Source organism: Gymnogyps californianus, chromosome 1 (genome assembly GCF_018139145.2).
Source record: "Gymnogyps californianus isolate 813 chromosome 1, ASM1813914v2, whole genome shotgun sequence".
NCBI lineage: Eukaryota > Metazoa > Chordata > Aves > Accipitriformes > Cathartidae > Gymnogyps > Gymnogyps californianus.
Window position 1 is genome coordinate 133616032 of NC_059471.1, and position 107842 is coordinate 133723873.

General features: G+C 39.6%; 2 protein-coding genes across 2 annotated transcripts; both read right to left on the reverse strand.

Moving 5' to 3' along the window:
* Positions 1–13730: 13730 nt before the first annotated feature.
* CRACR2A (calcium release activated channel regulator 2A) lies at positions 13731–66433 on the reverse strand. The gene is made up of 17 exons (XM_050910563.1): positions 66226–66433; positions 61227–61338; positions 55836–56004; positions 53368–53514; positions 46699–46789; positions 43767–43862; positions 38438–38625; positions 36364–36435; positions 34030–34075; positions 33115–33206; positions 31387–31714; positions 26165–26378; positions 23639–23720; positions 21875–21989; positions 20105–20206; positions 15006–15082; positions 13731–14114 (listed from the first exon to the last, which is right to left on the reverse strand). The coding sequence occupies exons 1-17, from the start codon at positions 66391–66393 to the stop codon at positions 14024–14026; spliced, it is 2190 nt and encodes a 729-aa protein (XP_050766520.1). The 5' UTR covers positions 66394–66433; the 3' UTR covers positions 13731–14023.
* Positions 66434–94308: 27875 nt separating this feature from the next.
* Positions 94309–106737, reverse strand: PARP11 (poly(ADP-ribose) polymerase family member 11). The gene is made up of 8 exons (XM_050909805.1): positions 106689–106737; positions 102848–102976; positions 102629–102749; positions 101293–101368; positions 99647–99719; positions 99429–99559; positions 95451–95602; positions 94309–95020 (listed from the first exon to the last, which is right to left on the reverse strand). Exons 1-8 carry the CDS (start codon positions 106722–106724, stop codon positions 94707–94709), a joined length of 1032 nt encoding a protein of 343 aa, XP_050765762.1. The 5' UTR covers positions 106725–106737; the 3' UTR covers positions 94309–94706.
* Between the last annotated feature and the right edge of the window lie 1105 nt (positions 106738–107842).

Sequence of the window (107842 nt, forward strand, 5' to 3'; positions counted from 1 at the left end):
CTTGGACCAGAAAAACCTCTAGAAGTCCCTTTCTACTAAGACTTCTGTGATTCTAGGACTTTAAGGTAAGGAATTCTACCAGATTTTTTTTCTCAGCCCCCTCCATTTATGTAAAGATACTCAAACAATGTTTTCATCTTCTCCTTTGCCAGTAATCACTGAGCTGACTATAAGTGAAAGAGGAAAACTCTTGCTTTGTTTGTCTAACTTACACTTTGACAGCACTTCAAACCATCACTTCTCTTGCCCACTGCATGAATCTTTAATATCTTTAATATTAAAAGAATAATAAAGAAGGAAAAAAAAAATCTTGTTTAAAAAAAGAAAAGACAAATCACCAAAAAAAAAAAAAAAGAGAATTCACAAGGGTCTGCCAGCCTTTACTGAGAATGTGTCATTTTTGACACATTCTGACAGAAAGCATTGGACAAGAAGCAGCAAAGAAAACTTGATCAGAACAGCTCATTAACCAGTTTGAGAGGTATTTTCAGCACTGCTGTGTACTGCCCTTTCTGTGTCATCTTTCACCTAATGACGGTGAAATGTAGGTCTCTCTTCAACAGTGGCCACCTTGCCTTCTTACTACAAGTGCCCATTCACTTCAGTGTTGCAAGATTAAGTCCTTGCTGATATTGTTAATGGCACAGTTCTGGGGTGATGACCGGACTTCAGTCACATTGAGCCCTGGGAAACTGGCCTGTGCTTTTCTTCACATCAAAAGCATACCACATATTTCTCCATCACATAAAGAACTGAGAGTGCCTACTGCAGTGCCGAGTATCTTCAAATCACAGTGATCAAAAAGAAAATTTAGGCTTCCAAGGCCATTATAGGTGTTACCCACCACTAAGGTTTTGAAAGCATCAATGAGTTCAGCATACATAGGATCTGTTAGGTCAGCATTAGTGAAACAGATATGCAAAGAGCTTGCAGGCCAGGTGCAATCAGCTGATAGGCCTTCCTCAGTAATCCAACAAATCTGGGTAACTACCACAGAGTCTGAGCCTAATCTTCTCAAGGCTTGAATAAGAAGGTCTATCATGGACTCCAGGGTTGAACCCAAGCCACTGATCTTCAAAGCTTTGCATTAAAATACTAAAGACGAAATGACCATTGACGTCTGAAACAGACACGTGTTTAAAGATTTTCTTTTCCTTCCCACTGACACGTAATGGCTTTAAACTGAAAGAGGGTAGACTTAGATCAGATGTAAGGATGAAGTTCTTTACTGTGAGGGTGGTGAGGTACTGGAACAGGTTGCCCAGAGAGGCTGTGGATGCCCTATCCCTGGAAGTGTTCAAGGCCAGGTTGGATGGGACTTCGAACAACCTGGTCTAGTGGAAGGTGTCCCTGGCCATGGCAGGGGGGTTGAAACTAGATGATCTTTAATGTCCCTTCCAACCCAAACCATTCTATGATTCTATGATCATGAGCTGAGGACAGAGCATGAGAAAGAAACTGAAATACAGTATTTACACAAAAGACTGTCCCTGATGAGTAACAAATACAGCACTGGAGAAAAGAGAAAGCAGGTCGCTTCTGCCTTGACTCTAATCTTAAGGCAAAAGTATTAAAACTCTTCTCAGGGATTGTCCTGTGACTTGAAACACAAAGGAGCATCCAAAAAAGCTAGATACTGAGCATGCCTCTAAAAGGCATATTGTGCAATTCACACTTGCCGTGCTTGTAGGATTAGGGAGGTAGTCCCTAATGTTGAGGGCCACTCTGTGTTCCCAAGGTTCTCTACAGAACAGTATAGTATGACTATTCTCACATGTATTTCTTATTCCCAGCACCAACTAGCCTTTGCCAGATGTTATTAAAGTTTCACAGTTTTGGTTTGGTTTGGTTTGGTTTGGTTTGGTTGGTTTGGTTTTTGCAGGGCTTGTTCTGGGGACCTTCCTATGTGCAGAATTAGGAGTTTTAGAGCCTTTTTACACTGTCTTAGACTTTTAATCAGGGTTGAAATGGTCCAGAATATAGACAAGAATATTACCCAAGACAGCATGTTTTTACTACAGAGTTAGTTTGAAGAACCTTCTCAGAGATAATTTCTTACAGGATTTGTCTTAAATTTAATATTAATTCATAAATTAATTTACCATATACAGATTTGATTGTAAATAATCAAGAGAAAGTTCCTTCACTTAGAAGGCAATTTTATAAAGGATACATGGTATTCTATGTATATAATGAAGAATAAATACCCACTTTAAGAAGATAATCTAACAGTCACTCTCTTTTACCTGTAAAATACATCCCACACATACTACTTACATAAAAAATACATATATATCCTATCATTTCAACATCTTGTCAATAGCATTGTAAGTGGCCCAATTCATATGGATTGAATTCAGTGTAATAGAGGACAATCTGTGTTGTATAATCAGTAAATTCAAGTACTGTGCATACTGGTAGATGTAACGTTCTCTGTGATCAGAATACACTGCAAGCCAATTTTTTTTTTTAAAGTGTAAATAACACTTAAAAAAGAAAGATTTACATAATAAAAGCATGTCCCGGTGTCACTGGTGTAATAGACAAAACAACACAGTATTATAATTACTTTCAAATTACAAAGCCCCGTGAGTGTTATAGAAATGGGAAATTAGCTTTTAGAAGGTCACTTTCATTGGTGAGCATGCTTTTCTTTTTGTCGTGGTTTAACCCCAGCCGGCAACCAACCACCACACAGCCGCTTGCTCACTCCCCCAGTGGGATGGGGGAGAGAATCGGAAAAAAAAAACCTCGCGGGTTGAGATAAAGACATTAAACATAGGACAGAAAGGAAGGAAAAATAATGATAATTATAACGATAATGATAATAATATGACAATAATAATACTAAAAGAATTAGACTATACAAAACAAGTGATGCACAATGCAATTGCTCACCACTGGCCGACCGATGCCCAGTTAGTTCCCGAGCAACAATCCGCTCCTCCCAGCCAACTCCCCCCACTTTATATACTGGGCATGACATCATATGGTATGGAATATCCCTGTGGCCAGTTTGGGTCAGCTGTCCTGGCTGTGTCCCCTCCCAACTTCTTGTGCCCCTCCCAACTTCTTGCTGGCTGGGCATGAGAAGCTGAAAAGTCCTTGACTTAGTATAAACACTACTTAGTAACAACTAAAAGCATCAGTGTTATCAACATAATTTTCCTACTAAATCCAAAACACTGCACTATACCAGCTACTAGGAAGAAAATTAACTCTGTCCTAGCCATAACCAGGACAGTATCCACCCCTTATTCTATACCATCTACATCATGTCCAGGTCCCACACTTTCCAATGCATTTTCAATTAATCGCCACTTTTCCTGTCTTTTGATACATATACACACAGATATCATTGCCTTAATCTATAGGCCTTTAAAATGTCCATTTAAATGTCCCTTTAAAATGTTCATTGAGTTCATTCAGTCCATGACTTTGGGCTCCATCTGTCATAACAGTCTGTCTGGGCAGGAGGGATGGTGCAAAGTCCGTTCAGTCAGCAGAGCAGGATCAGGCTTTGGTGCGGTGCAGTGGGCAGGTGACATCGGGCGCAGCAGGAGGATGGTGTGCAGTGTTGGATTGTTGCATGCTGAAGTCAGTTCTGGTTCCATCACTACTGCGGTTCACTCAGTTTTATCAAAGTTCATTCTTCATTAATTTGGGTGATTCTTACTGTAATACCGTTGATATAGCATATAACAACTATAGTAGTGATGACATACAGTGGCAGGGTTATATAGCAATTAACATCATACAATTTAATTCATTGCCTATTCTCACCTAAAATCAAATCCCCTTGAGGCACACATCGTGTGTCCCGTTGTCTGATTCAGTTCTTTCTGGGGTACCATGTCGCCATAAGACTTGCTTCTCAAGGCCCAGGATAGTGTTCCGGGCGGTAGCATGGGGCAGGGGATATGTTTCCAGCCATCTGGTGGTTGCTTCCACCATTGTAAGCACATAGTACTTGCCTTGGCAGGTTTGTGGGACTGTGATAGAATCAATCTGAGATGGAGAAAGAGGTAGATCACTGCTCAAAGATGACTGCTAAAGCAGAGCACCTGTCCTTTAGACAAAAAATTATTCCAGGGTCCAGATACTGCTGAAGGGAAAGGAAAAGGTTTTTTATGATCTCAAAATTGTTACAATATCTCTGCTGTTCTCTTTACCTGTCTTTCCAGTCTCTGCAGGTAATGATACAATTTCCCTGACTTCCTTCCCTTTCTCTTTTCTCAGTATGTTTGATATTTTTCTCATTTTTCAGTGGAAACAAACATTGGAGATAAGCGATGATGCAAACAACATGCAGACGGCATTTTTTGCGAAAGCTTGGAAAGAACTACAGTGTGATTGTGAAACAGAAAGAAACTGTGTTAGCTTTGAGATGACAACTACAACCAAAAATCAGTCTTACTTCCCCAGAGAACATACAGGTTTGGGCTACAATCCAAGCCATTCCTCTGAATCATCAAACATGGTCTTTTAGAAGCACAGCAGTCAGCAAAATCAAGCCTGAGCTGACGCTTGAATCCTCATGTGGAAAACAGAACATCCTCTTTTGCAGTTCAGTTCTGTGCTTTCATGTCTAGCCATTTCCATTTACTCAAATGAACCATCAGCATTTCCAGTACAACACAGCCCTAGAACCAGAAATGGACCCCTGTGTTAAGGTCACAACAGAATTTAATCACAAATGCCCTACCATTTTGATGCAGAAATATGAAATGGCAGTCCAAAAAGGCATACATATATTAACAGTAATTTGTAATGCTTATCAGTTAGCAGAAGTACTTTATCATCATAGTGGCATATTTTTCACATTTATTAGCATGACAAATCAATGCCATTAGCTAATGAGACCCGATTAAAGCAAAAACTATTTAATTCCATAATTGTCTGATTATTGTATAATTGCTATTATCACCACTGACAGAGCATCTCAGAAAAAATAGCTATTTTGCTTGCTTTCCTATGAGATAAGCATAGGCAGGCAAGCAATGTAAGTGTTGTGTGAAGCTGAAACAGCAGCATGTGATGGATAGCATTTGTATAGACAACAACAAAACACATGATGGCAATAAATTTTGAGCTATGAATTGAGGATATGGAAGCGACAGAATTCAAAAACTGAAGGTATCCTTTACCAGTAAAGTTGTGGAGATAACTGAGAAAAGAACTTCTGAAAATATTCAGAAAATATTCAGAAGAACAGGTAAATTGGTCTGACACCTCCCACTAACAAATGTAGCAGAGACATTAAAGCATAACATTTTCCGGGAGAACTTTCCATTTGAGTTCTATTGCTACATACCATTAAGTAGGAGTTCTGTTAAGCAGAGGGACATCTGGTCTCAATCTGGGCAAGTGCCTAGACCCTTCCAACATAACGTTCATGGGTCCAAATGCAAAATTCACTTCTGCTTGCCAGAACATTGACACTGTGTTATGTTCTTCCCATCCTTGTTCTTTCAACAGTACTGACACAATATGCTGCTTCTTTTTCTTCATCTTGAGGTGTTTCTAGCTTGTACTTCAGTGATATACAGAAAAGGGGAATCTGCTTATAAATCAAAACCAAACCTAAATCAAACTTTTCTTCTAAGCTGTCGTCATCTCTTATTTGCCTGTGCGTCGTGTTCTTTTTATTATGGTCCGCACTCACGTAATTGCCTGTGGTAGTGAGGATAAATCTAGTCAGCCTGGAGATCCTGCTAGTCCTGTGGGGCTTTGAGCATTATATAGAGTCAGAATTTCAGGAGCTAGAAAGTACCACTCTGATCTACCGATCTCTTGAGAACATCTTGTCCAACCTCACTGCTGAAGCAGGACAAGCTGGAGCAGGTTGCCCAGGACCATTTACAGTTGGGTTTTTAATATCTCCAAGGATGGACACTCCACAACCTCTCTGGGAAAACTATTCCAGTGTTTGACCACTTCCATGGTAAAAAAAAAAAAAATTTCTTGTGTTCAGATGGAATTTCATGTGTTTCAATTTGTGCCAGTAGCCACTTGTCCTGTCACTGGGCACTCCTGAGAAGTCTGGCTCCCTCCTCTTCATTCCCCACCTCAATCAGGTATTTACATGCACTGATAAGATCCCTCTTGGGCTTTTTCTTCTTTAGGCCCTCTGGGCCCAGTCATTCAGCCAGTTTTCAAAGCACTTTCCTGTCCAATTATCTAACCTGTACTTCATCATCTTGTCAATGAGGATGTTATGGGAGACAGTGTCAAAAGCCTTACTAAAGTTGAGGTAAACAACATCAATGACTCTCCCCTCATCCACCAAGCTAGCCATCTCATTGTAGAAACTCTCAGGTTGGTTAAGCACAATTTCCCCTTTGTAATTCCATGCTGACTACTCCTGATCACCATTTTGTCCTTCATGTGTCTGGAAATGGCTTCCAGGATTAGTTGCTCCATCACTTTCCCAGGAATTGTGGCAAGGCTTACCACCCTGTAGTTGTCTAGACCCTCCTTCTTGCCATTCTGGAAGATAAGACTAACATTTGTTTTCTTGCGCATCTTTTGCACCATAGAGTGCTTTCATAGCACCCTTGGATGCTATGTTGCAGGTGTTGTAGTGGTCTTAGACTAACTGTTAGGCTTTAATGCTGGTATACGCAGACATGCAGAATGGTTTGCTTGACTAAAAGATTAACTGTTTTTTTCCATCTGTACCACAGAAATGTTGGTTGTAAGGAAACCTTGGAAGTTTCTAGTCCAACTTACTACTCCAAGCAGAACTTTCCCCAAAGCTATGTCAAATCACTGTGGCTTTGTGTAAAAATCTGTCCTGAAAACTTCCAAGGATGGAGAATTTATTAGCTATCAGCAGATCTGATAAAACACATTCCCCTTCATGACAGACCATGCCTTGCTTATTTAGCATTATATTTTCAGACCTGCCAGCAGATAATTTTTAATCATTTGATAGATGTCTGTAATGCTGATTTTGAATGACTCCACTTTCTTGACCAATGGCACCCTACAGAAGTCTAAGTATATAATGTTTGCACAGCTACGTCGTCTCCACAGCAACAACAAAAAGATAGTTTAGCTACTGTTCTACGCAACCCTAAGAATCATGTCAATGAGGAACAAATATTAAACAAAATTTCCACTCCTTAATCATCTGTGTATATGTTCTCCATTTGCCTTGATGTGAGTAGCACTCGACTTCCGTACAGCATACCCTACACAGGGCATGGACATGACAAAAGCAAGAGCTTCAGATATCCTGAGTTTAGTAATTCCTTGCACAACCTCCCCTGGGGCTTTTAATGACACCAGTGCATTTCAATGTAGAAGGTGACTTTACAGTGTGGTTACAAATAAAAATGTCTATAGCATACATGCAGGAAGTTTCACTCATCATTCATTTGTCTTTCTCTGCTGACAGACATGACATTTAATGCAAATCAGTTTCTCTGTTAGAATAATACTTAAAGAAGTCCTGTCACTGAGAAGCTGCATTAGTGATTTATGCCTTATTTCAAAGGGATGACCAACCGCTTTATTACAGCTTCATAATATAAATCCACACAATACAGGGTTGCTACAACAATTGATGAGCCTTAATAATCTAGATTCAAAGGACCTTGATCAAAACTGTCTGGTAGTGCAGTACAATGTAGTTCAGTCATATTAGTTGAGAGCCACATAATATTCTATTTGAATGTCTCAGTTCCACTGGCTTCCCTAACTCCCTTCCTGTTCAGCCTATGAAAATCAGTCATTGCCAGTGAGAAAGCCCCTCTGAATCTGGGTTCTTCTGGGAATGGGAAAAGACTTGCAAGGATTGTTGTGCTCATGAGGAGCATGTTGCAGAAAAGGCACTGGAAGGAGACTGATGACTGCAGAAGCTAAACACAGTTTTCCAGTACAGCTGAACTTGTTTGAAACACTTTCCTCTTCAGTGTTTGAAAGGAAAGAAGCAATGCTTATCTGACTAATCAGATGACATTTAACTTCTGGTACATTTGGAAGGAATCAGTGTCACTAGATACAATATTTCAGGTTAGTTGATATGTACTTCCCCATATTAACTCAGTATTAAAGTAATAGGAATGAACTTTTATTCCTGCCCTGTAAACTTAACCTACAGATTTTTTTTTCCTTGAGATGTCTATTTTCATCATACAAAAATCAGATGTCTTTTACCAGTTTCATATTTAAAGAAGTTTAGTTGTTTGAGGTGTAAACAGGTCAAAGTACCCATCTTTCTGTTTTTTTCAGGAGTCTATGTTGAGTGCGGTTGCAATTCCTGTCATTTCAATAATCAAAAAGACCCATTATTTCAACAGCTGTGGAGGAATTCAGGAAGTTGCTACTGATGAGCTTTATGGGCATGTTTCTGCTTTCTAAAACAAGCCTCCACTTGTGCAGATGATGAAGTGGATTTATTTAATAATGATCTCACATGGTAGAAAATTCTGCCAATATACAGATGTTGCAAACAAAAACAGTCTGAAGTTGGGGAATTTTACCTGAGTTAATTTACTACCAACCAACATAAATCTTTTATTGCTGATTAGGTACAGGGGAAAGAAAAAGAATGCAAACAATTAGACAAACATATCAATGTACTTTTTTTCTCTCCTCTGCCCCTGAGTCTCAGCTTTATTTTTACTGTGAGGTACACTCTGTCTGTCAGAATTCATCCAGTCAGCCAACAGGCAGCACAGGAGGTTGAGGCAGTGTGCATAATGCTTTCTGCCATCCCAAGTATTATGGTTTCTGCCACTCGGTGCCCAATGCTTCCAGTTGTCCTGGGCATAGGGATTTCAGTTGTCCTGTTCCTTAGTTGTCCCTGCTCCAGCATGGGGAATGACCACTGGCTGCAGTTCTTTCAGGAGCAAACTTTCCTCAACGTGGGCTGTTCCTCACACATTCCTTGTGTGTGGAGTGTCCCCACCTTAACAGCTGCAGATTACTCCTTAAATACGTTATGTGGGGAGGTGCTGTACACTTCTCTGAGTAAGGTTATAGTGTGCAATGTTTTTTTTCTACTGTTGCTTGGCTTGCATCTGGGCAGGCTGGAACCAGTTTTGACTGGCACACCGTAGTTCACAATCTCCCCCATGCAGCCCACTGCTACTTACAGTCTATAACATGCTCATTCCAAAGGGCTAGGAGCACTGTGTTATATCCATGCAAATGGGCTTTGTAGTGTGTGTGATACCCCAAGATCTGTCAGTATTGGGTACCTGACCAGGCTGAGAAGATTAACTTCTCCCACTTTGTCCTACCAACTGATCATCCTCTCAAAGAGTTTACATGGGTGAGTACTGCTTGTGAGTTGATTTACTGTATACAGGGTGGCATCAGAAGAAACATTACTGAGTCAAGGAGTTAGATCAGTGAACTTGAGAGAAGGACGAAGCCTGCTGAGTGTAAGTAGTAATTTTTCAGCAGAATTTCTCATTCGCTATTGTTGGTACTTTTCATTCTAGTAAGGGAAATTTTCAAGAGTAATATACATCCCTAAAAGAAGATACTACAGTCACCAAACTTACACCAGCTATGAATTTTGTCCAAAGACTATTAGGAAGAGTCTGACAGAAGAAACAAAACAACATTCTGTAGCTAAAAGGTTCTGTAGCATTGCACATACTTGTAGTCAAAGATTTCTGTATCAGCATTTTAGTCACTTTGAAATGAAGATGTTTTTGTGCTTGCAGAGTATAATAGGAATAGGTGAAATACACTTCTGTTCAGTATTCCCCTGCCTACTACCTTTTGATTAATTTCTTTCAGTACAAAGACATCATCTATATCTCCAAAAATCTCTACATAACCCACCAGAGAACACTTCATGACCCAGAGTCCTGTCTCATGAGGCACAGCTGCATCATGATCTTGGTTTATCTTTACCAAAAAGCTTGGGGGGGGGGGGGGGGGCGGGGCCAGAGCTGTGAGCAAGCTAAAGCCAATTCAAAACTGGGGCGGGGGGGGGAACAACAACTTCATTGCTGTTAAGCCAGTATTAGCTTTCTGATGGATCTGAGAAAAATACTGACAGGAGGTATAAAACCCTGATGGAGAGTCAGAAGACAGCAACCCAGCAACACAAAGGATCAGTTAGCATCAAGGAATACTGGAAGCTGACAATTCCCACACCAGTTTGAAGATCACCCGGCCAGCAGAATCTGTCCAGAAGTAGAGCCTTGTAGCATGTTAGTCATACCTATCTTCTGTGAGCATTAATCAACAAATAATTCCTGTTTATTAAGGTGTGCAGACAGATGACTAGGACCTGCCCTGAGGTTTAGCTAACCAAACAGACCACGAAAAACCCTGGACATGACAGGAGAAACTCTGAACATAACAAATAACAGACTGAGAAGCTGATAATAGGTACAGATAGCACTGTGAGTAATGGCTGGTCTTCACAGGTGGTTAAGGGGGAGTTATACGACAACTTCATGACTAACTTCACAGATAATTGGAAGGGAATAGTAGGGACTTTTTTGGGAGTGGAAACTTGCAAGGCCAGCAGTGCCTAAGTAACTATATCAATAATACCATGTAAAGCCAAGGTGACCTAGGTAATGGTAGAAGAAATACAAAATGTGTGTGGGTACAGATGTAGCAAAACTGGGACTAATGTGGAAAAAGCAACTAGGGGCAAGTTGTTTCTTTGGGATATGAAGGGCAGAGAAAGAGAGGGGTCAAGGTGGATGCAGGAAGAACAAGCATGGGAAAAAATCAAGAGAAGGTAGAATAAAAGGGGCCAGTTGTATGCAAGCAAGCTGCTGGTCAGAGTTTATCTGACTGAGCCTTGCACCCCATAACTGCAGGCTATCCAGTCTTTTTATTAAATCTTATTTCTACCAAATTTCTGCATGATCCTGGGGAGAGAGGGAGGGCAGAGGGGGAGAGAGAGCACTGCAAGTCATAGGAGTTGTGTACGTGTATGTTTTCATCAGGAAACTTCAATCTTGATCAGTTGTAAAAGAAGAGGAGGATTGGGCTATGTTCATATTTATGGGAATGCTGTTTGTATGTATGTGGGTGACAAGCAGTGAAGACACTGCTCTCTGTGTTGTGTGCTGACAACTTTAGTGTTGTGTATCTGCATCTTTGCAATATGTACTCAACTTGGGTTTTGGCTGGACTTACAAAAACGAACAGCAGCAGCCACAGTTATCAGTCTCAGATGGGAGACACCTCCTGGGCCATAGACCACACCAGATTTGGCTCTAGTAGATGAAGAAAAAGAAATCCCCTTTGTCCCAGGATTCAGCTGCTCCTTAGCATTGTCTACCCTCAAGTTGTGTATATCCTGCCAGCAGAGTCTCAGTGCACACTAAAAGATGTCCAAATAAAAATAAACCTGTAGAAGTCACATAAAAAAGATCCACCTCGTGTCACTTTCCTCCAAAATCAAGATGAACTTCAGGCAACGAAAAATTAAGGATCAGAATTTGGAGTTTTGTGGGGCTAGAGTCAGTGGTAGTAAAGCTGAAATTAAGCCTTCAAACTGTCTTCCTGAGGCTGACAGAGGTTGGAAGAAATATTGCCAGTTCTGTTATTGATGGGGTAGGAAACTACTGCAGGGGAACAGATCATTCAAAGTCAATTAGCAAAGCCAATATTTAAACTGATGACACTTCTTCCCTAATTGAAATTGGGATAAACAGTTGTTTTTGTTGAGGTTTAAATTAGAGGTTTGCATTAGTCCAACTCCAGCCAGGACTGAACACAAGTGACTCAATTCTGAGAAGACTTCCATGATGGATAACATGTAACAGTCGATAAGGTGACTCATCCCTTCACAACCAGCAATGGACTTCAAGAAGCAACCCTGAGAACTGAACAGAAAGCCTACTGATTTTCATTAATGGATGCTCATTTTGCTCCTTTTGGGTTTTAGGGGTTCTTAAGCACCTCACTGGAAGCAAGGAGAGTTTTTTTCCATTTGGATGAGCAGATTCTCGGGAATCAACAAGGGAAAAACCGCTAAGCATCAGCTCATCCTGGGCTACTTGGTTAGTTTAGGAAAATCTTGGTTATTCTACTTGATACGGAAAGGGGTCATGCTTGGATCCCAACTCACAGGAAAGGGTATTTGAGTGTTGGTATGGATATAGGAATTGCTGTAGGGGCAAGTTTGCAAATCACTATTGTATAGTTCTTGGCACTAGATAAATACCTTTGATCAGACCGAAATCCCAAGAGCACAATTAATTACTGATGAAGTTTTATCCCAAAATAGAAATACTTATTGAGCTACTGCTTAACTTTCATCTTTAGTTTCAAATTGATTCATCATTCAAATGAAAAATAACTTTTTTGAAACATTGAGAAAATGGATTGAAAACATAATGTCTGTAACAGTCTCATACAATAAAATCTACAGTTTTGCTTGGTATTTTAATGAAATAAATTATTCCATGGGTTCCACTTTCCCAACAAGCCACCATCATGAATAATCATTCTTGAATGCTTACCACAATAGCTGGATGCAGTGAAGACAAATACCAACAAGAATAATTGTTGATCATGTGCTGGCTAGGTGACCCACTCTCAGGTTTCTTATTTTCATTTATATTCTACAAAAGCTTCCAAAAGTAATTTTGACATTTGGGTTTCTTATGAACCAAGGTGGGCCATGATTTTCTAAAACATGTCCCTGTGGGTTTGATTTCTCAAACACTTCATCTCAGTGCTATCAGGCCCTGGTTAAACCAAAGGAAAATGCTGTGTGGCAGATGCTTTTGAAAAATCAGTCACATATTTAGGTACATGAGGAGCAATTTTTTCTTAACATTGCTAAAGAGAGCAATATCTCACTGGATTTTGGTGAGATTTTTCACTCCTTAAATGCTGGAAAGTTTCTCAAAATCTTCCTTAAAAGAAGATCTACTATTTCTGAAAATACTGCCTCCAACATCTGGCATGAAATCTTCTGTGACAGACTTTTGGAGACAAAGAGCTATTCAGTCGGCCGTAATATGCTTTGTACCACAACCAACTACACCAGTGAAATGAGCTTCCTATGTAGGTATGTGTTTTCGACCAGCACTAATGACAGTGAACTGATTTGAATGTTCAAGCTGGCCACAGATTGCTTTGGGACTTCCATAGGACACCATAGCCAAGCAGAGGTTCAGAGCAAGTTCTGCAACACAAAGCAATACAGCCACATCAAATATGGTGAAGAGCGTAGGCTCATTTGCTCTGTGAATGAATGAAGAGTGCAATGCTAACTAGCCTGAGTAAAGCACTGCACTACCATGACTTTACTGTTTCTGGAAACTAAGCTAGATATTTGCATAGCACCACCTCACCATGGAAACATGCCAGCTTATTTGGCAACAGCTGAGGCAAGACTGTATGGTATCTCAGTGACCTGTCTAAACATACCTAATTCATCATATCTACGTGGGAGGAAGGGTTTCTTACCAAGGACCTATATGCAACAAAGTGTAGTATAAATGAGTTAATGCTACTTATGAAAATCTTCATAGTTCTTCAATCCTTTGCTCATGTATATTTCACGCTAAAATTTAAAATATCACTTTATACTTTGCAATTGCTGGTGTGTTGCTTTTAAACAACCAACCAGCTACCTATTTCAATTTTTAAAACACTGTAACAAAGGTCAGCGCAAAATCAAGGATAAAAGAGCACTAAAGAGCACTGAAATAAACAGAAGTATTCAGAGATAGGTCATCCATACCAGTAAGAATTTACTTCACATTCCAAGTAGTTTTTTTCCTATAAAATTATTTCTTATTACTAATAATGTGGCAGCTTCTACAAGCCTGATCACAAAGCATGATTCCGTGGCATTAGGCATCAAACAGAATAAAAGACTGTTATTGCCCCAAATACATTGTCAATTAACTAAAGACAATATTTGTAAAAGTGAAGATCAGAGCATACAAAGATTTTAAGTTTCACTTACACCTACACTTAGAACACAGCAGAAGAAATATTTGGAAGATAAAGCAAATCTGATGGTGCCATGTAGTGTCGTATAAATGTATGACTTGTCTAAACATGCCCCAGCATTTTATGGCTTGATACAGCAAGACTTTTTATTCATATCAGATTGAAGTTCAATGGTTTTCTCTTTCACTTTATCTTCATGTTCCTTTAAAATCCTGGGGGAAAGAAACAATACTTTTGAGAAAAAAGTCAATAATACCCATAAGAGATCAAAACAAAAAACATTAAATTGTCCAGAGATTAACAGAAAATGACAGAATTTGTGAACTAACAAACAAACAAAAAAGTACAATTATGGTGGCTCCATCACAAAACCATCTTTGTTCATTTAATTAGAAAAATGTAGTTGGTGCTGATTGTTAGCATTTATTGTCTATTACAGAGACTCAAAACAGTGACTTTCATTTGTTATTTTTGAGGCTGGAGCAAAAAAAACCCACATCTAGCTACCTAGACATTTATCAATTACCTGACACATTCACAAAATTTCACTGACTTCAGCAACAATATTAAAGATCTGCCAATTCATTACCAGTGTTTTCACCTCTGTAAGTAGTTCAGAGGGGACAGATTTACCTGTATTTTTACCCCTAGCCTTTATATAACTTCAAAAAGCCACCTGTCCCTCTCCCCCAGCCCCCAGGCAGACAGAAGAATTTGAGCTGTAATGAGCAGAGGGAAGAAAGAAGCACACCCAGTGTTCTGCTGCAAGGACTCAGCAGCATCCATTTCCAAGCATATTTCTCCAAACCTCCAAGAACTTCCTGCAAGAACTATCATAACATCCCAGGCCCTCAGCTTTCCTAGCAACAATTCAGGCATTTCTGGGTCTATACAGAGCTTCACTAGCTTACACAGGACTCTTGTGAACCTGAGCAACTGCTTAGTCGGAGCCACAGGGTCAGGCTACAGACCAGTTTAAAAGGAACAAATATTTCATCACAGTAAGTTCCTATCAAATTAATTTAACAAACAGAATTCACTCTGTCATCAGTGACAGGGAAGTCAGGCACATGTAGAACTCATAGACCGTGTTTTCTTCTTACCTAGCTAAGTGAAGCACAGACTTTTTGGTATTGTACCCAGAATATGCACTGCATTCATAGAAAATCAAATTGTAATCCTAGAATCAAACAGAAAGACCATTTCAATTCATTTTGCACAATATCTCACTCCAGCTTTAAAAAAGCAACACAGATGTACTGAAATATGCAAATAAAGAAACAGAAATAGATCATCTTAGGAAAAATTAGGATTTAATTCCAGAGCTAACAGTAAAGAGTAACAAAAGAAAAGAAGTCCAGGTGTGCCTCCCAAACAACAACTGTATGCATTTCTTTGCAAATATTTGTTCTATACAGTGGCTCTTGCTGTAAGAGTTTGATCTCTCAAAGGCTCAAACGCAAACATGCCTTGTAAGGTACTGAAGTCTTGTGAACTTTCCTTGTGATGATGAGACAATTAGTACATCACTGAGTACTTGACAAAGCAGGTGAAAATAATTCCAGTGACTTTTTTTTTTTTAATCTTGGAAAGCTTTAGAAGCAGTGTTTCTGTATTCAACAGTTTGAGACCAATGTTTTCCAGCAAATGACCAGTTAAAGACCTCAGCAAAAATAACAACAAATTTTTCTGCACCTTCTTTTGCAGTCAGCCTGCACCTTTGGTTTTGTAGCCCCTGGGAGCTTTGCAATTAAGAACAATGGATAAATGATCAAGCCCTGGAGACATTCTCAGCACTTCAGCTGAAGGCTTATCACAATAAATGCAAATGCAAGAGATCATCTGCACAAAAGCCTGACCTGGCAGCTGTGATGGCAAGAGAAGTTTGAGAGGGAATGACAGATTATCCTCTGCAAAATACACTTCTGTCTACTTTCACAAGATATTACATTGAAGCTCACCTACATTGCCTCTATGGTATTACTACCTGCCCTTCTACCCATCCAGATTTCAACTTTCTATTCACTTTCCACTTTTCTATGTGTCTTATTGCTATTTATGACAGTAGGTTAAAATTCAAATAAATAAGTCAGTAGCTTAGGAAATGACAATCACATGTCTGCATATTTTCATTTGTTTGCTATTAACTGTGGTTACTGCATTTGTACTTATTTAACCACCCTTCATAAGACACTTACAATTCAGTTTTCAAAAGTTCCCATTAAAATAACCAAGTACTTCAGTTTTGTTTGTTTGGTTTTTTTTTAAATATACCATGCTTCCAAAATTGCACAGCTTTTTGAAATTTTTATCATCTTCATAAAATTTCAAAGACAAAAAGTGGGGAAGTTTCATAACTATGGTAGTTTATTGCAGCAGGTCTAAAAAATGCTTCAATGTTATCAAATGTCAGTTTTGAATATGTTGTCAATGGTTATATGTTCATCCTAATGAACATCAGGATTGAACCACTTGTAGTAATTTCTGGGTGGCCAGATAAGCACAGTAGAGCAGAGAAGGGAAGAAATCAGGCAATGTTAGTGTTCGATGGATATTTTATTGATTTTTTTTTTTTAAAACAGTATTCTGTATAATATTTACTATGACGTAACCCTATGACTCTCTTCCTTTCCTTAGAAAAGTTCTAAGTAAGTAAAATTTGACTGGCTCAAATCTCTTGCTAGCTGCACAAACAGAAGTTTGAAATAAAATTTACACTCCTTTTTTTCTGCTCAGCTGATCAGAACTCTAATAGAAAACCTACTGTGGTCAGTATCTAGCTACTTTATGTTAGTCAAGCAGAGAGTGATACTACTCCTACATCTTCCCCACATACAACAGAATTTCACTAGAGGAGAACTCTCAGTGATGACATCATTTATGCTGGCACAAATCTGAATGGATTTTTCAACAAATTCCATAGGTAGGGCAAATTTTTATTGGTGAAAGATAACAATTTAAACTCAATTTATATTAATTGCTTATTTCTGTCAGTCTGACAAACAGGTCCTTCTCTGGAGGGGGAGTCAGCCTGGAAATGCGAAGTGTCATTGAATCATGAATCATCAGGGAGGAAACTTTGATAGCATACACAATGAAAACAAAGTAGCAGAAGGCAGAACACATATAATTAATAAGCCAGGAAATGCCATCCATCTCCATCCAGGAATTAGCTATTGAACCTGGGAGACGACTGGCAACTACTTCATTTTAAAAACTTACTTACATACAAATCAGCAGACATCTAAAGAACAGGGAGGAAAAGGAATGATTACCAGAAGGAGCTCGGCAATTTCTGTCCTGTAAAGTAGTATCACTCAGAAGAATAGCTCCCTCATTAGCAGTATTTGTATAACAATGGCACTGACAGGTTGATAAAGGAGACACTGTATGAACACACAACAGTCCTCATCCCATGAAGCATATGTAGTCTGCAAAGTCAAGGCAGACAAAGGTATTATTATTTTATAGTTGAGGAACAGAAATAGAGAAGGATTTATTGACCCATTTAAGATCATTCAGGAAGTCTGTGCAGGGCCAAAATAAAATCATGCTGCCTGAATGCCTGAGCAGCACCTATATCATAAGCCATTTTATTTAAATAATTGGCAGTGGTTACACTAATCCACTCAAATAGAACATTGGCTGTTCCTGGATGCTCACAATATGATCTGAATACTCTCTGTATTGTTGTTGTGCTCATATGAACTCTTGATCAGTGGATCACGGTAAGCTAAACAGAAATTTGTTAAACGGAGTTTTCCTTCTGTATCCTCTACTAAAAAAGTCAAACGGACTTGCCTTTTTTTTTTTTTCTTTTCTGTTTTCTTTCTCTCTCTTTTTCTTTATACTCCCAGTAGCTCTATCAAGAGAGTTTTAGATGTTTTCCATCAGGTCATTCTTGTACTGCATGTGAACATTTTGGTTTGTGTCTGCTGTTTCTCCCTGCAAAGTCAATACTGCAAAATTCTCCTTACCATCATGATGTTCACTCTTTAATTCATCCAACTACAGATCCGCTTCATCACAGCCTTACTGTTCCCTATGATGCCTTCCAGAATCCCTGTCCTTATTCTGTTCCTCCTTTCCCAGGGTATCACACACACACGGTAACTACCAGTCTTCTCAAATGACAAGGAATTGAAAGGACTCCAGGCTGCCATTCTTCCTTTTAATAATGAATTGTGCTGCCTGCCTTGCAAAGAAGTTATGTGACACGCGCATTATAATGGGGGCCCTTGGGTTTCTAAATGAATTTGTAGTACACTGACTTGTAAGATGTGGGACTGAAGCAAAGCAAGAGTTAATACAGCTGGGCTGGAATGCCCTCTGAAAGTACACATTCCTCTCTGACTGTAGAAAAAACTAGGTAAAAATGATCCCATCCTGTGAGACCTTGAAACAGTCCATAAAAGCTGTTGGACTTCAGGGTCAATAGGCTAATCTGGTTCTTTCTCTGCATGAGAACAGGTTCAGGGTTGTTTTCTCCAAATACGGCTATACATATTTGTATCAGCTCAGCATCTAGTCCCATGTATTTTGGATCATTTGTGAGTAATTCATAGGATTATTCACAAAATATGTAACTCAATTGCATTCACTAATAGAGACAGTGGTATGTGGATGTGGTTTCATAGGAATTACATGGCTATTTAGCAAGAATTAATATTTCATTAAAATTCATGGTTATTATTAGCTCAGCAAGCAAATTGTTATAATTTAATTATATCTATGCTGCTTTTCAACTAATCCATTGTCATTAATCATTCCTCCTCTTAGCTACCTCAGGCAGCACATTCAAACATTCAAATGAGTCATTCAGATCCATTGATTTGATTATAACCATCTTTAATTTGACAACTTACTTTGTTTTACTTATGCAAAACATTTTATTTTCTTGCATGACATGTTAGAATTAGTGGCCTCGTGGGCTGTGAGTTCTATATATTAGAATGATTCATCTTTGTTTTACTAGTACAGTTTTTTTAAGAGAGCTAAATGACATGTAAGACCCCTACTCTGTCCATTTAGCATTTATGTGTCATTTGTTTTTTCACAGAAGTATTCAGTGTTACACCCTGGAGTCCCTCCTAGCCTCCAGGGTCTCAAAACTATCTGCATTTCCATGCATATAAGAAAATAAAGCAGATTTCCTAAAGGGAAAACCTTTGAGGGATGAAGTTCAAGGCTGATATTGCTTCCCTATAAAAACAAAATAATGCACACAAACTTGAATATGGAGGTATGCTTGTAAATGGCTGTATGAATAATCAAAATAAGATAAAAAGAGATCTGGCCCTAATTCTTTCAGTTATAGAGAGGTGCCTAGCAGCAATCTTTCCTATAAACCAAGAACAATTCAGCTGCATTTCAAATTTTGAAAACATCATTTTTGGTTACCAGCAAGCAGAGCTGTAAATCTATTTTCAAAGGAGAAACAAGTACGTACATGAAATCCAGCACATCGTTTAACTTAAGTAAATTCCTACCAACTCAGTTAATTTCTCAGGAATATTGGGATGACTTATTTCTAAATAAATGAATATTCTGGAGGCATTGGTGTTCAAACTATATGCACTGTATAGAGAGATTCAAAAGAAAAATTGGCAAGCGTGGTACACAGGAATATAAACAAGTATCTGCTATTTGCAGTCCCTTAATGCTTAAATTATGGCCCATGGATCACCAGCGCTCTGGTAGATGCAGACTGTTAACTCTACTTATTTTATCTCCTTGATGGAAAGTTACTAAAAGTAAACATGTTTTCTCCTCCTACCACAGGAGTAACAGATGGGTCTTCTGTGGTTTTACAGGAGGTAGGAGGGAGAAAAGGTCCCCAAATTCTCTCTCTCTTAAGAATTCATCCACAGATAAAAGAGAAAAAGGGGGCAGGGGGAGAGAGAAAGAGAGAACCAAAAAGGGGGGGGGGGGGGGGGGGAGAGTCAATGAGAGTGAATTCTTAAATATTTTTTGCACCACTCACTTTTTGGTTTTTTTCACCTAGACAGTTTTATAACTACTATAATTATCAGCACTTATATCACTGAGAGCTGAATTGATGAGTGTGATCTGGTTCCTAATCCTTAAAAATACTTGTCTGATTAAAATTAATCTGTGTTTCTATGAATTTAGACACATTCAGACTCCATTTTAAAAGCTTCACCTTCAAGTTTTGTAAGGGGTTCCCCTCTAAGTATAGTACCTTAGCAAGATGCTCTCCCATTCCCATAGGGACCTCACGTTCCTTTTCGTTATCAGTTTTATTACCCAACAAGAGCACAGGTACATTCTCCCCAGTTGTCTCCTGCAGAACAAAGAGTAAGTATCAACTAAGGCATTGTATTTAAAAAATCACAGATCAAGAGGATAAAAACTATCAAATGTCACACTGCAACAACACATTTAAGACATCACATATGAGCCAGGTATGTGCTGCTTTACTTACAAAGATGTCAGGAATTGAAGTTGGACAAAAGGCATGAAAAAGACACAATGCTAGAGACTGCACTAACTTGGCATTTTTTAATAACAGCACAGAAGCTCATCAGATTCTGTATTAAAATGGGAGAGAGAAAACTACCACGCTACACAAGCTCTGACATTGCGTGTTTATAGCCACTACTCTTCTAATTATATGGACAGGAAAATAATGACAACATCTGGGTACAATTATGCCAAATAAATTACACAAAGAATAGGCCCCAAAGAATAAATAGAATAGGTATGAATCAAAATTCATTCTGAAAATGGTTAGAATTATCGCAATGAGTACTTTCATAAAGTGGGCTGAATGCTGCAGCAGTAAATGGATTTGGCCGTATGTCTTCAACTTAGCAATAGTTCATAGCAATCAAAAGTAGTCAGTAAAGATGAGCGAACTATTACAGCTTGGAAAAAGATTTTGACGACAATATTCAATTTTTCTGGATCAAAAGCTGGAATTCTCCTGTAGCTTTTACCATACTGAATTATAACAATCACTGATTTGTTAAGATCATATTTAATAAGGGCCTGTTCTTACAAAATGCATGCTACTATTACTTCAGTAGAGCTACTCAGATGAGGAATAACTATGCCTGTTTGGAAACATTTCAATGAATGAGTCCTAATTTCAACTCGCAAAGCCACCTATTGGCCATTACAGAAAACTGTATTACACTAGAACACATGCCCAACAAAATCAGACTAAATGATCTCCACATACCAATTTGTCCCCTACTTTTTCAGCAGCAATACTCTGCAACAGTGACCAAATAGGAAGTCACACTTTGTTCTCTATAGCAACTCAGCCTCTTATGGCAGCAGCCTCAGTTTTATTTTCTCTTTTGGCCACAAGAAAATTCAGCTGCTTGCGCTCTCAGTATGTCATCTATGGGCTACAGAGATATACCAAGAGAAAAAAAGAGAATTTTTAATTAACTGAAGCCACTCAGTGGCATGGGCTATGATTTTGTTTTCATGTGGTTGAAAGGATGATCTCCAGGAAACTGAACTGTCTAGCACAAGACAGTTTTATAGCACTAATGTAGATACTATAGCTTTAAGTTTATGGCTTATGTTCACAACACAGTCAATTTCCTGTGAGCTACGTACTTGGTTGTCAAACTGCTAGTGATAATCAGCGATCATCAGACCATCATCACTGATCCAAAGCACCTCCTAGTGCTAGTTGTGATCCAATGGGAGTCCTCAGCTAGATAACCTTTATGAGAAATCAGAGGACTCCATATTGGGCTTTCCCCACCGCTCATTTTAAGTCCTTAAAACCCTGGAACTGTGATTATTTTCTTAGACACAGAGATTCTAAAAACAGCTGTACTGGTAACTGTGCAGACCAAAATCACTAACAAAAATGTAATTGTGACAATACAAGAAATATGCTGCTCTCTGTGCTTCGCTCTAACACTCCCTGTCCAGAAGAAGGTAGAGAATAATGACACCAGAGTTTACATTTAAAGTTATGTCATGTTACCTCGATGCTTATCAGCCACTGCTTGACAGCTGTGAATGTGTCTTTTGCTGTTATATCATACATCACAATGACACCATCAGCTTTTCTGAAAAACTGCTTGGTAATACTTCGGTACCTACAAGTAAGAACCTGTTTATAGCTCTCTTCAACAGAAGTAGCAATCTGACAATATAAGTAAAATTTTATAGTAATCCCCCCTCAAAGGAAGATGTTGCCATACAGTTTCTTCTAATCATCTAGTCTTAGTAAGGGTTAAACCCCTGTTAATTTGGTTTACATATGTATTCTAAAATTCCATAAACTAGAAAAGGGAGAAGCTTGAATACCGATCTTCACTGCAGATGCTGTTTGAAAGGTGAAGCTTATTATAAATTGTAGTAAGCAATCCCATTCTTCCTGAATCATCAGACCCCTTTTCACATTCAGCAGAAGATTCACAGAGGACACTACTACCACAAATTACTGCAACAGCAAATAAATTCTTTGCAAAAAAATGTTTTTTGAAAGAAAGTGTTTGGATAAGTTCCCTCTGCCTTCTTTAATTGATTCTGGGTTAGTCTGGATAATCAGCTGCATATCTCACCTTCTCCCATCCTCTTTCATTTTAAGCTTGGCGCAGAAATTTCCCCCTCACAAAGTGCTCTGCCTAAAGTTAGCTAGATTTCTGTTTGGGGCTTTTTTCCCAAGCTACCTGTAGAAAACGTAGATCATTATTATCATCCTTGCTTTTACTAACAGAAAACTAAACAGTAGGTGAGGAGATGGGAAAGGAAATTACCACTGAAAACTTACAAAAACTTGGAGTATTTCAACTTCAATGGGATTGTTTTGGTGAAAAAAACCCTCTTTTTTTTAACTATTAGGGCATTTTCTGCTACAGAAATAATTCTAGGTACATATTAAAATCAGCCTTCCTCCTAAAGAAATTGTGTGGTAGTAAACTTTTAAGAGCTTTAATAAGAATCTCTTTTACAGATTGGCAGTTTTTCAATGGACACTTAGCACCAAATCAGCACGTTATTGCTGCTAGGGAAGGATCTAAACTGTGAATTAACTGGCTTTATTAGGAATACTCCTATATTTGTTCCTCTCCTGAGAAGCAGGATTAGGTCCATGCTTACTAATCTTCAAACTGATGATTCAAGGAAGCAAAACCTTAGAATGTGTATTGGTTTTGCCTGGGATAGAGTTAAATTTCATCATACTAGCTTGTACAGGGCTATGTTTTGGATTTGTGATGAAAATAGTGTTGGTAACACACTATTTTAGTTACTGTTCAATGGTGTTTACACAGTGTCAAGGCCTTTTCTGCTTCTCAGGTTGCCCTGCCAGCAAGGAGGCTGGGGGTGCACAAGAAGCTGGGAGGGGAACACACCTGGGACAGCTGACCCCAGCTGACCAAATGGATATTCCATACCATGTGACGTTGTGCTCAGCAATAAGACTGCAGGATGGAGAGAGGCTGGCTGAGGCTAGAGTTGCTCAGGGACTCAGGGCATTGATCAGTTGGTGGTGAGCAACTAGGGTTTTTTTCATTACTTGTTTTTCTTCGTTCTGTTTCTTTTCCTTTTTATTGTTTTTTTGGTGGTGGTAGGTTTGTTTGGTTTTTTTAAAATTATTAAACTGTCTTTATTTCAACCAATGAGTTTTCTCACTTTCACCCTTCTGATTCTCTCCCCCATCTCACTGGATGGGGGTGTGAGCGAGCAGCTGTGTGGTGCTTAGCTAACTACCAGGGTTAAACCACAACAGAAAGTTTCTCACCGTTCCTGGCCAGCAGTGTCCCAGAGTTGCAGGGCTACCTGGGTATTATCTACCGTGATGGTTTTCACATTGTAATCCACACCTATAACAGAAATACAAGGTAGGTTGTCTCTTTATATGCTCAGTTTGATCTTTGCAAACCTGATCCAGCAAATAGCAACAATTCCAGAAAGGTAACAAGATAGATACTACATTAAAAATTACGTCCATAGTCTCTATCAGAGAACAAGAGCTTTTACTTGCCAGAAGTTCTTCAGTAATAAAATACTGAATGTTAACAGGGTAGTTGAATTTTGTAAAAGCTGTAAGATAAGTAACTTTCCAAATCAGGGTACATGAGTCAAGGGTCCATTTGACAGTCCACAGCAGTCTAAGCCATTTAGCCTGGAATTCATGCTGTATACCTTCAGTTCTCTGAAATGTCAGCGTTTAGTCTGAGCTAGCCACATAGACACCTTCGACAGTTAGTGGAAAAACACAAGGCACCACACTAAGGGGACAGTGGAACCTAAGATAAATGCTGAAGATAGATGGACCTCCTCCCCTCTTCAGAATATAAAAGACAAGCTGACTACAGTTAGGTTGGTTCCCTATTTTTTATGTGGCTACATGGAAGTGAGACAAAAATTAATTTATCTAAACTTTCAAATTAATTCTCTCCCAATTCCCCTAACCTGTGATGATATAAGTATCTTCTGGATATTTATAACAATAGAGTCTTAAATATTAATCAGTCACTGCCTCCTCATAATGACAACCTGCATTTTCTTGTATCACACTGTACTGTATCATAGAATCACAGAATTATAGAATAATTCAGGTTGGAAGGGATCTCAGTAGGTCATCAACAATTTCTTTGGGGCCGTTTTCCACATCAATGGGATTCTTACCACTGGCATTAATGAAGAAGCATCCAAGCCCATGTTCCTTCAATGGGCAATTAAGAAATCTGGATAGAGGATATATCCATTGCTTACATCTCAAGGGAAGAAATTTGAGCTGTTCTGTAGAAATCCAATTAGAACACTCCTCTCCAGGTTGTCCACTTGACTTTTCAACTGTCTGTATCTTGCCAGCCATAGTCCACAACTGTGAAACTCATTGATGTGAAGACTAAATCAAAGCTATGACAAATACTTTCTTGCCATTGCATTTGCAAGAACACTGGGTGACCAGCCAAAAGATGAAAAGGTCAGATGCATTCCTGTGCTTTTCCTCTGGAAGCTCCAGGTAATTGCACACACTGTGTAAGACCTCAGAGTCTAGAGAAGTGTATCAGCCGTTTACAAGAAACGTGGATAGGACATAGCACCAGACTCTTAAATGTAGACAATTGCATATAGGTGTCTAAGCTCCCATTATAGTTAATGAAGATCTAGTCAATGAAGAACTAGGAGTCTAGGAAATGACTAAGCTCACCCTGAAGTAGGCATCAAGGGTCAGATTAATTGGTCCCTAGGCTCCTCTGACTGGATTGATTTGGAGAGGATGGCGGGGTAGAATTCAGCTGTTTGCTCACAGGCACCTAGTGCCATCTGAGATGCCATTTGGTATTCAAAATGTCTATTTCAATCTGGCAGGACACCCAGGAGACCTGTTCTCTTCCAAAACAGCAGCTGAAGACCAGGTGAAATACCTTATAGTGCCAAAATTAATTTAAATCCCTATGCTAAGACCTTAGATCTTCCCTGACTCTAATGTGAACTTAAGACACTCAATATACCAGTAGAAATTTAAACTCAGGTATCTTTAGCTACCTGGTAAGTCAAGGGAGCTACAGCAACTGCTCAATCGAATGTTCTTAGATTGTCACAAATGCAAGACAAATCCATTAATTTAAATACCTTTTATTGTGAACAAGTTTTATTTCATATATGCTGCAGAATAAGTAAGGCCTAAACACAGACTAAATGAATCTGGTCATTTACAGTAACTCAGCTATATTGCAATAACCTATACTTAAGTTTTTGTACCTTGATTATGTGTCTGACTTTTGAAAGCTTGGCTTACAACTTCAGGCAATGTAAGTACAATGTAGGCTTTGAAATGTTTGGCTTTGAAAACACTGGTCCAACATATTTCTTTGGTGCTTAGTATAATGCTAAATCTTCAAACATAATTCAGATATTCTACTTTCTCTTTAAAACAAAATCAGATTACTTAGAGGGATAGGGATGGGGTATGGAGGTGGGATGGTTAGTACAGTGCAGTCCAGAGGACAGGGTATCAGTTTCAGAACAGTGAGATCTACAAGGAAATTCTAGCTTCACTGAAATCAACAGGATTTTTCTGATTTATTTCAGTGCTGCCAGGATTTCAGTATGGAATCTACTCTGAAACCTCTCCATCAATTACCTGCTTCCCAGTTTAGGAGAACTCACTTTGCATGTCCTACTCTCCTTTCGGATAATAGCTTTTACAACATCTGTATGTTTCTGTTTTATAACACAGGGCCTGATCTCAGTAGAAGCTGCTAAGTACTGTTGGAACAAAAATAATAATACTAATAATGTTTCTTAAACTTACCTACAGTAGCAGCTGTGCCTGGGAAAAAACGATCTTCACAAAATCGCCTTAAGAATGAAGTCTTTCCAACACTCGAATTGCCCACAAAAATAATCTTGAATAAGCGGTCTGGGACAGAGTTTATTCTCTCCTCCTTCAAGTACGAGCAAACATTAGTCTCCAACTGTTCTATAAATCCTGTTGCCTCTCCAATTTGCCTTGTCTTGAAGGCTAACTGAGATGGGAAAAAGAAGAGATTTTATCCTATCATGTTCTCCATTACTCATAAAGCAGTATTCTGTTTCTTAAAATAACTCAGCATTTCAGATGTTTGCCATGCATCATTCCAGATCATTTGAAGTGCAGTGATTTGGACTGAGCTCTGGAAGTATACTGAGTATGAACCTTGACATGAGACTGCATTGAAAAATGCATGAAATTGCTAAAAGAAAATGGTTTATGTTCATCCCTGCAAATCAAAACTCACAAAGCTTCACATAGCTCTGCTCAGTAGTTTAATCGTATACCAATGACACAGAGGAAACAGCACATCTTCACCTAGATAAAAGAAGCAAAGTCATAATTTTTTGGCTTATGCCATCTATCACCAGATTCTTCTCTCTGCTACTACTGTGGAGCCAAGAGCTTCCATGGAATTACTGCACTTCTACATCTGTTTAACATTACACGCAGAAGCATGGGGGAAAGAGACAGACAGAGAGAATTAGACCCAGTTAATCAGGCTGTAAACATTGAGCTATGTTTCTGTCATTTAGGTTTTTTAAGCAGAAGGAAGAACAATTTGTTCTGCCTATCCACATCCTGCTTACTGCAGGCTAAGCTAATGCTGGAGCTCCAATAGCTAGTAGCTAATAGCTCCAATATTTATATCCTCTGTTAAGTAGGTCATTATTCCCAAGACCTTTGTATGTAGATCAGGAGTTGCGTAAGGAAGAACACTGTAGCACCAGCTGGTTTGCAGGGGGTGCCCTAGCTGGCCTCTTCTCCTATTTTGTGCAAAGGTGGAGGAGGAAGAGGGAGATAGCAAGTTTGTTCTTAATGCTGCAGAAGGGGAGCAAGATCATGGATGCTCCTGGCATTAGTTTGTTGGGGCGGGGGTTGTGAGGAGGGACAAAAGAGGAGGGAAGGGGAGGGAGGGAAAGGCCCTCTGCCAGGCATCTGAGGTACAGAATCTCTGAGACTGCTGACTTCAAGACGACATCAGAACTGAATTCACTGCCCGACAGTCCTTTGAATGAGACATTGATGTCTGGCCTTGCAAATGTTTTCTACAAATATACTGAAGCCTTACAGAAAGAAGCAGAAACAATACAGAGCTGCACTTGATGGGGAAAAAAATAAACTCGAGCTGCTGTCTTCCTTAGTATGAAAAAATATCATTCACTGCTGTAAATTTTGGGGACAAAAATACATGTCTCTCATGAGCTAGGCTAATAGCCCATTACAACTATACAGAGATTTCTTATCTCATTGTTCACTTCTCCTTTTCTATTAAAATCCCAAACTCCACTGCAACTATAGGCTGCTAGTAATACACATACATCTATATAAAGCACATTTTCAGTTCTGCTGAAAAACATTCCCAACCTATTAGTCTGCGTGCTCTGTGAAATAAAACAAGTTAACATACAATCATCAGCTTGGCACCATTTTCACAGTGCTTCTGAGAACAATAACTAAACATATAGACTACATGACCTGAAATACCTTGTCCCTGGTGGTCATACACACCTCAGTAGCACTAAGGCTCAAAGACACCAGAGGCCTTCAGCTCATCTCCCAACATAACAGGCAGTCATTTTTCATTGAGATGTATCAAGTCCACTCATGAAAATAACCTTAATAATCAAACTTGATTCTAAAACTGCACCTGAACACTATACTAAGGGATGAGCTACTTCATAGTCTGCTTCAACAAAGTGCTGATGGGAAAATGGAATAGCAGTGGGATGTAAATTTACTTTAGTTTACAACGCAGTCTGAAAAAGTCTTCCCTAGATGTGTCTTTTGAGTGGCCTTCATATAAACAGTAGCCAGGTCAAGTAACATACCTAGTTTTTTTGCCATTTAACACAAATGTGGAAGATAGCAGGTATAAACATAGTGGTTCATATTCCATATTGAAAGAACAGAGGGGAGAGGAAGTGCATCTCAGGCGCAGGTTTTGGACAGAAAATCTTGCTCTAATTTCCATTATGGTTCCTTCAGGTGTTTTCCCAATCACATTTCTGCTTATGCTAACTGCAGCTTCGTCTTCAGAGCCACTCAGAAGAATGTTCTACCTGACTGTTAACTCCCAGATAAAAGAGCAGTTTCTGGCCTCATGCTGCAAATTCTTAGACACTTTCAGTAGTCACATTCCATAGGATGGAAATGGACCTGTTCATTTCTAAAAGGAGAAAAAATTTACATTGGTTCTGCATCACCTATAAGATGCAGTAGGTCATAAAGGATTAGCAGCTAAATGACTGTGAATGTATGGTGAATAAGAAGGCTTAATGCCAGCAGCTAGGAGCCTGAGTTCAGTACAGTAAGCAATGAGATCATGGAATGCAGTAATACAAAGCCATGTAGACTACAGGAACAAAAACGGTGATGAACTGAAAAATACAGATTGTCTCAGATCCTTCATCTTCCTAGTGCAAAACAGAGAATGACAAGACTTTGTATCTGAGTGAGCTACATATGTAACAACTGCATGGAATCATTCTGCCTCCTTTGCACAAGTATTTCTAGAGCCTACACTCCTTTATACTGCAGATCCTTTGAGCAGCAAAACATGAGAGGAGAGAAGGACTGGCTGCAGAAGACAGTCTAGTTGACATATGGCCCTGAGACTCACACCTCATAACTCATGATGCAGCAAGCAGGAGTTATCTTTTTCTGAAGTTTTCTTCAGCTCCAGTTGAGAATTATATGCAGAGCTGCCCTGAAAACACTTACTAATTGAATACCACTCCTCCTAGCCCAGGCATGCTGTCAGGAGAGGGAATCAGTGTGCGAGCACTGTATGGAAGAAGATCACTTCTGATGTCTAAATCTCATGGTCAAAAAGTGGTGATCCCAAGAGCATCATTTAGGAAACGCAAAGTTGTATGAGAAATTCATCAGACTACAGCTGGTGTACAGAAGGAGACAAAGCACTACTCACACAAAATGGCAGTGGTCAGACACACAGCCTAGAGACTGCCCCAAGCAATGGAATGCCATCAAATTGAGTAGTCGTTGGCAGGCCTAGTCAGCAGGCCAAGAGGACCATGCAGGTATTTCAGTGCCACATGGACAGAGAGTTTATCAGAAAGGAGTATTCTGCTGTGTTTTTTTTAAACTAAATTTAAAAAAACAAGCAAAAACCCAACCCAACCTAAGGGCTGGGCTAAGACACTGACATTTCATAGGAAAAAAAAAAAAATGGAATTCCCAGTTCTAAGTGACTTTTGGAAATGAACTTTTTGTTTACCCTCACAATGTTTCTTTAGAAACTGAAACAAAATGTTTTCAACAACCAGGCAGGAGACATTTTAGGATTTCTTCTCTCCCCTCCCTGCTTGCTCTCAACTGTTTTTTGGGGGAAAAAAAATTGTAAAAAAACAGATCTGAGGGAATGCCCAGTTCCTACCCGGCTGAGAGGATGTGCTTTCAAGGGGCATGACTGCCGAAACAGAGCGGGCAGGACAGGTTTGCCCTAGCTGGACCTGATGACCTACCTGGCTTTTGCTGTTCTAAAGTCCAAAGATACCATACTTCGAAAATGTGATCCAAAATAAGTCAAATAGCAAGCAAAAAGTATGCATTGTATTAAATAATTTCAAAGGATGAAGCTCTGTTCTGTGCCCTAGACTTTTTATTAAAATGTACCACTTTTAGAAGTTATTATGTAACCATGGCATAATTCTATCACAATTTTTAAGATATGCTTGCTTCTTCTAAAAGAACTATATAATTATGACCAAGGATACCTATTTTTCCTATATTTTACTCTTTTTAATATGTGCTCCAAGAATCTAAAAATGAGTAATACTTAACAATGACACTAAAATTAGAAAACAAGCACAGCTAGCTCTGAAGCAACAGCAGTGTAAGAAGGACTTTAGACTCCAAAGAGATGTACCTTCCAGCATATTGTTTTAAGGATTATTACTGCATGGTGAATTCATTGTTAACATGCACATACAAGCTAGAGCTGAAAAAAAAAATCTGGATTTCAATTTGTTAATTAAAAGTCTTCTCAAAAAATAATTAAAAAGTAAAGTTATTTGCTCGTATTATTTCTCAGATAGTATAACAGCTACCAAAGCCGATTCAAAAGTATCAGAATATGAGAAATGTCACTTTTTGGCAACCCCCCACCCCAACTTTTCAAAAAAAGAGTTGCTTCTTTTTTTAGACAATTGCTACTTTCAGTGGATCTTCTTGTGTCATCTATTACAAGGCTTAACTTCACTTCTCCTAAACAGTCCTTCAGATATAACTCTATGCACACATTGTCTGCAGTTACCACTCCTTTAGGTTCAGTTTCCCTTCTTTGCACCTTCAACATTTATCTGCAGTGTATTTCCATCTCCCTCTTCATGCAATGGCTTAATTTGTCATGCTTTAACTTAAAAACAGAAAACCAAATAATTTTAGATTCTAAGAATAACGCATTACCCTTCAACACCATTTCATGTTTTCCAAGGTCAAATAGAATAGAATAGTTCCAGTTGGAAGGGTCCTACAATGATCATCTAGTCCAGCTGCCTGACCACTTCAGGGCTGACCAAAAGTTAAAGCATGTTATTAAGGGCATTGTCCAAACGCCTCTTAAACACTGACAGGCATGGGGCATCGACCACCTCTCTAGGAAGCCCATTCCAGTGTTTGAACACCCTCTCAGTAAAGAAACATTTCCTAACGTCAAGTCTGAACCTCCCCTGATGCAGCTTTGAACCATTCCCATGTGTCCTCTCACTGGATCCCAGGGAGAAGAGATCAGCACCTCCCTTTCCACTTCCCCTCCTCAGGAAGCTGTAGAGAGCAATGAGGTCGCCCCTCAGCTTCCTTTTCTCCAAACTAGACAAACCCAGAGTCCTTGGCTGCTCCTCATAGGACATGCCTTCCAGCCCCTTCCCCAGCTTTGTTGCCCTCCTCTGGATGCATTCAAGGATCTTCACATCCTCCTTAAATTGTGGGGCCCAGAACTGCACACAATACTCAAGGTGAGGTCCCCTTTATGCCCTTACATTTGACAGTGTTTCCTTCCCTACAGGCTGTTCTCTAGAAGATGATGGTGAGTGTTCCATTGATTGTTCTGTGGTTTTCTTATCCAGTTCCATCTCAGAAGAAGTATTCTCATCTTCTCCAGTCCATCTGTTCAACTGCTTATCAACCAGCCTGTCAAGAAGCTGGGGTAGGTGATCTTCCTCAATTGATATTATTCTTTGGAGATGCGATGCTTTAGACATTCCTCCAGTGGCTCCAGCATCAGGCTCTACAGAGAGAATTCCATTCAGTCCAGCAGAATTCCTTCTCTTTGAGTTACTGAAAACATCATCTTCTTCAAATGAATGGCTAGACAGAGAAAAAAGTAAGTACATCACAAAAATATATTGGACCTGGATTCCTATTGTTTTATTCTAGTGTAACTGAATTTAATTTCCCATGTTTTTTACTACTCACAGCAGGCATAGTAGATTCAGTCCAACGTCTACTGAAAAGTCAGCTCATCATATAATGTGTACATATATATAGCATGCTTGATAATTATAAGCATCATGGGGAAAGCTAATAACTTACAGGGAAAACCTGAACCAGAATATAAAACATAAGATTAGCCTCATTTCTAACCTCATGGAATAGCTAAAGTAAATTTCTCTACTGTGATTTCCTCCTCCCCTCCCCCCGCTATTCTGGAAGAATAAAACAACCTCCCAACCCAGACCCTTTCTATGTGTAATCTAATTCTCTCTTTAGCAGATAGGAGGGAGATGGGTTTGTTTAATATGGATGAAAAAAAACCTAAGTGGGGATTCAACAGAAGGGGGAGCGTAGATAAAATAGATCCAGAGTCTTCTCAGATGTGTGCATTGACCACAGATGTAAGTTGCAATAAGAGAAATGCTGACTTGATACAGGAAAAAAATTTCTTCATGAAACTGGTGCAGCAAGGGAACAGGTGCCCAAAGAGGCTGTGGGACCTCCATCCAGATGTTCAAAAACTCAACTGAACAAGGCCTTGAGCAACCTTATCTAGTTTTGGAGTTTGAGCAGGAGATTGGACTAGAGACATCAGAGGTCCTTCCCACCTAAATTTTTCCTATGACTTTTGTGCCATAATTGCTTTTGCCAATTACGCTCCACTTCTCAGTACTGAACTTACTAAACTCTGTCTCTGAAAGCTTTCCCTCCTTACACTTCATGACTCTGTGCCTGCAGGGACATTGCTTTAGCTGCTATTTCAAAGTGAAATACTAGTCTTCTTTCCAGCTCCTCTTGTCTCAAAGGAAACATGCTAGAGTTTCACTGAGATCACCATCTTGTTCCTGTTGATTTCAAGTTTACAACCACACAGTTGAGAATTAAATTCTCCATGTTTTACTAGTTCCACATCCCATACTTTACAATAGGACTGCTGTCCTCTACAATGAGAGGGGAGGAGGTATGCTCTTTCAGGGACTTACCAAGGACGTTGTACCGTATCAGCATAGGGTAATGGGCAAGCTTTTGTGCCTCCCAGCATATACGCATCCCCAATGGGGAAGTCTCTTGCCTTTACAGACAGCACACTTGTTTTATGTGAAAATTTGTCTCTTTATTTCCAAATTTCTTAAAGAGCACAGTAATATAGTGACAGACACTTTAGAAATACATGCTTTGAAAAGTCCAAAGGTATCAGAAAGAAAACATTCCACATTTCTTTCTATAAGCCTCATGGTACTCAAACAGGGAACACATGAAAAAAACATTCTTACCTGTTAGGCAGCATCTTGCCCTCTATGTATTTCCCAATGACAGACCCTGATCTTTGCTTCCAGCTGGCTTTTGGAACACTTGTTTTGCATTTCTGCAGAAATACAGAATACTTCTTACTAATTTACTCCTGTTATTCATTATGGTTAATTGCCTTCATTCCTAAAGGTTAAATAATGCAATGAATATGAAAGAAAAAATTGTAGAAAAAATCCTAGAGGTATAAATGCTTCAAAATCCTGATTGATAAACAATCAGAACATGGAAACTCCATATCCTGCAAGAATTCATCTGCTTTGTAAGCTAAATGGACCACAATAAAACAGCATAATGTCATGAAAAGAAGTCAACAGATATATTTTTTACACTAGCAGCTTCTTGTACGACTAAGAACACAAACAAGTGTAAACTAAGTGGCCTTAGTCTCCTTAAGCCAGGGTACTTCTGGAAGTTCTTAGGGGCCCATTCTCTGCTCCTGGATAAAAAGTTAATGTGATCTACTCTTACCCAGTACCGATAGGTATTCAGGTACTGATTCGGGTACTCACATACTGTACTGTTGTATAAACGTTTCAGGGTATTAGCTACTCTTGACTGAATAGATTAACAAAATTTAATTGTTCAATTTTTAGGTTATTTCATACTCTCATGATTGCATCCTTAGCTTCTTATAAAATACATTCATCTCCCTCAAGATAGCGCCAACTTTATAATTCTAAAACTGTAGCTCTTAAAATTGTTCAGCAAATTTAAAAATCTTATTCTCAAATGAGAAAAAAGACAATATAAATTAAGAATGGGGCAAGATTTAAGTAGCACAAGAGTCTGTCTCCTGCACAGCCTTCTGATCCCCTTCTTTTCAGGCTGTTCTGATACATGTTTGCTCAACACTGGGTTTGAAAATAATAGTTGTTTACCTGTAAAAATATGTCACATTCATCTTTGAGATGTTTGTTCCTCTCCCTGCAGGGAGAACACAAATAAAAGAAACACTGAGGCCAAGTATTTAGAACTGCTGACTTTTCTACTCAACACTAACAGACCGACTGGACAGTTGGCAGTGTAAAAGGCAGGACAAATGCACTTTAATTTGGCATATCTCCACCCTTCATCATGCTTTATTTATATTCTCACCACAGCCAGTTCCCTGTCTGGGCCACTGAATCTCCAGTAGGGCTATGCTGATCAAAGCCAGCTGGCATCTGGCCCTCATTCTGTAGTTTATCAAAACAAATGCCTTAACACATAGAAATCAGTTCTAGTCAATATGCCTTCACTTACTCTAAATTAGAATGTTTAAAGCTTTTCACAGTAAAGATGGCTTCTTACTGTGGAGAGGGTGTAACGAACACCATCTCTATTCATATGGTGACAGCTGTGAAGGCCAGTTATGTCCCTCTGAGGGCTACAGTTGTGGCTGCCATGGAAAAGTCTCCCTAGGAAAACATCCATCTTCCATTCATTATGCAGAACAGATGAAAATGTCAAGAAATTGAGACTCCAGGCAATCACCCAGCTCTCATCAGATCTGACAACACACCTGCTTGGTGTGTCATCGCCTGGCCACAAAAGAGACTGAGCAGCCATTACAGCCTTGGTGAACAGAAACAACCTCTGCTGTCAGATGTTTCTACCTATGGCCCCATTACCAGCAGCAGGCAAGATCGCACTATATGGAGTGGCCTATGGGAAACACACTGCAGAGTAAGAGCCTTTCCTCAAGTATGGGAACTTTTTAGGTAACTTTAAAATGAGACCTCCTGAAGGAAATGCAGTGAATGAAGGCCTACAGGCAAGTACAATCTATAGCCCATGCAAACTTACTAGTAAGCAAACAAAAACTAACATTGCTGCACATTAAAAAGAGGGTTACAATTGTCTGAACACAACTCCAAACTTTGAAGTCTATCAATACAGAAATGTTACAGAGAAAATTAGCTAACTATATTTTGATATAATTTTACTAATAAACATTTTGGGGAAAGAATCTTCATTTTGGATGTACTCCCATCACTTTAGAAACAACAGAGCCTTTTAGTAAGCTTCAAGTCTCCTGTGGCCAGGCTTCTACCACAGAACCAGCTTAGAACAGTTGCTTTGTTTTACATTTGACTTTTGGAACTGAGATTGTCCTACAATACTGAATTGCCAAAACGAAGCAAATCTTTCATGTGTACTGCCTTCTACTGTGTTGAAGAACAGGGCTTACAAAAGACATGCTGCCTTTTGTAACCATTTTTGCTATCTTTTGTGTCATTATCCTGTGGCAGGGTTGACCTTGACTGGCTGCCAGATGTGCATCCAGCCGCTCTCTCACTCCCCTTCCTCAACAGGACACGGGAAGAAAATAAGATGGAAAAGCTTGTGGGTCAAGATAAAGACAGGAAGATTGCTTAGCAACTACCATCACAGACAAAACAGACTCAACTGTAGGATGATGAGAAACAAAGACAAAACTAAAATCACCTTCTCCCCACCCCTCTTCTTCTCAGGCTCAACTTCACTCCTGAACTCTCAACTCTTCTACCTCCTTCCCAATCCCAAGTGGTGCAGGGGGATGGGGAATGGGGGGGTTGTGGTCAGTCCATCAGCTCCTCTTTGCTGCTCCTTCCCCCTCACACTTTTCCCTTGCTCCAGTGTGGGTTCCCTCCCACAGGTTACAGTCCTTCACAAACTGCTCCAGCGTGGATCCTTTCCATGGGGCACAGTCCTTCAGGAACAGACTGCTCCAGTGTGGGTCCCCCATGGGCCACAGCTCCTGCCAGAAAACCTGCTCCTGCATGGGCTCCTCTCCATGGGCCATAGCTCCGGCCAGGAGCCTGCTCCTGCATGGGCTCTGCACAGGCTGCAGGGGAATCTCTGCTCCAGTGCCTGGAGCACCTCCTCCCCCTCCTTCTTCACTGACCTTGGTGTCTGCAGGGCTGTTTCGCGCACATTTTTTTCTTACTTCTCTCTCAATTGCTGCGCAGTGTTTTCTACCCTTTCTTACACACACTTTCCCAGAGACACCACCATCTTGGCTGAGGGGCTCAGCTGTGCCCTGTGGTGGGTCCACTGGAGCTGGCTGGAACCGGCTGTGTCTGGCACAAGGCAGCCCCGGCCTCTCCTCTCTGGCACAGAGGCCACCCCTGCGGCGCCCTGCTGCCAACACCTGGACACCTACACCCACTACATATCCCAACATAATGTCATCCTTTAATGTACCTCTTTAGAATGATGCAAGAAGTTCTTGAATGTAAGGTCTGCATTACCTTAAAAAATCCAGCTGCTTCAGAAGTCCTGACTTCTCTCTCTGTAAAGTTTCTGTCACTCGGTACACCTCCCTGTAATAAAAAGAAATAAATAAAATTGTTCTAACTATGGTAACAACACTGCTAAAATGCTTCCCCCTAGGAGTATCCACATTTGAGACTTCCGCTTCTCCAAACCTGTAGACTTTATTCTGCATGAATGGTTACTAATTTTAAAAAAGCTTATTCAGTATAAGGCCCACAGTACGACAGCAGTTTGAGTTAGCAGAGGAAGGAGTAGAGGTTCTTTTTAAAAAAATTATAGCTTTGTAATTTCTTCATTCAGAGAGCTTAATATACACTGATACTGGTACTTGCATCATTCAGAGAAGACATATTGCTGAAATCCTTCTCACTCATGGCCACTAAAGACCATGTAACATTTTATCCAAAATTAAAGTTTATCTTGCTGCTGGAACCATATGTCAGGCTCACACACTACAATCCCTACAATTTCTTTTCAGTTCCTGACTTTAACAGTTATGCAGACTTAAACATTGGACACAGCGTCTCAGATTTTTACACTAGATTTACACCATTTACTTTGTCTTAATGCAACTCGGTGTCTGGCCTTAAATGTTTTTTGCCTTTCAGTGAAGCCTCAAGTTCTTCCTGTGCACAGGCTGAACATTACACCTGCTTCAACAGCTCAGGTCTTACCAGACTGATACAGATGTTTAAAGCAACACTGCAGGTGCAGTTGAGTAGAGCTGAGCTCTAATTCCATAAAACACTATTGAATCCAAAGTGTTTTGTAAATGCAGTAGTATTATTCAGCAGTCTGACCACTGGGCAGATTTCCTCTGTAGCTTTAAAACCAGATCATTCCACAGTCTTTGCTCTGGATCTGAAAAGAGAGGCCTCAAAGAGGAAACAAACCACCTTGAGGAGGAATATTTCTACTGTCTACTTCAAAACACACATCAAACATGCAAACCTAAAAATAGTGTTCTAAACGCAGTGGCTGTTCTTTAACAATCATTTATCAACAAAGTTCATTATTTATACCCTCAGAAAAATTAAATTAGTAATAACTAAGTAGAGTTTGGCACAAAGCTTAACAGAAAAAGAATATGACATTTGATCTAATATTCTGCTCTATCCTGAAATATGCCAAACAGCCACAGCTCTGAGTTACATAGTTCATTGCTGAAATGTATACAGTCTGGCAAGATATGCACCACAGTCTGGCATCCATGGGCTCTCCATTGGCAACAAGAGGGTTTTACAGATCCCTAAGCATTTTTTTAAAACTATCTTCCATTAAATGGACTTCAGTGAACATTTCTGCCAATTACAGCTTCAGGATAATGTAACTTTTGCTTTGTACAGAAGGCTGGAGCAAGACAGGTAGCTTGATCTGTCACTTAAAGGCCATTTCTATCCCTCAAAATATGAATTGTAAATATTTCTTCTCCAAAAAATATTTTAAAATTCAGAGTCAGAATCTGAAATCCAAAATATTTGAACTGGAAACCCCAAAATTATGGTTCTGGACCACCATAAGGCCTTGTGTGAGTTGTGATTTAGCTGTATAAGCTACGTTTTATCTTGCTGGTCATGCTCCTTGGTCAGAAATGATGTACTAGACTTGCTTTTGATGAAGAAAAGCAGCACATCCTAGCCGCCTCATAGCCAGAGTACATTTTGAGAAGCAAGTTTCAGACAGACTTAGCTTTGAGGATGGAGCATCATGTGCCACAACTGTAATTTCTGTAAGGAATCCCACTGGTATTTCAAAACTAAGACATACTTTTTAACCAATTAAACTGATTTTTAATTCCAAACACCCTCAACAAATGGGGGATGGGAGAACACGGACATTTTGAAGAAGTACCAAAAGATTGTGTAGAAGCCAGATATGCTACAGAAAACTTGCTGAATTACTTGGGGAAAAATGACTAGAACTGCACTTGGCTTTGCTGGTGGTTTCTGCTTATGACACAAATTTAAATCACAGCACTGAATACCCTGAGAAGGAGGCTCACTGACAGGCTAAGCAAATGCACTAGAACCATTGCAGCTGGAGACTTACATTTCCTTCTCCTCATGTAGTCTTGATGCCTCCTCCTGAAGCACCTGTAACTGTTGTTGAGCCAAGCTTAGTTCGTGAGATGTTCTCTCCAGGTCTCTCAGCAGCTCCTGGTTAGTCAGCTTCAGCTTGGTGTTCTCTACTTTGGTTTCTTCTTTGCCACTGAGAAGTTCTGTACATTGCTGCTCTAACTGGGATGCAAGAAAAGAGAACAGAAAGTATTATAACTAACTGAGGCATCTTGGTTTTGAGGCTTTCAATTCAGGTCTTAGAGGTTAGTTGAATAGGGAAGCTATTTCTACCAAAGCCAACATATGAATAAAACACATATGGTGCTCTTCCACTGCTCTGTGTACAGACATAGTTATGTTACATAAAAACAAAGCCATTCCACTCTATGATTGAATTTCATCCAGTTCAAAAATGCACCAGGACAAACCACAAAAAAGGTGTTTACAGAGCAGATTAGCAGTACTTAGTTGTTATTCACAACTGCTATTTTAGACAATTTCCAACAATGACATGGCCTACACAGAGGGATTCAGAGTTCTGCCTAAAAACTGTTACATTTAAATCTGGTAGCTGATAAACCTTCCTATCCCCAGTAATAGCAACAAGCAGTAACCTTTCTGCCACCTCAGCTAAATCTGCCAAGAAGTGTGAATTAGAGCTTTTTTATTCACTTTCATTTTCACTCTCCAGAGTATATATAAAGGAAAGATACAACCTCCCTGTGAAACAGATAACAGTGGTTTCTGGTATGTAAAGAAGTTCCACCTGCTTCTCCTTGGCTAACTGAGCAAATTAAGACGACAGAGCAAAAGTTAAAAGTAGACTAAAACTAGTCCACTTCATACTAGGGAAGGCACTGCTGACCTGACAATATATAAGCAACTTTTTTTTTCGGTATGCGTTTTAAGGGATGTGAAATGTACTAGGAGCATTACAATGATACCAATTCAATCTTCCAGATCTGAGGCACAAAGGAGGATTTTGTTAGAACTCTGATTTTGCACATCCCAACAAGCAGAGCTCACCCAAACCAAAATCTGTCCTTACCCAGCTCTGCCAGTCTGTTCACGCTCCACAACGTTGCTGTTCTTCTAGTCTTGGTTTTGAATGCAGCCTTAAGGCCCAGGTTCAAAACAAAAGCAGAAAATACTTTCTAGCTGGGATTGTGAAAGGTCAGGAACAAGAGTAGAGCGGGAGCACTTATAGCAGCAGCAGCACCAGCTTAACATATTTGCTGAACTGTAGCCTCAGCAGGCTCACAGTTCATATGGAACACTGACTAGCTGGGCATCAAATTACCACTGAGTAATGTTGGTTTACATTGACAGATCACTTCAGTTCCTGAGCATTGCTTCCATTCCTCGACAGAATGAAGTTATCTATTCTAAGCAAAAGCTTCAGGTACTAGAAGACAAGACTTTCTTATCCAGAAGAGTGGTTTTGGGAGAAGTAAAAAGTGCTCACACAAAGATGAACAAGAGCAACAAATTGCAGGCAGAAATCCCACTTACAGAATACTATGGCCATCTGAAAACTTACAGAGACTGGCCTGGAAATGTAACTGCAATGGTAGCCATCATCACCTCCCAGAATCATAGGTACTGATGTTAGAAATACTTGCTATAAACCCTGGTGCTTACTCTTGTGAGAAAAACAATTATGTTGAAACTATGCTCAATAGCAGATGCTCATAATATTTAAACCCCAGGACACAACAAGAGGAGAAAGGGTTATTTTACAGCAATACAGAGCTCCTTCCTTTCACTGTATTTATACAATCCTTTAAGTGATGCCAAACACTACTTCTAAAGCATTCATTTAAACAACTCCCAATACAGTGGAATAACTCATTAGGTGGATGCTCAGCTGGTATAGAATGGCATAGACCCTATAGGCTCTAGCTGCTTATTGGAGCTGCAAATTGGCTCCCATGGTCATCAAGTAGATGAAAATTGATTGGGAAAGACTCACGGCCCACAGTCATGTTTAAGAAAATCTAGGGAGCAGAGAGAATTAACCAACTACCACAGGTCAAGCAGAGACACAGTAGCCAATGGTGTATATTCTCTTTTTTTGACAAAAATGGGAGAAAAACTCACAAGTTTAAAATCGAGTAAAGAACTGGGATTGTCCAATACAAACAAACTGTTGCTGAGGACAGCTATTGCTGTCCCTCAAAGACACATACATTAAACACTCTCCATGCATTCCATTGTTCTTAGCTCAGCATCCTTTCTGTATTTTTTATCTTTTTTTTTTCCTATTTATTTCAGGTGTGTGTGAAAGATGAAACATTTATACAGTGTATAAGGCCAGGGATTATTTTGTTCTCTATGCCTTTCTTAACTTCTATCATTTGATTTGCATTTTTTGAGTGCTACTGATCCATGTTCTCATGGATCTCTCACTCCGAATCCCAAGATCATGCTCTTCAGTGTCTTTCATCAGCACAGCACCCACCGTTTTATGTGAGAAGCCCAGTAACTCTTCTGCATTTTACCTGGTCCACACCTACTTTCTTCCCCTAATACAAGATTCTCTACCCTAGACATTCTGTCCCCAGTGCCTCCTTCTGATACATGCCATCACACATCCCTTGAGGAACACTATTGAGAATACCTTGTGCTTTATCTAAGCCATGTAGAGCAAGCTGACAATTCAAGATCATGGTAGCCAGCAAAAAGGCCTAGCCAAAGGAATCTTGGCCTACAGAAGGCCAGTCAACATGGAGTCAGAGCAGTATTTCGGTCACACCAGGCAGAAGACCCCGAGAGCCCCTCTGGCTAAGTCAGCGGAAACAACACTGAACTTATCTTGTCTGTAAGTTCCCTTTCACATTTTTGATAATGATTTCCAACACAGGAATAATTACATTGTATTTAAAAAAAAAAAAAAAAGAAAGAAAGAAAAAAAGAAAGAAAAGACTTATTAATGAAGTTTGGAAAAAAGCATTTGTATTACTCCCAAGAGGTTCTCCCATATAATCAAGCATGGAAGTTACAATTAAACCAAGCTACCATTACCATCTGCAAGAATAGATTTAATTATCAAAGTATATTTCCACGCAAGAGGAGGAGGCAAAAGTGACAGAGCGCTCTGGATAAGGCAAACATTAGACAGGTGGAAGCTAACCTAGCACACATTGATATCTAGGTGAATGAAGAGTAATACCAGAAAATGAGTAGAGTTATAGTATTATAAAAACACATCTGAGGAAAGATGAGAGTCACTCTCAGAGATGATCATTAGGAATTAGAAAAATATATGTACAAAACACTGTCTCTAACTACACTGCGTTAAGCATTCAAATAAACAGGCTAGGCTGCTATACCAGGGGGAAAAAAAAAAATCAAATATTGCGTACAAGATTGACAATGGGTACCAATCAGCTGGCTGAATGACAAAAGTTTCAAATACCATCAATCATCTGAATAAAATTATCTCACTCATCACATCATTAGAAGCAGTGAATTCCATTTGTCCAACACAGCTTCCTTTCCATAAAAATAAAATGGGATAGTTTAATTTTTATGGAAGAACCTGTCCTTCAATAGCACCCTTGTTGAGACTCATGCAAATTCATAAGGGAGAGAGGAAATGATAAATAATAGAAATTACAAATAAAATAGAAACCACAGTAATACTATTAATAATAAACAACACAATGAATCAAAAAGGAAAAATAAAATTAGATAAAAAATACTACTAATAAAAATAACACAGACATTGTTTTATGTTCTCCAAGACAGGCAATAGTAGACAATAGGCAATGTAGACAATAATCATAAGATAAACCTTCTTGATACTGCTGCTTGTATTACTGGATTACACGAGGCTTAAAATTGAGTGTAAGCCTTTGAATAGCTTCTGTGGTTTTTATACCAAATTTAGAACACATATATTTTAGAGAACCTCAGGAAAAGGAAAAGGGTTTTACAGAACTACTGGTTGATAACTAACTTTTAAACATAGCTTTAAAGTAAAAAAAAAAAAAAACCTAACCAAAAAAGGAGAATATTAAATATAATCATTACAAAATTATGATAAATAATTTCTTGTATTTTTTGCAGTTATTTTCAGACTAAAAATGCCTGATTTGTGTGCCCCCACAGATATCTCTGAAGTATAGATTATTTCACTATAGTGCTGCAATGCGGTAAACAACCTGCATAAAACTACATCTATTCTGATTCACAGTGGTACTGAACAAAGGTAATTAACATCAGGCAGTTGATTTCAATTATGTAATGGCCTTTTAGTTCAGTCCCAGTCCTATATCCTCATCAGCTAAACTTGCATTATTATAGTAAGCTAGAGGTTTGCCTCCCGTCTTACTCAAGTACAATCCTACAATTTCCATCATCTTCAGCAGCACCTGGATTCATTCCTCAGAAGAGGATCTAAAAACTACACACAACTAGGAAACTGCCCTCAAACTTCTTTTTCCTCTTACTCCCTTCCCCTCTTACTTCTCTCCTACTTCCCAGGACTGGCACTCCCAAGCACTGCTGCCAGGAAAATAAATTTTACATGTATTTTATATTCCTGTTCTACACAAGGAGTTGGTTTCACAACATTCCATTTCAGCCCTTTAAATTCCAGTGCTACCCCCTTTCCCTATCGCTACTCTTTCACACACCAACCTTGGAGACACTTTACAGCAAGTTCACACATGCAGAAATACTCTGCTTCCCCAAGCAGGCCGTGCATTTTAAGAAGTAAAACACATCAGGCTTTAATATGGGAACTTGACAAGCTGTTACCATGCAAGAGAACCATGCAGTGCTATGAAATTGTTATCACAGACAGATGTATCAGGAGCAAGTTGTTCAGGAGGGAGCATTTCAAGTTCATAGTGCTGAATCATCTAAAACAAGTAAATGAGTAGTTGGTACAAGCTTTGAGCAAAGGTGTACGCTGTAAGACCCAAATCATTGTTCTCTGCTCTTGAGCTGTCTGGGTGTTAAGCCAGTCCCTAGCACACTGAAGGCAGTGCAATTCTGCTACATTTTCACAAAATTAACCTAGTACCTGCAGAGAATACCTTGAGCATTTTTTTTCATTTTATCATATAAAAGGAAAAATGCTTTAGAAATAGAAGGTAACATTCTTCCTAAGCACATGCGTAGAAGTCTAGCAGTCATAACTCCACTTTTAAATGCATTCAGGTATCTACACTCATGACACAAAAGCAACAGAGGGTCACAGTTTGGCAGTCACACCAACTTGCATTCTTGGGACCTAAAATAGTACCTAAAGAAAATCATATGGACAAATAAAAATTATCTATTTTTTAACTCTGAAGGATATCAGTTAATACCCTTTTCTGTTTTTGAACCAATTGTTCCAGTTCTTGTTCTTTTGACAGGAGCTTGCCCTCCAGCTCTTGACCGTAGGACTGAAATCTCTCTGTGTCCTGCAAAATTCAAAGAGGAGATGGATTAACAGAACAGCACAATTGCATCAGCAGGAGGAGACATAAGGAACCAGGCATGAAAATAACAGGCAAGCTTTTCACAGTGAACATAACAAGCTACTGATAGAACCCAATTTAGGCATAGTATCACTCATAAATCTAGACTCTGAGCTTCTGTAAACTGGTGTAGTCCAGCAACTTCAATGACTGCTGTTGCTACAGGATGTGCTGATTGCACGTGAGCAGGCATTAAGTCTACAAAGTGGAGGCAGAAGTCTTCTATCTGAGGCACGAGCCTTAGGAGCTTAGCCAACCTAAATCAATGAAGCTAGAATACATCCTCCCATTTCCAGCTACACATACCCTCATCCTCTTATACACTAGCATTCATGCTCATCGGTTGCAGCAGTGAGCTGTTTCAGAGAGCTAAGCAAGCAGAAAAAAAACAGGAAAAAAGTGAATAGCTTTCTGCACATTTGGTTTCCTGAAGCAGACAACTGCTGACACAGAGAAGGGATGAGAATACGCTGATGGAAACAACCTGGACAAATTTAAATTATTATGGAGTCATACTGTAATATACAAAATATCAGGATTGACATGGGAGATACAGGCTCCTGACATACAGCACAGCAACTCAGGCTGAAGTAAAAGAAACAATACCTGCTATCTTTAAAATCCATCACTAACAACAATTTGTCACAGATGTTCCACTGGTATAAGCAAGTGATCTGGGCTTCAGGCTCTGCCATTCACTTAGCAACTATATCAACCTGTCCGCTATCTAAGCGCCCTACAATCACTGGGAACTCCCAGTCCTATTTGGGATTACTCCTTCAGACACTCCTCAGCTGAGACAAATTGTCAGACCTCCCCTGAGTAAAATCGGGTTCCAGCAGTTCATATCAGCTGAGAACCTGTCCTATTCTTCCACAACAGGCTTCTACCCTCTAAGGTCCCCAGGAAAATGCCTCTAAGCAAAAATAAAAATTCCCTCAAGACAGCAGTGGTTCCTACATGTTTTTCCCCTTCAGTGATACACGTAATGGGGTAATCAAATGCACATTAACTGGCTTCTTATGTGGAAGACTATATATCCAAGTCACAAAGACAGACTCACTGCCCCTTTTGTACAACCTTCAGTCAGCAAAGTATCGCAAATAGCTACAATTTTACTTATTTGCATCTTACCAGTTTCTTTAAATGTATTCTTCAAGAGCTGCTCTTCATTCAAGCCATAATAATTCCCCTTTTATATGGCATCAATGCATCTCTCCAAGCTGTAAAGTCTTTGTAAGACTTTGCATTAGAGAAAGAATTTGACAGTCAGATCTCCCCAAATCCCAAATTAGTCATGCCAAGAAACAATACTTCTTGAGTGTCTGACAACTATTAGTGTGAATGCTGACTAAACTGTAAATAGCTTCAGTGGGAAGCTTTAATGAAAAAGCTTGAAAGAAATGGCTTTACCTCAAATATACAACTAATTAGGAGATCCAACAATCATTGCTAATGGAAAAGTCTTTGTTGTTTTAGGATTTTCAATAGAACTTCAGTTGTGCGCTATTAAGAGCATATAAACCATTTCTTCCACAACAACTGCTGTCAGGCAAAGTTGCAAGTACTTTTTATCCTTCAGCTGATATACAAACTTTATATAAAGGGTTCATCTCATCCACTACTAAAAACTGCTCTCAGCTTGGGATGGAAAAAACTTGAAATTTATGAGTCAGGTTCACTACCCTGTGAGGCAAGTGAAAAGACTGATTCCTTAGACAGCTGATTAAGGCCCTTCTTGCTCTAACACACTTTATGTCAAGAAACAAAAAATACTTTATATATTTGGATCACAAAAGGATTTTTTACATATCATATTTGATTGAGAATGGAGGCAATAATTGATGGATATCCACTAGTTTTGGCAACACTTTGTGTACCATGTGTTGTTTGAAACCATATATTTGTTTCATTTATATGACTGCTTTCAAGACAACAAAAAGGCATGAGCCAGTAGCTCATGATTGGTTGTCCCAGGCCACCCAGAGCAGCTGTGGAACCTCCATCATTTGTATACTCAAAACTCAATTGGACAAGTCCCTGAGCAACCTGATCTAGTTTGAAAGTTAGGAGCAGCATAGGTGGCTTCCCACCTAAATGATTCTAAGATGACTCTTTCCTGGAGCATACTGGAAGTTCTTGTTAGTTTCCTTGTTTTAGGATTAAAAACAGGACAGAAAAATCCAAGGAACACACTATGAAAGCAGTAAAGGAGATTTAATGGAGGCTTCGTAAGAAAAGGGAATTCATTGTCAGGTGTTCCGGAAGCACCATACCAGTGACAAAAGAATCTGACCTATGTTTATTTTGCAAATAGCTGTGGCGGTTTCAGAAATTACCATCACTTGATTTATCTCTTGTTGCTTTTCAGTGAGAACTTATCCCCTCGCCAAAAGCAGAGACTGCAGAATTCAACAGGATTAGTGCTGCTCTGAACAACCTTAAAGAGCATTTTTCCTAATTGTGACCAGAAGTTATACCTATAGCAACATCGATAATACAATGAGGCTATAGTTCAGTTGACTTTCAAAAGAATGCCAGCTGCTACTGTATGCCAACCACTGAGCACAGGACATTGATGATCTTCTCATCCAACAAGTCACTTAGTTTGACGCTGCAGAGCCTGGATCAGTACAAAAGTAGCAGTGAGGTAAATGATGTTTTTTCTTATTCTGTTGTGAAACACATTTTGTGGGCTTTCATTTCACACCCAGAATGAATATAAAACCACTGGAAGTGGGAGCAGAATCCATGCCCACAATAACAAAGAGACACTCACTTTCAAGAGAAACTGCTCTTTCTCCTTTTTGATTTGCTGTTCCATTTCCTCATAGAGATGCTGAATTTCTTCGTCATAAGCAGCAATCTTCCTAAGAAGAGATAAAAGCATACTGAGTGGGTCTTTGTAGCATTACTTCAAGTCATGGCTCACATTACGAGCTAAGCCCCACATTTCTGCCTTAACACAAGACTCCAGAGAATGTTCTTGGGTTAAGAAAATAGGAATTTTTGTGCAGGAAAGGTCACAGATTAATTTTTTTTTTTTTTTCCTCATGGAAGGAAAGCTTCAACAGCTCAAAGGCTAATAAAGCTACACATCTGATGTTTCCCTATAAAGCAGCTGTTCATTATGCAGTTTTAATGACTACTAAATCTTAGGTTTAAGGAACAGAGCTTCCTAGTGACAATACCAAGAATTCCAAACTAAGTTTGCCAGTTAAAAGTATTTTCACTGCAACTTCATTTTTTTACTCTGGAACTGCATTGTTCACCATTCAAGAGCATTGAATGAGATACTTCTATCATGTCTAAGATGTTTTAGCTAGAATGGACTTCTTGAAAGTCCTTCTTGAAAGCTGCCTTACTGCCTCTCTAACAGCTTTGCTGAAACAAATTTGGAAAGCCCAGCTGAGGAACAGAAATAAATATGCTGTGCACAAGTGTATCTGACTGTAGGAAAAAAGAAGGGCTTACAAAGCTCACTTTTTCCAATAGAATATGCAATTAATATCACTGCAGTTTGATACATGAAGGATTACATTGAGCAGATGCTTTAGTTCAGGCAGAAAGAATTTAACTGTTGAAAGGGAACAAGACAGCTGCTTTGTTCTGCTACTATTCTATTCTATTCCATTCCATTCTATTTTCATTAATCCAGAAACTGAAAAGCAAAAATCACTTTGCATCAAACTCAGGGGACATCCTAGAAAGATTTTTAATAGAGATTAATAGGGCCTTTATATGACACTACTGTATATTCCCCCACGTTCCTCTTGCTAGAGCTGTTCCTTGAGCGATCTGCAAAATGCATGTTACAAATAAAGTACATACTCTCCTAGGGCATTCACATCAGTAAAAGCAAGACAAGGAAAATACAGTAGAAAAAAAAGCCATTAATTTTGTAATCTGGGTATCTACTATTTTTTTTTGTACCTAATGCTCTACATATTCTATGTTTTCACTTATTAAAGGCCTGATCCTCTAAGAAATCTAAAACTAAGAAAATGCTTCATAAGAAATTAGTACTTGTCAATGGAATAAAATTACACAAATTCATAAAGAATTAACAATTATTTAGAAAGGTATGGCAGAAATACTAAGATCATATTTTAAAATACTGTATTCATGCAGTATAATGTCACTTTGATCAGGGCTAGACTGACTATGTACTTTGTACAAAGTTACAAACCCTGTAACTTTGCACAGGCAGAACATGTTGCACAGCAGCCAGTGTTTCCATAGGAATCATAAAGATTTTCTTTGCTTCTGTGTGAATAACTTTAGTCCCGTATTATTAAGCTGCTGATTTAGATACTTCTTTCCTCTTATGTGTTTGGAAGTAAAGGATATGGCAGCACCATCAAGACTACATCCAGGAGGTACCTCTAGATGTAGGAATCTTTTTAGTTGGTCTGGCACATAAGCACATGCCATTTCTGCAGGCTGAATGCTCCCCAAACTTTTCATTCATGGCTTACCATTCTTAACTCTGATCAAATTAAACAGAAAGATAAAATAATATCCTCTTATAATCAAAAGTGTAACACAATTATAAGTAACGTAACTAACAAGCAGCAGAAAAAATAATCCAATACATTAGCTGGCAAATATTCCCCACATGCAGTCAGGGGAAAATAATTAAAGCCATAAGGGCATATCATTGTTATGTGAAAAATGCAAAATGTTTTGATTAAAATCTCTATTCCCCGGGATCATACCATCCAGTTTCGCTCAATGCATAATTGTATAATTTCAGCAATATTTGATAACATCATCTTTCTCTTTCCAGCAATGCTGTGGAATAAACAGAGATGGAGACGAAAGGGAGACGGTGCTGTTGTTGAGCACATTAACCAAAATGGAATGTAACGTGAGTTCACTAAGTTCAAATGATGAGTTCAGGATCAACACACTCACAAGGGTTTAATTTCTGCCTGTTCATGTAGCTGCAATGTGAATTGCTTGGGTTTCACAATTGCTGTTCATGCAGTTTGTTGTAATGGTTCTTCTTTCCCCTTAAAAAAAAATACAGTGATTTGTGCACTTTGTGCACTAATCGTCTAGGATGCTGATTCTCCTCTTCTTCCACCAAAGGTGGGCTCTGACACTGCCCCATGCTAAGCCCTATGAGAAGTCAGTTCATCCTTCCCTTCCCGTTTACCCTTATATTTACCTCCTCTTTTTAGAACTCTGTTGTCTGAAACACAGTCGACCTTTTTACTAGGTTTGTCTTTCAAATGCAAAGCACAGCAGCAAACAGAGCTAATGGCAGTTGAAGATTTTATCTGCTATTAGAAGAAAAAGGTCTCTTTCTCATCTGTTTTAATCTTACTTCCTATTAGTCTTATTAAATGCCCCTTGGTTCTACTGCTAGGGAGTTGAAGAATAACAGTTCCTTATTCAACCTAGTCAGTGGTCTCATGGTTTTGTAAAGGTCTATCATATCCCACTCCAGCCTTCACCTCCTCACTCAAGAGATCCTGACTTTTAAAAATAGCTCTCAGAATAGCTGTTCCATTCCTTTAACCACTGAGTTGCCATTCTCTGTACCTTTCTTCATTCCACTACATTCTTCTTGTGTTGCAGAGACCAGAACTTCACTCAGTACTCAAGACGTGGATGCACCAAGATTCTATGTAGTGGCAAAAGCATGTTTTGTCATGTTCTCAGTACCCTTCCTGATCATGCATAGCATTTTACTGGGATTTTTGGCTGCCACTGCACCCAGAACTGATGATTTCAGGAAGCTCTCTGCAATGACACCAAGGGCTTTCTCCAGAGTTGTAACTATCCATTCCAAGCTCAGTATCACATAAGCATGACTTAAATTATTTTATCTTCCTTACATTTATCTACAATGAAGTTCATCTACTGCTTTTTCGCCCGCTCAATACATGACCCTATTATTTAAAAACACCACTGCTAAATTTAAGAAGCCATATAATTTTAAATTAGCACTTAAAATTAAATACAAATATCAGAAAATCAAGAACTAACTTACCCTGGCAAACAAAAATTGTAGCCACTGTGTAGATGCCAAAAGCAAAATGGATGAATGTATGGAGCTACTAGTCCACACTTTCGGTGCGCAGCTTAGCTATTGCTGATTCCAGCACCAGACCAGATATATGTACAGTATTTGTTTTGATACATTACTATAGCAAAAGTCTCTCACTTTTGTTTAAACGAAAAGAAATAAAGAAGCACATGAGTATTTTTTAAAGGAGAGGGTTTAAACCTCTTATTTTCATCTTGCCTTAAAATCTACAAATATAGGCAACAGCTCATCATCAATTCCTTTATGATGATAAACACCAGTGAGGAGAAGAATACCAGTTCTGAAATAAAAATGTGGCCGTTTGCTTTGTTTTCGTTAAAGTGTATTCAGTACTATGTGAAAACTCATCAGCAGTATTTTGGCCGTTGTTCTACTGAACCAGAATTATAGATCACCTAAAAGGAGAAACAAGCCCATGGTTATATTGGCACAGAATATGTCTGATGCACTGATAGACATCTTCTATGAGTGTATCAGGAATATATTTAATATCTTGTTAGGAATCTTTGTTGAAACTCTTTAACTAAGGGATCACAGTGGTAGGTTTTAAGTTTCTTCTCCAACAATTGTCTTTACTGCTTAAAATAAAATATAAAACTGAGATGAGGTTAATATCTGACAAAATCAGAGTGGGTCAGTTTACCTGAAATACTAAAGCAGACCTTTAATACTAGAAAAAATTATGGCCTGTTACTAAGTAATAAAAATAGTCACACACTAAGTGTGCACAGTGCCATAATTTACGTGTTCAGAGGACAAAAATACTAGTAAGAGGGTCAGCAGTAGACAGTACAATATGCAAATGTCTTCTTCAAGACTATTTAAAAGTTACCAACATTTTTTCCAAGGAAAAAAACCTTACTTAGCATATAGAAGGTTTCTTTAAATATATGCACTCATATACATATATAAACACACATATATTTAAATAAATATAAATAAAAATTCACAGGGAGATCAACCCTATGCCTTTGAGTAACACCCAAAGTACCACAAATTTTCTCTATGCAGGATCATGCTGCATATTATACATATGTATTATGAACTTATTTATAAGTTTACTGAGCTCTACGAAAACAGGTTTGTAAGAGACATGTTAACACTGGCATAGATTAAGTGTCCAAGTGTTGAGATGACTAGGCCTTAGCAGGGGGAGGGGGAGGGCTGCATGTGTGTATGTTTTCACTAACAAAATTCACTCCTGATAAACTGGATGGGAGAAACAGGATCAGGCTGTCATCCTTCATGTTTGTGTGAATGCTGCTTGTGTTTAGGTGGGTGCCAGTAGTATTATATATAATATAATATATTATAAATATACTAATACTAATCAGTATTAGTCTGCATAGTCCCCTGTGTGTGTCTATCGAAAATATACATTCAGCCTCACTACTGGCTGGACCTACAAATGGGAACAGCAGCAGCATACTATCTATTGAACCAGGACAGGAGGAAACCCCTGGGTCTCTTAGATCACAGGATTCAGGTTCATGAATGAAAATATGCCTGTGTGAAAGCTCCAGAAGAAAAGACAAAAAACAGGTATAGAAGAACGGCATGGGTTGACAGCATAGACTGGCAGGGCATAAAGACCCCAGCACATGCACATGAAGCTTCTCAGGGCATCCAGGTTAGAAAAAAAAAGGAACAACTTAAGACAAAAGCACAGCCTACATCCAGGAAAGGAGACAAAAGGCTGAGAGTAGACTGCATTATTGCCTAATGACTCACAGATGTGAGTCAGAAAGGAAAGATGAAAGATCACATTCATTCTCAACTTCCAAAGCGTACTATTGTCAACAATCAAGAAGAACCCAGGAGACATGATAAGACCTCAATAATCAGCATCCCTTATCTCCTGTGACCCCACAGTAAATCTTGGCCAGTCTATGCGGACACATGCATCTTAGTGCTAATAAGTACGTGGGTATAAAAAACCATAATTTTTCCCCTTCTATATGGTCTTATCTTGAGCTTTGCTGTTATTCGTACATAGTTTAAAATAAAAGAGGTTATTCATCCCCACTGTTACCAAAGACAATATTACTCCTCTGATAGTTCTGGCTCTTTCCAGCTATTGATTACAAACAAAACAACGATCTATGTGCTGAAATTAGAGGTGTTATCAGGAGCAACAGAAAGAAGAAATTAGCTAAAACCTATTTTTACTACAAAGGCATAAAAACCCAAGGCATTTTTAAGGTAGAGATTTCATGTCAGCCAGAAAAGTCAGGTAACGTTAATGTATTCTCTGTGCACCTCTGTGCTGATCACAGCTATTAAACAAATTTATTCATTCAGTTCCCAAAAACCACTGACAAGAGTCTGACAAAATAACCCCAAAACCACAAAACAAATCCCTCACCACACATGGTTGTTAATAATCTCTAGTCTAAAACAGACAGCACAACTATCTCTATGCTGTCTCCAACTGACTAGCTGTCTGAAGGCTAAAACAACACTTGTAGACTTAGATGAAAATGCTGCTATCAGTATAAAACAATTGTCTTCAATGACCATATGGTTTTAGGTTTTTTCTTTCTTCAGAAGCCTTGTCACATTCTCAGAATAGCCAGGAGAGTGCTGAACAAATGAAATAAATGTTCAACAATATATTTGCCTTTATTACTCAATCTGTAAGAATCTGAAATTCAGAAGTGACACTTTATAATAAAAATACAGGGGAACTTCAACTATAAGCATCATTTTGCATTCTATTTAGATTTAGCGTCACAATTTTTTCCCTCTAGATAGCTACGTATTAAAGGATGATCTATTAATTTGTAGTTCTTATATATTTGTTTTTATATATGCATTTTACATATTTGTTTATATATATACACATTATATACATTTTTATATATAAAACCTATATGTATTGTTTACTACGTTTCATATGTTTGTTTTATATATGTATTTGTTAACTTACATTTTCACTGGTATCAGTGCTTTGTGCTGCTTTAACATCTTAAACCTCTCATTTCTCTGGCCAGTTAATCCAGATTTACAGCTTTTCTGTACGCAATGTTTGTAAAGCACACAGACAGTTTACCAGATTTACTGATAAATCTGACTGTCCTCTGGAATCAAACTGATTAACTAGAAGTGAATTGCTTAATATTGTCTTAAAACTGCAATGCAATAATAGACATCTGCAAAAGAATTTCAGTCAACAAAATCTGTTAACTGGAAAAGCTAATTTCAGCTAGTTCTGCATTATAAATAATTTTACTGGTACTCTTCATGACTAATAAAATTTTACGTTATGGGAACTCTTGTGATTATAGTCCTCAGTTCTTCACTGAAATACCTTGTTTATTTCGAAGGTTCAAATAGTAGGTAAGATAGTTGTAAAACTACACAAACAGTCCAACAAAGAGAAGTACTAACTTTTTTAGAGCGCGTTCCAACTCGTTCTTTTCATTATCTGCTTCTTGGAGCTGGGAAAAAATTCTGACCAGGAACTCTTCAAAATTGGAAAGTAAATGTGGTTCGTCTTTTCTCAGCTGCAACCAAAGTTGCTTCACGTCACTCTCACTGAAAGAAGAGATCATAAAGGATTCATTAAGAGAGAACATTTCTCAGGCTGCAATAAATGTTCACAGCATCTGTGAGGGACTGGAAGAGTTAATGTCTGTCAATGTCTCAAACATTGTAGCAACCAAGGTGCGGTCTGCATAACAAAGAGGGCCATTAGCAAGAAGTTGGCTGGCATGGACACAGGGGGTGTGCCGGAGGATATGCAGTCCTGTGTTCTGGCAAAACCAGCCCGATAACCCACCACAGATGGCCAGAGGCCACACAAAGCTTATCTGAGGCGGCGGCTTGTAGCTCCTTAGCAAGTCCCTAAGACCACCACCCCGATAAATCGCACATACTCAGTAGATAAAGAACCCTCTGGAACACTACCATATCTGTTGAGAACTGTCTTCAAGAGGCGTGACTGTGGACAGAGATTTAGACTATAAAAGACACAACTGCAAAGAGCCACTGCGCGCGCCCATCACCCGAGGATTGCCACGCTCGTCGCCGACATCGCGGGATCCAAGGGTGGTGACTATCTCTTTTCTTTTCCCCTCTTTCTTTTTTTCCTTATTCCTCTCTTTTCTCTCTTCTTGTGAACGTTTTGCTGCAACCCACGCTGCCTACCGTTATGCCTTCCGCAGTTTGGATTGTTCGAATAAAGCGTTCAAAGTGATCGTTTGGTGTCGTTTCACCTTAATTTAGCCCGGGGGGATCCCAGAACCTCTACGGCCCTCTGGTCTGTCCGGTCCGGGTCGTAACAGCATCGTAGTGGATGAAGGCTTCAGGGCATCACCAGTCAGAACACAAAGCTTATTAAAAACAAGGGCTACTTAAGCAGTGCCAGATTTGAAAAGGATGAGGTGGGTGGGAAATGATGGAAATTCCAGTTATTCAAAAAAATGCATCATAAAATTTGGCAATGCATGACTGCAGAGAATCACAGAAACTGCTTGTTTAGTGGGTACCTTTCTAGACACTTCATCTAAACAGGAATGGATAAGAAAGGAGACAGATAAGATACACCGTACCATCCCATCACTTCTATTAGAAGTAAAGAAGTTCCCACAAATCTAGTGGGGAGGGGGCAGTGGGAAAGCTAATCAGAAACACTTCCTCATGAGAAATGAATGAGACTCGGTCTCCTGTTACTCAGACAAGTTAACAAATCGCGTTTGTACTGTCTTCCTTAATTTTCAACCCATTTTAATTCCATGGTGGGACTGCTACAAAAATCAGAACATGACATCTTGAAAATTTTGATTTAAAGATTTACCAAGAGAATGTTTTGTTTCCAAATCTGTTCAGCAGATACTGGGAAAAAGATGTTCTACTGTGAATGATAATGGTTTTTTTAATACTTTGCCAAAATTCTCCTGAACAACTTCTTTTGTTTGTTTCTTCCCGACTCATTCTCTTCCATGTGCATTGCAAGCCTGAACCTAGCCAGCAAAGAGTGCTATATTATATATAAGTGCTATATTATATATATAATATAAGTGCTTATATATTATATATAAGTGCTATATTATATATAAGGACAAAATGAGGATAAGGATAGAAAAAGTGGGTGATTAAAATTTCTTCATAATGAAAGCCTTTCAGGATGACTGACAATCAACTCTTTCTTGTAACAGGCAGTCAGGTGAAGAGAAGCACTGATGAGCACTTTTATTTCATGGTAAGGATCACTGATGCATTTCTTAAACATCCCTACTATCTGTCCAGATTCTCTCCCATTTTTGCCCCATGCTTTTTTTGATCTAGAACATTCATTGTGATTGACCAATGAATGTCAGGCCAACACACAAAAAGCTCTTAGAGCAATTTTTGCGTTCTGTGTTTCAGAGTGAGTCATCCTGGTCCTGGAAGAGGTAGTGTTATCAGAGCAATCACAACATGCATGGAGGGGAGAAAAAGCAGAAAAAGGGGAGAAAACATTCTTTCTTATGGTTAACTGGTGCACTTTAAACACAGCCCTTGCCAAAAAAAGCAGTCATCATGCATTGTTTGATTGAAAATCAGTGGCATCTGTGGATTACATGCTAGTAATTATCTATGTTCAAAACCCATGGTACATCAGTGGGTTAATGGTACAGCTTTCATATTGCACAACCACACGTTTCATATGCCTGGAGTACAATAGCTTTGCTCTCGGAAATTTTGGTTGAATGGCATTTTATCATCTCTGACAACCAAGAAAATTAATTTTTAAAGAATCGCTGTGTTACTGAGCAGCCTTGGTTCTCGTCATTCACCTTGGATTCCATTAAAATCAAACCCAGAGCTGAATCATAAAGATCATACAATCTATTACTATTGCTGTGAAGACTCACTCATCCAAAACCTTTTTAGCTCCAAGTCGATCCATCAGATTTGAGAACTGGAATTCTTCATCCTCATCATCACTCACAGTCTCTTTGCAGTTAAGTGGGCAGGCTGTTTCAACTTCTGATTGCTGCATCATCTCATTATTCAAAGCAATCTGCTCCAAAAGAAACTGGCCTAAGAATTAGAAATTACATGTTAGCATTTTCAGAACTTACTATAAGAAGCAATGTCATTGAAGAGCAACATACTAAAGATCAAATTTTACAGTAAATATAATTTGTGAGGGAAACATTTACATTTGTTTACAAGAAAAGGGAGTATAATGAAACAACAAAAGGATGAGGCATGGCAAGAGGATCCCTGAGTTCTATGCCTGACTTTGTCCCCAGTTTAACGTCTAACCTTCAGTAAATCACTCACCTCAAAATTCACAAACGTACTGAAAAAATTCAGACCTCCATAAACAAAAGACATAAATTGCAGCAACAAGCACTTTATAAATGTTGTGGCCTTATTTCTTGATATGCTTAAATAGAAGTTAGGAATCTAAAATAACCACAGCATTGGTACTGATAACATGTAGCTCCTATTTTAACATTCTTTTTAGTGCATGACCAAAGGCACACCTCAAATTCCTGTATAAACTGCATATAGAAAGCTACATTTTATTAACACTTATTTCACTTCATTTGGCTCACATGCATTTTAGTTCCTCTAAACTTGACCCCTACAGCAGTTTCTTCGATCTATTTGAGATATTTCTATTAATAACAGAAAGATTGGATCACAGAGACATGGTGGGATGGCTCCCATGACTGGAGTGTTGCAATGGAGGGATACAGGCTCTTTAGGAAGGACAGGAAGGGAAGACGAGGAGGGGGAATTGCCCTTTATGTGAGAAAGCAGCTGGAATGCATGGAGCTCCATGTGGGGATAGAAGAGGAGCTGATGGAGAGCTTACGGGTCAGGATTAAAGGGAGGACAGGCAAAGGCGACAGTATCGTGGGTGTCTCCTATAGGCCACCCGACCAAGAAGAACAAGTGGATGAGGCCTTCTACAGACAGATAGGAACAGCCTCACATAGTTTGCAGGCCCTGGTCCTCATGGGGGACTTCAACCACCCTGATATCTGTCGGAGGGACAATGCAGCAGGACATAAGCAAACCAGAAGGTTCCTGGAGTGCATTGATGACAACTTCCTCCTCCAAGTGATAGAGGAGCCAATGAGGAGAGGTGCTCTGCTGGACCTCTAACCCACCAACAAGGAGGGTCTCGCTGGGGATGTCAAAGTCAAAAGAAAACCTTGGCTGCAGTGACCATGATATGGTGGAGTTCAGGATCCGGAGGGCTGGAAGGAGGGTGAAAAGCAAGCTCATAACCCTGGACTTCAGGAGAGCAGACTTTCACCTCTTCAAATATCTGCTCAGCAGAATTCCTTGGGATAAGGCCCCAGAGGGAAGAGGGGCCCAAGAAAGCTAGTTAATATTCAAGGATCACCTCCTCCAAACTCAGGAGAGCTCCATCCCAATGAATAAGAAAGCCAGGCAAAAATGCCAGGAGGCCTGCATGGATGAACAAAGAGCACTTGGCCAAACTCAAACACAAAAAGAAAGCACACAGAGGGTGGAAGCAAGGATGGGTAACCTGGGAGGAATACAGAAACATTGTCTGGGCATGCAGGGATGAAGGTAGGAAAGCTAAAGACCAAATGGAATTGCATCTGGACAGGGATGTAAAAAAAAAAATAAAAAAAAAAAAAAAAAAAAAGGAAGGGCTTCTCTAAGTACATAGGAGACAAAAGGAAGACTAGGGAAAATGTGTCCCTCAACAAGATGAGGGACTTTGATACACAGGACGTGGAAAAGGCAGAAATTCTGAATGCCTTCTTTGCCTCAGTCTTTACGAGCAAGACAGATCTTCAGAAATCCCAAGTCCCAGAGATCAGAGAGAAAGGTTGGAGCAAGGAAGATGTACACTTGGTGGAAGAGGATCAATCAGGTCAGGGAATACTTAAGTAAATTGGGCATATACAAGTCTGTGGGCCCTGATGGGATGCACCCAGAAGGGCTGAGGGAGCTGGCAGATGTCACTGTGCGGCCACTCTTGATAATCTTAGATCGATCATGGTGACTGGGAGAAGTGCCAGAAGACTGGAAGAAAGCAAATGTCACTCCGATCTTCAAGAAGGGCAAGAAAGAGGACCCACGGAACCACAGGCTAGTCAGCCTAACCATGATCTCTGGGAAGGTGATGGAGCACCTAACACTGGAAACCATTTCTAGACACATTAAGGATGAGAAAATCATCAGGAGTAGTCAGCATTCCCTTCCCCAAGGGGACATTATGCTTGACCAACTTGATAGACTTCTATGATGAAGTGACTGGCCTGGTAGATGAGGGGAGAGCAGTGGATATTGTCTACCTGGACTTCAGTAAGGCCTCCAACAAGATCCTTATAGAGAAGCTATAAGCGGTATAAGAAGCTAGATACAGCTTTTCAGTGGTGCCAAGTGACAGGACAAGAGGCAATGGGCACAAACTGAAACATAGGAGGTTCCATCTGAATATCGGGAAACACTTTTCTACTGTGAAGGTAACCAAGCACTGGCACAGGTTGCGCCTGGAGGTTGTGGAATCTCCCTCCTTGGAGATATTCAAAAGCCATCTGGACATAGCCCTAGGCAACTGGCTTGAGGTGGCCCTGCTTGAGCAAGGGGGTTGGACCAGATGACCTCCAGAAGTCCCTTCCGACCTCCAGAAGTCCCTTCCAACCTCAACCATTCTGTGATTCTGTGATTCAGATACTCCTGGCTATTGACACCACATCACAGTCATGAGAGACTTTCATGAAAGTCATGAGACTTTCTCAACAATTTTTCACGTGCCAACAACACATGATGTTACCTTGTATTTGCTCTAATAAGTGTTGAGAACACTATAGAAGAATTGATTATAAGAAATAACCATAGATTGATAAATGAGTTGATTCAGTTTAAATTAAACATTAGGCTAAGCAAGAACAGATATTACTGAAGTCAAGTGGTCTGAAGGGTTCAAGTAAATTAACAAACAGGTGAAGCTTGAAACTATCTTGGAATCAAAAGTGCAAAACTATCTGAACTCTTATCTCAAAGTGGGAGGGTGTGGAGGGGACACGTATGTAGAAAAGATCTGACTGTATCTGATCTGGCTTCAGATCTGACTGTATCAATATTGACCTCAAAAAAGAGGTAAGCTGAGATTCTACAATGAATACAATGACCAAAAAAAGAAAGCTACAACTTGGAGATAAAAAGGGTATATATATAGACAAGAGAGCCAAAAATACTGAGACCTGCAAAGAATACTAAAACAAACAGCTACAGTCTTTTTAGCTACATCCGTAAAAAGAAAGGAAGAAAGAAGTACAGTAGTTGTACAGTGAGGATGCAGAAGTGAAATTGCCACATGAATTATCAGTGCACTTGTACTCAGTTGCGGAAGATGAGATACATTCCGTCAAATTCTAAATGTGCCAGCTATTTTACTTGAACATCTGCAAGTCAGAATTTTCAAGGAATCTAGGCAAAAGAGGTATTGTGATTTTCTGCAGAGGATCTTTGGTTATATTCTAAATTCTAGTACAGAAGTTACCATAGACCCAAGGAAACAGAAATGCTGGTGTGGTTTTATGGTTTTATCAACTCTATCTTGCATTTTTTCTCATAGCACCCAGCAGAGCATGTTGACAACAGAGACAACAGAATACATTGCAAAGAGATGTTACAGTAAATTTCAGGTTTGCCACCATTTAGAAATACGAACGGGATTCTCCCATGCTAATTGGTGCAGTACAAGTTTTATCCAGACACTACTATGCTTTCTCCATTCTCTAGTTTTCTAAAGCAGCCTTTACCTAGTACAGCTTCTGCTTCTACTAGGAACGCCAACATCATCACCTAGCCAAATGTATGACTACCTAGCCTGGATCCCTAGAAAATACCTGTCAATCCTGTGCAGCAGGTTAAAATGTAGCATGCTTTACACAGTCTATCCTTATGTTTTATGTGAGTCCTATACATAGGTGCTGTTGAAGGCAGTGCCTTGTCTGTGGCAGTCTGTGTAGCCTGCTGTGTCCACGTCCTTTGTGTGTCTGTGTGTGCACGTGTGGGTGTCTCTGGGATACACGTTTAACTTCACTACCAGTTGAACCTGCAAACAGGAAAGCAGCAGCCACATACATCTGGGTCTCTGGACTGGGCTCCAGCACCTGGGCAGGAGGAAGCCCCAGGCTCTGGAGCTGCTGGAGATGGCAGATACTTACAACCTCCCTTAACACAAAATTTTGGTTTTGCAGGGACTACTTATGAAAATAATCTTCATTTAACTAAGAAATATGTATAGTTTACTTATGAAAAGTAAAGCAGTAATACATTATTTCATTTTTAAATAATGGCAATTTGCAGATTAAAGCACACTCTTTATTATGATACTTGATCTAGCTCTAAAATGGGAGAGGTGGGACATGAGGGAATTAAAATTTCAAATGATTGATGATTTGCAAACAAAAATGAAGGTCCTATTTGCTGGGCCTATACATAGCATTTAAATGGAGATTTAAGGCTACAATTCACACATAGAAGAGATTCAGTTTTCTAGAGAAAATGCTTAAACCTGATGCTTATAGTCAGCAGAGCTAAAATTTAAGTACAAAATTGATTCTGCGTAAACAACCAAACACAGTCTCACTAACTAACATTGTCATCTTATCTGGAACCTCACAGCTGGGGAGAAAACCACCCTTTCACAAACACAGAGAAAATGACAGTAAGAGTGCTGTTACAAAGCAGGCAGTTACAAAGAACTTATCAGCTCCCATAATGGAATAATAATAATTGCCTCATCCTGTTGTGTTTTGAAATAAAGCAACATCACTTGAAGAATTAATTTGTTGTAGAAAGCATTCCCACAGCTGTAAGGACAGTGGTATTAACACATTTTCAACATTGTCTTACATTAATCTTAGAGATAATCTTAATTATCTCTCAGGTCTTATGACCTGATATGAAATAAAACACAAGATTTTTTTCCCCAAGGGAAGTTTTCCAAAATTTGTTCATAGATCTACTCCACGGCTTAAAACAAGTGTAATTCAGATGGTTACATCATATGTCTCATATTGCGCCATGGCTTGCCATCTTACACAGGAGAGAAAGACCCTGCAGCCCTTTGTCTATTTATAGACATAATTTGACCACTTCTTCATCTGCTACATATATCTGCTATATCTAGGGAATAGTCTGGCTCCCTGTGTGCATCGTTAAGTGTACTCTTAAGATAAAATGCTTCTTTATTGATGTGGAGAGTACAGAATATGAATGAAGCTCCACACAGGAGACATGCTTTCCAAACTCACTGAATCCTGTGGTGAACTCCTTTGGGGTAAGTGAGCCGTTGCCATCAGCATCCAATGTAACAAAAACTTTTTCAAGCTCTTCCAGGCTAAGAGGTAACTCAGGATGCAGTCTCTGGAATGACAAAACATGCAGCAACTTTACCCAGTACTACAGGATGAGAGGAAAACTAGATTCTACAGAACATCCATAATACAGAAGGAATAGGTCCTTTTGTTTCCCAGAGTGGAAATTCAAATACATCACAGAGTAAAGCATCAACTGAGGAAGATTTGCTTTTATGACTTCATTATTTGCCTTTATGAATCCTTTACGATGAAACAGTGAGAACAATATCATTGTGACACAGATTCCAATCACACAGGGAAGAGGTAGAACTTGAGGTGGAATCTCAGCATCCTGGTGAAACGGCTTGATTATCTTGATGAAATGCCTTGATTATCATGCAGCTGGACAAACTTGCCAGCAGAACTGTACGCCTAGTTCCTTCCACAGCATGAGGTCAAGCAAGAGACTCTCTAAACAAGAACATTATAGCGGGTATACTGTCCTAATTAAAGCTGCTTTAAAATGTGTAAATAAATAAATAAATAAAACAAAGCTAAGAAAGCTGCATGGTCCAAGGAGCAAAGTTGCTGCTCCTGTAACGAGTTAAATGTAGTTCATGACTGTCTACTTCTGAAATGCAGCATGCTTACACCAAAAAAGACAAAACTTCATGAAACCAGCTCCACGAAATCACTGATTTTTTCCTGAGAATCTAAAGACAGGCATAAAAGAAAAAAAAACATTTTATTTAAATCTGTCCCTAATGGTTTTACTGCAATTCTTTTAACAGTATAGACAGATTCCCAGAAACAGGAGGAAACTGGAGTGGTAAACAACTACAATAGCAAGGATTTCCACTGGGAGACAGCACTAGGAAGAGTAAAACCTTTCCTCAGCTTGGGAAGTAATATAAATATACACTGGTGAAGTCCTCTGCTTTATTAGTTAATATTTTAATCCCTTCCCTAAACTCCAATTGTATATTCAACATAATAAAATTGCAAGCTAATAGGTTGATGAAGTTCAACAGAACAAAAGTGCTAATCTGTTCCACTGTGGGGATTTAGGGCCAAAGAAAGTTTCTCCTGCGCTCCAAGAACAATAGAAACCGCTATTCAATATACCAAGCCATACAGCCAAGCTAAGAATTGGCTGAGTGCATTAACCAGGACTTCTCTGGCTGCAATGAAGGGTTTAGGGCATACATTATAAACCTGTATGAGTTGAACGGAAGAGCAGTAAAAGGGATTCCAAGGTGATCTTGAGAAGGGAAAGCAACAGAGCTTCTGAAGCCAAGAACTATCTGGAATAGTCCCGAAGGGATTTCTGAGCAGGATTAATTGTGCATTGCTGCCTGCTTCCAAAAAACGAAGAAAACTTGATGTATATTCAGTCTAAGTAAGTTACTTCATCAGCAATACACCTGACTTACTTATTATCACTTTCTCACTTAAACACACTCATCTTCCCAAAGCTTTAGATTTTAATCTCCTAGATCTAAGGGGAATCTTTTTAAAATTGGCTTCTCTTGTAAAATTCTTACAGCCTACATGGCACCGATGAGGGAGGAGGTGCTTCAGACAAATCACTCTTTTTACACTTAATAAAACAAACTGTACTCCTACTGCCAGTTCTTTGGGACCTGCTGAAGAAGTGCTTCTTGAGAGCTGGCTGTCCTCTTCTGACCATGTCATAAACACAGACCCACCTGCTATTCCAGTACAACTGCTTGTGGGTCTTGCTGCAAACCTGACTGACAAATATATGCTTCTCCAACTACAGTTGGAGTGCCCTATTGCAGGGTTCAAATTCTGAACTGAATTATACTAATTTTGCAGTAGAAAACACCACAATTAATTGCATTTTCTTGAAAAAAATATGAAAATAGGAGATTTTGAAGAATGTACCAACATTTTGCTCCACTAAATTCCTTGTAGATAATTTATGGACTTTGATGAGCTGGGGCCACACTTACCATTGTTACTACGATTAAGTCAATGTTTTCCCAACCTCTTGTTTTTATTCTTCAAAAAAAATTTTAAGGGTTTTTTTTTTTGATAGGAAAACAAAATGTTATTGTTGGTTTCATAGGTGTATTTTTGTTTATTTGCTCATTTTGGGCTTACTGTAAAAATACACAGAACCTTTCAATATGAGGCTCTTAAAAATTAAAATTAAAAAAAAAAAAGAAATAAAATATATCCCAAGATACCACTGGAGCTTAAAGAGAAATTCTCTGCATTGCCACCCAACATACTCTGTGCTTTCATGACATCTATGCTTACTTATCTGAAAATACCAAGCTTTTACTCTGCTAAATAAAAAGACAGAGGTCAAATAGCTAAGAGCAAGATCTGAACCCAATTCTGCTATATGCATTAAACCAAAACATTTTGCAACACTAATTCTCATTATTCATGATAACCTCAAGGCCCAAAGTGCAAAGCTGTGGTTTCAAGCCTCAGGTAGAATTTGCTTTCTTGCAACTTCAGAAAACCTCATTTGTTTGAAAGTTGAGCACATTTGGTATTTGGAAACAGAATGAAAAATTCCAGACAACCAATATTAACATAATCTCAAAATAAACAGCATGATATAATCAGGGAGGAGTAAATCTATAATTACTATACTATAGACACATCAGAAAACTTTGTTTGCAAGATCTGTTCCACTGAAGTTAATTGGATTTTAGATACTCAGCACTCTGTTCAAAATCATGCCTCAGATCACATAACTAAAGATTAAAAAGCTTAAAGTTAGCATCTTGTATTTGAAGCAATGCTTCATTAATGGTAAGAAGTACTGAACTAACAAACAGCAGGATGCAAAAGTGATCAACACTTGGTACCTTTTAAGGAAAACACTGATTTACTTTATTGATTTATGTCTTTGCTATAGGGAGTGAACATCACGAAAAGTGCAATCAAAATCAACTATACTGATTTCAAACTCACGTTTGCAATACAGGGATTCTAGTTAACTAGTCATTCTAATCAAGCATAATGAATAACTGTAAGAGTATATGTCTTATGTACAGTTGTTCAGTATATAACATCATTATTTTGTATATTAAAAAAATAATGGGTATCAAATCCATTAGAAAACATTGTAGATTACTGTCACTGGTGTCCAAATAAATCTTTATTAATCCACTACTCAATTACAAGGAAGATGGGACAATGAGAAAGCTATCACTGGCTTCAAAGAATCAGGGTTTCTGAATTGCTGCAATTAATGTAAAAGACCTTCGTTTATAATTTTTATTCACTGTCACTGAATTACTGTAAAGTCAAATGGAGGAGATGGGTCTCACCCCAGTTTTTTGTCAATCGAACTGCATTGATTTCAGCTGAATTAGTCTTGATTTACTAAAGTGTTGAGTGGAATAAAGATAATCCAGTATCTTCAAAAGGTCTGTATTTGTAATATAAAGAAACATCTTCTCAAGTGTTCCGAGCACCCTTATTTATGTATTTAAATGAACCAGACACTTACATATATACTGAAGTTGTCAAATATGGTAAACAAATACTCATGGTAAAATAGAAGAAATGTACTTTATCTGTTCTTTGCAACCCTTTGCAACCCTTTTCCTCCTGCATCTTTTGCAACATCTGTTTTAGAACCTGAAGTATAAATATATGAGCATTCTAAGCATAAAACCTAGAATCAAACAGAAACAAATATTTTTATGTTCCTTGCAAAACCAGATATTAAATCTTTTATATACACATACATACATATACATATACGGGTCTTCCACTAGGTGAAAATATATGCCATTCAGTTTTCGGAAAAACAATAAAATTATAATCCATGAAATTCAATATGGGTCTGGATTTACCAAAATTACCACTATTTGTTTGTTTGCATTCAGTTACTTCAATCAGATAATGTATATTGGTAAAGCCTACAGCACAGCATCTATCTGCACTCCTATCTTTTTTCAACTTTGCAGAATTAGCAAAGGTCATCACAAAACTCAGCAACACACCACAGAAAGCTCTTGAGAGCTAGTAATCTGAGCAATTTACTATGAGGTTTTTGCTTTTCCACCATAGGCAATTAAAAGTGTTCCACTTGCATTTTCCTGTATACAGACACATCTTTGTTTCTAAGGATATGGAGGATTTCTAAATTTTATATTAGATGCTTCCATTGGTAGTAGTTTGTGCTGAATTTATTTTGCTACCGCTCTCCAATTCTATTTCATCCATAAGTAGATTGTAGAAGTGGATTAACAGTAGAAGTAGAAATGCATTAACACAATGAAATTATGCTTTGCATGTCAAGCATGAGTGCATTCTTGTTTTCTGCCACATACTGGTTCAAATCATCTTATCATTTCTGCAATATGCACCCAATCCCATTTTCAAAAGATTTTGTTATATAGTTGCTTTTTTTCATCAATATTTTCAGCAAATCTGATTTTGCCCCTCAAACAATTTGAGAACAATTTGGTAAGATTATTGTGAACACTGAATAATGCTAAAATACTGTTCCTCTGTACTTCCTACATATATATGTGATCCAGCTGAGAGTTCACCATTGTCTGGCAGGTGAAACCAAAGTGAAAGACTTTATTTACACAATTTTGCTGAAAAAACAGAAGGATAAAATTGGTGGACTGAATACATTCATGATGCTGTGGCAAATCGCGAAGTAATGAATTTACTGGAGTTTCAACTTTCTCAATGAGAATGGAATTAAATTCCTGGGGCAGTTTTTTAAACTTCACTTACTTTGATTTTTCCACTTTTTTGTTGCTTTGTCTGTGGAAACAAATGCAAGCATTACGTAAGACTTCAAACAGATTATTTTAAATCCTACCTATCTCTTTAAAGTTATCAGGAGGGTGTTACAATTTTTAACTCTAAATGAATCAGTCTCAACTCATTAAGGGCGTTAGGAGCTTCTCTCATTGTGCATTTCAAATAGCCAATTTTGTTTTACCTGCATGTCTTGACGAGTGATGAAGCCTTTGCCTTCCAGATCACAAATCTGAAAGAACTCACGTGCTTTTCCCAACACAGTTAGTCCTGGGTCTTGTTCTCCAGTCCTGCTCCTCTCTGCATCTCCTGGTGGCACAGGACTGGCACAGTCTCCTTGTATTCTATCCATTGTCACAATCTCAGCACAGGAAGACTTTGGGATGCTGCTATCCCATTTACTCATAAATTCTGATCTGAAACCTGTGCATGGAAGGTAAGGAAAAGAGCAAATCAGACCCTCTTAATCATGCTTTCCACAATCTCTTAGCAACCACCTCTTTAATTAGGCACTAAAGCTTAGAAGAAGAAAAAGCTTTTTGAAAATGCCTAGCCTTGATGGGCTACACTAAAGACACTGCAAATGGGACAATGAATGAGGAGGGGGGAGTCTGAGGGAAGGAGAAGACAAAACTAGCTCTGAAAAGGAATCTCAAAGCAAAATCAGCCAGTTTAACAAGAAATATAGACAATCAATTAACGTGAACAAGAAAACACAAGAAATACGAGTAAATGAAAAAATAATTTAAAGTCTCTACAAGTATCCAACTGGTATCCTTTTGACTCTGATCATCTTAACACCACATGTCACAATTGGTATCCAGTGCTTTGGAATACAGTTCATATGATAGCTACAGAATGGAAGGTAATTGATGACTGATGGAACCTGGTGGATCATGATGTTTAAATCAATTAAGTAAAATTAAGAGAAAGATAATGGATTATGGAATTCTGAAACATTTCCTTAGATTCATCCTTATTACTTAGGGCTTTGACTTTCACCTGTGGAGAACTAATCCCTAGTGAACTTGGTGGGAAGACTTCATGTTAATCACATTCTAAAAAGCCCCTGTGAAAATTTGTATTATACCCCCACATGAAAATATTTGTATATATGCATGTTTGGCTATAATTTGATCTTAAATTCATTCTAGGACGTCAGATGTAAATAGTTTTCCCTCTCCAAACTTGTACAATTGTACAACACACAGTATCAATACAAAAGGAGCAGGCTTTCCCAAAAGCACTATTGACTAATCATGGGTTGTCATGCCTCACCTGATGTTTGTAAGACTCCCTGTATGATCTTAACTCATTATCATGTGAGTAAACCAAGTAGAGAAACAGTCTATTTCACTGAGATACTGTGTATTTGTGACAGGCTAAGAATATGTGTACAGTTACCAGGGCTCAGATGACATGCAACAACTTGACTTCGTATCTGCATCTTGAATTTATATTTCTGTTTTTCTAAATAGGTCTACCTAAAGTAGCCACAAATTTGTCTGATAATTTTTAACAGAGAGAACTATTTTGAGAGGTATTTGACTATTATAAAGGAACACAGCCTGATTCTGATCCAGCATGAGTGGCACAATCTGGAACAACTCCAACAGAGGCTAGCGAGAATTATTTGAATCTGAAATGTATGTTGTCTTCAGAGTACAGGCTGTGGCATTGCATGGATGTGAAAGCAGAATCTGAGGAAACAAGAACTTTAGCTTGTCTACTCAGCTTCTTAAGGAGAAAAGGCTCTGATCACACAGAGTCACTCAGCCAGAGTCTGCTTTATTCTATGCTTAAGTTCAAACCTGGCAGTGCTTTATACCTCTTAAAACACAGCATCTTCCAAGAACTTCTTATCTGTACAGTTTGTCACACTTGCAGCTCGCAGTGGCTTTCCATGACAAAGTGATTTCTCCAATAGCTATAGGCCATGCTGTTGGACTTACCATGTTGCATGTAAGTATAAAAGCACTGTAAACAGGCCATTGACTTGAAACCAAACTAGGACTTTGATGAGCAAATCACCCACCCCCTCTGAAACCATGTGGCAAAAATCTGCAAACATAGGTAAATTTTACTCTCTCTCCCTCACTCTCTTTTGCAACTCCGATCATCCCAGGACTGTTGTTCAAATAGTCTCCAAAGCTGAAATAATTTTGGCTTAATGACCAAAGAACTTCACTGTCAAAATCCTTCCTAAAGTAGAGTTACAAGCAGCAGAAGAAAAAACATTCTGAGAGAAGGCAAAGGACGGCTACACTAAGACCATCCTGCTTTACTCAGAATGGGTCTTACTTCAATTTTAACGTAGGGCAGTCAGGGGTGCTTTATAAACGCCGAGACCAGCTATCTCAGCCGAGCCGTTGCCCCTCCGCCTGCACACCGCACGCAGGCACTGGGTGCTGCTCATTGCCGCGGCGGGTGAGCCCTCTGCTGGGGCTCACCACGCTCTGCACCCCAAAAAGGCACCGAAGCCTGCCAGAGCACCTGTGCCGGCAGCCAAGCAGGCCCTGGAAAATTAACAAGGCTAGGAAATGCTGTCACAGGGAATATAGGTCAGACATAACAAGGGGCATTTGGCTATCACAGCTGCCTGAACAGCTGTACTCTTACGAGGAAAATTTCTAGCTCAGAAAGTCTGACCAACCATCAGTAGCGGTGAAGATACGCAAAGGAAAAGATCACTCCATAACTGCCGTGTTTCTTAATCCCTTTCCTGATGTTTCCAATATTAGACAGTCTCAAAAACAGTATATGACCTAGATGAATCTTTGCTCTGACTCTACATAGCCACCCACAAGTGGATCAGATGGAAATGCCACTGCAAGCCACATTCAGACTACAGTGGTATAATACTCTGGATGAGATTCTCCTTTCATACTGCCTTTACACCTAAACTTCACTTACTTCAATACAGCTCATTCTTGACTGACACCAGTGTATGAAGTAATCCAAATCAGGCCATCAGTTTCAACTTTGCAGTGACACTAACTTAAAAACAGGTTTAAAAATACCAAAAATCAGTGGGACAAGTGCAGCCTAAAGATGGTCTTGACAAAATCTGACCCAGACTCCAAGTGTATTGGATGTAATACTTTTTTTTTTTTCTTTTTCACATCTCAACAATTTCTCAAAAGGCCACAACTGCAGGAACAGGCCATACTAATCATGATAGTAAGTGCTGCTAATGCCTGTGGTTTCTGCACAGTTCATTAGACTTCCTTAAGAAAAAGAAAAAACTGTGCAAGTGACAGTCAATTGCATGGGAAAGAAAAAAATATGAAAACAGATTTAATACGGTGGAACAAAAAGGCACTATATACAGTTTGATAAAGTTGTTTACATTTAGCAAACAGTACAGATACAATTCAGAAAACGTCACCATGCTTTCTAAATACTTCCATACCACAAAATGAAATTATGTGTATCACAGGAGTCTCACCTTCTTACAAGTTGTCCCACCTTTCATACACATCATAAAAACCTGCTACACAGCAAGCATCTTGAATACAGCAGAAAATTAAATTAGCGCATATACTAACATTCTTAATCCTTATGGCAGCTTCCAGAGCCAGTACAGTTCACCGTAATTCCTAGAGTGTCCTGATACTTTGGAAATGCTGGTAATAACATGAAAGATTAAAACTGTAATTTGCTCCACGTTACTGGATCAGCAATGTAATTATTCCAAGGCCAGTTTTAAATAACATACATAGTTCCATTCACTCATCCATCTCCTTCAGAAATCAATTCAAAGACTGGCTTACAAATCAAAAGACTATTCTATTCTATTAAGACCTTTAATTTCCATTCTTTTAGCTATAAACAAACACTTCACTATGCAAAATAGGTCGTATCATGAGCTGATGCAAACAAGCATAGCTCCAAATACTACTAAACAAGGATGTGGGCTTTATGAGGTTTTTACAGATTAATCATGATGTATTTTTGGACTGGTCTGCAAAAGGCAGGTCACTGTGAGTATTTCAAATGACATTTTCATCATGATTTTCCAGTCAGGTGTACTGTAAATCACCAAATTCTAGAGGTACAGAGCACTGCTGATCCACAGATTTCTTCTTCACAAGTTATGACCTGTGACAACCCCATTCTCCCTAATTGTGATAGTTAAAAACTTACAGAGCTGTTTTACCTGCATTCATGTCTCTGAGTTTCTAGGTTTCAGTAAAACATTTTTTTTTAGCATCTGTCTATCGGTACAAACTTTCTGCAGCACAGTTCAAAACACGAATCAGCAGCAGAAAAATGTAGTAAGCTTACTTAATACTGCGGTCACCATGGATTTATACAAAATACTCTCATGAGAGATAACATTTATGTTTTACAAACACTGGAAAATAAAAATTAGATTGCATGCTTTCGCTACAAGAAATATATTTTCCTACAACCAAATTATCATTGTTAAAATAACCTGCAGCTGTTCTGTAGTATGCCTGACACATGAACAGGGACCTCTTCAGAACTAACTTAGCGTCAGAGTTAGTTATCTTTTAGCATTATGCTGAAAAGCTTCTAAAGCTGCTAAAATGTACCACCACAATTATTTTAAGTTGGCACAAGCCTGTTGAAAGAAGTCATTATGTTCCCTATTACTGTGCCCCGCCTTTAGACAAGTGGTCATCCAGTTAGACAGTGAACCCTGTTGTAAAATCCTTTCAATTTAGTCTGGACAGTTATAGTTTATTTAGCTCAATTAAGGCCAAGTGGCCCATCAAGGAAACACATCAAAGAAAAACCAAGAATCAAAAAAAGCAGGACCTACAGAGAATGATAGAGGAATGGGACTGCTAAGACCAAAGAGAGCACAATAACCATCCTCAAGTACATATAAGTTTGCTAGATACAGGATTGGAGAAAAATACTCCCTATGCACATAATGCAATACACAAGAAGTAACACTCTTGTGCTGTAACATGGCAGACAAGCTAGACGTGAAAAACCATCCAATGATAAAGAAAGTAGAGCACGGAACCACTGACTGCAAAGGTAGTGCAACTGCCATCATGGAAGAACAGACCAAACACAAATCTGCAAATAATGGCATAGGTGATCATTCCTTGAGAAAGATGAATAGATCAGTGAACCTCAATGTTACTTTTAGCCATTTTTGAAAGATTTTATGACCGTTCAAGGTAAAAATTCAGGTCACACACTTAAAACAACTAACAGAGATACAAAGTTGTGTGCCACAAAAAAATCCATATTTTTTTCCTCTACTATGACTAAGACAATCACCCTTTAAGCTCTCATGGAAGCATTATAAAGCCTGACCTAAGCACATGAACACCTGCACTGAACTCGATGAAAAATGGGACTTTCATTCCTCCAATTTTGACTTTTCAAGTAAAAACATGCAAGTCTCATGCTTTTCCTTCAGAAAGGCATTGAAATGTGTCATAAAAGCCTCTTTTCTTCCACACAGCCTGAATTCACTGGCTAGGTAACTTCTCTCATGATGCACACAATCTCTCATGATTCTTCATCTTAGGAGCTACTGCACCATGGGGTGGGTGTAAGGAGTTTAACTGTGGAGGGAGGGATCTGAGGCAGGTTGGAGTTCCTATGAGGGACCACAACAGGATGGTCTGAAAGAAATGTGTCATGAAAATAATTTCAGGGGAGCAGCAAAGGCATACAACAAAGGAATCCTGCATCCACTGGCCTAAAAATGGAAAACTTGAACAATGAATTATGTAGAAATTACTTTCCCGTGAGTAAATTTGTGTGGGAGAACCAAATTCTGTTTACAATCAGTCTTAATAGAAACTCTCCAACCCGCCCTGACTGTAGCTTTTAAAGATTAAGGGAACCATTAGGATCACCTACTTTGATATTCTGCATGATGCAAGCTCAAATCTTCATTTATACCACAATAAGTTTTTATATTTCCATAAAATTACTTCCAGTTCATTTCAAGGTAAGGGAGATGAACAGACATCAAGGAGGGAAAAGACCTGGGAGAAGATGTTGTGGGTTATAAATACATCATAATCATATAAATGAAATTCCTCCTTTTCAGAAGATGACTGGCTAAGGAAAAAACATACCTAAAACTAAAGAAGAAGGGAAAAAACCCAGGTCATATATCAGAAGCACAGTCTCCACAATATTAACTGGGAAACAGGAGAAAAACAGAAAAGGTGCTTGAAGTGACAGCATTAACGATTCCAAAACAGGCTACCAAAGACTTTGGAGAGAGACCACTCACTGCCCACTTGGCATTCGTCCCTAGATGAATCCACAAACCCAAATGTTGGAAAAAACCCAAACTATGTCACTTACGCGCACAATGATGCAGGATCCCAACTCTCTGACTGGTGATCATGTCCTCATTAACCTTTTTGATTTTCAACATCTCCATCCAAGCAACTAATTTTCATTGGGTTTGTAAGAAAATTTGCCTCTCCCAAAGGCTAGCTTCCCACACAGATGAAGAAGAAAGTCACCTGCCTGGCTTCTTGCTGGCCTCTATGGAAGTAGTAAACAAAACTATGCATGTATTAAAATTCAGATGCCCAAAGGTAACAGAGGTAAGTAAGGGAAGTAGGCAGATTCATTTATTCCCCATCCTGTTCCTTCAATATGGAAACACTAACGAAAAACAACTAATGTGCAGGCAACAATAATCACAGAACCTCTCGCTTTCCTTCCAGCACAATCTTCTCTGATTTTTATTGCCTAAATATTGGCAGTTCTTAGGGATCCATTCTGAAAAGGCAGGGTGAAGTTAAATGGACCTGCTTAGTGCTGCTAGGCTCCTTGAGAAGAAAAGCTACTCTAAGTAGTTAGGATTTTAGTGGAAATGCATCTTTTCCTCTTGCTTCATTGCTTTGGATGCTTCCTTTTTAATGTATGTAAGAAATGAAAAGCTAAGAACTGTCTGGAAATGTAAACTTCTTACAAAAGGACACTGAATTTAGGGGCAACAATCATCATGGAAATTACTGTTGCAGAATAATCACAGGATCATCAGAGCTGTCAGAGTACCCTGCCTATAGTCTCTGCACGCTTCAAGGACCCACGCTCTCCTTCTCTCCCTCCACCTGCTCTTCATGCCTTATTCAAGGACACCATCTCCAAGAAGACCTGTTCTCCCTCCTTCTTGTTCCTTGCCTGCCTGCTGGTTGCAAGAACCTTCAGTCTTCAAGAAACTGTTGACCTACCTAACACCTGAGCAGGATGGTGGTGTAGGTGTGTATGTGTATCTGAGTGTGTGTTTTCCCCACAAATTCTGTCTCTCTCTCTCTAACTTACCAATAAATCCTTACTGAATACAAATACAATTTGGCCAGTTGCGTATTTTGGGCAACAACTCTGGCTAACATTTGTGGCTGTAGCACTAGTTTTTATAAATCTTTGCATGTAAACAGTAGTGACATTAGCAGTTATAGAACTTGTATCATCAGAACTATTATAGAACTATATAGAACTATTTTACCATTATTTTGACTTCTTTCCAAAACATAAAATGTTAGTTCAGAGAAGTAAAATCTATTGTTAAGAAGGAGCACCTTACAACATATGCAACACATTCCAAGCATGGTGAAGTCAAAACCGAGCTGACTTCATCTGACTGCATGATTTATTGTGTTGCATTGTCCCAAGCACTGAAATTAAATGCAAATAACTATATTAATAACAGCATTATATTAGTAAATGGTGTAACCTGTAACATGGTGTTCTGGCAGGAGGTATTGCCAATTTATATGAGCTGTTCCATTTGTTGACAAATTATTTGCATTGGAAACAGACTCCCCCCTCTGAAGCAAAGGCCTGGAAAAAGTTTAAGTAAAGCAGAATATGTTCCTTTTAATTGTCTTATCTTTCAGGTTTTTCTAATGACTCACTGCTAAATGGAGCCACTTTCAGCTGATGAAATCTGGTTGACAAGAACATCTTTAAAGTACACCATTTTCACAAAAAAAATCTTGAAATATTCTGCCTCCTCCAAAAGTCTTTGCTAAACATGTAACTTCTGAAAAAAAAACCCAAAATCTTTTATCTGCCTGAAACCCAACAAAAATTTGGCTTGAAATCTAAAATATACTCTCTATTTCTAGTTTGTCAAGCAATGTTACAACTTTAAGATAAATTAAAGGATTTTGAGATGCAAATTAAATATTCTCTTCAAATAAAAATTAATTTTTAATGGAAAAAACGTTACTGGAAAATTTCAGTCTACTCTGCCACTGACCTTAGTGGACCCAAGCAGATTGCACTAGAAGACCTGAGAGGCATGTTCCAAGTGTCTCCTTAGTTATTTGGCACTTGGTTTGCAGTTGGGTTTGCAAGAATTCTTATTTTCAAAATTTTCAGAATTTCTAAAACTATAAACTTGCTCTTGGAAACCACCTTCACCTGAGTCAGTGGAACAGTTTGTATGGGACAAGACCATGTGAGTGAGGTACGGGAGTATTTAATTTGCTAGTCCAAGGTTTTTCCATTGCAAGAAGTAATGGTAAAATATGATACAAGAAGTGTCATATTTTCCTATATGCAGTACAAGATAACCTTCATGCTATCTCTTCTGCATGGCTCACTTTCAAGGTCTGGGAAACACATATAAACAAATCCACTTATCTATATTTGATTAGTAGGCTTGGTGTACCTCATTCTGTTTAGTTCTACAAAAAACTCTAGCAGCACAAACAATTAAAAATGCATCATTACAGATTCTCAACTGGATTTTAATTCACCACTGCTTTCCAGTGGAAATACAACTTCCACATTTTCTGTGAGTCAACTAGTCAAAAAGCTATTCTTACAATTGTGCAGGATCCCTGCCTCAATTTACACTGCTCTCTAACGAACCAAAGTTCCCCAGTGAGACCCTTCACCTTTCTTGACACCCGCTCTGTGAGACTAAGGGATAAGATGAGTGATGTGAGGAAAAAGGGGCTATTGCATGATACTGCAGATAGGGAGAGTATCATCTGGTGTGGCGCTCTGGAGGTCACCGGCTCTTCAAAGGGGCACATATCCTGGCCATGGCTTAGCAATGTGGTGACTTTCCACCGTCGCCATCAACAGGTATGGCTACTGCATCATTTCTGTCTAGCAAAAATAAGGTATCAGAGCAGGGGGTAGTCTGGGACACAACAGAACAAACACATGACACAGAGGCAGAGCAGAAGGAGAGCATGAGAAGGAAGTCAAATTAGACTGAGACATGACACAATAAATCTGAGAGTGACTAATGAGGCAGATTGGACAAGATTGGACAGTAAGCTATCCTATACCTTGCTTATCTGACCCTGTGGTGATTCAGCTTACTAAATGTGGGGAAGAACTACCCCACAAAAGGGCACTGGTGCCTAGAAATGCAGGCAAATATTTATGACCAATTTTTTGTTTTCTCGTAGGATAAAAAATAAATCAGATTTAGACTGAAAACTCTAGGCCTGACCTGGTTAGATCTTTGTCTGGAGAGAGCTCCAAAGTCTTTAACTGAGTTTCGGTCAGTTTCTTGAAACAGGCATCCTGGTGCTTCTGCATGGATAAGTCATAGACAGTGGAATCGATTATGTTTTTATATCAGGTTTAACTTAAACTGATTAAATCTGCATTTTGAACAAGAGAAATAAAACCCTAAAGATGTATTATTCCCTCCTTATACGTAGAACTGTACATTCATATATACTTATACTGCAAATTAGCAAATGATGGAGAGGGAATCTGGGCAGACCACTATATTCTTTACCCCTCCATATGGCCACCATTTACCCATCTACAAAATCATGACAGTATATCATTTGTCAGTAAACAGAAACAGGAGGAAAAGAGAGATCTATTAGAAGCAGCACATGCATCCTGTGGGCTGAAGAAATCAGAAGAAAGGCTTGCAGAGTAATGCTCTTTAATGCATTAATTTCTGCTACTTTCTTTACAGTTCTCTTCTAGTCCATCACAAGATAGGAGGAAAAGTGGGGAGAGGTGTCTCACACAGAACCAAATACATCATCTCCTTCATTTCAGGAGCAGTGAACTTAAGCCTCCAAGAGCTGGCAGACCAGGAGACTGTAAACTATTATTGCCCTAAATCTCGTTTCCTACTTAATCCATTCACAGAAATACATCTGCTCTTTGTACTTGAAATGCTGACTTTTGATTCTTGAGGTCAAGAAAGATGAGAATTTAGTATAGAGAAGACTGACATTTAATTTTCACTCTTTTGGGTGTAACAGTTACCTTTTGAGTTGTACAATACTGAAGTTCGTAATGATAAATTTGGGGACCAGATATCTGAGTCCTTAGGACATCCCACAGACAACCAATAAACTTTTACCAGTGCATCAGAATAATTCATATATGCCTTCTAAAAAGAAAAGTGAAACTAACCTGGAAACTATTGTTGAAAACCACAAAGTTGCAACTAAGAAAATAGAAAAGTATGTTAAATTAGTGAAAGTGTTCCAGAGGGATTTCACCATTCTCCCAATTGTGACACTACCCAAGTTTCATTACATGCAGTTATAATCTGTTCTATTGGTATATATTAAGAAATCTATTATCCTGGTAGCAGTAAGTTTCTTTTATAACTGTCATTTACAGTCATCATAAGCATTCAGCATCAAGAAAGACAGAAAACTAAATCAGATACCACACTAGTGCTACGGCAGTGTAAGACTGACACCAAACTATTGTAGGTGAACACAAGAATCAGTTTGACAACCACCAGTAGCAGCACTGCCTTCATCTTCACTAAGTACTTGGTGGGCCTGTTCCCACCCTGAAGGCAGTCACCAGCCACAAACTCAATTATCTTTTGTATCTGCAGGGAAGCGTACACTGAAAACCAACTGGGCAGCTCCTGAAGTAACCAGCACATAAAGTGATTTCTCTGTGACAGTGTCTATCAGCCTTAGCGTGACGCTACATGAGGAATGCAGAAGTGCAAATACAAAGACGATATGAGTCAACAGCACTTTTGGGCACCACCTTTATGAAATATTCTCTGTGCCATGACACCTCATACTCCAGCACACTCAGCTGTCGTTCTGAATGCAAGCTTCTCACCCCATGTCGCTCCAGCGCTGGTACCAGTACTGTACAGAGAAAGGGAACAAGGTAGAGTGGGCTTAGGCAACTTGCTTGCTTTCACGCCGGCAGGCAGGCGATGCGGAGGCAGGAGCAGCCTGTTTGGCAACCACTGCGGTTCTAATCCTGCTGCCTTCCAGCCTGAGAGCGAGCTGAGGGTTAACGAAAGGGCCCGGGGCTGCGAATTCAGCGTCCGACCCTCACCGCGCCTTCGGAAGCGCTCCCGTGCCACCCCTGCGCCGCTGCCAGCGGGGCACCTGGCACCAGCCAGCAGCCACGGCCACCTCTCCGCCCATGCCAACTTTTCCAAGCTTCCTTCCGCCAGTTTTTTTGCACCGCCCCCGCCGGCTGCCGGCGCGGCCTCCGCCGCGGGGCGCAGCCCACCGCTCCGAGAGCGCGTAGGGACGCTGAGCGGCACGTGGGGACGGGACATGGGCTAGTAACGGTTATCCCTTGCCTGCTGCCCTGGACCTGCTGAGCCCCTGCCCCACCCCGCAGAGCCCGCAAAGGCGATGTTCTCTTGCAGACAAGCCCCTCGCAGGAAGCAAAGCTTGCAACAGGCGGACCGCGGCGGAAGAGCCGGGCACTGTTGAAACACCGGGGCTCTGCAAATAAGGATGAAGCAGCGGCCGCGGGTGCCTTTCCGCCAGCAGCTTCACTAGGAGAATGACCTGGCTGTGCACAGTCCTCTTCATTTTCCTCCCCTGACTCTCTTGGCCCACGATACTTTCCCTCGACTCACCTCCCTGCGGTTCCTGCAGGCGCCCAGGCGAAGGCGCGCGATACGAGCCCTGTGCGCTGGCTGGTGCGGCTCTCCTTCGCCTGCCCACGCCTCAGGGTGGAAGTAAGACTGCAGAAAGGTTGAAAAAACTTTCTAATTTGGTTCGAGGACGGGTGGCATAATCGGGCGAGGCGAGCTGCGCCCCGGGGGCGGGACGGCGAGCCCGTCCAGCCCAGCCTTCTCCCGCCCTCCCGGCAGGGCCGTCCAGTCGGAGCTCGGGCGCCCCGCCCGGGAGGCCGCTGCGGCGCGGGGGCCCGCTGGCACCAGCTTTGGCAGGACCAACTCGCCCCCGGCGGCGAGTCAGGTCCGAGAGCCAGGGGAGGTCGACGGGGCACTGCCTTCCTTGGTCCCTCTTGTAGCCAGGACTACGTGCGCGACGGCTTTCTAGAGTAAGGGCGTGGAGTTGTAATCTCTGTAACCTAAACGGCACAGGGCAGAAGGGTTTGGAAGGGTGCAGGAACACTCTTCCACAGCAAGGTCTTAAGGTGGAGACTAATCAAAATGGACCAACTAGGATCTTCCACGCCTTGTGATCTCAAACTGCCCCAAGTCTGGTTACACATGTACAGAAGATGGCAACAGGAGACAGAATGATTTCACATTCATTTGATTCAGCGATTTCACTTAGCCCAAAGTATATTTTGAAAAATGTGTAAATACCTGCATCTGGGATCAGGTTCCCTGAGTAGTCCCCCAGGAAGAGAAAAAACCTCAACATAGTTCGCATCACTGTAAGATCTCCCAGCTGCAGAAGAGCTCTTAGGGCATGGTGCCTGAAGAAGGCTTCATATGCCTCTTCTTGGTCAGGTGATCTGGTAGCAGACACCTACTATAACATCAACTGCACTGCTCTGTTCTTTGGTCCTTACACTCTCCATGGGTTCATCAGCTGTCCCAAGGTAAAGCTCCATGCCCCCAAGGCACTCCTTTTCACAGTGTACAAGCCCTTCTACTTGCCTTCCCACGCCATCTTTCCTGAACAGCCTGTAACCCTTCAGGCTTATCTCCTTAAAGTAAGCTACAATACCAGAGCACTGGTAAATAGCAAATCTTGCATCTATAAAGGGGAATGTGAGGAAGACCTGCTGGTAGTTTGCAGAATACAGGTATGTATGCCTGATATATCTACTTATAAAAGCACTACAAGTAATAGTTTAAAGCAGTTATTAAATGCCGAGTTGATGATTATGTAACTGAGATTAACTAGGATGGCTTCTGCAAAGGGAAATTTTACTTCACAAATTATTACAATTCTTTGACTATAGGTTTGTACGAGTTTCCACAAGGCAAGCTTGAGTGTGGATTTACAGTACATTAAAGTGCTACTTGACAGTTACTGCTTACATCCATGCTCAGTTATAAAGTAAATATTTGAAACTTGCTTACCATGGCAGCTGCCTTCTATGTACTGTGGCCTAACATAGGCACACAGGTAGTTACCATGAAATCATCAGCATGTTGAGTAGCTATAATACTCTGCACGTGCTGACTTGACTCAGGCTAACTTTTCTATTTAACTTTTTGCTATGTTAGTAAAATAGTGGGTACAAGATGGAATTATATTTGTTTTAAAGGTGTGGACAATGTTTCTTACAAGATTCTTTCAGGGAAATGAAGGCACACTGTCAGCCACAAGGTACTAGACATAGTTCAGAAGCTTGGGGAGAAACTGAAGACAGCATATATAAAGTTAACTTCTTATCATGTTGAAAACTATTCTAAAGGGCTCCACAGCATTCCATACTAAAACAATTCAGGGAAGACGGGGTGAGAAACAACACAGAAATATTTCCAAGAAACATCCTGTATTCAGGATTAGGTAAGACTGAGGAAAATTCTAGAACAGCAAAGAGAGTTTGTCACATGCATGGGGAGAAAAGCTCACTGAAGTAGCATTTGCAGACTTAGCAGTAACGTTAACGTGTTAAGGCCCCAGAGAATATAACTTAAAACTGGGGACTGCTTAGGCACCTTGTTGCAACAAATCATTCCATTTTCTTCCTTATCATTTATTATGATGCAGTTTAGACTTTCCACTTTCTGTAAGAAAGTTTTGGGGCCTACTAAGGAATAGTAGAAGAGCTGGTCACTGAGGTTGTCTAGGTCTTGTCTAGTCTGTTTTTACATATATATGTGAATGCTTTGGAGTAGAGCCTTACAGAGCCACCTAGAAATGGGCTATTGCTCTCTGTTTTCGTTCTCTCTTATAGCAAGAAGTTATGGATTCTAGCTCTTCATTAGGAAGTGGAGTAAGAAGCAAGACATACAATACTTACCAGCATCGGACCACTACTACATTGCAGTACCCTTGCAGATACATGTCAACTAGAAGATAGGGCTTAGCAGTAACTATTATAATTCACAATTTAAATTATTTAGCCTGGTATTGTTTGAAAATTTCAGTCAAATCTGCAGTTTGAATTGAACTGTCTTGTCTAGGTCTCCCAAACAAAGAAATCTTTGCTTTTACTTCTTGTGAGCAGTAGTTGTGGGAGCTGCTGGATTTAATCACATTAGCCAAAAGAAGCAACTGAGTATTTATTATTTCCAACTAAGTGAGTGTCCTGACTAAGTGAGTGTTACCTGACAGGTGAAACCTGCACCATGAGACCTATCCGTTTTATGCTCTCTGCTTTAAAATGAATCTTTTTTTCCTTTTCTGTTTAGCAAAATTGGGAAGAATATTGCACTTGGATCAAAGTATTCGCCGACTGGAGGAGTAGCAAGAATAAGGAGCAACTACGTATGTCTTTCAGAGGACTATCAACCACTCGCTGTAATCGTCAAACCCCAGATGACCCACACAAGGAATGGACTACTTTGACATATAGCTAAAGGGTAAATTTATCACATTGAAATTTGGTGGGATTGGAACACTGGATTCCTATATACTACTGTGGAAATTCAGCCTCCAAGGCCTTGAAGAAACCTGTTTCAGAACAGAATTATGCTTTCAATATTGCGCTCATGTACTGCTGTGATTTCTTTCAGCAGTTTCTGATCATATACCTTCATATGCACTCAGTTCCCTAGCTGATGATGGCAGAGACAAAGACCCTGACAAGTTTCAGCAGCCACAAGTTTGTTCTTCATGAAAAGCCAGAATCAAGTCCATTTCCGTATCTCCCTCCTGGAGTAAGTGGAGTGGAAAGCAGTAAACTCATATACTGTGATGTTAGAGACTATGATGCTAACTACAAAGAGAAAAAAGAGCCCAAGAATAAAGGTGCATATGCATAAATCTACTTCTTAGCACAGGCTTAAATTACAGAGGTAAACAGAATACTTCAAAGAATTCCACCCTTTTATATGGGTCCAAAATTGTCCTCTATGAAGTCTAGGTACAAACTCACTTGATTTTTTTCAAGGACTAAAACCAAGAGATTTTTTAAAAACACCAGGGTGCAAAACGTGCTGTCCAGAGCTAGGATCCTTCTGACTGCTATGTTTAATGTAAAATGAGTTAGAAACTGGATGATAGTCTCTACCACTGGATTATACAAATGCCAGAACTACAAACAGAAACAGGTGGTAGGCAGAAGACAGCTTGCAGCACTTAAGTCAGGAAATGCCAAGTGCAATATAAAAATAAAACCCCCACCCTTTAAATAAAACAGGCTGTATTTCACAGTTTATTTATGGTCATGTGTGTTTATTTCAGTCTGGAGAGCGATCATACTGTTGGGACGCAAGGGGTCATTTTCTTCTACATTTAGGCTGTTAGTAACAGGCCTATTTTGGCTTTCTACACTAATGCAGCTTTCAATTGCCTATGAAATTGCATCACCCTGAGGGAACTTCATAGTAACATTCAAAATCATGTTTTCCTTTTCTATGCTCAGGGATCAGAGGAAAATTTACAGAAACTGGAGTCATAAACATAATGCAAGAAATTTACAGATTGGCTATGAAATGGAAATTGTATTAACTGACAGCTAGGCAACTGGAGGTCTTCCAGCTTGACCTGCTCTAGAGCCATCTCACTTGCCAGAGTAAAGGAAATACATGTTTGTCTTCATGGTCATGTCACCTGCAGCAGTATAAGTTTGATCGTGCTACACTGCAAAAAAATATGTAAGACTTTTCTAAAAATCAAGCTTTAATCATGGAATTAATCTGGCTGTCATCTATTCCAAACTTTGCTCACAGCAGAGTCAGCTAGAGCAGGTTGCCTAGGGCTTTGTCCAATTGGATTTTGAAAATCTCCAAAGATGGAGGCTCCACAACCTCTCTGGGCAACCTGTTCTTGTGTTTGACCATGCACACAGTACAAACATTTTTTTCTTATGTTTAGGTGGATTTTGCTGTATTTCAATTTGTGTCCATTGCCTCTTGTCCTTTCACTTTGCAGTACTTAGGAGAGTCTAGCTTTGTCTTCTTTATTCCCCCCAACCAAGTATTTATATACATTGATAAAATTACCCCCTGAGCCGTCTCTTCTTGAGGCTAAACAGTCCCGGTTCTCTCAGTCTCTCCTCAGGTGTTTCAATCCCTTAATCATTTTAGTGGCTGTTTGCTGGATTCACTCCAGTATGTCATGTCTCATACTGGGAAACCCAGAACTGCACACAACACTCCAGATGTGGTCTGAGTGCTGAGTAGAGGGGAAGGATCACCTTCCTCAAACCTGCCAGAAACACTCCTCCTGATTGTGAGTCGCCTTGCAATGACACCGGCCAGCTCCCTCACTGCTCAGGGATGCATCCCATCAGGTTCCATAGAATCAGAATCACAGAATATCTCGAGTTGGAAGGGACCCATAAGGATCATCGAGTCCAACTCCCTGCTCCTCGCAGGACTACCTAAATCTAAACCATATGACTAAGAGTGTCGTCCAGATGCTCCTTGAATCCTGACAGGCTTGGTGCCGTGACCACTTTCCTGGGGAGCCTGTTCCAGTGACCGACACCCTCTCAGTGAAGAACCTTTTCCTAATGTCCAATCTGAACTTCCCCTGATGCAGCTTCATTCCATTTCCTCCTGTCCTATCGCAGGTCACCAGACAGAGGAGATACACACCTCCCCCTCTGCTGCCCCCTTGAGGAAGCTGTAGACTGCAATGAGGTCACCCCTCAGCCTTCTTTCTCCAAGCCGAACAAACCAAGTGACCTCAGCTGCTCCTCCTAAGTCTTGCCCTTGAGGCCTTTCACCATCTTGGTCACCTTCCTCTGGACACACTCTAATAGTTTGATGTCCTTCTTACATTGAGGCGCCCAAAACTGCGCACAGTACTCGAGGTGGGGCCACACCAGTGCAGTGTAGAGTGGGACAATCACCTCCCTCGATCAGCTAGCTATGCTGTGCTTGATGCACCCCAGGACACGGTTGGCCCTTTTGCCTGCCAGGGCACACTGTTGACTCATATTCAACTTGCCATCAACCCAAACCCCCAGATCTCTTTCCACGGGCTGCTCTCCAGCCTCTCGTCCCCCAATTTGTACGTATAACCAAGATTACCTGTCCCAGGTGGAGAATCTGCTTGTTAAATTTCATACAGTTGGTGATGGCCCAGCTCTCGAGTCTATCCACATCTCTCTGTAAGGCCTCTCTACACTCAAGGGCATCCACAGCTCCTCCTAGTTTAGTATCGTCGGCAAACTTACTTAATGTACATTCAATTCCTGTGTCCAGATCATTTATAAAAACATTAAAGAGCACTGGCCCTAAAATTGAGCCCTGGGGAACCCCACTGGTGACTGGCTGCCAGCGTGATGTAACCCCATTTACTATAACCCTTTGAGCGTGACACATCAGCCAATTGCTCACCCAACGTATTATGGACTTGTCTAGCTGCGTGCTGGACAGTTTATCCAGAAGGATACTGTGAGAGACGGTATCAAAAGCTTTGCTAAAATCCAAAACCACCACATCTGCTAGCTTCCCTTTGTCAACTAGATGGGTGACTTTGTCATAAAAGGAAATTAAGTTGGTTAAGCAGGACTTCCCTCTCGTGAAGCCATGCTCGCTATGACCAATGACTGCGTTGTCTCTCAAGGGTTTTTCAATAACTCTCAGAATAACCTTCTCCATAATTTTACCGGGCACTGAAGTGAGACTGTCAGGCCTCTAATTACCAGGGTCTTCCTTCTTACCCTTCTTGGAAACTGGGACATTTGCCAGCTTCCCGTCAACTGGGACCTCTCCAGACTCCCAAGACTGTTGAAAAATAATGGAGAGAGGTCCTGTGATGACATTGGCCAGCTCTTTCAGTACCCTGGGATGAAACCCATCAGGCCCTGTAGATTTATGCTCATCCAGCTGGAGCAGCAAGTCTTGAACAAGTTCAGGGTTGGCTGGGAGTTTGTCATTCCCCTAGTCACGGTCTTCCAACACAGGGCTCCCAAGGCCCATCATCGGTGTTGAAGAGAGAGGCAAAGAAGGCATTAAACATCTCTGCTTTGTCTACATCCCTATTTGTGAGGTGACCGACCCCATCAAGCAACAGACCAATGTTATCTCTGATTCTCCTTTTGCTGTTAACATATTTTAAAAAGCCCTTTTTGTTGTCCTTCACAGTGCTAGTCAGCTTGAACTGTAATTGAGCTTTGGCCGCATGAATTTTCTCCCTGCAGTGGTGAACAGCGTCTCTGTAGTTCTCCCATGTCGCTGTCCTTGCTTCCAGTGACCATACACTTCCCTTTTTCACCTAAGTTCTAGAATAAGATCCCTGCTTAGCCAAGCTGGTCTTCTGCCCCGCTTGCTTGACTTCCTACACTTTGGAATTGCCTGCTCCTGCACTCTTAAGAGATGGCTCTTAAAAAGTGACCAGCATTCATGGACCCCAATACTTTCAAAAGCACATTTCCAGGGGACCTTACTAACTAGCTTCTTCAGCAGCCCGAAGTCTGCTCTCCCCATATCCAGGGCTGAAGTTTTGCTGGCGTTTTTTCTCCTATCACCAATGGTTTGAAACTCAGCTACTTCATGGTCACTGTGACCAAGACAGCTACCAATCACCACTTCACCCATGAGACCTTCTCTGTTTACAAACAACAAATCTAGGAGTGTGCCTGTCCTAGTCAGCTCCCTTAGTACCTGCACCAAGAAGGTGCTTCAGCAATTTCCTCGACCTGTTTGTGTCCACTGTATGCTATTCCCAGTTGACATCTGGGAAGTTAAAATCACCCATAAGGACAAGGGCGGTTGATCTAGAGATATCCCTTAATTCCTTGTAGAATAATTATCAGTGTCGTCATCCTGGCTGGGTGGTCGATAGTATACTCCCACAACAACATCTGCTTTACTTGCTTTCCCCTTCATCCTTACCCAGAGGCTCTCAACTGTGTCATCGCCAACTGTAAGCGCCATACAATCCAACCTCTCCCTTACATACAGCGCCACTCCCTCACCTTGCCTGCCCTGCCTATCCCTCCTGCAGAGCGGATAACTGTCCATCACAGCACCCCAGGCACAGGACCCTACACCAGGCACCTGATCCGACTCTACTGAGGGGAAGTCTTCACTGTGCCAGACTTTGCCACTTGTCTCAGGGCCCTGGGAATTCTGATGGCAGATCTTACCATTGAGGCATTGAGTATCTCAGCCTTTTCCCTGTCCTTTGTCACCCGGTCCCCTGTCCCATTCAGCAACAGGCCCATCACTTGCCTAATTGTTTTGGTTTTGTTTTGGGGTTTTTTTGTGTTGTTACTGATATACCTCTAGAAGCCCTTTTTGTTGCCCTTCAAATCCCTCACCACATTCAACTCCAAGTTAGTTTTGGCTTTCCTAACCCTGTGTGTGCATGCTCAAGACAGCGTTGCTGTATTCCTCCCAGGTCACCTCTCCATGCTGCCACCTCTCGTGTGCTTCCTTTTGATGTCTGAGTTCAGTCAGGAGCTCCTTGTTCATCCATGCAGGCATCTTGCCACTTTTGCTTGACTTTCTGGATGCTGGGATGGACCGTTCTTGGGCATAATGTATAATAAATAAAAAAAAACTAGCAAGAAAAGTATTTCCTTCCATATAACCTGCATTAGAAATGTTTTAAACCATGGGTAGCTCAGCATTGGCATATGATTAATTAGAGCTGTTGCATAAACTGGCACTTTTTTCAGTAAGGCAACATCAGCTCAGTAATAAAGCATGACTTAACAGGTGTATTTGTGTCAATCAAGAGTTTACAAAGCAAGAAAAGATCTACATTGCTTATTCGCCCTGTCCCTCAGAAGACAGTATCCATTCTTCCTGATTGCAGCTCAGCACTTTCTACCTCTTGTGGCTTTAAAGGAAACCAAATTAGCTGTCTAATCTACAGTGACCTATTTCTTCCTCCTTAATACTGGAAGTACAGCCTTTCTGCATGCTGATGTTTATCGTGGTCTTCCAGTCCCTTTCCCTCAGGGCTAAGCAAACCCATTTCTGAAATATTAAAAACCACAACATTCCCAGGGGAACATTCAAATCAGTTCTTCATGTTGATTTTTTTCCTATCACATTTTACAGCCACACTCTTCATATTTCTGAAACTGAAAAGGATTAGCATTTGATTTTTATTTTAAAAGAAAAACACCATTTTGGAAAGTTTCATTGCGAGGATGTGGAGCCAGCTGTACAGTAGCTGGACTTCTCTCTCAGTCTGTGCCATGATACAGTTCTAATTTTACTCAATATTCCACAGTTTGCTAAATGATAAACCAGTCTTAAAAACATACTGCCATTAAAAATCTTGATCTACTCTCCTAAGGGAAAGGTATCCTGGATCAAATCCAACATTAATTATATACTGCCTTACAAATTCCCCCTGCAGTTATGCTGAGGGGGTACTGTGTATTTTTGTCCACAACGTGGCAATCTGTGATGAAGCATTACATAGATTCCAGTCCAGAAACAGCTGAAGTGCACTGATAGCTAAAAGCTCTGTTAGTCGCATCTCTTCCGCTCAGGGCTTTTCAGTTTAAATGAATAGTTATCATAAAGAGAACTATATTTTCTTCCCTAATGCAATTCTCATAAATAGAGTGTTGAATACTGTTCAGTGAAGGATTTTGTGCATCAAAGGAAAACTTTTAGAAACTCACCACCTTATGAGCATGCTTGTCAGAAACCTGTTTTTTACAAAGAGACAAAGTTCATATTGTGAAATTGGAAATCAGTCATATTTACCACCATAGCAGCTAAAGGCCAAGAAAAATGGAGATCTAGCGTATGCACACAACAGAACTCAGTTCCTGTCCAGAAATCAATTGCTTCATAGACCAGAAAGATCTAGAGCAATAAGAGTTTCCTCCGATTCATTAACATAAAACAGAACATTTTTGCTCCTTTCATCACACTAGAGTGATCAATTACATACAGTAAAATTGATATCACACACTTGTCGTGGAAGATGCAAAGACAAGATGTATGCAATGTCACTGGTGTGGGGATATTCCAGGAAGCACGTTGGCCCCACGGGAAGCCAGTTATGCTTACAGCAGACAGCAATACTTTGCTATTCCCATGCTTCTTACAACAGTGCTTAGAAGAGGTGCTGTAGCTACGTCTCTCATTTCTGACAGTTCTGTATCATTTATGTACCACTTCTGTAAGTCTGCCCTCATCACAAAGTGCCAAAAGAGATGAAAATTTGACTACAGGTCCCCTGACTCTCCATCGAATACTCTGTCCCACTGGGAATACATAAGGTTGCTGAACATTCAGGAAGACCATCAACATGAAAACCGAGTTTAAAAATTTTGAAGGACAGATTTAAAGCAGTAATATTTTTATGTTCTCTCCCCTTCTTGCTTCCACCCCCCAGCCCCAGTATACATGGACACACATGCACTATTTCACTTATGTAACCATTTTTCTCCCATTTATCTTTTTTCCCGAGGTTTTGCATCTCTTGTCCTTGTCTTATCCCATTGCTTTGGGTCATATTTCCTATACTAAAAAAAAAAATAAAAACATTAAAAAAATTCAGTCTGGAGCTGCTATTTAAGTCACTTTCATATACATCCAGTAATTAGTTGACAGTGCTTTGTCAGGGATATGGTATTCTCAACAGCTGTGTTAACACAAAATCTATGATAAAAGTATTTGTGTCAGCCAGCCTTTTTATAGAAAAAAGTCTTTTAAAAGTAATCCCCCTGGTTAATACATAGATAATAGCACTGTGTATCCAATATCCAATCCTCCTTTGAAATCCTCCTAATTTGCATCAACTGTTCTCAGTTGGGATTACTTTCTTGGACAACCTTCACTGGATCAAAGGTAGATATTGACTGGAAAAAAATTACATGTACTAGCTACTTGGTCACCACCAGGTCTGTAACCTAAACACATCACTTAATACAATAAACTGCATCAGGGCATCTGGGGGTGCTAGTCAAGCTCAGCTGCAAGCTGCACTCCATATGCGTTGTGAACATAAAAGAAGAGATGAAACGGGAAGTGAGGCATAGAAAGGTGAATAAGTAGGTTGAAGGACCAGCGCATTTTATAACTACAGCTCCAATTCCTATGCCTTAAGCCCTATACAAGGCTATTGCAGCTAATGTGGTCTTTCTCTATGTATGTTTTAGGTAATTAGGTGATCCTTCTCTTAAGGACTCCTTCTTTAAATTAAAAAATACTACTGTGACTACAACAGTAGTCACGTACTCACAGATGAGTACAGCTGTTGCCCTTCAAGTCTCTTCTGCCTGCTTTAGCCTGATGGCCTTCTGACAAAGTCTGAGGTGGCAGATTTTCATTACAGCTGACATTGTTTCATGCACAATGCACCACAAATTGGAGCTACTTCCAAAGACACGGGTCTGTCTTTCCTGTTACATTTTTTCCTGACATTCTTCTCCCATTTTCCTTTGTGTCTTGTCAACAGTATAGCGCTATACTGGAGCCATATATTATTTATGCAGTAGTGTTATAGACCAGAAAAGAAAACTGAATGGCACTGTAACTAAGCTGAACCATCTTTCCCACTCCAAATTAGTTTTTAACAAAGATCCAGATCTTTCGTCTGGTTCACTTTATGACAAGATGAATGCAAGCAGAGCATGGGAACAGAAAGAGGGAGGTGAGCAGGCTAAGGCCTTATGTTGCCTTATAGTGTTCATGAAACCAGGACATGAGTCAGATACTCACCACCTGTTATTGGTTTACATATTACATTGCTTTATTAGTCAGAGGGAAGAAAACCATATCAGTAGAGAACCTGAGTAAAGAGAAGAAACATTTACAGTTGTTCCTTTTGGTGTCAATATGATTTCGTTCCCTTTAAGTAAAATTTGGCATTTATTGGCTAGCAGACTGAAACATGAAATTGATCTAAATGGTCTTGGTTTCAGATAGGAAACACGTCGACATTTCCACTATCTGCCATCCTGATAGGCACACTCTCAGCACATGGACCAAGCAGCTTCCCCAAATGCCGATACATTTATCCTTATCCTTATTCTTTCATCCCTCTCTAATTGCAAAATATGTTTTTCTAAAAAGGAAAATACGGAAACAAAAAAACCTCAAAGACATTCTAAGGCAATAGGCAGGCAAAATATAAATAAATTAATTAATGACATTTCTAGTTAATGAAGTCAATAGCTGAGAAGAGCATAGCTTAAGACTGTTGTTTCTAGCAGTGGAGTCACAATCTCTTTTGCAAAGGACTCTAAAAGTAGTAGCTGTAAATTAATCTTTAAATGTCTGCAAGTAAGTGTGCAAACAGCCAGGACCAGCTGGTTTGCCATCCTTAACATGACAGCAGTATCAAACGCGTAACAGCTCAAAGCACACAAGGAAGAGAAACTCATTTTATGGTATTCCATGGAACTGATTAATACCTGAATGGGCAGGGTTTATTTTCTTTATCCTTTTCCCATACTGTACACCCTCTCTTCATTACACTGCAATTTTTTTCTTGCTTATTCCACTATACACCCAATACTCTCCTACTTCTGTACATTCAAGTGGGCCCTTTAAAATTAAAAGATCCACTCACAAGAACTTGCAAGCTTCCAGTCTTTGTGTTCACCTTGGCTGCCTCTTGCCCAGGCATCAGGATGAAAACTCAGTGCAAACCATTCTACTATGTGCATTCATTACCATAGGAATGAAATGTGACCTCTCCAACTAAATCCCCAAGTTAGGACAAATGTGGGACCAGAATTGCAGGATGTTATGTATGTGGCACAATTATCTGTAAGGGTATGTGGAAGAAGAGTGTCTGCTCCTTTAAGGGTATCTGGTCAAGGACCTTTTCCAGTGCAACAGAGACAATAAGAAAAGGAGGAAGCCATGAACAAGCACATATGGGCACACAAACCTGACTGACATGATAATGGAGGCAGTGATGAGAACCAAACCTGGTCAGTCACATCAATTGATAAGGGCACGTGAGAGTGTGAGAAAGTTTATTCCAGTGAGGTTATCTGACTGGGGACCTGTCAGTTGGCAAACTAAGGGGAGAAGGTGGAAACCAGAAACAAAATACACCAAGACACAGACCTGACAAAACAAACATGGAGACAACGGCAAGAAACAAACCTCACCACTCACACTAACTGATGGGCTATCAAGAAACCACAGGTGCCACTTCCACGAAGATCAGCCTGGACTTTGCAACTGATAATGTTGCATACCAGGGGACCCCGGACTGTGAGTGGTGCGGGAATGAACAGAGCTGTACAGACCCATGGGGCAGGGGATGCACAGGGGAAGGGGGAGCAGGAGGGAACAAAGTGGGGTAGACAGAAAGACGTGGAAGAGGGGCCGGTTGGCTGTAGAACAGGGCTGGTCAGTACGCTTGTCTGGCCGAGCCCTTTGCCTGATCACTGCAGTCTGGTCCTAGCTTCTTATATCTTATTAAATCTTTTCCTTAAGCATCTCTCTGCATGTGCTCACTGTCTGTCCCCTGTGAACCTGTGGTGCAAGGACTGGGTGCCAGCTACTGGTGAGACCTGTGCCTGTGCGTGAGGGGAATTTGGTGCCAGCTCCTGGGTCAGACGGGGGGGTGGGTACCCCTGGCCTGTGGTGACAGCTACTGGAGCCAGTGGGGGTCTTGAACCCCCAGCCACTGGGGCAGGAACAGCGTCTGTTCCCAAAGCCAGCTGTTGGGGGGACAGCATTAGCGAGGTGAGCAAGGAGCTCAGCACCACTGGAGCGGGACCATGGGTCACTGCCCATGTGCCTGGTGCCAGCTGTGCGGGCAGAGTCTGTGTCTTCCTCAGCTCTGGTGTGCCTGGGGTGCACAGGCATATTCACCAGCAAACTTTAAGCTGGACTAGCCGGTGACTAGGGGGCCCCAGGGTCCGGGCCAGGGTCCCCCAGCCCATTTGCTATGCAATATATGTTTTTTGGAAAAAAAAACAAAAACAAAAAAAAAAACCCAAAAAACCAAAAAAACATTTTACCTCTAGCATGGCTTGCTGACATAGGCTTTTCTACTCTGTAAATGACAGAAATCAAGTCAGTGAATTCATCAGCAATGTGAGTGGATTCTGTCTCTGTTAAACAAAAACAACAACAACAAAAAAGCAGCCAAGCAACCATATTCTTATTTTGGTTGCTCAGAGATTATGCCTCTAAACTCCCTCACTAACTCTGCAGGGTTGTGTCAGTGAAGAAAAGCAAGAGAAGCATGGGAGAAGCAAACACATTACAAAGTATTCCATGTGTCAGTCCCCACAATTTTTTGGTGACTTGTGAAGAGTCCAGCTATACTGGAGCAGACCTATGCTGCTCTGGGAGTCTGCTGTTTTGGACAGTGCCTAATAATAATAATAATCATAGTTACAACATTGATGGACATATAGGTCAAAGGAATTTTAAGACTGACGTGCTCATCAGATGTACAGTCTGTATAGGCCACTGAGAAGCACACCAATTACTGAAGAGTCTTCTTCCTGAAATTGATCTCCACCTATGCAGACTGCACAAACTCACTTTAGCCTTCCTGCTACAATCTTGTGTGCTGATAATGGTTTAAAAACCGATGACAGTTGTCCTCAAACCGCCAGCTGAACTGGCATCCAATGTACTCCTGGAATTTAAGTCACTAACTCCAGCTGGTACATTATGTATCTCACATCTAGCTTGGATGTGAGGGTACTGGGACATCTATTAAAAAATAAAGCTGTATTGTTTCTGCAGATTTTAACTTAAAAACAAAAGTTTGTACCTGGAATGAAGACAGACACTCTCCCAAACTGCTGTGGATGAAGCGAGATCTGTTCAGCAATAAATGAGTACCCACCCATTCTAAAAAGCAAAGCTGGCACAGGAGGCCAGTACGATATAGAAATAAGATCAGCTCATACTGAAGTGGTGTGCCCATGTGAAAACATTCTGCCACAAGAATAATTTAGTAAGAAAGCTTTACCTCAGATCAAGACACATAAAAGAATGACATGCTCTCTTGCACAGGTGTAAAAAGAAAATGGAGCATGAAGTTTCACTACATGAAATAGTAACAGAAAATAGCAGGTTTCTCTCCCCAGACTCAGACCAAATCCCTTTTAATTTCTTTAATGCTCTGTAGTCCAAGAAATTATTTTCCTCCCTTCCTCTCTCACTGTTCCTTTTATTAAGTCCAACTATTGCTTGTATTGGCTACTTGCAGAGTTCTGAACTTTGCTTGCAATAATAATCTCTCTCCCCTTGCCAGCAAAAGGATGGCTACTTTACAGATACCTTCAGTATCAAGATTCATCAGCACAAAAACGGACACCAGAAAGCAGAACAGTACATTAAAAGAAGAGCTGAAACTAGTTACGCAGTGATTTGGTAAGATTAAGATTCTGTCATTCAGTTTAAGTGAGTTAAGCAGTGAACAAGACACCACCACACAAACAATTGGAAAAGTCACTAAGATCAGTATAGATTATAGTATTTTGTGTCCATGAGACACTAAAAAAGAAACGTCAGTTTTCTTAACTAAAAAGGTCAGTTCAGACCTCAGAAGAAATAAAAGACCAAATCAAAGGAACAACAGCACATATATTTGTTAGTTTCATAAAATGTATGTTCTGCAGAATACTATATAAGAAGGAGTCAGTAATACACAAATTCCCTGCATGATTTGCTATTAAATATTTTATAAAGTGTGAGGAACAAAGTGCCTTTTGCACAGCTAGCATAGTAGTGAATCAAACGCAAATCATGCCTACAACAGTAGAACCTAGAGTTCCCAACTGGGATCATACTTGCACTGAAGTTGCACTAAAATAAAGGAAAATGCATCTTAGCCCTAAATGGTTTAGGAGCAAAAGCAAAAGCTGCCATGAAATTATAAATACAAACAGACACCCAACTTGCGCAAGATCCACTGACAGGCAAAGATAAGAGCACCAAGGAGAAGGAAGAGATGTTTGCGTCCTCAGTTATGATGCCAGATATGTAGTCATATTCTGCTTCCAGTTCCATAGGTTTTAATATGATTTTGAGCAGACTTGGTCATGCCAGCTGCAGTACCTTTTAAATACAACAGATTTTAAACATAGCCTTTGATCCAAAAAGTCCATTAACAATTCTATGACAGACCAATACAGATCATTTCTATAGGGATTTGTTACTGGTCATAGCCAAAGAAGCAGCCTGGAAAGGCTTCCACTTAGAGCTTGTCCCTTAGTGCTCCTTAGGTCCTTTAACAAAGGAAAACACTAGGGACACAATTTCGTCGCAAACTGTTTAACATTTCAGTGCATTTCACTGTAACAGCCCCTTCTTCAGGCTCTTCATGTATTTAGGTACTCAAGTTTGTTCTTTACCCAAATATTGTCTTGCTCTTTCTACATGTGAAAAACACTGTAACTTTACAACTATACCAGTTATGAAAACCTGATCTACACAAGTGTTATTGAAAGCTTTCTATTAAAGTGCTTAAAAATTAAAGGATGGCATCTTTTGAAATTTTCATTGTTAGTTTAACTGTATTATTTCCAGTAAAGTTAATCTAAACATTGTCTTCAGTAACAGCAAGTACATAAGCACTGAGTGCTTCTTAAACTCTGACCAGGAAAGAATCACAGCAGCACAGCTGCATGAATGTAAGTGCATGCACATGCATACTGTAACAAGAGGGCAAAAATTCTATAGAATAAGAACTCAGAAAGGTGTATGGCACTGCTGATATCCCAACACTGAGCTCAACAGTTACATACCAGACAATTAACTAGCACAAGAGCTCATGGGCATCGTTTCCATCAAAACTGAAGTTCAAATCCTAGTGCAAGGGTTTTGTAGTCTTGCAAGTATATGATTAAAGCTTTGCAAGTATGTAATTGAAGCCTACAGTAAAACGTACCTGAAGTTAAACGTAACAGCTTAGGTGAACTTTATAGCTCCTTCATGAGTTTTCTCCAGATAGACTTTCTTTTTGTAGGTTTAGAATCCAAACTAAGAGACCTCCAAACACAAAGCAATCTGTACTACAGAACACACACACACACACACATATATGTAGCCAAGTCCCCCGGCGTTTGTTTTGTTGTTTTCATTGTTTGTATGTTCTACAGACAATCTTTATAAAAGATTAGTTTCATCATATGCATACTATATTACAGGCATATTTCTACCACATGAATAAATACTTGTAATATATTAAAAAATCAGAACATCAATCTTGCCTTTGAAAACTTACCAATGCCCAATGTATTTAAGGCTCACTAAGCAATTTTAAATTTGTAATACTCTCTACATTTGAAAAATGTATTAGTAAAGTTTACAGAGTTTTAAAAACAGTTCTTTTAAATGTTTTAATAGCTTCCCTCCTCCATAAACATATGCTAGCTTTTCTTTCACCTCTCTCCTTTCACGCTTCATGTTTTTATATTATTGTCTTTACAAAAGGAAGAAAAGTATCAAAAAGACACAAACAATATTCAGTTCAGCTCCTTTCAAACTTAACAAAATTCTATTAAGTATTCAGGGTATATTTGGTTGGCATCAAAGATAACAAAGATCTTTGGGTTCCAGGTATTATCCACACAGCTGTCATACAAGTTCACAAAACTTCCATCTTTTGAAGGAGGCCTCATGTATTTTGAATCACCATTGATATAGTCACCAGTTAATACACGAGCAAGAAACATGACTTTATCTGGTCTATGCAGATGAGGCTGCAGATTCACACCATGAATTTGAAAAGTATCTCCATGCTTCATGTCCTCTTTGCAGAAACGACTGGAATATGATGCATCTCTTGCGAAATAGGTCCCTTTCAAATAAAAAAATCTGATTACATTCTTAACTACTAGAGCATGGATATAGGTATCAGGATGATGAAAGATGTCTGTTCTTTTATGTTCATTAGCAATCCAATAGGTTTTTTTTTTTCCTAAATCATTAGATTATAGCAACACGACCAAATATTTTTAGTGGGAACGTTTTAGTAGGAAGATTGTCTTGTGATCAACACTGCTTTGTTGGGCATCCCTTCCCCATGCTCCCTGGTCCTACCAACCAGTTGTGACAATTACATTCCGTACTGCATCCTAACTTTCTTAATTACATTGATGTAAAAGCAGAGCTATATTAAACAGCTCTTGAGTAAACACAGGGAGTACATCACAAAGAACATACTATAAAGAACAGTTAATGTTGAACTGTTAAGATTACCAAACTGTTGCATGTGACAAAGTACTTACCTTTTCCATATACAGCAGCATGCATCCCATTTATTCTCCAGTCAAAGTTATGAATACATATGGCTTCTACAAATTCATTACTGGTGCCATGAAATAACATCTGCTCATTAATAGCTGGGACACCTCTTTTCTTCTTTAGTTGAGCTTTTTTCCTACAGAGAACACACAATACAGCATTACAAACAATCAAATTAAGTTACTACTCTGAAAACACTGCAGAGGGGACAGACCTAAAACACTCCATACATTCCACCTGCCTAAATGTCTAGATGATTCTAGTTTTTAAACAGATCAGAATTCTTAATGCACATGTTGAGAAATCACACACTTCTGGATGCTGTGGACTATTTTCAGAAGTAATCCAAGATTAGGAAAAAAGGTCTTTTATACCAATTTTATCAACATTGTTCATAGTTTCAGTGTGGTCATTTTCTGCAGATATATTTTTAAAAGAAAGGCATTTTTCTCCCATTTTGTTCCCTCCACCAACTTAAATAGCACGGTGGGAGGGATAACAAAGTTAGTGGATTATAAAGTATAATTACCCAGGTAAACCAGCAAAAATATTACAAATAAAGTTACCTAAATTTTTAGGTAAAATTACATCAACATGATCATTTCACAATGGTTTTCTGAATTTATGGTTCACATACTTTCTCAAAGAAATAAGTCGTGCATTGACAGGGTTACATCGATGTAGAATTTTGGAAAAAAACCTTATACTACAGGTGAACCTATATTACAGTCTCATGGGCAGAAGGCCATAGCACACCTTCAGTTAAAGAACAGATGTATTTTCCACCAATCTTTTTTAAGTGACATTCTGTGAGCTGGGTTTTCCTGAGATCCATGAAGAAGTTGACTCTGGAGCTGTGTCTAAATCACTGAGCTGTTTGTAGTTATGATCCCTTAACTGTCCAGACAAAAACAAGTCAGAGTGCATCATAGCTTTGTTCTTGTCTATGTACCTGAATTTTCTTCCTGTAAAAGCCACAGCGCATGGGGCATCGTGCTACATACTTAGGATTATCAGGCACATACTTAGGTTTATCAAATTAAGCAATCTGCTTATAACTGGAGTGCACACTTGAATTGGTGAAGCATTCTCAGGGCCTACAGTTTAGATGTAGTCTGAGGAAGTCCTATCAACCAGGTCCAGGGAAAGAAACAGGCAGCAAAGATTCTTTATCATATTAATGGCATTACATTGCAATTACGCATTATTTATAAATAAGTACATTTCACAGAAGTTAAAATCTTGCAGGACTTAGCTTGAAAGATATGTTTATTCTGTTTTATTGTTCAGCTTTTTTTTTCCTCCTCCATTTAGTGCAAACTACAATACCTATGTCTTAGCGACTTAATTTTTTTTGTGTCTTTTTTTTCCCTACAATTACCTTCCAAATCAGAAGAATGTCAGTAGAATCTCAAGGGCATCTGGGAGGTTTCACTAATAATCTCATTTGTGACATTTTGTGTCAGAGACAGAGAGGTTCCAGGCACTCAAGTTCCACTCTATTAGCAATTCAACAAAACCCAGGAGCCAAGACTCCTTGCATCTTGAGAAAACTACCTGTGCGAGGCAACACCTCTGAGCTAAGGGCTAGCAATGCTGAACATTTGAAATTTTTCAATCAGCACCCGTCTATTGTTGGCTGCTGATCTCCAACAATGTATAAAGGTAGCCTAGAGTAACTTCTCTTGAAATAGGGGAACAGAACAAGTTTATAGAAAAGGTGAATAATCAATTGTCCAAAATCGTTCTGTAACAGTCCTTCACTATCTCCAACCAGTTGATTTCATAAAACCAATCTAAAATAGTCATTAATATGGGAACTATTATAACAGGCAAACATGTTTTGACCACTATAATGATGCAAATAATCATTCAAGCAATGCTCAAATTTAATCACTAACCTTATCAATGAAACAAAAACACTTTCTCAAAACCACAAAAATTTAAGTAGCAATTGTTCCTTATAAGTAGTAGAATATACAGAGCACACTGGGAAGGTGGTTCTGCAGAATGCAGAAATGCCACAGCAGGACTTTTTGTTGATTTGGAACAGAAATCGAGGAGTCCAACTATTCTAAACAATATCGTCTTAGCACTTTCCACCAGCAGTGACAAGCTAATCCAGTAAAACAAAATTAAGTTGATCCACCACTCAGAAGGTTCTCACACAGCCAGTTGACTCAAAGGAGAAACCTAAAGCAAAACTAAATACCCAGAGACATGCTCTTTGTACATATGCAAGCACACAAGCTGTTTCTAAAGATGGTCAGCAATCTCACTGACCAAACACCGTTTTCTACTTGCTGTACGCCTCCAACTCCAAACTGAGATGCATAAACCAAAATATGCTAGACTAAGATTCATCAGTAACATTTCACTTTCCCACATGGGACACCAAAAGAACTTTTAATGAATTTGAAATGCTGGAATACTTACTTCTTTGTAATATACTACCGGGCAATAATTTCTTCACCAGTGTGTGTAAGCCCATCTACTCCAACGCTGTATTTTACCCTCAGCAGAAAAGCAGCTAAGCCTCAATTGCATGCACTTATTCTAGCAATTTTCATTGTTACTTGTGGTTTTTTTGATACAGGAAAAAAGTTCTAAAACTGAAATTACTTTTCTCCATATACTTTTATACCGTACAGGTACTAAAAAGTTCCTTGGTTTGTAGTTAGTTATATGGTGATACTGTAATACTCCTGATGTATGAAATTCAAATTCCCATTCTCAGTTTCGTACCTTGAGAATATTCTAGCACAGCATCCATAGATTCAGAGTTCTTAAACCATGAATTCTACTCACTGACCAGTCAGGAAAACTAGTACACTCTCCAAATGACATCAGTTCCTAAGCTAAGCAAAAAAGGTCTTCCCCTGCTCCCCTCTGCCATGTACACTAGAGACTCAAAGGATATTTACTTTGATGTCTGCTTGCTATTCCTATTCTCAAAAATTAAGATTGGTATTAAGATGGTATAAATACACCTCTGCAGAAACTTACTTGTAGAAAGGTAGATGTTGAAACACAAGGCCAAGCAAATAAGCCTTAATACTTAAACAAGTAAATATAACCAAATAAATTTGCAATTAAGAGAAGCCTAACTCTCTTAACCAAGAACTTAAATTCATTTCCTTATGCATATTCATGATATAGCTTTAAATTAACAATAAGTTAAATATCTTTCAAAAATCGTAACTTATGCAAACTTTTAATATACATCTGCTTAGTTATTTCCTCACTATTTAACTTAGTTCAGTTGGTTTTAATAGTCTAATACATCTTTAAAACCGATTCTGTACGATATGTACGCCTTCTTAGAGGCTACAAAAATAACTTTTGTCAAATACAACTGCTTAAGATTGATACTATGAAATAAGCGGAAACTGAACTCGGCACTTCCTACTTCTTGCAGGCCAGCATGATATGAAGAGGCAAAAGCAGAGAACTTAGAAAAAGCTTTTGAAGTACATTAAACTTAAAGAAATTACATGAATATGTGCTTATTGGACACTTAATTTTGTGCTAGGTTTCATAAAGTTGAGAAATTAAACAAGCCACAAATATTCACTTGCTTTGGTCACTAAAAATTAAAATACAAGCCTGTCAAGGAATTATTTTACAAAAAGCTTATTTTTGTTCTCCTTACTTCACTGTAAGGATCACAGGCATTTACCACATGGACATCCTGAACAACTTTAATGTATCAGTCTTATCTGTGCTACATCTACATCTAATGCATTTCTACAAGTATTACATTTCTGCACCTGTAGAAGCTACAGAGTCTTGAAAATGAAAATTTGAATACACAGGAATGACAAATAAGAGAATTTTAAAAAGATAAAAAGTAACATATATTTTCATTAATAATAAAAGCAATTAAACATATTTCTGCTGCATGCCTTCAAGATTTGCTGTGTTAACAATCCTAAGACTGTTGGTTTTAGAAATAATCTCACCTGCAAAAAAACTCCCACAAGTCTAGATTTTGTATTCTCTTAATTCTTTTAATTCGGTGGCTATCCATTGTTTTTCCAAAGAGACTAGAAACTTCATTATATTCATTTGTTTTCTTTTGCAATGGAATAAGCTGGAAAAAAAGAGGTTAGTACGATTTCAATGTAATGCATTATTTCATTATCACATGTTTTAGACCAACTTGCATACCAGCTCTTACCTGATATGGCTCCTCAGTATTTACATTCTCCCAGTGTGAAGGCATAGGGATAGCCTCATTTTCACAGATGAAACTTGAAACAAAAAAAGGTAAAAACACATCACATCCATGACATGAGGCATTTTCTTCCTGTCAAACTCCTGCTCCAAACAATACAGTATGCAAAAAAAAAAAACCAAACCAAAAAACCCCCAACTTATACAAAACTACTTAGAGCTTTAATTCAAACAAAGGCTGTTGTCAGCAGGTAAGGTCAAAGGCAAGACATCTTATTTTGTATTCAAATTCTGGCTTAGCTTATTATAAATAAACCATGGTAATGAACAGTTTCAATACACCATCTACCCAGCAAAAGATAGGAAGATAAATTAGAAGAGATGGTCAGAAAGGTCTGCAACATCAGGAGAGCCACACATTTAGAAATGTGAGCGTAGATACAGCCTGAACACTCCAAACTATCCGGAATTACAACTAGCATAAGCCTCTGGAAATTGAGCCCTCATTTGAAGTATTTAAAAGCATCATGTTAGAAATACACACTTGAAAATTATAGTTGAATTTGTTTTTAAAAAAACAAAACCAAACCCTCAAAAAAGTGTGTTTTAAGCATATACACCACATACATAGCAGCTTTTAAGCCTTAAAACCAGGACTAAAAGAAGCAATCTCCTGAAAGTAAAGAATGGTGTCATCACATGGAGAGTACTGAATGCAATTATTCAAGAAACAAAAAACCAAAAGTGAATTGCAACATCATTGCATGCACTCTTCAGCAAATATCTATTGAAAAAACAGTTGACACTTCAAAAAAAACAGGCCTTCTTGAATGTCAGTGTAAAAAGATTGCGACTACATTTCTTATTACAAATGCCAAATTTCTTTTTGAAAGTATAACCAGACTACAGACTAATTCAGAACTAAAATTATTTCTAAGGAACTATGTGGGGAAAAAACCTACATATCCCATAGAGTCAATTTTACCTGTAGTAGTATCACTGCATAGATCAGTTTATTGTTTAGTGAGTATCAGATTTACATCAGCACAGCTTTACATCTAATGACTGATCAAATGGTAAGAAACTTACAATCTAAAGCAATTAGACTCATAAAACAATCTGGTTGTTATGATGCAATTTCTTGTAATTTCAAATCATTTTAGAGTAAGTGATTAAAACATGCAGGCAAGAAAATATAACTCAATCTTTTTTGCTGTTACAATACTACTTCTAAATAATTTATGAAGTCATTATTACAATGGAACAAACTACTCCATTTTTTGCTGCTGCTTCTCCACAGCAATTCTGATTCAACAGGTATTTACAGCAAGGGACTCCGATGGCTAAAGTCAGGCACAGCTTGAAGAACTTTGCCAAAAGATATCAGTATTCAGTATGCCTTGCCTCTCCCACTACAAGATCCTTACTTTCTCAGAAAAGAGATAAAAAACAAACTAAAAATTCTTTTGTCACTCTTCTCTGAAATGTCTTCCTTCTTCACTTGACTGGCTCTCCCACCTTGGTTCACCTCTCAAATTGTTTGATGCAAAAAGTAAATAAACAATAAATATAAAACATACTTTTGTTTCATTTTATTTAGAAGAATCAGGACTAAAATAAAAATAAGGAGTATTCCTTTTATTTCCTTACCTGAAAGCACTGATAGAAAAGGGAGCTCGCTTTATTGGACGTTGCTTAAGGGTAGTTAGGTTGGTTTGTTTCATCACTGAGCATAAAACAAGAATTAGGATGAAAGTTTCTGGAATTCATCTATAGCATATGAAACATTTAAGTGTAATTTTTTAAAATAACATTACTACACCCAAAGTTGCTTGACAGGAATTCTTATTTCAACAACTAACAAATCAGCATTTTCAATAAATGTTTCTAAATACTGGCCTCAGAATCATTGTCATTTATATGAGTTGGCAAAATGTGCAAATATTACACAAACAAAAGGTTTATTGTTAAAATACTCATCTAACATTCAGCCCCACTAAATCACTGGCAAAACTTCCACGGACTTTATACAACTAGGATAACAAAGTATATTACTACTATCCTTAATGCAAGACATCATGACCTACAAACAGGAACATAAAAATCATTCTTCAGCATTTGCATTTAGTGTTTTTATTCCAGATGCAAAACAAAGGTGTTTTAAACAGACTTTTCAACACAAGTAAGCATAAAACTCCTTGTACTGTTACATACTACTTTACTCCCAGTACATCGCTGTTTTACCCAGTCCCCACTTTCTGTATTTGAAATACTATTATTTTCTTTGATTTGGAAGAGGCTTCTATTTAAGCATACAGCTGTTTTGTAATTTAATCAGAAAATAAACAATCTGTTGATGGAAAAGCTAAAAAAAAGAGGAAGTCATTAGAACACACCTTTGAACAAAGGACAGATTAATTTATAATTAGCTACATACATTAGAATCCTGTAATATTCTGCAATTTACAAGCATGGCATAAGTGAGATCTTTACAATCTACTAGAAAATCCTTTTGTCTATCTCCTCATTATTCTGACAACAGAATTGGCTTCAACTACCTGCTGAATTATTAAATCACTTTGATGCCAGTATTTTGCAGAAAGCTTCCTTCATATCAATATTTCTTATACAGACTCTGAATGGAAGAGGTTTTTCAAGCTTACAAGCAGTTGCACATTAAAGAAAAAAGGTTCAAACTTCCCAGTACCATAGATGTATGCTACATACCACCTACAGCTGAGGTAAGCAGCAGTAACATGGAGTGCTACTAAACAACACATGCTACTTTATTAATAAACTACACTAGAAAATGTAACAGGGCAGCTGCTTCTAAAAACTCCTATGTACTTTCCAGTAAAGAAGACATTTCCAACCACAAGTTTCTGCACTAGATACTAGGACGATAATTTGGTGAATGAACAAATGAACTGGTGTATCTATCTGGCACCTTCTATTATTTAAATTTACTCTATGAAAAGATACATACCTGAAAAGTCTAGCGTGTAGTTAAATTTTGCAGTAGTAAAAGAAACAGAACCATGTGGGTTTGTTCGGAAGCTCCTTTCAATATCTTCACTGCTAACAGAGCAATGACTGTTTGAATCAGTCTTCAAAATAAATGAAAAAGCACATTTAGACAAATTCAGCAATAGGTAGTTTGTTGTATGGAATCCATCACAGCTAATATAACTTCATAGGTATTTACCTGAAACATATGCCATTTACCACACTCAGCCAAATAAAACCAGCCCCACTGTGTATCAGAGGTATCCATCTCTTCAACTGAACCTTCCATCTTTGGAAAAAAATCTTCTGATGTTCTTTGAAGCATTTCCTGAAACATTCACACACATACACAAAAGAAGTTTTGATACTATTTGCAAAAATGCATTATTTGAGAAATTCATAAAAAAGCAAAATAAAGTGAATTTGCAATACTAAAAAAAAAAAACAACCTGGCAGGCAGAGGGCAGATTTGTTTTCTTTTTCAGAGAAAAATTCTCAATTTGCTGCTTATCCAGTATTATCCTTTAAGTTAGTTAAACATTTTCAAAACTCTCAAATGTCTGTAAGTGTGACAGTAAAGGCAAGAGCTATAGGCTTTATCAGATCAAAGAGAGGTGCTAAATTTCATACTGATGGTCACATGAGCAAGGCCATTCATATATACAACAGGCTCTGAGTTACATACCACTCAGGACTGAGGTGTTGGGGTTACATCTGACAGCTTGATGAAAACATGTACTAGGTACTCACCAACAGTGAACAAATCAGACTGGATTTCAGAAGTTGTTAGAAAAAAATTAAAACTGAGACAAAGAATATAATTATTTAACTGTGTGAGTCCACAGTGCATTATTCCTCAACACTGCATGAAGGTTTGTTTCCCCCCTAATGCAAACACTTAAAAATGATACAGTAAAATTACTGGTACTCTGTACTTGTAATTATGGAGAAGGTTCACACCAAAAGCCAGAGTGGCTTCCACACAAGCAATGACCACCATAGTTGAGGTTCTGCAGGATGGAAGAAAAAGGACTGAGGAAATGATATAGCAGAGGTCTACAAAATCATGACAAAACCAAATAGAGAATAATGAATCACATTTTCTTCCAACATAAGGAGACACCTATCAAAGGTTGCATGTCAAGTTCAAAACAAGTGAAAGAGAAACTTCTTCATAAAACAGATGGCAATCTATGGAATTCCTTTTCATGGTATGCTGTGGATGCTGCAAATTTATGGAAGTTCAAAAAAGCAGCTAGACAAGTTCAAGCCTACCAAGAGCTATGCTGGAATACCTTTAGAAGAAAAGTCCCTGCCAGATTTCAGCTCCTTCTTCATTCATCAATAAAATCCTGAAAACTCTGAAAGTACTTGACTCTTCTTGCATATATCTCCTAACATGTCAACTCTGTCTGCCACCCCCCCCGCCCCAAGCAAAAATTCTAAGTAGATTGAGGGGAATCTTTCAGAGAAAGAAGCTTGCCCTACTCCCAGAAAAGGTCAGCAATTCATCCACTCTGACTGCTTAACCAAGACTGGCACTCTTCCCAACAATTTCCTCAACTTAACTTTTGCTTCCAAGAGTGGAACAACACCTTCCAGCACAAGTAAGTCAAACAATGTCCAGTTAATATCCTGGATGCTTCAGTTGTTTGCTGGACACTTCAACCCAGAAAAAAGTAGAGACCTGAAGAATGCAAATACTGGAGACCAGAAGTAGGCACCAGCTGGCCAGTACTACTGGGGCAGGAGTTGAGAGCAGAAGGCACTTCTAGCACTACAGAAGGCACTTCTAGTACTACCCTTCCCCCTTATTTTTCCCAAGCTAGCCCTCTGTGGTTGTTTGAAAAACAATCCCAGAAACCTCTTTGTGGTAACAGCTAAAGCCTGTATTCTAATTATGAAAAGCTCCAAAGGGCTACAAAAATCTAGATGCTTCAGAAACAGGGGAATCAGAAGTGGACCTCCACAACACCTCAAAATTGCAGAATCTGAAGGCAAACCTACTTTAGTACAAATGGAAGCCTACACAAGGCTACATACATGGATAGCTGCCTCAAGTTCAAGCAGAACTACACTAAAGGTACATCAGCTGCATGGAAGAATATTTTGAAAGAGGTAAGAAAACTGTTCTCTATTTCAGAAAGCATCTGCCAACATCTCTTCTATTCCTCACAGCAATGCAAAGCCACAGAGCCTACATTCGCTTGGTGTTAAAGCACAACTGGCCAACATCTTTTGATTATAATCTTTCACCTTCAACTTGATTCTTCCTCTCAGATGAGTATTTGGCTATGTTCTCTCCTACAGAGAGAAGGCAGAGGTAGTCTACACTTTTTAAAGCTAAGAGGAAAGCAATTCAGGCTTTTTTGGTAATGTTTAGTTTCCTCATGTTCCCACTAAAACAGCCAGACCTCAGCTCCATCGCAACATTAGTTCAGGGCCTTGAATCTGATCACTCAAATCAGTAATGCCTTTTGAACAAGTTACAAACACAGAAGGCATGTTCATCTGTGCCCCGTCAACACACTTATACTCCTCTGGGGGCAACACAGCCTCAAGAATAAACCATTTACTAAGGAGACAGTTATTCCCATAGCTTTCAAAAATGTTACATTCAATCCATATGTATTACCCTAGTCACAAAGTCTAGGGTAAGCAGGTAGATTCCAGGATACTTAGAAGTATGGAAGAATGACCGAAAGGCATGAACATGTAAAGCCATAAAAACAAGAGAGCTATTCTCAAAGGTGATACAAATCCAAAATGCTTGAAGGAAATTGCTCAACTTACTGATACATTTAAAATCAAACCCACACCATTTATAAGGAGCAGGTAGCTTTTTGTCCAAAAACTCGGAATGCATGCACAGTGAGCAGAAAAATCTCAGTGGGTTTTTCTGGATAACAGGATGTCAACTATCAAAGATGCAGCAATGGGAATTTTATTAGCAATGCCATTGCTAACAGGTGGCCTCTCAACTCCCATTATTAGCACTGTTTCTACTGGTCCAGGAGTTACCAGAACAGCTCAAATTAAACACAATTACTCTGACAGCAAAAACATCCTCCTGAACAGAACGAATGCTCATTGCATGTTGTGCTGTGACTCAATGGCTTTAGTACTACTGGTAATGCATTGCCTCATTTTTCCAGAAGTACTTTTAAATTTGAGTGATAAACATGCTTTACAGTGCGTAGAATCACAGAATGGTTTGGGCTGGAAGGGAACTTTAAAGATCATCTAGTCCAATCCCCCCACCATGTGCAGGGACATCTTTCACTAGATCTGGTTGCTCAAAGCCCTGTCCAACCTGACTTTGCACACTTCCAACGATGGGGCATCTACAGCTTCTCTGGGCAACCTGCTCCAGTGTCTCACCACCCTCATGGTAAAAAATAGAGAAGCACCCCGATAGGCTATTCTGTCTGATTTCTTGTGCTGCCTCCTTCCACTTGGAGGATTGTGCTTTATTGCCAAAGACTCTCTTGCCTACAAACATCAACTTTGTATAGTTCCCTGCTGGGAACACTAGCAGTGCTAAGGGACTCTCTGACTCTTCCTTACAGGACAAGGCACCTGAGCAGAAGACCTGGCTGAGGTAACAGTGGAGGGCTAGGGAGGGGAAGCGAGGAGGAACAGCATTAGCACTAGTATGGGACACAACATGAAATGACAATACCCTCTGCAGCTGTATCACCACTTACCCCCTTTGTGCTGCAGGGGACCACCGTTGCAGTCACCCCCTTTACCAACCCCCTCCAGAGCTGATCCCATTAGAGCTCAAGGACACGGCGGGGTGGTCGATCTAAGCACAGTGCCAGTACCTCTCCATCTGGGTCGTAGGCTTCCCCAAAGATGGTGGCCTACGCCCCCCACCCCCTTCCCCAACCTGGCAGCGCGCTCGCCGGCGGGGACGAGGAGGGGAGGGGAGGGGAGGAGAAGCGGCCTGCGGGGCGCGCGTAGCACGGAGACGGGCTGAGGAGGAAAAAGACGAAAGGAGCGGCCGTTTCCCCTGTCCCCCTCCCGCCCGCACTCACCGCATCGGCCGCCCACCCCGGGCGTGCTCCCCACATGCCGCCCGGAGGGTGGGGGGGGGGGGGGGAGTGTTTGTGGGAGGGGTGGCACGCAGGCCGCGCGCGGGGCGCGTCACCGCTCGGCCTCCAGGCGCTTCCGTTAGCGGTGGCAGAAGAAAGGGGGGGAGGCAACGGTGCTTATAGGTCGCGCTCGATAGGCTCGTCACACAGGGGGGCGAGGCCTGGTATACAAATGTGAAGCGGGGTAGGTGGGCTGGGGAAGGGGCGGGGTCGTACCGGGTAGAGCTGTGACCCGCCTCCCTCCGTCCCTCCCTCCGTGGGCATCTGGTGGCTTGCCCGGCGGCGGCGGCGGCGGCGGTGGCGGTGGCGGTGGCGGTGTTGTGACTATCGCCTGTCAGTTGTGCGGGCTCTGGCAGTCTTCGGTGCCGCGCGGTGTGGGTAGCATTTTGGCGGTGAGGTGCTCTGGTGCAGCACCCCTCACTGCTCTGTACCCCACAACTTTGTTTTAGTTCTTTTTTATTATTGGCTGTCCTCCTGGATAGCAATGGGCCTCTGCTTTACCAAGGAATTTTTACAGCCCATAATTTTCCTGTGAAATATGCATATATGTGAGCCTATATATGGATTTAATTCTGTACACATAGCATTTTAAAGAACTGATGCCATGTTAGTGCCAGGCAGGGCAGCAGACGTGACCATTCATACCATGCATGAGGTATGATTACCTAATGCAAAGAGGGAATAAGAACTGCAGCCTGTTGCAGGCATTCATCAACTGGGCCTTCGGTGCCGTGGGCAGCTTTATGCTACAACTGAGATCTAGAAGCAGCAGCAGCTCTAGCACTGCTTAGTGAGAGGCCATAGTCATGAATGTAGCTCACCCCAGCCTTTTGGTGCAGAGACTCTAGGATGAGAGCTGCAGAGTGGAAAAGCAGGCAGTAATGCCTGCTAAAGCAGTCTGCAGCCAGCCAGTGGTCTGGTAACTTCAAAAAACAGGCAGTCCTCATAAAGGTGTGCAAAGCTATTACAGCGCATCCTGCTGTGAAGGATTTTCATTGAGCAGCATGCCAAAAACAACACAGGTGGATTGAAAATTACGAGTTTCTCAAATTCTGAGGGAGTGTCAGGCAGGATGTGTATCCAGATTCTGGCTGTGC

What these genes read in the sequence shown, in the direction of transcription:
- CRACR2A (XM_050910563.1), bottom strand. Translation starts at nt 66,393, where the DNA reads ATGGATAGAATACAAGGAGACTGTGCCAGTCCTGTGCCACCAGGAGAT. An exon ending in TGGTTCAAAAACAGAAAAGG is followed by an intron (nt 38,626 to 43,766) that starts GTATTAACTGAT and finishes CTTGCATCCCAG; the next exon opens with TTAGAGCAGCAATGTACAGA. An exon ending in AAGCAGCTGGATTTTTTAAG is followed by an intron (nt 34,076 to 36,363) that starts GTAATGCAGACC and finishes TTCTCCCTGCAG; the next exon opens with GGAGAGGAACAAACATCTCA.
- PARP11 (XM_050909805.1), bottom strand. Translation starts at nt 106,724, where the DNA reads ATGTGGGGAGCACGCCCGGGGTGGGCGGCCGATGCG. An exon ending in ATACTGAGGAGCCATATCAG is followed by an intron (nt 99,560 to 99,646) that starts GTAAGAGCTGGT and finishes CTTTTTTTCCAG; the next exon opens with CTTATTCCATTGCAAAAGAA. An exon ending in TGCTGCTGTATATGGAAAAG is followed by an intron (nt 95,021 to 95,450) that starts GTAAGTACTTTG and finishes TTTATTTGAAAG; the next exon opens with GGACCTATTTCGCAAGAGAT.